Genomic DNA, 144179 nt, shown 5'->3' on the forward strand with positions numbered 1-144179 from the left:
ATTGAAACGGTATTCTAATCAGTGGTGGTGTATACGGAGGGGTAAAAAGATGGAATTTTGGTCCGTGGTTGGACACTGGGTGAGAAGTAGATAGCTGAGAAAACCACAGCGGAGGGGTTAAAAGATGGAATTTCAGTCTGTGAGAACACCGCAGTTAGCACAGGAGAAAACAGATAGCTGGGTGAGAAATAGATAACAGGTGGGGTGAGAGAAACCAGATGGTTTCCCACAGAGATAAGAAAGTTGAACAACACTAGGGGAGGACGTGGAGGGAGGAATCCTTGCAACATCTTGCTATTGACTTGAGCATGGTTGATACATGACTGCTGGATTATGGTAATATGCTGCGTGTACAAAGCCTACGAACCAATAGACGGGATGGCTATGGCGTGTGCAGCGCGCCTGATGAGCGGGCGCATGCGCCATAGGCTCCCTATGTTGAGAGTCAGCAACAGAGGCGTGTTTCGGCACTCGCTGGTCACATGTGTCGAAACCTGCTCCTCTGCAAATGTATAAATACTGGGATTTCCCAAAGAGCAGGGGGACCGGTGTACGGCGAGGCCACTGTTGCCTCCATGGGGACGCCCACGTAAAGCTGGCACCTACCGACTGCTGGGCTGAGCTCGCGGTTCAAGACAACACAAGAATGTATGGATGGGCCATCTTCCTCACAGTCCTCGGGTTGGTAAGACAATTGCTTTGCAAGACACCCTTAGTGTAATTCATGTCTGTAGTTAATAAAACACTTACTGCTTTTTCCTTATAGTCTGTGTATATGTGTTTACCCTTCTCAGGAATCCTCGAAACCACCCTAAAACAGGTGGCCACAATATAAATTGGATGATGGTAACAGGTGGCCTGAAAATAGATCCTTGAAATATAATGCTATTTTACAATTAATGTTATTCTGCAGAAGAAATTAAAAATGGGATGAAGTACCATATGTAGATTTGGTTTTTGATTTAATAATTGGAAGGTTAGGTAAAGGTGTAGTTTAATGGATTCAAAACAGAATATATTCTTTAACAGAGAAAGAAATGAAAGAGAAAGAAAATTTATGTTGTAGGAGCTGTAGGAGGGGAAAGTTTAAGTGTGAGGAAACGGAGGAAGATGTTCAATTACTAGTAACCCCCCAAAACAACCAGATTCTGAAACTTCGAGTGAGGATGAAAATGAGCTTACCAGCCCCGTGTCTGGAAGAACTAGAGGACAGAGACCAGTGATTCAGGCTCCTCTTAGGCTGTTGGACCTGAAGGGACACCAGTATATGTGCATGTACCTTTTACCACATCTGATCTGTTAAATTTGAAAGAGGCAGTTGGGTCTTATCGGAATAATCCAGAGGGAGTGTATAGTACTGTTAAAACTGTAATGATGACCCACAAACCGAATTGGGGAGATATACACGCCCTTTTAGAATATTTGTTTACTTAAGAAGAACGAGGATCAGTTTTAGAGAAAGCTAGGGAAGGAAACCCCATTTGCTTTCTATGAAAGACTGTGCAAAGTAGCTCAAAAGTGGACCGATTTGAACCCAGAAGATGCTAGTAATATGGAATTGGCATCGGACATTAGAAAGAAACTGCAGGAAGTAGATGGTGTGGACAGGATGACAATTTCACAATTAATGTGGATTGCATATAAGATATATAATAACAGAAAAAGAGAGGCGAGGGTGAGCAAAATTGCAAGCTTCTTTACTGGCCGCCCTGGTAGAAGGACAGACAAGGTTCAGAGGTAGAGGTAGGGGTTGTGGAGGTAGAAGTGGAGGCTGTTGTAAAACCTCTCTGAAAATGAATCAATGTGCCTATTGTAAACAGGAGGGTCACTGGAAGGGAGAATGTCCACTTTTTCTGAGTGATCAGGAAAAAGATATGGAGGGGGCTGCTAGGGAAATGGCAGAGATTGAATTAGACTGAAGGGGACCGGAGGAATCTATTAAAGTTTCCCCAGCCAATCCTCTGGTTCCAGTTAAGCTGGGGAATGAGATAATAGATTTTCTGTTTGATAGTGGGGCCACCCATTCTGTAGTGACTAGTTGTAAGGGACCATTAAGCAAGACTAAGATAAGCATTGTTGGTGCGACAGGGAAAAGAACTTTAAGACTATTTTTGCAGCCTATGGAGCTCTCACTTGGAGATACCAAATTAACACATAAATTCCTCTATATGACAGAATGCCCTTTGCCATTGCTTGGACGAGATTTACTTTGTAAGTTAAATGTACAACTAACGTTCTCTGAAGATTCTATCCAGCTAAATATTCCTCCAGAGAATGTGTGGAAAGCCCAGATATGTTTGTTAACTGAGAAGAATCACGCCAAAGAAGGGGACATCCCAGATGAATTATTGGATACTGTGATACCTTTAGTATGGGCTTCGGGAACGCCAGGACGAGCAAAGAACATGACTCCGGTAAAGATCGAGCTAAAACCAGGATCCCAGACAGTAAGAAAGAAACAATACCCTATTAAATTGGAAGCTCAGAAAGGACTGGAGCCTATAATCAATTACTTTTTAGAACACGGACAATTAAGGGAATGTCAATTGGAGTTTAATACCCCAATTCTGCCTGTAAAGAAACCTCATTTTCATTAATATAGGTTGGTGCAGGGTCTACGAGAGGTTAACACAGGCACTATAGACGTGCACCCTGTGGTTCCGAATCCATATACCCTCCTCTCCTCAATTCCTGATAGTAATACCTATTTTACTGTACTGGACTTGAAAGATGCTTTCTTTTGTATACCTTTGAATGAACAGAGCCAGACTATTTTTGCTTTTGAATGGGAAAACCCGACCACAGGACAGACAATGCAACTCTGCTGGACGGTCCTCCCTCAAGGATTCAAAAATAGCCCCACGCTGTTCAGTAATGCATTGGCGAAAGAACTAGAGCGATGGCCCAATGAGTATGATTACATAATGTTACTACAATATGTGGATGTTTTGTTAATTGAGTCTGATACCTACGAGGAATGTTTGGAAGCTACAATTAGCTTACTTGATTTTCTAGGTTTAGCTGGTTACCGAGTATCTAAGAAAAAAGCCCAGATCGGAAAAGAAAGAGTCCAGTGTATGGGATTTGAGGTTACAAAAGGAAAAAGAGAATTAAGTGCTGAAAGGAAGGAGGCTATTTGTAGGATTGCAGTACCTACATCAAAGAAACAATTAAGGGGATTTTTAGGAACGGTCAGGTGGTGTCGACTGTGGATTCCTAATTTTGGGCTAATTGCTAAACCATTGTATGCTGCTATAAAAGGACCTGAAGGAATCTTGGAATGGATAGCAGAATGCCGTAAAAGCTTTGATGAAATTAGGAGAAAACTGATGGAAGCCCCTGCTTTGGGACTACCAAATTTAAGAAAGCTCTTCCAATTATATGTACATGAGAGACAATAAGTGGCATTGGGAGTACAAACGCAAAAATTGGGAGACTGGAAGAGACCAATGGGATACTTTACTAAAAAACTGGATGAGTAAAGTAAAGGTTGGCCTGCTTGCTTGAGGGCAGTAGCAGCAACTGTAACCCTAATTGAGGAGTCTCAAAAGCTGACATTGGGCCAACTGATCACTGTGTTTGTACCTCATGCTCTATCATCCCTCCTTGAAAATAAGGGACACCACTGGTTTTCTCTGAATAGGTTAAATATCAAGCTGTGTTACTAGAACAAGATGATGTCGAACTCTCTTTGTCCTCCACCTTGAATCCTGCCACCTTACTCCCAATCTCTGAGTCTGATAAACTTCAACATGATTGTTTAACCACTATTGAACAAGTGTATTCCAGCAGACCAGACCTATGGGATGAACCCTGCCTGATGCAGAAGTGGAGCTCTTCACCGATGGCAGCAGCTACATGCGGGAAGGAAAAGGAAGAGCTGGATACACAGTGGTAACAAACACCCAGACACTAGAAACCAAAGCACTGCCTAGTAATATATCCGCTCAAAAGGCAGAATGAATAGCCTTGACTCGAGCACTGGAACTGAGTCATGGAAAGAGAGTCAATATATACACTGATTCCAAATATGCATTTGGAGTGGTGCATGCACATGGGGCGATTTGGAAAGAAAGAGGGCTATTAAATTCACAAGGGACTCCAATAAAATATGGAACAGAAATTATGAGACTATTACAAGCAGTTCTCCAACCAAAAGAGGTTGCAATAATGCATTGTAAAGTTCATCAAAAGGGAAATAGTGAAATTATAAAAGTAAATTAAAAGGCAGATTGACTACCTAAAGAGGCAGCCCTGAAAGAGTCAAACCTGGAAGGAGTTTTAATTCCAGAGTCACGCCTGGAATTGTTGCCACCAAAATACACTGAGAAGGAAGACCAACTGGCAGAACAATTAGACTGTTCCAAAAATGGTCAAGGATAGTGGGTAACACCACTAGAATACTTATTGGTCCCTGAGAAAATGATGGAAAATCTGCTTAAAAGACTACACCAAGGAATGCACACAGGAGCAGATGTGCTGATATTAACTGCTAAGAGAAACTATTTTGGACTGAAAATGCAGAGTATAGCAGACATTGAAGTGAAGAAATGTACTATCTGTTGTGCTAATAACCCAAAAATTGGGAAAAAGATTACAGGAGGAAGTGTGAAACAAGGCATAACTCCTGGGGAATACTGGCAAATAGACTTTTCAGAATTACCTAGGTGTAACTGATGTAAGTATCTATTGGTATTGGTAGATACCTTCTCTGGTATCTACCAGCCAGGGGCTTTCCCTTACTGTACCAATAAAGCTAGAGAAGTAATTAGGATTTTGCTAAAAGAAATTATACCTAGATTTGGTATTCCAGAGGGTATCTCTTCTGATAATGGGCCTCATTTTATTGCAGTAGTGCAAGGAGTTTCTAAGTTTTTACAAATCAAGTGGGAGTTACACACCCCTTGGAGGCCACAATCCAGTGGGAAAGTAGAAAGGATGAATCAGACTCTGAAAAGACAAGTTGCTAAACTTTGTCAGGAAGCACATCTTAAGTGGACAGAGGCCTTACCCTTAGCTCTTTTGCAAATTTGAATAACCCCTAGGGTCAAGGAAAAGTCCCTTTGAGATTGTATATGGGAAAGCATACCCTCACAGAATCACAGAATCATTAAGGTTGGAAAAGACCTTCAAGATCATCAAGTCCAACCTCAAGTCTCAAGGGAGACCAAATGCGTATAAAAGGACAGGCCAGTATTAAGGAATATATGATTTCTTTTTCGCAGATGTTATCTTCACTGCATAGGTACCTAAATCGAAGGGTTTCTCTTCCATTAGACACGCCAGTTCACCTATTCCAACCAGGAGACATTGTTTACATATGGACATGGAAAGATGAACCACTAAAGGAGAAGAGGAAAGGACCTTATACTGTATTGTTAAAGACTTATAATGCGGTCAAAGTAGAGGTAATTGACTCCTGGATATACTACACATGGCTGAAAAGGACACCAGAATTGGATCAAGAAAAGTGAACCTCCACACTGTCCAGAGAACTTAAGCTTCGACTGACCAGAGACTTTAAATAAGATTTGCTTACATAGGAGATGAATGTCTACAAGGACAATTGCTTTAATGCTGAGAAAATTAAAGTTCTGGGAGTGGTTTTGTTCTGTTTAATGTTCACTGTGTGTAAGGGAAACCTAGTCTTGCGACTCATCCAGTCATTTGAGAGAATCCATACTAGAGTTCTCCCTTACTGGCTGACTGGCAAGTTTACTCCAAACTGGAATTGTGATCATAACTGTCATAATTATAATTTGTATTGCTTTAAATGGTTAATTATACAAACTGTCATAGGAAACTATGTGATGTTAATGGAAAAAAAATAGTGAGACATATGAGACCTATAAAAGAAGATTTCATAGTCTCAAAGAGGGGAAAATGATGTCTGAGATAAATGAATGATTCTGGGGGATAGGTCAGTAGGAAACACCACAATCAGAAAAAGATTGATGAACCTGGATTTAGTGGTCAAGAAGATGAAGAAGTAGTTGTACTTAAGCAGTAAACCATGAAGACTGAGTTGTTCTTTTACTCTTGAAAAATGTAACTGTCATGAGATCAGCAGAATCCACAGAAACTAGGGTAAAGGTAAAGGTGGCAGGGGGAGATCGCGACCACTGACTCAATTGAGGGACTATGCAAATTGCCCCCCCTTCTAGAAGCATGCATGATAACTTAAATATGTGTAACCAATAATAAGCAAGGTGGTAATTACTAGCCAATGAATGTAAAATTGTGAGGGTTCTCTATTGTTTTTGCTGATTGTGTAATGGGATAAATATGTGGTGATTCCTTTGTGTGGTGTGCTAGCTTTGTGGAATACCACCTCGCACCCATATCTCTGCAAATATGCTATAAATAAAATACCTCTACTCTGTTTGTATATTGGCTTCTTGCACACCAGGTATACAACCCCACTTTCGGGACAACACTAGAAGCATGAGTTTATTACACATCTAAGCTTTTTAACAAATACAAATAAAGCAATCCAGTAGCAATTGCACAAACCTAAGAGTCAAGAAACATTTCCATTGTCAGCATCATCAGTGATGAGCAATGTGATCATAGCAGTCATACAAATCTTTTTTTTTTGTACAAAACAGTGCTTGTAAAGACTGTTCAGCTGGCTCTCTGGAAAACACTATAGGCATAATACTGTCAACCACTGTCGTGGTTTAACCCCAGCCAGCACCTAAGCACCACGCAGCTGCTCACTCACTCCCCCCTCCCCCAGTGGGACGGGGGAGAGAATTGGGAAAAACTCGTGGGTTGAGATAAAAACAGCTTAATAGGACAGAAAGAGAGAAGGAAACAACAATGATAACAACAATAATAATACCGACAAAGGAATGTACAAGAACAAGTGATGCCCAGTGCAGCAATTGCTCACCACCCAGTGATCGATAGCCAGTCCCCGAGCAGCGATTTCCACCCCCCGGCTAACTTCAGTTTATGTACTGGGCATGACGTTATGTGGTATGGAATATCTCTTTGGCCAGCCTGGGTCAGCTGTCCTGGCTGTGTCCCCTCCCAGCTTCCCGTGCACCCCCAGCCTCCTTGCTGGCAGGCCAGCATGAGAAGGTGGACTGTCCTTGACTACTTAGCAACAGCTCAAAACATCAGCACATTATCAATATTTTCTCATCCCAAATCCAAAACATTGCCTCACAATATATTAGAAAAACAGGACAATTGTGATATATGGTGAATGCAAAAAAAATCTTTTAAAATATATTAAATATATTGAAATCATTCACTTTTTAGATATTGATAATGGATAGATTTCAGAAGCAGGGTAACAATTTCAAACATAATGATTGGTATTAGAGTTTTTAAAAAATCTTCAAATGCCACAACTGTGATTCATTTGTTTCTTCCTGAAAGGTAAAGTAGTGAGTCTGGCCACCTGGGCACACTGCCAGCTCATATTCAGCCAGCTGTCAACCAGCACCCCCAGGTCGTTCTCTGCCGGGCAGCTCTCCAGCCACTCTTCCCCAAGCCTGTAGCGCTGCATGGGGTTGTTGTGGCCGAAGTGCAGGACCCGGCACTTGGCCTTATTAAACCTCATACAGTTGACCTCGGCCCATCGATCCATCCTGTCCAGATGCCTCTGCAGAGCCCTTCTACCCTCCAGCAGATCAACACTCCCTCCCAACTTGGTGTCATCTGCAAACTTACTGAGGGAGCACTCAATCCCCTCATCCAGATCATCTATAAAGATATTGAACAAGACCAGCCCCAGAACCGAGCCCTGGGGAACACTGCTTGTGACCGGCTGCCAGCCAGATGTAATGCCATTCATCACAACTCTCTGGGCTCGGCCATCCAGCCAGTTCCTCACCCAGCGAAGAGTACACCTGTCTAAGCCACAGGCCACCAGTTTCTCCAGGAGAATGCTGTGGGAGACGCTGTCAAAGGCTTTACTAAAGTCCAGGTAGACAACATCCACAGCCTCTCCCTCAACCACTAGGCGGGTCACCTGGTCATAGAAGGAGATCAGGTTGGTCAAGCAGGACCTGTCTTTCATGAACCCATGCTGGCTGGGCCTGATCCCTTGGTTGTCCTGCACATGCCCTGTGAGCACTCTCAAGATGAACCGCTCCATGATCTTCCCCAGTACGGAGGTCAGGCTGACAGGCCTGTAGTTCCCAGGATCCTCCTTCTGACCTTTCTTCTAGATGGGCGTCACACTGGCAAGCCTCCAGTCTTCTGGGACCTCCCCTGTTAACCAGGACCGCTGATAAATGATGGAGAGTGGCTTGGCAAGCTCCTTCGCCAGCTCTCTCAGTACTCTCGGATGGATCCCATCAGGCCCCATAGACTTGTGGGTGTCCAGGTGGCAGAGCAGGTTATTAACTGCTTCCTCCTGGATTATGGGGAGTTTATTCTGCTCTCCATCCCTGTCTTCCAGGTCAGGGAGATACATCCCCTGAGGATACCTGGACTGGCTATTAAAGACTGAGGCAAAGGCAGCATTAAGTACCTCAAGCTTGTCCTCTTCCTTGGAGACAATGTTTCCCGCCATATCCAGTACGGGATGGAGATTCTCCTTGCCTCTCTTTTTGTTGTTAATATATTTGTAGAACCATTTTTTATTATCCTTTACAACTGTGGCCACACTGAGTTCTAGCTGGGCTTTTGCCTTTCTAATTTTGTCCCTGCTTGACCTAACGACATCCTTGTACCCTTCGTGAGTTGCCTGCCCCTTCTTCCAGAGGTGATAAACTCTCCTCTTTTCCCTGAGTCCCAGCAAAATCTCCCTGTTCAGCCAGGCCGGTCACCTTCCCCGCCAGCTCTTCTTACGGCACATGGGGACTGTCTGCTCATGCGCCTTTAAGATTTCCTTCTTGAAGACTGTCCAGCCTTCCTGGACCCTTTTGCCCTTCAGGACTGTCTCCCAAGGGACTCCCTCAACCAGTGACCTGAACAGGCCAAAGTCTGCCCTCCGGAAGTCCATGGTAGCAGTTTTGCTGACCCCCCTCCTTACTTCACTCACAACTGAGAATTCTATCATGTCGTGGTCGCTAAGCCCAAGACGGCCTCTGACCACTACATGTCCCACCAGTCCTTCTCTATTTGTAAATAACAGGTCCAGCAAGGCACCTCCCCTGGTGGGCTCACTCATCAGCTGTGTCAGGAAGTTATCCTTCACACACTCCAGGAACCTCCCAGATTGTTTCCTCTCTGCCGTGTTATACTTCCAGCAGATGTCCGGTAGATTGAAGTCCCCTACAAGAACAAGGGCCAGCGAATGCGAGACTTCTGCCAGTCGCTTATAGAATGTCTCATCTGTCTCTTCATCCTGGTTGGGTGGTCTGTAACAGACTCCCAGCAGGATATCTGCCTCATTGGCCTTCCCCCTCATCCTTACCCATAAGCACTCTACTTGGTCTTCACAATCATTGATTTCTATGCAATCAAAACACTCCCGAACATACAGAGCCACCCCACCACCTCTCCTTCCTTGCCTATCCCTTCGGAAGAGCTTATAGACATCCATTGCAGCACTCCAGTCATGAGAAGCATCCCACCATGTTTCTGTGATGGGAACTACATCATAGCCGTCCCGCTGCACAATGGCTTCCAGCTCCTCCTTTTTGGTGCCCATGCTGTGTGCGTTGGTGGAGATGCACTTGAGCTGGGTTATCGATTTCAACTCTGGCATGCCACCCCTAGGCTCATCTCTAGTGAGCCTGGTTTTATCCCCTCCCCCTTTCAAATCTAGTTTAAAGCCCTCTCAATGAGGCCTGCCAGCTCGTAAGCAAGAATCCTTTTCCCCCTTGGAGACAGCTGCACTCCATCTGCTGCAAGGAGGCCCAGTGCTGTGTAAACCGCCCCATGGTCAAAAAACCCAAAATTCTGATGACAGCACCAGCCCCTGAGCCATATGTTGATCAGGTGTGCTTTCCTATTCCTTTTAGCGTTCTTCCCTGTCACTGAAGGGATTGATGAAAACACTACCTGTGCTCCTGCTCCATCGACCAGTTGCCCCAGTGCTCTCAAGTCCTTTTTGACTGCCTTTGGGCTTCTTAGTGCAACCTCATTGTTGCCAACCTGGAGGACCAACAGTGGGTAGTAATCAGTGGGCCAAACCAGACCAGGGAGTTTCCTGGTGACATCTCTCACCTGGGCCCCAGGGAGGCAGCAGACTTCCCTGTGGGTTGGGTCCGGTCGACATATTGGGCCCTCTGTACCCCTCAGAAGGGAGTCGCCTACAACAATTACCCTCCTTTTTTTCTTAACAGAGGATGTCTTGATGCGTGGGGCTGGCTGACTCACCCTAGGCACCCCCCTGGATGGATCTTCATCGGGGTACTCATGTTCCCATCCCTCAAGTTCCAGAGCCCCATACCTGTTGTGTAAGGGCAGCTGGGACGGTGAGGGAGGCCGGGAGGGGATTCGCCTGCATCTCCGAGCAGGGACCTGCTTCCATTTCCCCTCATCTCTTAGGTCCCCTTCTTCTGCCCAGCAGCAAGAGGGTAGGGGATCCCCTGCTGCTTGTGGAGCCTCCACCAGCTGCCCCTGCTTCAGGGATGGCAGGGTGTGGCTCCACCAATCTATCTCCCTCTCATATTGCCAGTCTTTGTTGAATTGTGGCTATAAATTTCACAGGACAGAGATGTTTTTTGTCTACTTTGAGGGATATCTACATAAATTATTTTTAGACATTTAAAAAAAGACCCAATTACTGTATTTGCAGTCCAAAACACTGTACTGACTTCTAAAGAGACTGAGTATAATATTTTTCTATACCTTGTTATTAGACTAACAGACAGTAAAAATATACTCATGTATAATCTTTGCTACAAAATTATTTGACTTGGTAAGCCCTGCACTGAGCACAGGCTGAGGAGAAGGGGTGCAGGGAGCTGAAACCACTGGAGGATCTCTGAAATCAGGAAGGCTAATGCTCAGCAATGGATCCATAAAAGACTTATTTATGGAATCGGGACAGAGTAGTGCCTCCTGTGGCACTCCTTTCCCTAACTTCCGAGCCTGGAGGAAATGACTTATAAAAAAGAAATGGCCACTGAAGCTGTGATTCTCAAATGCATTATTTCATTGTTATTTATGAGGATTAAACAGTTTTACGCCACAGGAAGCCTGGTACAAAAATCAAATACTTTACCTCCAGACACTGATCTGACCCTGTGTCGTGGTTTAGCCCCAGCCAGCAACTAAGCACCACGCAGCCGCTCGCTCACTCCCCCACGGTGGGACGGGGGAGAGAATCGGAAGAGTAAAAGTGAGGAAACTCATGGTTTGAGATAAAGACAGTTTAATAAGTAAAGCAAAAGCCGCGCACACAAGCGAAGCAAAACAAGGAATTTGTTCACCACTCCCCATGGGCAGGCAGGTGTTCAGCCATCTCCAGGGAAGCAGGGCTCCGTCACGCGTAATGGTTTCTTGGGAAGACAGACGCCATAACTCCGAACGTCCCTCCACCCCTTCCTTCTTCTTTGTCCCAGCTTTATATACCGAGCATGACGTTATATGGTAGGGAATATCTCTTTGGCCAGCCTGGGTCAGCTGTCCCAGCTGTGTCCCCTCCCAGCTTCCCGTGCACCCCCAGCCTGCTCGCTGCAGGCCAGCATGAGAAGCTGGACTGTCCTTGAGTACTTAGCAACAACCCAAAACATCAGCACCTTATCAACATTTTCTCATCCCAAATCCAAAACATAGCCTCACGCTAGCTTCTATGAAGAAAATTAACTCTACCCTGGCTGAAACCAGGACACCCTGCATTTCCAGGGAATAAATTTGTGCTCTGTTTAAAAGGTACCATATTTACTTAGAAAGACAGTAAGTTCACTTTCTTTAAAAAAAAAAATTTAAAGAAATGTGAAAAAAGTCTCTGTTGTTATTCTTAAATTTTCATTTTCAATCTAATTTTAAACTTATTTTTTGTTTTTCTGCCTAAGGGAATCATGCAGAATTACTTTCCTGTGTTTTCTTCAGTATCTGTTTCTTGGTTTCATCTTCTCTCTCTGTATCTCTTTCTACAGAAATGGCCTTTTTTTCCTTCTCTATTCCTTTGCCTCTTTTTCACTTTCTTTTTTTTCCTCCAAAAGCATCTCACATTTCTCAGCTAATCAGTGTTTCTTTCATAACTTATCTAGTCCACTACATTCTACTCACCCTTGGGAAATATTACCAGAAACCAATGACCAGAGAAAGAAACAGATTAGAAAAAGATTACAACAAAATGGAACAAGAGATACTCCCAAGTAAACAGTTCATCTCGGTTCATTTCTTAGAATTACAGTACAGGCTAGGTATAGCAAAACCTACATATTTATTTTTATTTCATTATGAGCTGTGGGGTTGCTGAAGAATTTGACTGTGTAACGGGCCAAGTACTGTCTGAACTTATTTCAAGGTCACCTCCCCATGGTCTTTAGAGGATACTGCAGGAGGGAACAGCAAGCCCCTGCTTGTTGTAATCCATTAAATATCAGGAGACAAAGCTAGAATGAGGCCATTTGCGACAAGAACTCTAATTCATACAAGAGGAAAGAATCATGTTTCTCTCTTTTCAGGAAAGTGTTGCAGCATATATACCTCTGTTTTCTCAGGAGAGCATTTTGTTTCCTGGTGATATATATTTTCAAACAGTCTTATTGCTCCCGGCGCCCCTCCGCGACAGCATTTGATGGCTTAGCTTGGAGCTCTTCCCCCCCCAGCCCAAGAACTGGGATGCCTACAAAAATAATTTGTTTCTTTTGCATCTGTCATGGTTTAGCCCCAGCCAGCAACTAAGCATTACACAACCACTCGCTCACCTCCCCCCCACACACAGTGGGACAAGGGAGAGAATCGGAAAAAACTTTTAGGTTGAGATAAAAAGAGTTTAATAGGACAGCAAAATAAGAGGAAACAACAATGATAACAATAAAAATAATACTGATAAAGGAATATACAAAAACAAGCTCACCACCCGGTGATCAATAGCCCATCCCTGAGCAGCAATTCCCACTCCCTGGCCAACTCCAGTTTTAAATACTGAGCATGATGTTATATGGTAGGGAATATCCTTTTGGCCAGTCTGGGTCAGCTGTCCTGGCTATGCCCCCTCCCAGCTTCTTGTGCACCTCCCCACTGGCAGAGCATGGGAAGCTGAAAAGTCCTTGACTTAGTATAAGCAAAACAACTACTTAGCAACAACTAAAAACATCAGTGTTATCAACATTATTCTCATACCAAATCCAAAACACAGCACTATACCAGCCATCAGGAAGAAAAACAACTCCATCCCAGCCAAAACCAGGACAGCATCCCAGACTGACTTGTTCCCTGTTATTCCTGCTTCTCCGATGTAACCCTGGGGTGCCATCAAATTCATCATGTTGCATGATGATTTCAGAAGTCAGCTGGAAGAATGAAGAAAACATGAGGTCTTATACACTTCCAAAAGAATCACCAGATACACTTCCAAATGTGGACATACTGAAAATATAACCAATCAGGAGTGAACATGCTGTAGGTCACTGGGACTTCAAAACTGTTCCAGATGTTGGCTGGAAGGCAAAACTCAGCTCTAACAGCTTTATACAGGGCAGATTTATCGCCAGGAATTAAGTTCTAACCTTTTTTAAAAGTCAGTGGGACTTTTGCCATTGACTTCAAGGTACGAGAACTTCAGCCAAGACAGGTAATGTACAAGCAAACACACTGCACTCTTTGGTATATTTGTTGTTATGGTTGTTGTTTTTAGTATTAGTAGTATTTCATTATTGGTACTACAGTAGCTCTTAGAGACCTGAAACAAGACAAGAACATATGACTAAAATGATACATGATCAACAATTAAAACACTAGCATTAATCATAGAATCACAGAACCTTTGGGTTGAAAGGGACCTTTTAAGGTCATCTAGTCCAACCCCCCTGCAATGAGCAGGGACATCTTCAACTAGACCAGGTTGCTCACAGCTCCATCCAACCTCACCTTGAATGTTTCCAGGGATGGGGCATCTACCGCCTCTCTGGGCAACCTGTGCCAGTGTTTTACCACCCTCATTGTGAAAAATTTCTTCCTTATATCTAGTCTGAATCTACCCTCTTTTAGTTTGAAAACATTACCCCTTGTCCTATCGCTACAGGCCCTGCTAAAAAGTCTGTCCCCATCTTTCTTATAAGCCCCCTTTAAGTACTGGAAGGCTGCAGTAAGGTCTCCCGGAGCCTTCTCTTGTCCAGGCTGAACAACCCCAACTCTCTCAGCCTTTCTTCATAGGAGAGATGTTCCAACCTGCGGGAGAAGGATGAACTTCACAACTCTATGAGAGTTATATTCCGAAAACCATTTATTGTCTTGTCTGACTCCAATATATATCATAATCTTTGTTTAGTCACTGTGCACACACTCATGATTGGTTACAGCTTGTTACACACATTATTGCAATTGGCTATATACAAAATATCACGCACTGTCCACGCGCCTCTCACACAGTCAGGATTCGCTGCTTGCAGGTGTTCCTGTTTTCCTCGCTTCTTCTTAGTTGTTTTCCACAGCTCCTTCTCCTCAAGGCCGAGCCGTGCAGATCAACACCACAGCTCCTTCTCCTTAAGGTCGAGCCATGCAGGGTGATCCCAACATCTCCCCCTTTTTGTTTATCTATAAACAAAACCTGATGGATCATTCGCAACCCGAGGACTGTGAGGAAGATGGACCATCTGTACATTCTTGTATCGTCCTGCACCACGAACTCAGCCTAGCAGTCAGTAGGTGCCATAGGTGCCAGCTTTAAGTGGGCGTCCCCATGGAGGCAACGGTGGCCTTGCCGTACACCGATCCCCTGCTCTTCGGGAAATCCCGGTATTTATACATTTGCCGAGGAACGAATTTCGACACACGTGGCCAGTGAGTGTCGGAACACGCCTCGGTTGCCACCTCTCAACACAGGGAGCCTATGGCGCATGTGCCCGCTGGCCAGGCGTGCTGCACGCGCCACAGCCACCCCGTCTATTGGTTCGTAGGTTTTGTTCACACGGCATCTTACCATAATCCAGCAGTCACATATCAACTATGCTTAAATTAACAGCAGAATGTTACAAGGCAAACAATTCTAGCTGTACTACTCCTAGCGATAGAAGCTACTTCTAGTGATGGAAAAAGTGCTTGTATAAAGCTATGAAAACCAATATTATATCTTACCAAAGGATTTGTAGTTATAGAGCGGTTTGCCCTAAAAGCTTTCCATGTTCCTCTCATGATACTGCTAATTTCAGTGTGATTTACCCATACATTTTCTTTTGGCTGAGGTGGCATCCAGATTGCGATGACACCTGATAGTGTCAAGATGTGTCCAACGATGATGATGGTGACTCTTTCGCCCATGGTTTTACCCATTTTGCAGGTACCCAACGAGTTCCAGAATCTGTAATGACACAAGCATAACCTCGTCCCCAGGTTAGCAGTTGAAGAGGTCCTTCCCACATATTTTTCCAAATTTTTAACTTTTACTTGCACATTTTGTGTTAACTCAAACAGACTTCCTGTCATTCCTTTTACATGTTTCTCCTTCTGCTAGACGGCAATAATTTAACACATATAAGGCTTTATTCAAACGTTCTTGGGGTGGTGTGGTAGCCTCTCCCCCTTTTTGTTTTTGCAATAAACACTTCAGGGAATGATTCATTCGTTCAACAATAGCTTGTCCAGTTGGGGAATGCGGTATTCCAGTAACATGCGTCACTCCCCATTGAGCAAAAAATCGTTGGGTTGACTGGGCTACATAACAAGGACCATGATCGGTTTTAATTTGTAGGGGTATACCATGGGCTGCGAATGCAGCTCGCAAATGCTTTTGTACATGCCTAGTAGTTTCTCCTGTTTGTGCAGTGGCCCAAACTACTGCAGAATAGCAATCAATTGAAACATGAACATATTTAAATCTTCCAAAGTCAGCGACATGTGTCACATCCATCTGCCATAGTTGTAGCGAATACAATCCTCGGGGACTAACTGTAATTGCGATTCCTGGGCCTATTTGTTGACAATCAGCACAAGTCTGTATAATAGCTCTAGCGTCACCTGCACTTAGATTAAACTGTCTCGCTAAAACTTTGGCAGATTGATGGAAAAAGGCATGAGAGGCTTGTGCTTGACCTAAATGGTCCGGGGCAGGTCCAGCCCATACTGCGGCAGTCAGCCGATCAGCTCTTGCATCTCCTTCCACCAATTCCCCTGGAAGGTTGGTATGGCTGCGTATATGCATAACGTAATAAGGATGTCATCTTTTCTGCAATAAAAACCAAAGCGTTCTAAATTGTTGATATAGCTGTTCCTGCTGTACCTGTCTGAGGATTGAACCTTCCAATCTTTGGAGTACTCCAGCTACATATAAAGAATCAGTAATTATATTCACAGGTTCTTCAGACCATAATTTAAAGGCTTCAATTACTGCCTGTAGTTCTACCTTTTGAACTGATCCTGGCACGACAAGTACCCGTTCTTTCCATTCTCCGTGCTCTCTCCATACTATTGCTGCCTTGCCTGTCTTCCCACCACCATCCGTAAATACTGTAGCACCTTGAACTGGATATTGACTACACTTTGATTTTTCTTCTACTTCATAGTTTTTAAAAAAGGAAAACATTTTGTGTGATGGATAATGAATCTGAATGTCACCTTCAAATCCTGCTAATGCAGTTTGGAAGGGAACAGAGTGCTGCAAAGCCCAAGTCAAATATTCTTGTTGTAATGGTATTAAAATCGTTTTCGGGTCCTTTGCCGATATATCAATAATTCTGTTGCGCCCTTTCATAATCAAATTTGCAAAACACTCTGCTTTCGTGGTGATGGTTTTTCTCTGCTGCTGAGGCAAAAAGACCCACTCTAAAATTCTCAATGGGTCTGCTTTTGATTCTAGCTTTGTTATCCACTGTATTATAAGCGCATAGGGATGTCGCTCATGATTGATTACTGCCAAAGGGATCCCTATCGAGGGGTCTATCCTAGAACTAAATGCTTGAGTTACCATTTCAGAAATGTTTGCTACTGCTTCCCGGGCTTCCTTGGTCAATTGCCGAGGAGAGTTTAACCTGCTATCCCCTCGCAAGAGCTGAACCAAGGGCTCCATATCTTGATTTGTGATCCCACAAATAGGTCGAATCCAATTAACGTCTCCTACCAATTTTTGTACATCATTTAATGTTTTAATCTGAATTCATAATTCAACCTTCTGGGGGGTTACCGATGTTTCGGTGATCATCCACCCCAAGTACTTCCAAGGCGCTTCAGCTTGTATCTTTTCCGGCGCCACTTGCAGACCACTTTGCCTCAAAAGCTCAACGAGCTCCCCGATCATTTCTTCCGGATTTAATTGATCACCGGCCAACAATATGTCATCCATATAATGATAGATGAGATATTGAGGCCACCTTTTTCTGATTGGCTGTAAAGCCCAATTTACATAAATTAGACACATCGTGGGTGAATTTTTCATGCCTTGTGGCAATACTGTCCAATGATATCTTTGCATGGGTTGCGCCTTGTTTGTACTTGGGACTGAGAATGCAAAATGTTTGGCATCATCTTCATGCAGAGGGATTGTAAAAAAGCAATCTTTGAGATCTATAATCAAAAGCTTCCAATACTTCGGTATCATACAGGGAGATGGTAGCCCTGGTTGCAAGGCTCCCATGTCCACTATAACCTTATTGACTTCTCGCAAGTCATGTAATAGTCTCCATTTTCCACTTTTCTTTGGAATCACAAAAACAGGTGTGTTCCAAGGACTAGTGGTTGGCACAATATGGTCTTTTTCGTCAATGACTCCAGGGAGAACAAAAAGTCCCTGCTTTGATGCTGAAGATCGTCCTAATAACAAAGCACTCAATCCATATCCTAATGGTCCATTCGCATTAGTTGGGACATCATAAACTGATGTGTCCCATAAGGTAACTTCTACTGTTGGTTCCACGTCCACTCCGGCGCTCCCTCTGGTTCGGGTGCTAAGGCTTGCCAAGCATCCTGGTGGAGCTTCCCCATTTGTGTTGTCGTGTGGGGTGCCTTCGCGCTCGGTCGCCCGTTTCCCAATTTCATACCATCCCGATGATACTTTGAACAACATTCTGAGGCTTGATGACCAAATTTTTGACATCGACCACATGGTGCTGCTGCTGGGCCTATTCCTTGCTGAAAGGGTCCTTGTTGGAAGGATTTATGACCTGTCTCAATCTGCCTAGGTCCTTTCCTTGTGGCCTTGCACGGAGCTCTAAAATGGTCTGTTTTTCCACAATTAAAACATTTTTTCTCCCCTTTTCCATTTATAAATGGCTTAATTGCTGCTGCAAAGGCACTTGCGAGTGTCTCTGCCTGATGTGTGGCAGAGCCTACTCTGTTGCAGGCTTCTACCATTTGTACTAATGTTGCTTCTTTTGGCAAAGCTAACAAAATTCTTTTACAATCTACATTGGCATTTTCTACCGCTAAATTCAACAACACTGCTAGTTTTGCCTCTTCATTGGTATACACCTTATTCAAAGCGTCTCTCAGACGATCAACAAAAGACATATATGGTTCATCTCTCCCTTGTCTAATTTGAGTATAAGATTGTTGCCTCTTTCCCTCCTCAGGGACTGTTCGCAACGCATTCAACGCTAGTCGCCCAACTAATTGCAAGGCATCTAAGGGCAGCCGAGCTTGCAATCTAACATCCACAAACGGTCCCTGGCCTGTGTCGTGGTTTAGCCCCAGCCAGCAACTACGCACCACGCAGCCGCTCGCTCACTCCCCCACGGTGGCACGGGGGAGAGAATCGGAAGAGTAAAAGTGAGGAAACTCATGGTTTGAGATAAAGACAGTTTAATAAGTAAAGCAAAAGCCGTGCACGCAAGCAAAGCAAACCAAGGAATTTGTTCACCACTCCCCATGGGCAGGCAGGTGTTCAGCCATCTCCAGGGAAGCAGGGCTCCGTCACGCGTAATGGTTTCTTGGGAAGACAGACGCCATAACTCCGAACGTCCCTCCACCCCTTCCTTCTTCTTTGTCCCAGCTTTATATACTGAGCATGACGCTATATGGTATGGAATATCTCTTTGGCCAGCCTGGGTCAGCTGTCCCAGCTGTGTCCCCTCCCAGCTTCCTGTGCACCCCCAGCCTGCTCGCTGCAGGCCAGCATGAGAAGCTGGACTGTCCTTGACTACTTAGCAACAACTCAAAACATCAGCACCTTATCAACATTTTCTCATCCCAAATCCAAAACATAGCCTCATGCTAGCTTCTATGAAGAAAATTAACTCTACCCTGGCTGAAACCAGGACACCTGTCATTTGTTCCATAGTAATGTTCTGAAGCGGATCGCCATCTTGACGCTCCAGGTTTTTCAGGGCTTCTTGCATACAGAGTTTATACCATCTGTCTGCCCACAATAACCTTTGGGTTGGTGTCAACAACATATCTATCATCTGCCGACAATCCCATGGTGTAAGAACCATTCCCGTGAATATGTTATCTAATAGAGCTTGCGTGAAAGGTGATTGCAAGCCATAATTTTGCACTGCCTTCCGCACTTCCTTAATCAAGTCCCAATGAAATGGGTCCCAGCGATTTGGCCCGTGAGGCTGTACACTAACAGGAAATGCCATCGGTAACTCTGTTTCCTCATCTTTCATTGCTCCTAAAAAAACGTCTTTCCACCGCTCTCTAGGGTCGCCTTTCATCCTAGGCTCTTGCCTCCCTATAGTCTCTACAACAGGCTCTTCTTCTTCGTCGCTGCTATCAGGCAACGGGGGCCGTAAAGGTGGCAGGGGCTCGGCTGAGAGCTTCAAAACTACGACTTTCGATCGGTTAAGTCTGGGTGGTTTCGGGGGTGGTGAAGCCCGCCCCATCAATCTTTCACACGGGCACACAGGGGAACATTGAGTACATTGTTCTGGGCAGCTTTGTCCCGTCTTGCCCTCACATACATCATCGTAGATCTGTTTCTCTGACTTATCTAATGCAGCCAGTTCACCCGGTGCATCTGGCACCTCAGGCGGTGCAGTCGGAGTCGCTGAAGGTCCTGGACCCTCTGACTCGGTTAGGAAGGGATTGGTTGAAGGCGGTTTAACAGCCTCCTCCATATCAGCTGCAGCTTTTCTCTCTGCCTTTAAGGCTTTTAATGTGGTTAATATCAACTTCCACGCCGTCACTAACTCTGCGACGGTTTTCTCAATATATTCCCATAACATTTTTCCTATCTCCTCCCATGTCTCTGCCTTAAAGGCCACAGACGGATCGGGGGGGTACTCTTTCTTTCGGCTCCAAATTAGAAGCCTTCTAAGTGTATATTCATCATATTTCAGCCCTCTCTTAGAGAGCATATGCAGCAGGAGTCTGACTATCGCCCCTTCTTCACGCGATGTGTTCTGCCCCATGCCGCCCCGGTTGCTCACCTCACCTCGCTGGGTGCTTCTCCGTTGCAACGTATTCCTTTTTCTTTTTCCTAGCGTCAGTCCCACTGACTGCAATTCTTCCAACCGGGCTTCTCCCGCGGCGTCCTCTGCGCTCGACCGGTGTTCAACGATGAGATCCCAGAGATCGTATCACGTCGGGGTCACCAGTTGCGGGAGAAGGATGAACTTCACAACTCTATGAGAGTTATATTCTGAAAACCGTTTATTGTCTTGTCTGACTCCAATATATATCATAATCTTTGTTTAGTCACTGCACACACACTCATGATTGGTTACAGCTTGTTACACACATTATTGCAATTGGCTATATACAAAATATCACGCACTGTCCATGCGCCTCTCACACAGTCAGGATTCGCTGCTTGCAGGTCTTCCTGTTTTCCTCGCTTCTTCTTAGTTGTTTTCCACAGCTCCTTCTCCTCAAGGCCGAGCCGTGCAGATATCCAGCTGTTTACCAGCTTCTCAGTGCCACAGCACCTTCTCCTTAAGGTCGAGCCGTGTAGATCAACGCCACAGCTCCTTCTCCTTAAGGTCGAGCTGTGCAGGGTGATCCCAACACCAACCCTCTTATATTTTTCGTGGCCCTCCTCTGGACCCTCTCCAACAGGTCCATGTCTTTCCTGTGCTGAAGGCTCCAGAGCTGGACGTAGTGCTCCAGGTGGGATCTCACCAGAGCAGAGTAGAGGGGCAGAATCACCTCCCTCGAACTGCTGGCCATGCTTCTTTGGATGCAGCCCATGATATGGTTGGTCTTCCAGGCTACGAGCACGCATTTCCAGCTCACGTCCAGCTTTTCATCCACCAGTACCCCCAAGTCCTTCTCAGCAGGGCTGCTCTCAATCCCTTCATCACCCAGCCTATATTGATACTGGGGGTTGCCACAACCCAGGTGCAGGACCTCATGAGGTTCACACGGGCCCATTCCTCAAGCTTGTCCAGGTCTCTCTGGATGGCACCCCATCCTTCCAGCGTGTCGAATGCACAGCTCAGCTTCGTGTCACCTGCAAACTTGCTGCTGAGTGTGCACTCCTCACTATGTCATTGATGAAGATATTAAAGAGTACTGGTCCCAATACGGACCTCTGAGGGACACGGCTCATCACCGATCTCCATCTGGACATTGAGCCATTGACCACTACCCTCTGGATGAGACCATCCAACCAATTCCTCATCCACTCAACATTCTACCCATCAGATCCATATCTCTCCAATTTATAGAGAAGGATATTGTGGGGGACCCAGTGAAAGGCCTTACAGAAGTCCAGATAGATGACATCCATAGCTCTTCCCTTGTCCACTGATGTGGTCACTCCATCACAGAAGGCCACTAGGTTGGTCAGGCAGGACTTGCCCTTGGTGAAGCCATGCTGGCTGTCTCAAATCACCTCCCTGTCCTCCATGTGCCTTAGCATAGCTCCTAGGAGGATCTGCTCCATGATCTTCCCAGGCACAGAGGTGAGGCTGACAGGTAGGTAGTTCCCAGGGTCCTACTTGCTAGTCTTTTTAAAAATGGGTGCAATGTTTCCCTTTTTCTGGTCTCCAGGAACTTCACCTGACTGCCATGACTTTTCAAATATCATGGAGAGTGGCTTGGCAACTACATCAGCCAATTCCCTCAGGACTCTGGGATGCATCTCGTCAGGTCCCATAGACTTGCGTATGTTCAGGTCCCTCAGGTGGTCTCGAACCTGATCTTCTCTTAAAACGGGAGGGACTTTCTTCCTCCAGTCCCCATCTTGCAGTCCATTCCCTTGAGAGGTGTGAGAAGACTGCCAGTGAAGACTGAGGCAAAGAAGTCGTTGAGTACCTCAGTCTTCTCCTCATCCGTTGTTACCAGTCTGCCAGTCTTGCTCGTCAAGGAGGGGTACGCTTTCTTTGACCTTCCTTTTCTGGCTGACATACCTGTAGAAGCCCTTCTTATTATTCTTTACATCCCCTGCCAAGTTCAGCTCCAGCCACGCCTTGGCCCTCCTGACCTCATCCCTACACAACCAGGCAGCGTCCCTGTACTCATCCCAGGATACCTGTTACTGCTTCCATTGCCCGCGCATTTCCTTCTTGCCCTTTAGTTTGCCCAGCAGGTTTTGACTCAGCCATGCTGCTCTCTTGCCTTCCTTTCCTGATTTCTTGCACCTGGGGATCAAGAGCTCTTCCACTCTCTGGAAAGTGTCCTTAAAGATCTGCCAGCCCTGTTCTGCTCCCTTGTCCCTGAGGGCAGTTTCCCAGGGGGTCCTATTGACTAACTCCCTGAAGAGCTGCAAGTTTGCTTTCTGAAAATTCAGGGTCCTGACTTTACTCTTCGCCTGCCCCATATCCCTCAGGACTGTGAATTCCACCAGTGTATGATCACTGCAGCCCAGGCTGCCTCCATTCTTGAGGTCACCAATTAGCTCACATGCGTTGGTGACCAACAGGTCGAGTATCGCATCCCCTCTGGTAGGGCTATTACCTGGCTTAGGAAGTTATCCTCCATGCACTCCAGGAGTCTCCTGGATTGCCTACAGCTCACCGTGCTACTTTTCCAGCAGATGTCAGGGTGGTTGAAGACCCCCAGCAGGATGAGAGCCTGTGAGCGTGATGCTTCCTGTAGCTGGAGTAGGAAGGCTTTGTCAATACACTCCCCTTGATCGGGCGGCCTGTAGTAGACACCAACCACAAGGTTCCCTTTGTTGCCTCGGTCCCTGATTCTTACCCATAAGCTCTCGACCTGCTCGTGGCTATTCTTCAGAGACAGCTCTTCACATTCTATCCATTTCTTGACGTAGAGGGCAACACCTCCACCCTTCCTTCCTCTCCTGTCCCTTCTGAACAGCCTGTAGCCATCGATAGCCACACTCCAGTCGTGGGATTCGTCCCACCAAGTTTCAATAATGGCAACCAGGTCGTAGCTTTCTAGCAGCACGGTGGCTTCCAAATCCTCCTGTTTGTTGCCCCTGCTGTGTGCATTGGTGTAGAGGCACTTCATCTGGACTGTCGGCCGTGTCACCCTCTTAGAGGAACACTCTTTAGTTCCTTTGAGGTTTTTCACTGGCGCAACAGCCTGAGGGGCCTCACTAGCGCCCCATCCCTCTAACCTTGGTGTGTCATCCCACAGCTTGTCGTGGGTAAGCCTGATATTATCCCCCTCTCCCTTCAAGGCTAGTTTAAAGCTCTGTCAATGATGTGCCCCGCTTGCTTGTGAGCAAAGACCCTCTTTTCCTTTGAGAAAGGTTAATCCCATCTGATGCCAGCAAGCCAGGTGCCATGTAGACCATCCCATTATCAAAAAAACCAAAATTGTGGTTGTGGCACCAGTCATGGAGCCATGCGTTAATAGACTGGGCCCGTCTGTTCCTCCCTATGTCACTGCCTGCAACTGGAAGGCGGGAGGAAAAAATAACCTGTGCTACAGATTCCCTAACCATCCGTCCCAAGGCCCTGAAGTCTATTTTGATCGCCCTTGGACTATGAATTGCAGCTTCATCACCACCCACATGGAAGAGCAGTAGTGGGCAATAGTCTGAGGGCCACACCAGGCTAGGAAGTTTCCTAGTGATGTCCTTAACCCCGGCCCCAGGGAGGCAGAAGACTTCCCTAAGAGAAGGGTCAGTCCAGCATATTGGACCTTCAGTTCCCCTCAGAAGGAAGTCACCTACAATTATAACCCATCTTTTCTTCCTCACGGGGGTGGTCGTGATGCAGGGGGTAGGCCTTTCTGACCTTGGCAGCACCTCCGGTGTATCTGGACCGTCATCCACTTCATCCATGGACTGTCCTTCCACATCCAGAGCCTCATGCCTGTTGTACAGAGGCACCTGGGGGGGCGAGGTGGGCAAGGAGGGGGTTTGTCTGCCGCCCTAAGCGTGGATTCACTCCTTCCCTTTAAGCTATTGCCTTCAGCCTGGCAGGGGGAGGATACAGGATCCCCATGGTCTTGGGTTTTTTCTGGTGGCTGTTCCTGCTTCTGTCTCAGGGAGGGCTCATCCTTTTCATCTCTGAAAGCCACATGCTCCCATGCCAATGCATATAAAGATCTCTTTTATAATCCCTGATGTACATTCTGTGTGGTGGGCTTAAAATTTCCCTTTAAAGAATCGTCAGTTTCACTTCTCTCTAATTTTCTATTCCTGTATGTTCAGTGTCATGCCGTGAGAAATGTTAAATAGGGGACTAGTACAGACATAGCTTTCAGAATGCTGATTATGTTATTATTAAATAGCTATATACCATATTGGTATTTATTTACATAGAAAAGTTCATGCAAACTTGTATTATTACCCCCTAAAATCAGCTACCTCTGTTTCAGTTAGTCCAGCTGATTTCTTTATGAAGAGCACTTAGGTATTTAAGAGAAATCTCATATAACACAATCTCATACAACTACTTTGATAAATCGTGTTGTCAGTGGAGTTGTTTAATAGCTTAAGTGCAGCACCAAGCACCTGCCCATGAGCCAAAGACCAGTTCCTCATTGCTGGCTTCTGAGCACAGCTGCCACAAAGCTGTGAATAGGAATTGTGCTCACTTCCTGCGTCCGTTGTGGAACAGAAATTTTCTTGCTTCTCCCTATCCACTCAGGTAAGATAAAGAGGTATGGATAACCTTTAGAGGATTTGGATACACAGGTTGTGGCTTCTTGGGGATACATCATCTGACAGGGGAGCACTACTGCCTTTCACAAGATGAATGCAATGAATGGCCCATGTAGGGATGGACCAAAGATAGAATTTATGGAATTCTACTGCTCTGAAAAAGCCTCTTGATTTGCCAGTGAAGCTGCAAGACACACGTATTCCCATACATGAGGAAGGGGAAATGGTGAGATGGGTATACATGTGCTTAAGCAAATAGTTTGCATGTAGGGTAAAGTTTATAGGTTGTCCTGGTTTCAGCCAGGATAGAGCTGGTTTTCTTCACAGAAGCTAGTGTGAGACTATGTTTTGGATTTGGGATGAGAAACTGTTGATAAGGTGCTGATGTTTTGGGTTGTTGCTGAGCAGTCAAGGACAGGCCAGCTTCTCGTGCTGGCCTGCAGCGAGCAGGCTGGGGGTGCACGGGGAGCTGGGAGGGGACACAGCCAGGACAGCTGACCCAGGCTGGCCAAAGGGATATTCCCTACCATATAACGTCATGCCCAGTACATAAACTGGAGTTAGCTGGAGGGGTAGGAATCGCTGCTCGGGGACGGGCTATCGATCACTGGGTGGTGAGCAATTGCTGTACTGGGCATCACTTGTTCTTGTACATTCCTTTGTCGGTATTATTATTGTTGTTATTGTTGTTTCCTTCTCTCTTGCTGTCCTATTAAACTGTTTTTATCTCAACCCATGAGGTTTTTTTCCCAATTCTCTCCCCCGTCCCACTGGGGGAGGGGGGAGTGAGCAAGCAGCTGCGTGGTGCTTAGTTGCCGGCTGGGGCTAAACCACGACAGTCCTTTTTGGCGCCCAACGTGGGGCACGAGGCTTGAGATAATAATGGTTGCAGGTCACCATATCAGTTTATTTGATTTGCATCATGTTCTCGTCTTTTCCATACATGTTAAAGATCAGTGTTGGTTTCTGCAGGTTGCTGTACTCTGCAATGATTAGTAATGTCTTGCCTGGGAGATTTGTTTTTAGAACACTGACCTTGAGCTTAATGTGGTATCTGAGCTCTGTACTAAAGCCGTTACTGTATTTTGGCTACTATCTTGTGGAGACAATTAGCAAATATACTTCTGCCTCCGAAAGGATTTTATGGAAGGAAATGCAGAATGGCACCTTTGCTACCCTCTATCTCAATGTTTCCTCCTTCATCACAATAACTTTTCAGTATTTTGAACACCCTTGGGTAGTTAAAATACTTCTATTGGTACTTCTGGGGAACAGTTTCGGTTTTGTCTAAGGCTAGCAAGCAATTTAAGAATATCATCCAGAGATCTGCCCCAAGGCTGGATAGTTATGAATGGCAGGGTGTGTGGAACAGCATGGGCAAATGCCTAGGGCGGTGGGCACATCCAGTGATTTGGAACTTTACTCCTGAACAAGTGCAGAATCCCGATAAACTAGCAGAATATTTGGAAGAAGTATGCTGTTGTCCTGGCAGTTCCAAGGAGACACAAATCATTGCAATGTGCTAGGGCCTGGCCGATGCCTACCGAGCTCTATTTAACACTATGCAAAGGGGGGAGAGGCTCTCTGGATCTGATGACAATGCGACGGGCACTGCGGCTGCTCCAACCACCATGATGGGCACTGTGGCTACTCCAACCCCTGCAACACGCACGGTAGCTACTCAGACTGTTGCAGCTGAACCAGAGAACCAGCCCATCCCAGTATCAGTTGCCCCTATAAAAAAGAAGAAATCTTGGAAGCGGAAGTCAGCTTGTTCAGTAAGGGACGAAGAAGCTTTTTCTAAGGAGGAGCCAGAGGAAGAGAGTGAGGAGGCAGAGTGCTCTGAAGCAGGGCCATCACAAGGACTGAAGAGGGAAGAGAGCGGGTCATCGCTTGAAGAGGAGGAAGAGGAAGAATTCATAAAAGAGATGGTAAATACCTGATCTCTATCCCTCAGTGGACTGCGAGATATGTGGAAGGATTTCAGCCGTCATCCAGGTGAGCACATTGTCACCTGGATGCTCCGATGCTGGGATAATGGGGCCAGTAGCCTGGAATTAGAGGGTAGGGAAGCCAAGCAGCTGGGATCCCTTTCTAGGGAAGGGGGCATTGACAAAGCTTTTGGAAAAGGTGCACGAGTCCTCAGACTCTAGAGACGACTCCTGTCGGGTGTGAAGGAAAGGTATCCCTTCAAGGAAGATGTTCTATGTCACCCAGGCAAGTGGACCACCATGGAGAAAGGTATCCAGTACCTGAGGGAGCTAGCTCTGCTGGAGGTGATTTATGGTGACTTGGACAATGGGCAATCATCCAAAGATCCAGATGAAGTCAATTGCATGCGACCTATGTGGCGGAAGTTTGTACAGAGTGCACCATCATCATATGCCAACTCATTAGCAGTAATGGCCTGGAAAGGCGGAGAGAGACCAACAGTGGATGAAGTGGCTGGCCAACTCCGGCAATACGAAGAAAGTCTCTCTTCCTCCCTATGGACCTGCATCTCTGCTGTAGAGAAACTGTCCTGGGAGTTCCGGCAATTCAAAGAGGATACGCCCTACCCTCCACCCGTACGGGCCAGTATCTCAGCTATTAGGAGTAAGCGCTCTTCTGCTCAAGAGAGAGGATACAGAGGATACACACCGCGAGCCACCCTGTGATTTCAATTGCGTGACTACGGAGAGGACATGAGGAGGTGAGGTGGAAAACCTACCTCGGCCCTAGAGGCACGAGTATGCGAGCTGCAAGGAAGAACAATTACAAAAGGAGGTTCAGGTTCCTCCAGAAAAATCGTCGCTCCACTTTCCAGTGGGCAGTTCCCCAGAAAGAATAGAAGGGCTGATCTCACCTCTGATCCTCTTGAAGGGGCTTCTGATTCGTATTTACACGAAGTGGGTGACGAGTACTATGACCAGGACTACAGGGGCCCTGCCTCCAGCCAGGCGGAGGAGAGGGACAATCGAGTTTATTGGACTGTGCGGATTAGATGGCCTGGCACATCAGACCCACAGGAATATAAGGCTTTAGTGGACACTGGTGCACAATGTACTCTAATGCCATCAAGCCATATAGGGGCAGAACCCATCTGTATTTCCAGAGTGACAGGGGGATCCCAACAGCTGACTGTGCTGGAGGCTGAAGTGAGCCTAACTGGGAATGAGTGGCAGAAGCACCCCATTGTGACTGGCCCAGAGGCTCCGTGCATCCTGGGCATAGACTATCTCAGGAGAGGGTATTTCAAGGACCCAAAAGGGTACCGGTGGGCTTTTGGTATAGCTGCCTTGGAGACGGAAGAAATTAAACAGCTGTCCACCTTGCCTGGTCTCTCGGAGGACCCTTCTGTGGTGGGGTTGCTCAGGGTCAAAGAACAACAGGTGCCGATCGCTACCACAACAGTGCACCGGCGGCAATATCGCACCAACAGAGACTCCCTGATCCCCATCCATGAGCTGATTCGTCGGCTGGAGAGCCAAGGAGTGATCAGCAAGACTCGCTCACCCTTTAACAGTCCCATATGGCCAGTGCAAAAGTCTAATGGAGAGTGGAGACTGACAGTAGACTATCGTGGCCTGAATTAAGTCACGCCACCACTGAGCGTTGCTGTGCCGGACATGCTAGAACTTCAATATGAACTGGAGTCAAAGGCAGCCAAGTGGTACGCCACCATTGATATTGCTAACGCATTTTTCTCAATCCCTTTGGCGGCTGAGTGCAGGCCACAGTTTGCTTTCACTTGGAGGGGTGTCCAATACACCTGGAATCGACTTCCCCAGGGGTGGAAACACAGCCCTACCATTTGCCATGGGCTGATACAAACTGCACTGGAACAGGGTGAAGCTCCAGAGCATCTGCAATACATTGATGACATCATCGTATGGGGCAACACAGCAGAAGAAGTTTTCGAGAAAGGGAAGAAAATAATTCAAATCCTTCTGAAAGTCGGTTTTGCCATAAGACAAAGTAAGGTCAAAGGACCTGCACAGGAGATCCAGTTTTTAGGAATAAAATGGCAAGATGGACGTCGTCAGATCCCAACGGATGTGATCAACAAAATAACAGCTATGTCTCCACCAACTAGCAAAAAGGAAACACAAGCATTTCTGGGTGTTGTGGGTTTCTGGAGAATGCATATTCCAAATTACAGTCTGATTGTAAGCCCTCTTTATCAAGTGACCCAGAAGAAGAACGATTTTAAATGGGGCCCTGAGCAACGACAAGCCTTCGAACAAATCAAACAGGAGATAGATCATGCCACAGCCCTCGGGCCAGTCCAGGCAGGACAAGATGTTAAAAATGTGCTCTACATGGCAGCCGGGGAGAATGGCCCTACCTGGAATCTCTGGCAGAAGGCACCAGGAGAGACTCGAGGTCGACCTCTAGGGTTTTGGAGTCGAGGATATAGGGGATCTGAGTCAAGATATACTCCAACTGAAAAGGAGATATTGGCAGCATATGAAGGAGTTGGAGCTGCCTCAGAAGTGGTTGGTACTGAAGCACAGCTCCTCCTGGCACCCCGACTGCCGGTGCTGGGCTGGATGTTCAAAGGGAGGGTCCCCTCTACACATCATGCGACTGATGCTACGTGGAGTAAGTGGGTCACGCTTATTACACAGCGGGCTCAAATAGGAAACCTTAATCGCCCGGGAATCTTGGAAGTGGTCATGGACTGGCCAGAAGGCAAAGGTTTTGGAATAGCACCAGAAGAGGAGGTGGCACGTGCTGAAGAGACTCCACCATATAATAAACTGACAGAGAACGAAAGGCAATATGCCCTGTTTACTGATGGGTCCTGTCGTATTGTAGGCAACCATCGAAGGTGGAAAGCTGCTGTATGGAGCCCTATACGATGAGTCGCAGAAGCTGCTGAAGGACAAGGTGAATCAAGTCAGTTTGCAGAGGTGAAAGCCATCCAGCTGGCTTTAGATATTGCTGAACGAGAAAAATGGCCAGTACTCTATCTCTATACTGACTCATGGATGGTGGCAAATGCTCTATGGGGGTGGCTACAGCAATGGAAGCAGAGCAACTGGCAACGCAGAGGCAAGCCCATCTGGGCTGCTGAATTGTGGCAAGATATTGCTGCCCGATTAGAGAATCTGGTCATAAAAGTATGTCACGTAGATGCTCACGTACCCAAGAGTCGGGCCACCGGAGAACATCAAAACAACCATCAGGTGGATCAGGCTGCTAAGATTGAAGTGGCTCAGGTGGATCTGGACTGGCAACATAAGGGTGAATTATTTATAGCTCGGTAGGCCCATGACACCTCAGGCCATCAGGGAAGAGATGCAACATATAGATGGGCTCGGGATCGAGGGGATGGACTTGACCATGGATGCTATTGCACAGGTTATCCATGAATGTGAAACGTGTGCTGCGATCAAACAAGCCAAGCGGTTAAAGCCCCTCTGGTATGAAGGACGATGGCTGAAATATAAATATGGGGAGGCCTGGCAGATTGACTATATCCCACTTCCACAAACTCGCCAAGGCAAGCGCTATGTGCTTACCATGGTGGAAGCAACCACTAGATGGCTGGAAATATATCCCGTGCCCCATGCCACCGCCCGGAACACTATCCTGGGCCTTGAAAAGCAAGCCTTATGGCGACATGGCACCCCCGAAAGAATTGAATCGGACAATGGGACTCATTTCCGAAACAACCTCATAGACACCTGGGCCAAAGAGCATGACATTAAGTGGGTATATCACATCCCCTATCATGCACCAGCTTCCGGAAAAATTGAACGATACAACGGACTGTTAAAGACTACCCTGAGAGCAATGGGTGATGGGACATTCAAACATTGGGATAAACATTTAGCAAAAGCCACCTGGTTAGTCAACACTAGGGGATCTACTAATAGAGCCGGCCCTGCCCAATCCAAACTTTTACGTACTGTAGAAGGGGATGAAGTCCCTGTGGTGCATGTGAGAAATATGCTGGGGAAGACAGTCTGGGTTACTCCTGCCTCAGGCAAAGGCAAACCCGTTCGTGGGATTGCCTTTGCCCAGGGACCTGGGTGCACTTGGTGGGTAATGCGGAAGGATGGGGAAGTCCAATATGTACCTCAAGGAGATTTGATTTTGGGTGAAAATAGTCAATGATTTGAATTGTATTATGTTAATTGTTACACAATACAGTATGACATTTCTACTATGGTTGCTATCTACCATATAAATGGTATTACAGTAAGAATCACCCAGACTGATGAAGAATGAGCTTCACTGAAACCAAGCAACATGCAGCAGTGATGGAACCAGAACTGGCTTCAGCAGCTTGCGCCCGACAATTTCCTTGAGATTGACGTTTTCGACTTGCGGATCATGGACATGGACCGTGCCAGATAACAATCCAACACCACATACCATCTCCCCTGCCCTGAGAGACTGCTATGATGGATGAAGCCCAGAGTCATGGACTGACTGAACTCCACAGACATTTTAAAATGATAGCCCATGGACTAAGAAAGTGATATCTGTGTGTATATATTAAAAGACAGGAAGAGTAATAATGAATAATTGGAATGTATTGAAAAGTACAGGACCCGGGCATGACGTAAATGGTATGGAATAAGGGGTGGATACTGTCCTGGTTTCAGCCAGGATAGAGCTGGTTTTCCTCACAGAAGCTAGTGTGAGACTGTGTTTTGGATTTGGGATGAGAAACTGTTGATAATGTGCTGATGTTTTGGGTCGTTGCTGAGCAGTCAAGGACAGGCCAGCTTCTCGTGCTGGCCTGCTAGCAAGGAGGCTGGGGATGCACAGGAAGCTGGGAGGGGATACGGCCAGGACAGCTGACCCAGGCTGGCCAAAGAGATATTCCCTACCATACGACGTCATGCCCAGTACATAAACTGGAGTTAGCCAGGGGGCGGGAATCGCTGCTCGGGGACGGGCTATCGATCGCCGGGTGCTGAGCAATTCCTGTATTGGGCATCACTTGTTCTTGTACATTCCTTTGTCAGTATTATTATTGTTGTTATCATTGTTGTTTCCTTCTCTCTTGCTGTCCTGTTAAACTGTTTCTATCTCAACCCACTATTTTTTTCCCAATTCTCTCCCCTGTCCCACTGGGGGAGGGGCAAGTGAGCAAGCGGCTGCGTGATGCTTAGTTGCCGGCTGGGGCTAAACCACGACATAGGTCCATACAAACTGGCGCATTGCTTAATAACTGTCAGGCTTCACTCCCACCTGATCTTCACTAGAAAACTCTATGCTTTGAGCTTCATATAGAACTAAGAGAATGGGTTGCTTCATACAGAGTTTTTTTGGTTTTGTTTTTAATAATAAAAACTCTGTATGAAAGAAAGCCTGGTGGTTAGCTTATTACTATCAGCAACCACATCTCCCATCATGAGGTCTGTAGGATTACTTGTTTGACCTAGAAACAGTTGCTGATGTCTAGGGAAAACTGGAACATCATTTGGCTCTGATTTTCCAATTTTCTCTCTCTGCTCAATTATGCTGATAGTTGCATATTAAATACTTTCAAATAACCTGTCTCTCCCTTACTAGGAATCATGTGAGTTCTGGATCTCTACTGCCCTACATCTTTATGTGTTCATAAAGGACTTGAGAGCACTGGGGCGACTGGTCGATGGAGCGGGAGCACAGGCAGTGTTTTCATCAATCCCTTCAGTGACAGGGAAGAACGCTGAAGAGAATAGGGAAGCACGCCTGATCAACACATGGCTCAGGGGCTGGTGCCGTCATCAGAATTTTGGGTTTTTTGACCATGGGGCGGTTTACACGACACTGGGCCTCCTCACAGCAGATGGAGTGCAGCTGTCTCCAAGGGGCAAAAGGATTCTTGCTTATGAGCTGGCAGGCCTCATCGAGAGGGCTTTAAACTAGATTTGAAAGGGGGAGGGGATAAAACCAGGCTCACTAGAGATGAGCCTAGGGGTGGTGAGTCGGAGTTGGGGGTGAAATCGATAGCCCAGCTCAAGTGCAACTACACCAATGCATGCAGCATGGGCACCAAACAGGAGGAGCTGGAAGCCATTGTGCAGCGGGACAGCTATGATGTAGTTGCCATCACAGAAACATGGTGGGATGCTTCTCATGACTGGAGTGCTGCAATGGATGGCTATAAGCTCTTCCGAAGGGATAGGCAAGGAAGGAGAGGTGGTGGGGTGGCTCTGTATGTTAGGGAGTGTTTTGATTGTATAGAAATCAATGATTGTGAAGTCCGAGTAGAGTGCTTATGGGTAAGGATGAGGGGGAAGGCCAATGAGGCAGATATCCTGTGCTGTTCAGGGAGGAGGAGGTAGAGAAATCAGGAGCAAAGTTGAGCCCAAGAAGAAGGGAGGGGTGGGGGGAAGGTGTTTTTTTATTTGATCTTTTTTCTCATTATCCTGCTCTGATTTTGATTGGCAATAAATTAAACTAATTTCCCCAAGTTGAATCTGTTTTGCCCGTAATCATAACTGCTCCCTGTCCTTATCTTGACCCACAAGCTTCTCGTTATATTTTCTCTCCCCTGTCCAGCTGAGGAGGGGGAGTGATAGAGCGGCTTTGGTGGGCACCTGGCATCTAGCCAAGGTCAACCCACCACACTTGTATTTTGCTTCTGCTCCGAGAACTTTACACTGTACATAGATAACTGACTTTTTAGACAGGCATTTTGTATAATGTGAAATACCTGTGAAAAGAAGAAAGATACTATAAGTGAATGGTGGTTATAAAGAATTTGGCTTTGCTCTGAAAAGCAGGAGCTGCACAAATTTTTAATAAAAAAGAGTTGGTGGAAATTGACGTATTTGATGGGTACAGAAATTGCGCTGCTTCTTTCTTCCCCTGCAAAAGTTGTGGTGTCTTTATCCTATTGCATCTTCAACTGAACTGTTCAAACCCCATTAACGATTTAGAAAGCAAGTACTATTTTCCCCAGTATTTTCCATAAACTGCTTGTTTCCATGCATGCAGGCATTTATCAATGTCAAGTTGTCTTTTTTTTTAAAATACTTGGAAAATAAACAGAGTGGTTCTATATCATCTTGAAGTGATTTGTATATCATTTTGTGGTGGGAGGTTCTTAACTTTGATCCTGCATTGCCCTATTCCATTAAACTAGAATGTAATATTATTAATATTTATTCTTCTGGGGTTAAATTTTTTTTTTTTGCTTCCTTTTGAATTTTAGTGAAAGATAATCCTCTGCATTCGTAAACTAAGCTAATTTATCCCTTAACAGCTCTTCAATTCAGATACTTACCAGGCTTTGGTTCATGGCCACTATCTATTGAAAGATAACTGGAGGATATTCCATTTGCCCTTGATCACCATTATTCCTTAAGTGGTCATAAAGCTTGGGAATTAAGGATTAGTAAAAGGTATAGTAAATACAAAGGGCTTGAGAAAAGCTGCGAAATTGGTTAGAACTATGGAAAAGGCTTCAAAATTAGTAAAGACTGAAATTTTACTAGTCTTTAGTTCAGGAAGAAGAGACACAACTAGTTTCCAGAATAACAAAAGGTACAGGGTTGTGCATATTACTGTACAGTTTAAAACAGCGCAAACAAGAAGGACTTAGAACCATTAAAGACAGCATATGTAAATCTGTTTCCATCACAGGATGTGCTAAAGTTATGCAACTCATTGTGGTGAGATATGATTGATTTCAAGAGCTTTGCATAATTAATTAACATGTATACATTTTTCTCATTAATGTATATTCCATTGCAATAGATGCGATAAAAATACAGAGATATGAGCTGTCATGTAACTTGACATGTTAACTTCCATGTGATGATATGTGGTCAGGTACTGCACTAGACATGCTTACTGCTTAATCTGTCCATCTTCCTTTGAAAGTAGTTGTTAAAAAAAGATATCACACCGACCTGATACAGCAATTTCTGTGTGTGTACCAATATAACAAGATTTTAAAGAATTAACACAGTATGCTTGTGTGAAAGATGTATAAAGGCTATTTTCTTTCTCCCTTTCTCTCTCATAGCATTGCTGCATATACAGTCTTGTGTTCATATACTTTCTTTGTCATTAATGTTCACAGGATTAATAAAATAGTATCAGCCTGGCTTTTTAACTTATGATGAACCAAAATTAATTGGTCAATTGTAATTACAGATCATCTCCTCAGACAATATTTTTTAATAGTCATTAGACATCAGGAGTTGTTTTTCCAAAGTTTTAACAGTTGCAAAACCTGTTGTATTTCTGGAGATGGAATCATAGAGCAAGTCTATTGGTTTGTAGACTTTTAATGAAAACATGTCAGTGCTGCCACCTTTTGGACATTCTTTAACAACTTATTATGGAAAACTAGGATCTGATTAACGAGGACACTGTTCATGAGGGATGTGGGGAAAATGTCAAAGAATTAATTTTGAAAAAATGTCCTGCTGTGGACTTTGATTCCATTCTTCTTAGAAATGCATTCATGCTCACAAGTACACACTGTTTTGTAAGTGTATAGTGGTCTCCCTGTGTTAAATGCTGTGTACTTTGAAGAATAGTTTGTGACTTGAAATCTTATAAAACATTGCAGTTACATTTTTCTGTATTATTTAAAGATTACTGTGCTTGCGGCTATATGATCTTTTAGTATTTAATCATGTCTTCCTCAGATGGAATTACTTTTGCTTATGGAAACACAGTTTCCATGAGGGCATTTTAGATGTATTTGTCCTCATTGCATTTAAAGTATTTATTTGGGGGCCTGATTATTCAAAAATATTTTTTCTTTCTGGGAGACTGAAAGGTGAACAGATCAGTCCAACCTGGAAAAAAACAAAACACCTTGCTGTATCTGAGTGAAAAGAAAAATATTCTTCCAGAGAAATGTTGGAAGCTCAGTTATATGACTTCCTAAAACTGGAATGGTATGGCTCTGACTGGATCACTGTTCATAAAGAAAAATTCCTGCCTTCCCCTCTTGGGATTAAACTAGATCTCAATTTTTGGGCCTTGCTATAGATGGTACATTAATATTTCTGACAATGCAGGTGTTTCCTTCCTTTTTCAGCAAACAGCATTCCAGGAGAAAAAAAATGGTAGAAAAATCAGTCAGATCAAACTTTGTAGGTGCCAGATATAGTTCAGTGAATAGCTATCCCTAACAAACTGCTAATATCCTAACTACTAATATCCTACCAAAAAACACTGTATGGGTGTTTCCTGTGACAAGAAAACAGTACCTTCTTACCCACCACTAAACCCTTACGCAGTAAGAAGGAATTTGGTTCTGGTTGACATGCTGGGTCATGATGGAGTCGCAGAAGGGCGAATAGTCACCTTCCTCATGTATTACCGACCACAAGGGTATGGTGACCTGCTATATATGGCAGTTATAGATTGCTATGGGTTTCATAGCATTGCAGTCTAGCACAAGTTTAGTTGTGGTGCCTTGCCTATCATCCTGAAATATCAGTATAATGTCTGACCTATTCATATCTATTGCTGCTACTAGCTGTCATTTTAGCATTTATATATTCATCATAATTTTTTGTCTGTCTTTGCAAACATACATTTTGAAATGGAAAAAATACCAAAACATTTTGTAGTACTCTGACAACAAAATTAGAAAAAAAGATATATTCTATATATAACTAGAAACAAGACAACATTTAATTTAAATAAAAAGCTTTATTAACAATGTAAAACATTTAATATCTTACAATCTGAGATAATTCTGGCATGCCCTATAAGAGTTAATAGTGATATGCAGACATTATGCTATAAATTCTTTTGGAAACAAAATGGGTTGGTGTTGTGTTTTACATTGTTTATTTTAATATACCTTCTTTTAATAAATTATTTATTTTTTCCAAAAGCTTGTGGAGATACTATCAGCTTAAAAGGCAATTTGTTACTTCTATGCATTGTACAGTTTGTAGATATTATGATTTCTCTGTATTTACAAGTTCTAAGTATTTTCATATATGGTTTGTGTATCATAAATTAAGATATTTTTCTATGAAGCTTTTAAATTGAGATATAGTGGAAGACTAAATATGAATGAGAGCACAAAAAGCAACTGGAAATTTTGTGCAAATTCTGTTACAATATTGTTTAAATGTTTTAGCACTATAATACTTTTGCTGTTAAATAGTTCTATATGCTTAAAGATTGTTAGAATATGATCAAGTATTTTAATATGATACTAATAAGAGTACTGTACTATGCACAAACTTTTACCTGTAGTTCAAACAATAAAAAAACTTTAAAATTATCTATTATCCATAATTCATGTGTCTTTTCTCTGAGTGGTTGGAAGTAATCAATAATGCAAAACATACTTTAAAAAGTTTTAAAAACATTCTTGGTTATGCTAGATCTATTCCACAGTTGGTTCTTGACCACCATAACTTTAGACTATTAAAACCCTTATTCTGAAAAGGAGGATAGAGCAGAAGAGAAAAAGCAATAGGCTAGTGTAGAAAATATACTTTATAATCAAAAGTAGTAAAGTTTATCTTTTCAATGGTCAAACGATAGTGGTTTAATCAAAGTTATGATTTTCTTGGTGTTTCTGTTCCTAATCTTCTAACTTGAGACAAGACAACACAGTCCAAAGAATCTTCTCTTCCGTCTTCTTACTAATGGGTAAGGAGTCAAGTTTAGGAGGCTGCTATCATCTGTGATGGAAAAACCCACATTTTAATACAGCATGTACACATGCACACACACAAAAGACTTCATATCATTTATGTGTCCTAACAGCACCTGCAAGACCAAATAGTAGATCCCATTCTAGGCATAGAGCAAATAATAAACTGATGTTTGCATATGAGAGTCTTAAAATGCTAATTATCAGGATCTCTATGAAAATGCAGTAGAAATTTTGGCAAGAAGAATACCAGTTCAATGATGAAACCTAAAGGAAATTACACCTTCAGTACCGGGACACCGAAGATGAAATATTCCTGCATGGATGAATAACATTAGGGTCCCAAATAAAACCTAAAGATAACTAGTTTGAGATCTTGAAGACATGCAAGTTCAGAAATGTTGAACCTAAGGTTAAATTCTGGCTTAATTTAAAGATGAAAAAAATTATTGAGTGGTCATTTGTGCACATCAGTGGGAATTGCCATTTAAAACTCCAACATTGGAACATCTTGGCACATTGTCCTGGTTTCAGCTGGGATAGAGTTAATTTTCTTCATAGAAGCTAGTATGAGGCTATGTTTTGGATATAGGATGAAACAGTGTTGATAACATGCTGATGTTTTCAGTTGTTGCTAAGTAGTCAAGGACTGTCCAGCTTCTTGTGCTGGCCTGCCAGCGAGAAGGCTGGGGGTGCACAGGAAGCTGGGAGGGGACACAGCCAGGACGGCTGACCCAAACTGACCAAAGGGATATTCCATACCATATGACGTCATGCTCAGTATATAAAGCTGGGGGAAAGAAGAAGGAAGGGGGGGTACGTTTGGAGTTATGGCATCTGTCTTCCCAAGAAACCATTACGCGTGATGGAGCCCTGGCTTCCTGGAGATGACTGAACACCTGCCTGCCGATGGGAAGTGGTGAATGAATTCCTTCCTTTGCTCTGCTTGTGTGCATGGCTTTTGCTTTACCTATTAAACTGTCTTTATCTCAACCCATGAGTTTCCTGACTTTTATGCTTCCGATTCTCTCCCCCATCCCACCGTGGGGGAGTGAGCGAGCGGCTGCATGGTGCTTAGTTGCTGGCTGGGGTTAAACCATGACACACATCAAGACTAAAAGCACTTGTCTGGGAAAGTACGAACAATATGGTCACCCTGTTTCTGGTTAGCTTTCTACCTTGTATATTAATACATTTTAAATTCATCCAAAATTTATATATTATTGCCTATAGTTATGTTAACTCATGCACTGTCAGTGAACTATCTCAAAAAATCTTTATAATTTACTTTGAATTTGAGCCATCTTCAGGCATCGTTTCAGGCTAAGAACTATGCCTCATTATGTTCCTATTCTTACTACATCAGGGATCTAATTTTGATTGTAGGCTCAAGACACTACTGTAATACAAATAATTAACTATTAGAACATAGGTAAGAGTTCTGAATTTCTTAGCACAGTAACTTTCCTGCTGTCACTTAAGAGAATTCCATACAAAAAACACAGGTCTGTGAGCAATCAGTAACATTATGCAAAGCTTTTGTGGGCTTACAGTGTTAACTCCTTTCTGTCTGTCACTGAAATCAACAGCAAAACACTCACTCATTTAACTGAAAGCAGGATCAGGTGTTGTAAAGATCAGTTCATTCAATGGTATTCAGTCATCTCATAATCATTCTCTTAAACCGTGCTTGTAATTCATATGAATGTAAAAATTACAGTCCAGCCCACTGGAACAGGCTTCCTAGAGAGGTGGTCGATGCCCCATGCTTTAACTTTTGGTCAGCCCTGAATTAGTCAGGCAGTTGGACTAGATGATTGTTGTAAGTCCCTTCCAACAGAACTATTCTATTCTATTCTATTCTATTCTATTCTATTCTATTCTATTCTATTCATTACCTATAATGTTGCTTGTATGTTCTATTTACTTATACTGTTATCTAAGTTTAATTTATTAAAGGTCTTGGAATATTTAAAAAAAAAATTAAGTGCTGTATGAATAATGAGCATGACTGTCCATTCTTGAGGCATCAATTCTCAGAGGTCATCTGTAAACTATGATCACAGTTGTAGCCTGTGGGAGCAGCAAAAACACCACTTATGATCCCTGATCCTGGGGCATGTCTCAGAGCTTTTAAACTCCAGCTGACATGTTTCCCATCCTGCTGCACAGGTGATCAGCGGTTTTCTGGCCAGTGTTGAAGGGTGGTATAGACACCAGACAGCAGAAAAGAATTCTGTATGCCTTCATGTTCTGAATTCAAGTTAGTATATGCTTTATACCCCACAAGTTTGTCTTGTCTTTCCTTATTTCCACCACGCTCCTTTCTTCTAGGCTAGGCACAGACTTTATGGCATTTTTCCAGTGTCTGTAATGGCACATCTGTATCATGTATCATAAGCAATGCCCTTTCTCCTTTCAAATAGTTTTCTATCAAGCCATCATGCCATAAACTCTTACTTGTATAATGAATTAATCCATTCTATATTCATCTTTTTCCATGTTATGATAAACGTTAGACTGCTTAGTTACTTGGGACAAGATTTAGGACACATTAGGCATACTTCATCAGCTGCCAGTGTGCAAAGACTACACAGCATTTAAGAAATACACATTTTCAAGAACAAACAAAAAAGGAAAACTATTCTCTTTTTAATGTTGTTCACATTAAGAAAGAGAGTCCCTGTAGATGTGGAGTATTTATGACTGCTGGGCCACAAAATGAAAGCCCATTGCTAAATACATGCATAGGGTGGAGACCCTGTCCCCTGTGCATTTGTATAGGGCGCCTCATAGCTGGCTACTGGGAAAAGCAAGCTGTTAGCAGTCTCAAGGCAAGTATCTCTTCTGCATAGGGTGTGTCACATCACAGAATCTGCAAGCCTTGTAGGGGTAAAGCAAACCACATCACTCAGCAGGATCCCTATCATTGTGCAATTCACACCGTCACCTTTGAAAAAGAAAGCCTCCTGATACAGGGAATTAGTTGTGCTGCTGCCTTCATGTCACCAGGAAAAGTCTATTATTTTACCTCATGTGAAACTCAAGAGGATAAAGTTCACATATTAAATTCTGGCTCCACTGAATCAGTAGGGAAGGGACTTCACCTAGATTTTTCTTTTTGTAATTCCTACCAAAAACCCCCTAGATTTTTCAGATCTAATGGAAGGTAAAACCTTTAATTATTTTAATTTTCCTTACATGAAGAAAATATAAAACCTACCTTGATTTTTCAGTGGTAAAGGCATAGTCTCCCTGAGTTTACTTAAAAGGTTTTTCATTTCTCTCATATCTCTGTGGAAACAAAAGTTGAAAGAGATACAATAGAACAGCAGTTGAAGACTGAATGGGGAATGGCTCACAGTATAGCTTTATATGCTGAAATAACGGAGCAATAAACCAAACTAAATAATAACAAAATCTATTGGGCAAGCATTTGGTTCAAATACATGTATCAGAAGATGCATACCAAAATAAAGGGCAGTAGATTTAATAAGGGAGCACTTTTAAGCCAGTCTGATTTTAGTTAGTAGCATCCAGTCCAAAATTATGATCTATTCTGGCCCTTGAGTATTAAATGAGTTGGTGGGCACAATGTGATCCTAGTGGCAAAATACACAATATGCCTTAAAATTAGCACAAGCCAGTACTAATGTTAACTTACTTAATACCCCTTATCAGCATTTTGTAGCTTGTGCCATGAATGCGTTTCATTGTTTATAAGGAAATTATAATACATGTAGCTGATCCATGTCATGTTAGCTCCCTGAACATTAAGTGAAAATTTTAGAAACAGCGCTGTCACTCTCACCCCCTCTTAAGAGGACTTTGGCACGAAATTTGCTAAAAGGCAGAAGATGGAAAATATGATAACAAAATATAATCTCACAAAGCAAGTTACATATGGATATGTTTTGAGAGAGGCCATAAGTTGCAAAAAGATTCCTGTTTTACGGATAGATGGCAGACCAGCAATTTTGTGTGCAGGTTTGTAATGTCTTAAGGCTTTCAGGATTTAAAAACATGTTCTTGCCTTATTCATCTACATATAAAATGGTTCTTAGAAATGAAGCAGCATGACTTTCTTATTGCTCAGTTTTATTCTCCAAGTTACTCTCTTGGTAGAATAGAACTTTATTTTATATAAATAAACATGGTAACCATTAAAATCTCAGCAGCAACTTAATATACAAAGCCATAAAACCAGGTATTTTTTGAAAAGAACGGTTGGTCATCAGGATTACTCCCTAATAAAGGGTCTCAGTTTTGTCTTTCAACTGCTTAGTTAAGAGGGTAAGAGAAATCCACTTTAACATACCTGTGGATGATGTTCCCCTCCCCTCCTAAGGCTTCCACGTTCATAATTATGGGCGGGCAGAAACAACTGACGTGAACTAGATTCTGTGCTTTCGATTTATGAATGCAGAAATGCAGGCCAGCAGGTTTCAGGTACAAATTAATAACCACTTAAGACGAGATAAAAGCTTCCTCTTTTAGAGAACCTGGCCTGCTAGCACTATAATTTCCTACCCTTTGTTTTTGACAATTACCCTCTGGTAATCAGTCAAATTAAGGATGTCACCTCTCTCTGCCCTTCTTTTAGCAGTTGCTCTCAGATATGTTAAATATTAACAGGCTATTTAATTTACTAACACCTTTTATAGTAGCAATACTGGCTGCCTAATTGGAAAAGACTAAATAAACCCTAGAAAGAAATTTGTTTTATTTAGAAAGGAAGTTCTATACATACCTTTCAGTGTTTTCAATATCTGTAGAAACCTGCCATAAATGCTGTTGAATATCTGTTGGTGATGATGACGTGTCTTCTAAAATAGATACTTGGGAACTCTCCTCCACTTTAGCATCTAGGATCTTGGGTGGGGCAAAAGGCTCTTTTCCTTTAAAATATTTAAACAAAACATGTATCCCTATTATTTATTAATTAAAATATATGCTGTATCCTGGGCTGCATCAAAAGAAGCGTGGCCAGCAGGTTGAGGGAGGTGATTCTGCCCCTCTGCTCTGGTGAGATCCCACCACCCACTGGAGTACTGCATCCAGCTCTGGAGCCCTCAGCATAGGAAAGACATGGACCTGTTTGAGCGGGTCTGGAGGAGGGCCACAAAAATGATCAGAGGGATCATGGAACACCTGTCCTATGAAGAAAGGCTGAGAGAGTTGGGGTTGTTCAGCCTGGAGAAGAGAAGGCTCCGGGGAGACCTTATCGCAGCCTTCCAGTACTTAAAGGGGGCTTATAAGAAAGATGGGGACATACTTTTTAGCAGGGCCTGTTGCGATAGGACATGGGGTAATGGTTTCAAACTAAAAGAGGGTAGATTTAGACTAGACATAAGGAAGAAATTTTTCACAATGAGGATGGTGAAACACTGGCACAGGTTGCCCAGAGAGATGGTAGATGCCCCATCCCTGGAAACATTCAAGGTCAGGTTGGACAGGGCTCTGAACAACCTGGTCTAGTTGTTGATGTCCCTGCTCATTGCAGGGATGACCTTTAAAGGTCCCTTCCAACCCAAAGATTCTATGATTCTATATCATTGATGTTTTGAGCTTTTTCTTGCACCAAGAACTATTCAGAAATAGAGCAGACCACACCAAATCTGCTAATCAGAGTGCTGCTATATGTTACTTCTACCAAACAAAACAAAGAGAAATCCCATGCAGGCATTTGTGGAACTTAGAATTTTAGTTAGCATTATGAAGACTTTCAGTTAAACTCCAGTGGCTCACATGTGACACAAAATAAGAGTCAGAGAAAAAAACCAGAACAAAATAGGGAACCAGAGCATACATTCTGAAAGCAATTTCAAAAACTTTGACATGAAAGAACATTGCAGTCCATGACTCATAGTATTACTGCAATACTATGGGAAAACAAAAGACAAAAATGTGCAGTTTTGTACTTGATTTTAAAAGCAATACACAGCTGCCACCATTCACAGCCCAATACGCATTGTATTCTGTATTTCCATGCTTACAATTACCTAATTCATGCTTACTATATGAAAATGAAATGCAGTGTTGGAACTGAGCGGGGACCTCATGACAGATCTGCCAGGGCTTTTGTCAAGGAGAGAATGGAGTAAAGGATGTGGACCATGATAGTGGAACATTCAAGAGAGTTAAGTACTGGTGGGATTTCTTTTGTATCCTAGTAAACCACCTGTAGATTGTCTGATGGTATTCCATTTCTGTAGTGGCAAGTACAGACCCAGCAGCAAGTATAGCCCTGGCACCAAGTACAGGATGGGACAAATTCTTTTTGTGAGCATTATTTAAATGAGAATTTTCAAATTGGAGTGCATCCCTGTATTGGGTTTGCATGGCAAGGTTTTGGTAGCTGAGGGGGATGCAGGGGTGGCTTCTGTGAGAAGCTGCTAGAAGCTTCCCCTATGTCTGACAGAGCCAATGCCAGCCAGCTCCAAGATGACCTGCTGCTGGCCAAGGCCCAGCCAATCAGCAACAGTGGGAGCGCCTCTGTGATAACATATTTAAGAGCGGAGAAAAAAACTGAGCAAGAGCAGCAGCAGAGAGAGGACTGAGAATATGCAAGAGAAACAACTCCGCAGACACCAAGGTCAGTGAAGAAGGAGGGGGAGGAGGTGCTCCAGGCGCCGGAGCAGAGATTCCCCTGTAGCCCGTGATGAAGACTGTGATGAGGCAGGCTGTCCCCCTGCAGCCCATGGAGGTCCACGGTGGAGCAGATATCCACCTGCAGCCCGGGGAGGACCCCACCCTGGAGCAGGTGAACGTGCTCTGAAGGAGGCTGTGACCCACTGGGAGGCCCACGCTGAGGCAAGCTCCTGGCAGGACCTGTGGATCCATGGAGAGAGGAGCCCATGCTGGAGCAGGTTTGCTGGCAGGACTTGTGACCCTGTGGAGGGACCCAGGCTGGAGCAGTCTGTTCCTGAAAGACTGCACCCCATGGAAGGGACCCAGGCTGGAGCAGTTGGTGAAGAACTGCAGCCTGTGGGAAGGACTCATGTTGGAGAAGTTCATGGTGGACTGTCTCCCGTGGGAGGGACACCACGCTGGAGAAGGGGAAGAGTGTGAGGAGTCCTCCCCCTGAGGAGGAAGGAGCAGCAGAAACAACATGTGACGAACTGACCACAACCCCATTCCCCGTCCCCCTGCGCCGCTTGGGGGGGGAGTGGTAGAGAAATCGATAGTGAAGTTGAGCCCGGGAGGAAGGGAGGGGTGTGGGGAAGGTGTTTTAAGATTTGGTTTTAGTTCTCATTATCCTACTCTGATTTGATTGGCAATAAATTAAATTAATTTCCCCAAGCCGAGTGTGTTTTGCCCATAAAGGTAATTGCTGACTGATCTCTCCCTGTTCTTATCTCGACCGACGAGCTTCTCATTATACTTTCTCTCCCCTGTCCAGCTGAGAAGGGGAGTGACAGAGTGGCTTTGGTGGGCACCTGGCATCTAGCCAAGGTCAACCCATCACAATCCCAGACACGTTATTGAGAAATTTAAGTTTTTCCCCTCTTAGTTCTCTCACAAAACGGAGTAAACAATTCTCAGAAACAAATAAAACATTCTAAAAATTGAGAAAACAACATCACTTTCAACTAGTGGTATGAGGAGCTGAGTAGGAAATGTTCTTTCATCTCACAATTTTTGCAATTTGAGAAATTTTCACATCAGGACAAACCTGAGTACTTCCTGTAAGGTTTGACAAAGAACAGTAAGAATAAGAACAGCTAATAGCGTAGTGGTAATTTAGCCCATTTTTCTGGGACACTACAGACTGAGGTTGCAGACTGTGCTGTATTTCTCTTCCACATCACTACTAAGTATCCCAGCTATCAGGCTTGTAACCTGTTGTGTTTTTTTAAAACTAGAAATTCCTGGATCTTAAGAAACTCTTTTTGGGCAGGTTCTCTCAACTGTTGTATTCTAGTAAATTATTCCTTTATGGAAAAAAATATTTCCTAGCTACTTGTCTGAATGTCAAATAGACATTACTTATACTACAGAGGATTGTCAATATTGTCTTGTTCAATATCTTTATAGATGATCTAGATGAGGGAATCGAGTGCTCCCTCAGTAAGTTTGCAAATGACACCAAGTTGGGTGGGAGTGTTGATCTGCTGGAGGGTAGGAGGGCTCTGCAGAGGCATCTGGACAGGCTGGATCAATGGGCAGAGGTCAACTGTATGAGGTTTAATAAGGTGAAGTGCAGGGTCCCACACAACCCCATGCAATGCTACAGGCTTGGGGAGGAGTGGCTGGAGAGCTGTCCGGCGGAAAGGGACCTAGGGGTGCTGGTTGACAGCCGGCTGAATATGAGCCAGCAGTGTGCCCAGGTGGCCAAGAAGGCCAACAGCGTCCTGGCCTGCATCAGAAATAGTGTGGCCAGCAGGAGTAGGGAAGTGATTGTGCCCCTGTACTCGGTGCTGGTGAGGCCGCACCTCAAGTACTGTGTTCAGTTTTGGGCCCCTCACTACAAGAAGGACATTGAGGTGCTGGAGTGTGTCCAGAGAAGGGCAACAAAGCTGGTGAGGGGTCTGGAGCACAAGTCTTATGGGGAGCGGCTGAGGGAACTGGGGTTGTTTAGTCTGGAGAAGAGGAGGCTGAGGGGAGACCTTATCGCTCTCTACAACTACCTGAAAGGAGCTTGTAGTGAGGAGGGTGTTGGTCTCTTCTCCCAAGTAACCAGCGATAGAATGAGAGGAAATGGCCTCAAGTTGTGCCAGGGGAGGTTTAGATTGGATAGTAGGAAAAATTTCTTCACCGAGAGGGTGGTCAGACATTGGAACCGGCTGCCCAGGGAGGTGGTGGAGTCGCCATCTCTGGAAGTGTTTAAAAAACGAGTGGATGTGGCGCTTCAAGACATGGTTTAGGGAACATGGTGGTGCTGGACTAATGGTTGGACTTGATGATCTTGAAGGTCCTTTCCAACCTAGTGATTCTGTGATTCTGTGATTCTGTGATATTTGCTTGATGTTTTCATTATCCTTTAAAGTCAGTAGGAAGCCCTTTTCCCTGCTTCCTACCCCCAACTAAGTCATCTAACTATGATTCCAAGAGATCGCATGACCTGACATAACAAGTTTATCATCTATAAAAGAATGATGTCCTGTGTCCTTTCTCTGCTGCTGACTTGGGCATCCACTGATAACTTCTGCTTAGCCAGATCCCTCTTTGAGCCACTTTAACCCATCAAATGGTACAATAACCCAACAAAAGGAAAAATAAAAGTTTTCTGATGTTGCAGTGATTTAAGTCAGGTCAGTAAAGAACCCAGCATGTTCCAGGGCAAGTGCCAGAGAAGGTGATTGATCATGTGGCCAGAAGCAGTGGAAGGGAGAAAAAAGTGAAGGCAAGATAAGGGGGGGGAGATAGAGAAGAAGCTTTCTGGTGGTAACAAGATTTTATGCTGACTCAATTGCTTGTGGAAAGCAGCCTAAGCCTACTTCCCAGATTATATGTTTTACTGTGTATCACCCTGTAAGTATAACTTCCAAATTCTTTCTAGATGTTAACTGCAGCTTATGCTGCTGTTTTAAGGTAGTCCATATTGTACAATTTTAATTGTTCATTTGTGTAAGCTTCATTATTCATCACTTTTCCCATTACAAGAAGCCCATAACACAATATGCTGTTACCAATATCTCACTACTTCTTTGTAAAAGAGGGTTGCCCCAGGGAAGCTATCTAATTTGCCACTGATATCACAAGGTGTTATTGCTGGAACTGGGTTTTAGTTAATTCTCCCATTATTTTGAAGTGTTATGTTGGAACTCCGACCTGACCTTTGGTGACATGCTGTCAAGAACAAACCTGTCTATAGATGCATCCTTCAGGGATGTGAAAAGTTATTAAATGGAAACAATAACAATACTAGATGAAATAACAGTAAAGGTTCTTTTTCCCAACTTGAGAACAGAAGCACTGAGACTGTAATGTTCTTTTTGTTATCACAAAGGCAAGCTGTTGCAGATTTAGCAGAATGAACAGCACAGATTTCTTTTCAACTGAAAAGAGATCTTTACTAGTAATTCTGTTTTATTGTGAACAATTCATGAAGCCTTCCTTGACTTTCAGAGCATTTGCTCAATCACTTGAAAACAGTTAAAGAGTCAGCTAATAATAAAGGCTTTGCTTGAATAATGTATATGACTCAGGCTTAACATTTCTACTATATGGCACAGACTGTAGAGAACCAAAAGCTCTTTAATCTTCTCATCCTTCTAGTGGGGGTAAGTATATCTTTTGTATTACACATTCCTAAAATAGGGATATGAACCCTAAATTTTATTTTCAATTTATTCAGTGGAAAGACTTTCATTAATTTCAGTTGGAGTTTGTTCATGCACACAGTGTTTTCAGAGGTGTCTACATTCAGTTGCTCTTCTTGCCAGTTGACTAGACAGAGGCTCTTTTTACTGTGAAATTTTTATACAAAACTTGATGTATTCTTTGTCTTCTAGCCTCTAATTCAGTATATCTTTTTATTTTACGAAGTGGAAAATGCCTTTTGTATGAAATTAAATTCACCTACCACTCTGGTTAGTGCTGGTATCCTTCTGCCTTCAGCTATGTTTATACAAGTGAGATGGAGTCCACACATCACAATTACAGTGATAGAACTATAATTTTTTCTTCAAGGCTTCCAAATAGACTTGTGGTAAGAATAAACAATATGTAGGTTACAAGCATTAAAGTATTTTGCATCTTATTCTAAGAAATTATTCATGTATAAACTATTCATTTAGAAAAAGACACAGGAAAAAATAAGACTTTGAGACCATTTCATACAAAAAAATGTAAGATTCTGGGAATCTAATATATCCTGGACTTGTTTTTTCCCATAGATATTCAAATTCTATTAAAATTAGTAGAGCTATGTGTAAATAACTGAAAGCAGGAATTACCTCTCCTTGGCTGTACACTTATTTTTCAAAAAGTTACAAACAATATAGTAGGTTCACCTGATTCTGGACCATAAGAATAATGTATTCTTATAAGTACATGAGCAGTGACTTGTTTTGTTCAAATTCAGCATAAAGTGCTATCAATCAGCTTCAATCCTTGTACTTCTTTGATGAGGTAGCTTTAATTATTTTTACAGCATGTTTTGAACTCTGCAAAACACCTCCAGTTCATTTTAACCTTCAAAATTTCTGTCCCGTCTTTTCTTTGATTACCGTAAGCCGTAGGGCTTACTCCCTTTAGAAAAATGAGTGCTTTGCTCAAATGCTGCATAGCCAGCTAATAGAATGATTGCAATCTGCAATTTAGGGTTTTAAAAAACATTTTCTAATATATGTAATTATATAACCAAACAAGTCAATTATATCTGTAGATGACCCTAAGAAATTAATGGTTTCTATGTAAACATGTATGGGCATTAAACTTCGGTAACATGTACTTCCACAGTGACATGCTATAATGATCCAATGATAATAGTAATATTTTACAGTTCCTTACAATGAAAGGAATATATTATTATTGTGGATATATGAATCAGCAAAGCTCTTTTATCTGTTATGTTTACACATTCAAATGCAATGAAGTTCTTTATAAGGTATCAATGAAAAACTTTGACCCCAAAATATTTGTGACTGAATACAGCAATGTATGCTGAAGTGTACTTAAGAACTTTGAGGTAATTCTGTTTTTTTTCAGATCTCGCCAACCTCAGTATTAATTTGGAAAAAGGGTAATCACATCCAGCAGCTTCCATGGACAGAAATTATGTCAACTACTTCCTCTAATACCTTGCTAGCTAAGCCAGGATTTGCTTATTTAATCAAAAGAATAGTCAATGTTGGGAACATGCAATTTCAATACAGTAAACTATACAGCATTTAAAGGAATTCGAGATGAATTTTGTAAACACTTCAGAGAGGTACCTAAGCTCGTTCAGAATATCTTCCTTTCCATGAAACTAATTCATATTTTTAAAAGTATTACCAGGTTTAAGACCTGCGTTTGACACCGCTCCCTAAGGCACAAAGCTATATAATTCAAATGCTGAAGGGGAGCAAATAAAGCAAAGTCAGTATTAGGAGAGAAGCTCCAGGTTCCAGGTAAATGAACTCATCTGTTGCTTGACAAAGTCTGAGAAAGATGATTCTATCCAGAGAAGTTCTGCCTGAGTGTGGGAATGATGCAGAAGAAAACTATGTGAAATGTGCTAGGGTTAAACAAATGCAGTGAGACGTTTCAGAAGATTTCCTGGAAGAACTGGAACATGAGCTGCCATCTGCCATATCTGCCATCTCCCCAATACATATTTTTAATGACAAAAGGAACAGCAAGATCCTTAAAGCCATTATGTTAGGGACTGCAGGAAGATACAGAAGAGTCTCTCGCAGTGCTGCCCTGAAAACTGGACTCTATACCTACCCAGAGTTTTCATGTGATCCTATCCAAGTTGCTTAAACCCAGCTCCTCAAAATAGTTATTTGACAAAGTATTTCTAATTCTCTGGTTACTCAACCCAAAGACAAGAGTCTCTGCACTCAGCTGCAACTGAAGCTACTGACAAATTACTCTATAAACACATAAAGCACTGCATAAAGTACACTGCAATCTCAGATTCTAAATTAGCACTAAAGCTTAATCTCTCTTTGTTCCTTTACAATGGGAAAAATTTCTCCTACCTCACTACTCAAGGCAGTTCTGAAGACACTGCCATCAGTGTATGAGTTACTGAGAAAGGTCTGAGGAATAGAAGGATTCTGCCTTTAGAACAGAATTGTGTGCAATAAATACAACATATGACACTGAACAATTAGGATAAAAGAAAGATGAATGCCCAAGTAAATATTAACATGTGTATTAGTTAGCCAGGACTCTTGGGACTGTGGAAAGGAGGAGTAATAAAGTATATGACCAGGTAACTTATTACATACAAAAAAGTTGAATTATGGCTACTTGGGCATGTTTCATTTTGTCCTTTGCAAACTTTCTGAATGCTGAACTTTGCAATCATTTGCAAAGAGGAGAGGAGCCCAGGCTGGAGCAGGTTTGCTGTCAGGACTTATGACCCCATGGGGGACCCACGCTGGAGCAGTCTGTTCCTGAAGGACTACACCCCATGGAAGGGACCCAGGCTGGAGCAGTTTGTGAAGAACTGCAGCCTGTGGGAAGGACTCACATTGGAAAAGTGCGTGGAGAACTGTCTCCCATGGGAGGGACCCCACGCTGGAGCAGGGGAAGAGTGTGAGGAGTCCTCCCCCTGAGGAAGAAGGAGCAGCAGAGACAATGTGTGATGAACTGACCACAACCCCCATTCCCCATCCCCCTGTGCCGTTCAGGGGGGTGGTGGGTAGAGAAAATCGATAGTGAAGTTGAGCCCGGGAGGAAGGGAGGGGTGTGGGGAAGGTGTTTTAAGATTTGGTTTTAGTTCTCATTATCCTGCTCTGATTTTGGTTGGCAATAAATTAAACTAATTTCCCCAAGCTGAGTCTGTTTTGCCCATAAAGGTAATTGCTGACTGATCTCTCCCTGTTCTTATCTTGACCCACGAGCTTCTCGTTATATTTTTCTCTCCCCTGTCCATCTGAGGAGGGGGAGTGATAGAGAGGCTTTGGTGGGCACCTGGCATCTAGCCAAGGTCAACCCACCACATATGTAAGAATGTTTGTTCAGTAGAACAGAAAGATAAGGAGAGATGAGAAGATCAGTGCTGCAAAAGACAGTGAAAATACCCAGAGCTCAACCCTTCAAACTGTAATGTGGTGTTTTATAAAAGAGCATCTGTTTCCCAGTAGGGAGCATTGGCCGAGGTCCTCTTGGGAAAAGAGCATCAGCATCAGCTCACTGCCTTAGCTTTATGAGTTCTATAGTTTATTTGATAATGTCTGGTCAAGATACCAGTACCCACATTATTATTTATTAACTGCAGGTTGGTGAGAACAGCCTGCATGTTATTCTACTCAAATCTCTGCTGGCTCCAAAGTAAGAACATAAATTGGTAAAATCTCATGGGATATTAAAAAACCCAACAAACCACATATCCAACAGGCAAGGAGACTAGAAAATGGAAAATATTACATCCAAATGAAAAATATTACCTTCAAAAATGAACTTCAAGACACAGCAAGAAATTACATGCAGGGAATAACATCAGACATGCATTTATGAATTAAGCAAAGTTAATACATATTGGAAATGTTCACTGTTTCTAAGGTAGTACTCTTTGTAGACAAGGAAAACAATTTTTTTTTTAAATATCACTCAGTGAAAAACTAAACAGGTGAAAAAGTAAAAAAGTTGTATACTAGCAAGAGCACAATATATTTTATAATAGTGAGATTACTGGCTCTTTCATTCCTAGAGATAAATTTATGAACTTTGCTTAGACTGCAGTACCATTCTCCATAAGTAGAGAAATTAAAGAAATGTATGGATCATTCTGCTCTTTGGAAAATAGTATGTTCTGGCAGATATAGAATCATAGAATAAATTAGGTTGCAAGGTCATGTGGTCTAACCCCCTATTGAAAGCAGGGCCAACTTGCATCAGATTACTCAGGGCTTTGTCCGTTCCAGTTATGAATATCTCCAAGGATGGAGATTTCACAGCCTCTTTGGGTGCCTGTTCCAGTATTTGACTACCTTCACTGTGAAAAAATACTTAACGTGTATCTGGAATGTCCCTTGTTGCATGATACCTTTACAATACTTCTACATGTTGTAAATATCCAAGTATTTAAGAACAACGTTCTATTGGCTAAGTTCCAAAATTCAATTTATTCAAATCCTTGTGATTATATAATTTATGCCTATTATGAATTTTTCTCAAAAAATGTCACAGAAACTTGGAGCCATGTTACTGTGGTTATCTCTATATGGATAGAGGACAAAAATTACTCTATTTAGCAATGGCAGAATAGCTACCATGACTTTCTATGGTGGGATGAGGAACCAATATATATCAAAAGTACTGCCAGATAGGAACTAAGTTGGCCCATACTATAATGCTGTAATTCATCTTGTTCAACTTTAGACATCTAACAGTTTGATGTTTAGTTTAAGTTAATAATGTAGATTCCATCCAGAGGCAAAAAGGAGAGACTGACACATTGGGGTTACTCAGGTCACCTCAAGCTACTTTCTTTCTGCAATTATAGATGGTGGTTTGACAACTGTAGCCAATGCCAGAAAATATAGTACAATCTGTCTTTAAAAATTGTGATTCATTTTAGCAGCTACTGGTGTCTTGGTATACGATGGCTCTATTAATTCTGTCTCTTCATATTTTATATATTTCTTTTCAGCTTGAGAAAATCACTGAGAAGCTCAATTGAGCAGTTATAAAACTCTAATACTTATTTTCATAATAAAAAGTATCATTGGCTGTAGCTGTATCCTATAGCTAGATGTGAAAAATACATTATGGGATCTTTCAACATGACAGAAAATACATAAGGTTAATTACAAGATGTTCATTACAGTTCATTACAGAACTTTGTCTTGTCTTTACCTGGTATATTCTGCTGAGATATTATCTGGGAAAAGCGTAGTTACAATTAGCACAGATACAGTCCCAATCAGTGTGTGCCATCACAGAGTAATGAGGTTACTGAGTAACCTGTTCAGTAAATTATCTGCATTTCTACATCTTCCTTTCAGTAGATGGCTAATCAAACATGAAATTATTAGAGATGCACTTTCACTAAAGAAAGGAGGTCTCCTTTGTGTGTAAACATACTCTGTGGGGTAGATTTCAGTTCTGAATATAGTATCTAGTTTTATAAAGGTGGTCAGTTTTTTAACCCTAAGATGCTCTTAATATTTATCTGTCTTTTGCTATAAGCTGGAATTGCTGGATAAATAACAACAGGGATAGTAAGGGATCAGTTTAGTACTAAAACCCTGCCATATTGCTCCACCAAACACTTGACCTCAAATATCTTGCCCAACAAATGCCTCAGTGTGGTTATTATGCTTAAAGTAATCAGTTTCTGCTGACTTAGATGTTTCTTTCCTAGACTGAAAATTTTCACACCAATACAGTTATCAGTGCGATCCGAATTGCTCTGCTTATTTTAAAGAACTCTTCAAGTTATACCAGTTACTCCTTTTGTTCATCAGTAGCTTATTACATGTGGGCCAACCATTAAAAAGGCAAAACATACATACCGTGTGTGAAGGACAGTTGAGAACCAGGATTTCTATGATACAACTATGGTAGATTCAGCCTGAAAGGCGGTGTAGCTAAACCAGCTGAAATACTGACATCACAGTGCTGGAAACACAGCACCAGAGTTAGTTCCATCAGAGATCACATTACACAATTCCTAGGAGCCCACCTGGGAAATGACACTTTACAGTAATTAAAAATATTTGAGAGACTTGCTCATTAGTATGAAATGTGAGGTGAACTTCCTTACTACCGTAAGTCATCTGTGTGTTCTCACACTTTCTTTGTCAGAGTAGGAGGAGCAAATGCTGTGTCTGTAGTATACTGTGAGATTTCGGAGCACTTGAATTTGTGTAAAGTAAATGGCAAGCACAGTGACTTGATTAGACAGTCCTTAAAATGGTTCACTCAGGATATGCAAGCAATTTTTGGAAGCATATATTAAAAATGATGGAACAAACCAAAATCTTATGCTGCAAAGGGAACAGGAAAAAAGAAAACTTTAGTTTGACTAACAGTTATTTAACAGTGATGTATCAAACAGAAGACAGGGACTTTTAAAGGGATTTTAAATCATTAGGCAGCATTGTGTTATAGGTCAAGCTCTTTGTTACCTTCTATTTTAATTACTGTCCTACTAACATCCTCTACTACTGAGCATGACTGGAATTACAGTCTGGCTAGACAGATTCTCCTATGAAGAAAAACATGGACACAGGGCATGTTGGCTGTAACTTCTATAAAGCTCATAACAAAGCAAACACATGTTAGTGTTGAAACCTGACCTGAAACAAAACACCATGATATGCATGAACTGAAATTTTTCAAAACCTTTAATTTTGCAGTAGCTACTCTAATAAAATGACTAAGATAGCTTGCTCACTGATCTGACTAATGACAGCTAAAATTTTTGGTTTGGGACCATTCTTTTAAAAAAATGTCAGCCTTCTAAACTACAAGGACATTAGTGATACATGCCTAATATGACACACTTTCTGTAAGAATGATGATAATGAAATCGAAATGCAACTTTTTTTCAGTAGCTGAAAAGCTTCAGTGGTATAGTTTATTTTACAGTTTGGTGCTTTGTCTTTCATGAATACCCACGCATGCTCCAAAAGACTGATCTTTTTTTTAAATCAGCATCTGTATATTTGTGCAATTCAATACCTTTCTGATGAAACTGCAGCGATCCTAGCAGACACATGGACTTAAGCATTTCTGTTGTGTACATTTCTAAGCAACACTGCAACTGGATGTATAATCTACAGATTTCAGGATGGATTTCACCATCTTCTGTGCTGCAATAAAAGAGAAAAATTTTAGTTAGGAATGGGACTGGGAGGACCTGAGGGTCATCAAATCCATTACCCTACTGTTTCAAGCAATCTAATCAGAAACACTAATCACTCTAATCAGAAATAAGTCAATTGTAGTCTTTTGGTTCTATAGTTTCTGCCTGAATTCCCTTTTCCCCCCTGTGTTTAAATTATTAGTCATGTGATACTGCACTGTGAAGAGAATGGAAGGTTCAAGAATTTTTTCAGAAAAGTAAGAACAATTCTGAAAATAAAAACTGAAATCAAGAGTAATCCTACACCTCCAATTAATTGCTTAAGACACTAAGAAAATAATGTACCCAGATCCAGGAACCAATTCTCATGCCTGGCTGTAAAATTAGGCATCAAATCTCACTTTTGTAGGCTGAGAATGCTGCACAGGAATAAACATACTATTTTATAAACTTAACTGTTTCTGTGAGTGATAAAGAAGTGATTTACCCAGTCCTACCTGATAATTAGGTTTTCAATGCTCCTTCCAAAGGTACTTTCAATAGGCAGAAAGTGGCAAGATTGAAGAGTTAGGATTTCAGCCATTTCATGTTCAGGCATGCTAGCTATTGGTTTGCTACATAATCATGTTAAATGGTAAGACAACCCCCAAAACTGGGTTTTATAACAACTAGAGAAACTTGCTTTTCTAAATAACCTGAACCTAATGGCATTTCTGAATACTACTGCTAAGAAACAAAAAAAAATTTTCAGCATGTTTTCAGATTTCTAGCCTATGAATAATATAAATGAAGCTTTCACAATAAAAGGTTGCTAGCATTCTCTACAGTGATTGAATTTCCTGTGGTTAAACTGATACTTCAAACAACCCTCCTGTATATGAAATAAAATTAGACTTGCACCAAAGCAACTTACCTGATAAATTATTTGCAGCAACACTAGATTGGGCTGCTATACTCAAATAATTTCTTAATACTAATCTAGGCCAAACACTGCAAGACCTACAGCAGACAATGTCTATTTAAACTAGTAACGTAGGTTCTTTCTGACCTAAGGTAAGAGGTCATTATTTATATCTAGATCCAGGGTCCAGTCAAAATATTAAGTCCAGCTCTTTTCTCAAGAACAAAACTTAAACACTATTTTAAGGAAAATCCTATCAGTTTGTGCTAATACAATTTTACTGAAGTTCAGTTCAAATGAATATTGCATACTAAAAGCTGTTAATTCTTGTATTTGAGATTCACTGTTATTTCTAATGAAGGAGACCATATGTTGCCTAGAAAGCATGTACCTTCTGCCACTGATTTCAGTGACACCAAGGAAGAATATAGCTCAGTCATATTGTTACCAAAAAAGTCGGCAAGAAAACCCTCTAATATACCACGACAAGTAGTTACAGAAGAGAAAATGCTGGTTTATTTCTCTATATAACAGTAGCTTAAGTCACACAGTTTATCAGGCTGCTATTAAAATTAAAAGTATAAATTTTTGTAAACACAACTTAAATAAATCTATAACATTATTATATTTTTTAATACTTTAACGATTGGTAAAATTCATGGTTTTCTTTCCATAAAATCCTGCTTTTTAAAAATCGGGTAATGTTGTTCAACTGAATATGTTTATGAAGCACTGACAAGAGGTGGAATTTACTTTCCTTATATTTTCCTAAGCTGATATTTAAAATAAAACCTATAAAGGGAGCTCTTATACCAACCACATACTACCTGGTATAAGTAAGAAAGGTGAATGCAGCACTTAGGATAATCATTTCAAAATAAAAGAATAAACATTATTAAAATGTCCATCCTTAACATGAAAAGGTAAAGAGTGAAAACTCCATTAAAAAAATGTTATTTTTTCCAAAATAGTTGACAGATGATTTTATTGTACTGCCAAAATGTTGTTTAGAACTGAAAAACACCTTCAGGTTTTCCTGAATTCCCACCGGTGTCCAGTGTTCATAGTTCCATTGAAATTAGTGAAACTTAAAACTGCTAAAACTGAACAAAGCTTCTGGTCTAATTCTGAAATTAAATTAAAAATTTTAGTCACGCATTTACAACAGAGCAGTATTTTACTATTACTATCAACAACATTTAAAAATACACATTGGTCTATTATCTATGGTTAGAAGAATGGCTAAGTTATGTAAAGGGTTTGATAAATCTTTTTGTAAAAGTATTTTTTGACAAATTCTATGCTTAACTCTAAGGAAAAGTATCATTTTTATGAAAAGCATCAATAGTTCTAAAATGTTATGAGCTAAAAGAACCATCTAAACATATAACGAACACTGTTTATTTTAGATATCAGCTAAAGGAAAATAAAACTTTGACAAATCAGAAGTGAAAATTAATTAATCAAATTCTGCCTTATACCCCATATATGTACATCCCATGAAAACTAATGGAAATTGGCTTGATAAGTGGTGGAAATCACTGTCCACAAATATTACCCTGTAGGTTGTCTTTTAATTTAGTATCAGAAACACTGCAGTTTAGAAATATATAGCATCTACAAAAATACCACTAAAAGGGATCTGGATACAAGATCTACCTCAGAGATTATGGTTCTTCTGCTAGAATGAAAAATGTGACAAATACTGCAGAGGAGATATGCTTAATTCCCTTAGACACTGAGGGCAAGAGGCCCCTCTGATTATGGCTCAGGTGCAACAGCTTAATAAACCTGCCTCTGTTTTTGTATCTTAAACACATCTTTTATTTCTTTATCACTTAACCATTCATCTTTAAAGGTAACAAAAGACTTGCTGATTTATTTTGACCGTAAGTAGAAAAGTAGGAGTGAGCGAGTGGGTGCGTGGTGCCCACTTGCTGGCTGGGGTTAAACCACAACAATATCATACGACGTCATGCCAACAGAAGTATTTCATACCATAAACATCACACTCACTATAAATTGGGGAGTCTGCTGGGAACATCTCCCCCTCCCCCAATGGCTGCATCCTTGAAGGGTCTCGCCCATCGCTCTGCTCCTGAGGCCTGCTCTCCCTATGCTGGAGCTGTGCTGCTCGCAGTGTTTGCTGACCAGTGTTTGCTGCTGGGAGCGTCCAGCTCGCAACCACTATCTGGGCTGAGTATAATTTTGTGTACTTTATATTGCTTTATTATTAATATTAGTTTTATTAAACCTTTTTCTGTTTCAACCCACGAGTTTCCTTTCTTTCCCCAATTTCCCTTTCTCAGCTGAGAGGGGTTTTTCAGGGGATAGAGCAATTGCTATCATTTAGCCTGGAGATGGGCTAAGCCAAGACAATTTTACTTGGCACCCCACATGCATAATTTACCCGGGAACAGGTTATTCGGCACTCAGAATAACGTAGCTCACCTGGGAGAAGAGCAGGCTTTTATCCTGAGAGTCTTGAAGGGTTGAAGTTTTAACAGATTTGACCAGATTTATTACGAGCATTCATCATGTGGGTGTGGGCAGAACTGTCTCTGGGTGGAATTCTCTGGTGTTTGTTTTTGGAGTTGCTTTTGGAGCTGTGGACAGCCTTACTGGTGCTTGTTATTGGTTGTGTGTGGTTTATGGCTTCTGGGTGTGGGGTTAAAGGTGTCACTTTGCTATGTTCTTTGGTGCTAGCCTATAGTGTCATAAATTCTTTTGTAAGTGCACAGATTTTAACCGAAAGTGCAGTGGAGCCTTCATCTGCATACTTTGGGAGCCATGTAGTGGACTTTGCTTCTAATTACACCTTTTGTTTCATTTTGTAAGCTCAGGCAATAGTTTTTGAGAATTTTGAATACCCTTGGGATGCATCCATCACCATGCACATCGTGTTGGGCCTTTTGCACATTGTTACATTTTTGGTCTGGTTTAGAGGAAGAGATTGGTATAGATATTGGTTCTATGCAGCTGCTCCAGCCCCCACGGTAGACACTGCAGCCACCCCAGCAGCTACACAAACCTCTGCAGCAAGTACTGCGACTGCTCAAGTCCAGACAACACCCCCTGCTATTACCCAGATCTCAGTGACAAGCATTGCAGCCAACCCTGACAATTAATCCGCACCAGTATCAGTTGCCCCTGTACAGAAGAAGAAATACACAAATAGAGCAGGTCCTGACGGTTCATCAGGGGCATCAGAGGAGGGACAACCAGAGGTAACCACTCGATCTCTATCCCTAAGTGAGCTGAGAGATATATGTAAAGACTATGGCCGTCATGAAGGCGAGCAACTTGTTACTTGGTTACTCCGATGCTGGGATAACGGAGCCAATGGTTTGGACTTGGAGGGTAGAGAAGCTAAGCAGTCAGGATCGATGGCTAGAGAAGTGGGTATTGACAGGGGTCTTGGAAAAGACGCACATTCCCTCACTCTCTGGAGGCAACTCCTGTTAAGCGTGAAGAACAAGTATCCCTTTAGGGATGATATAATATATCACCCAGGCAACTGGATGACCACTGAGAGAGGTATTAAGAATCTGAGGGAAATGGCTGTGCAGGAGCTGGTTTTTGCTGACCTGGAAAACCCACAGACACCACTAGATCCAGATGCACTCAGAGTTAACGGACCCATGTGGCGCAAGTGGTTACTGAGCGCGCCACCGTCGTATGCCAACACATTAGCATTATTTAGCTGTAAAGACAACGACGCACCAACAGTGGGTGACTTAGATAATCGAATGTGGCAATATGCAGACAGTCTCTCTTCCTCTGCTGGCGTCTCAGCTGTAGAAACACTGTCTGATAACTTGTCTTAGGGTGGTTTCGAGGATTCCCGAGAAGGGTAGACACATATACACAGACTACAAGGAAAAAGCAGTAAGCGTTTTATTACCTACAAGCATGCATTTTTATTAACTACAGACATGAATTACACTAAAGGTATCTTGCAAAGCAATTGTCTTACCGACCCGAGGACTGTGAGGAAGATAGCCCATCCGTACATTCTTGTGTCATCCTGCGCCGTGCGCTCAGCCCAGCAGTCACTAGGTGCCAGCTTTACGTGGGCGTCCCCATGGAGGCAACGGTGGCCTCGCCGTACACCGATCCCCCTGCTCTTCGGGAAATCCCGGTATTTATACATTTGCAGAGGAGCGGGTTTCGACACACGTGACCAGCGAGTGCCAAAACACGCCTCTGTTGCTGACTCTCAGCATAGGGAGACTATGGCATATGCGCCCACTGGTCAGGCGCGCTGCACACACCATAGCCATCCCGTCTATTGGCTCGTAGGCTTTGTACATGCGGCATATTGTCAGTCATGCTTAAGCCAATAGCAAGATGCTGCAAGGATTCCTCCCTTCACGTCCTCCCCTAGTGTTGTTCAACTTTCGTATCTCTGTGGGAACCCATCTGGTTTCTCTCACCCAGCCTGTTATCTGCTTCTCAACCCAGCTATCTGTTTTCTCACTGTGTTAACTGCGGTGTTCTCACAGATCGAAAGTCCATCTTTCAACCCCTTTGCTGCGGTTTTCTCACTGTCTACTTCTTACCCTGGGTCCAACTACGGACCAAAATCCCATCTTTTAACCCCTCCGTATACATGCCACCGTGTGGTCCGTGGTTGGAACACGACAATATTCTACCATCCGTACGACGTGTTGTTGCAGCAAGGTATCAATCATCTGGCATATTAATTGGATAATACAGGGGACAAAACACATGATACATAGAAACACAAGACATACAAGAGCAAAACCCAAAATGAGTTGTCGTAACCATGGCCACCCCCATGTCCACCCTGCAAAGGGGTTCCAACCTGTTTGTACAACAAGTTGGCGATTTAGTCTTTGTAGCTCCTGTATTTGTGCATGAATAGATGTGGAGTGGTTGCTCAGGTTCATACAACAGAGTCCGTCAAAGTCTTGGCAGCCATGTCCATGAGCAAGTAATAAAAAGTTGATTGCAGCTCTATTTTGTAATGTTGCGTGTCTAAAACTATCTACATCTATCAATAAGTCAGATAATGCTAAGCTAGTGGAGTTACTATATTTGGCTAGCCAACATCCCAGTTTGTTTAGTTGAGATAGGGCTGCAGCACTTGCTACCCCAGGTGCGAGCGCAGATGCTGCAATAATCCGTGGAGCGTCCCAAAACTCCACATTATCCTTGCAGTTGGGAGCAAATGCATGTATTTCCTGTGTCCCTCGAGTATGGTTTTTCTGCATCCAGAGTGTGAGGGTAATGTTCGGGGCTAACAAGGTGATAGCGAAACCCCTATTAGACACGTGGAAAAGGGATTATTTGGTGTTGCTGTACTGAGACACAAGGAATCTTGTCCAGTCACATTAGCCAAGGTCACCCAGACATTTTCCTTGGGTTGCGGTGGTACCCATGACTGCATCCACCTGTGAACACAAGAAGGGGGGGGAACACGGCCTATACCCTATTCCTGCCGCGTTAAATGCTGTGCTGGCACTTGCCGCCATGCAGATTCTCCCTGCACTACGATAGTTACAGCTTGTGAGTCATCAGTGGCTATTACTGGTTGCCCTAACGGGGGCTGATACCATACCTGTGTCCCAGTGAACCACCGCGAGGTTTTCTCACTGTCTACTTCTTACCCAGGGCCCAACTACAGACCAAAATCCCATCTTTTAACCCCTCTGTATACATAACTCCATGAAACTACTCGGTAAGGTGTTGTAAAAATTGTCCCAGACCGAGGATAGGTACCACTCCCCACTTGTACCTACAAATGTCTCAGCCATCAGGAGAAAGTGTTCCCCTGCGAGGCCTGCTCAGCAAGGATGGTACAGATCACGAGGCACCCTGTGGTCTTACCTATGTGACCATGGAGAGAACATGAGGAACTGGGATGGGAAACCTACCTTGGCTTTATAGGCACGCGTACGTGCGTTGCAACATAGAACAATCACAAAGGTGGTGTGACCGAAAAAGTCGGCAAGAAAACCCTCGAACACTTAGTTTGAAGTTTTAGAAGGCAGGCATTCTTTATTGCAGTGCTGGATGCACAGGGGTTCGCTCCACCTAACGTGCATGCCCTGAAACAAAAGTTCATCCTTTATATACCTTAAAGACATGAATATTCACATATCTTCCAAGAAACCTCCACCTCCCTGCCTATCTACTACATTTACATAATGCTGGCGTTGCAAAACTACACTACGCATGCACGGGGGTCTCGGGTGGTCGTCGGTGGTCGTTTGGGGAGTTAGCCCCCTACTCCTTTTTCCCTTTTATGGTCACGGGTCTCCTGAGGATAGTTTCTTCTCCTTGGATGTTTGCCCCTTCTGTTGTACAGCCAAGCGATTCTTTCTCATCATCCTTGTTTGAGCACTCCTGCTAGGATGTTTCTATTCTCAAGGTTAAGATATCTTCTCTGTACTCATTAACCTCTCAGTCCTTGCTCTTAACTCTTCTTTGTTTTGATTTCACGAGGCCTCTTGGTTCTACACGCACGCATTTCTTGTGATTAACTGTTTACACATAGCTGAAATGTTAGCACTGAGGCAAGTATAGCCTAAGAACTATGAGAGTAGGCTGTTAAACATGATCACACAGTTATTAGGCTAAAGAAATCTGTACCAAAGTTAAACTAATCATGTAATCATTAACCCTCCAGAAAGTTCATAAATGTATCAATTCTCCCCTTTTTTAGAGACTTCTAAAGGTTCTCCTTTAAAGTCTTAAACTAAGCCACCATATTTTATTTTCCAACTTAATTGGGAGAAACAATTGCAACATTGGATCATTATACAAGCCAAAAAACATATCGCTAAAATTATTATGATGACTACAAAAAGATTCTTTAGCCAAGTGAGATTTGGCAACCATGAAGTGAGTTTGTTCCATATTTCTTCAAATCCCCAAGAGGTATCATCTTTTGCCATTTCATGTAGCACTTTAGTCTGTGTCCAAATTTCTTCTAAATCAGTAGATATTCTGCCACTTTGGTCCACATACATGCAACAACTGGTGTTTATAATAGTACAAACACCTCCCTGTGAGGCCAGTAATAAATCCAGTGCCATTCGATTTTGGCATACTACCTGTGAGAGGCCACCATTCGATTTTGGCATACTACCTGTGAGAGGCCAGAGACTTCTTTTTGTAATGCTTGAATTGCATCTGCTGTCTTATTTTCTATTATTTCTATTACTGCTGAAATGTTTACCAAGGTCCTTTCCAATTCACTCACTCCAAGCCATGGGAGGAACCATCTTACAAAGCTGTGAAATCCGGTAGGTCTACCTGCAATTGCATTGTGAGTTCTTGGTGTTCGTCTAAGAAAAGTTCTAGTCCATCCCTTTTGTTGATGTAATTTATCAATTATGGTCATATTGGGAACCAGAGCTCCTAATGTACATGCTCCTCTCCATCCTAAGGGCAATATCTTTTGGGCTGTCCCGCCACATAGCCAATACCAACCTGTTCCTGTGGGAACAGGAAGACCTGTGTAATTTAGGGTCACAAAAGCTATTCTTGACAAATTCAGTGATTGAGTCTCGTTACAATTTTCAAAACTGCCCACAAATTCTCCATTTCCCGAATTGAATAAACACCACCAACTAGAATTAGGTAGAGGTAAAACGCTGATCTCTCACTCTTGGGTCCAGCATGCACTAGGGCTTCTTTCTAAGGTGGTATTTTCCCAAATTCTTGGATTGGTCCAATTAATTCGATTAGGAAGTGGTATCCCTATTAAAGGTATATCTTTCCTTGAATTTTCTGGGATCTGGGCACAGATCCAGCAATCACTTTTATGGAGTATTTGAGTAACATTCTGGGACAGCATTAGATGTACATTTTGATCCCAGTAAATCATTTCACAAACTGGACTCAGTTACAATAAACACAACATATTTATACATTTTGTTGTTTTATCTTCAGCTTCAAAGGATCCTGTTGTTTTATCACCCATGGAGGGGAGGCCTTTTTGATCCTGGAATAGTGAATCCAGGGTCCTTTTTCCCAAACCTTAGCAGCAGTGTATGTTGTTAGGAGAACCTGGAAAGGTCCTTTCCACCTTTCAGTTAATAGTTCTGAATTCCAGGATTTCACATATACCCAATCTCCAGACTGAAACGGGTGTGCTGGGGAATCAAGACCTAAAGATTTATGCAGAACAACTTGTTTGTTTATTTCTTGTAGAGTTTTTCCTAATGATATTAAGTACTTTCTCATACCAGTCTCCCCAGTTATATGCATATTTCCTGGTAAACTGGGTATTTGGTATGGTCGACCATACAGAATTTCATAAGGGCTTAACATATTTTCCTCTGGGCTGAATTCGCATTTTCAATAGGACTAAAGGTAAAGTTTGTACCCAAGTCATAGACGTTTCCTGACATAATTTTCCCAATTGTGTTTTCAGAGTAGAATTCATCCTTTCTATTTTTCCATTCGATTGTGGTCTATAAGGGGTATGGAGATCCCAGGAGATTCCCAGTAGTCTGCTCACCTGATTAACAACTGCTGCTATAAAGTGGGAACATCTTTCTGATGACATTCCCAAGGGGACTCCAAATCGTGGAATGATTTCTTTCAATAATATCTTTACTACTTCCTTGGCCTTGTTGGTACGACATGGAAAAACCTTGGGCCAACCCGTAAAGGTATCTACTAAAACAAGTAGATACTTTAACCCCCCTTTTCTTGGTAATTCAGTAAAATTAATTTGCCAGTATTCTCCAGGCAAATGTCCTTCTTTATTTATTCCAAATAGGATTTTGTTCTGGGCCTTGGGATTATTTTTGCAATACAATTCACATCTTTTGGCAATTGACTTCACAGTTTCTATCATATTTTGGCTGATTATTATCTTTTGTAAGTGTTTTAATAAATTTTCAGTTCCCCAATGTACTCTATTATATTCTTGTTGTACTAAGTTTCTCATAAGAAAATAAGGTATTACCAATACGAGTTCTGCTAAAAGAATTCTCTTTTCTGGGACTAGAGCTAGCATTTCAGTGCCTTTTTCTGCAACCTCTTTTGCCGTTAAGTCAGCCAGTTTATTCCCTTTCCCTTGAGTGGTTTTATCTGATTGATGTGCTTTACAATGCATTATAGCAACAGCCTTCTGTGCAGATGTTTTTGGAGGCAGAGCCTTCGCTTCTACTATGTCTTTGAGTGTGGTTACTGCATACCCCGATATGCGTATTTCACTTTGCACAAAGCTGCTGCCGTTGGTGTACAGTTCCCAATCTGGATTCTCTAAAGGGGTATCCCTCAGATCTAGTCTGCTGGAGTATATCTCTTCAATAGTTTGCAGGCAGTCATGTTCTGGTGTTTCTTCAACTTGTCTGGCAGAGAGGAACATTGCAGGGTTAACAATAGCAGTCACTTGAAGTGTAATATCGTCTTGTTCTATCACGACTACTTGGTACTTTAGCATTCTACTGGGAGATAACCAGTGTCCCCCTTTTTGTTCTAATACTGTGACGACCATGTGTGGAACATACATAAACAGTCATCTTCTGTCCCAAGGTCAGCTTCCGGGCTTCCTGGATCAGCAGTACAGTACTGTTGCCTCTACTGCTCTCAGGCATCCCGGCCATCCTTGGCTCACAGGATCCAATTGTTTTGAGAGCCACCGTTTGCCTTTCATAGGTAAACAGTTCAAAAGATTTTTGTAAGATCAGGTAGTCCGAGGGCTGGCATTCTCATCAGAATTCCAGTTCTTTTGCCAGCTGATTTCCAAAGATAGTGGGGCTATTCTTGAATCCTTGGGGCAACACTGTCCAGGTCTATTGTGTCTTTTGCCCAGTTTCAGGATTTTCCCACTCAAATGCAAACAACTCGCGACTATTTAAGTCAAGAGGTATGCAGAAAAAGGCATCCTTTAATTCTAAAACTGTGAACCACCTCTGCTTTTCAGTTAGAGAGGTCAGCAAAGTATAGGGGTTAGCTACCACAGGATGAATATCTTGGGCAATTTGATTAATCGCTCTTAGGTCCTGAACCAATCTATACATTTTCCCATCCGCCTTTTTGACAGGCAATATCAGAGTATTATATTTAGATTCACATTCTACTAATAGACCATATTTAAGAAATTTTTGGATGATGGGAATTAAGCCCACTTTGGCTTCTAATTTTAGGGGATATTGTTTTAACCTTACCGGTGTCATTCCTGGCTTAAGTTCAGCTCTTACCGGATTAGCGCACCTAGATTTCCCCGGTACTTCTCCTGCCCATACAATCGGGATCACTTGATTTTCCACGTCTTGGGGAATTGCCTTTTCAATCGTCGGTATATCCTGCAATAACAAGGCTGTGGCTTCAACAAATTTAGTTTCAGGGATCAATACTTCTACTTCTCCATCCGTAAATCTTATTTCTGCTATCATATTTTTCTAATAAATCCCTTCCCAGGAGGGGCTTGGGTGACCCAGGCATATATAAAAATTGGTGTATCACCCATTATTTTCCCAATTAAAATTTCATCGGTTTAAAGAATGGACGTATTTCTTGCTTTCCTGTTGCACCAATGTCCTGGTTTCAGCCAGGATAGAGATGGTATTCTTCACAGAAGCTAGTGTGAGACTGTGTTTTGGATTTGGGATGAGAAACTGTTGATAAGGTGCTGATGTTTTGGGTTGTTGCTGAGCAGTCAAGGACAGTCCAGCTTCTTGTGCTGGCCAGCCAGCAAGGAGGCTGGGGATGCACGGGAAGCTGGGAGGGGACACAGCTGGGACAGCTGACCCAGGCTGGCCAAAGAGATATTCCCTACCATATAACGTCATGCTCAGTACATAAAGCTGGGACAAAGAAGAAGGAAGGGGTAGAGGGACGTTCGGAGTTATGGCATCTGTCTTCCCAAGAAACCATTACGAGTGACGGAGCCCTACTTCCCTGGAGATGGCTGAACACCTGCCTGTCCATGGGGAGTGGTGAATGAATTCCTTGTTTTGCTTTGCTTGCGTGCGCGGCTTTTGCTTTACCTATTAAACTGTCTTTATCTCAAACCATGAGTTTCCTCACTTTTACTCTTCCGATTCTCTCCCCCGTCCCACCGTGGGGGAGTGAGTGAGCGGCTGTGTGGGGCTTAGTCGCCAGCTGGGGCTAAACCATGACAGTCCTTTTTGGCGCCCAACGTGGGGCCCGAGGCTTGAGATAATAACGATTGCAGGTCACAATATCAGTTTATTTGATTTGCAAGATGCTCTTGTCTTTGTCGTACATGTTAAGGATCGGTCTTGGTTTATGTGGGCTGCTGTACTCGCCTGCGAGTTTTGTTTTTAGAACACTGACCTTGAGCTTAATGTGGTATCATCTGAGCTCTGTACTAAAGCCGTTACTGTATTTTGGCTACAGTCTTGTGGAGACGATTAGCAATTATACTTCTGCTTCTGAAAGGCTTTCTATGGAGGAAATGCAGAATGGTACCTTTGCTACACTCTATCTCAATGTTTCCTCCTTCATCACAGTAATTTTTCCGTATTTTGAATACCCTTGGGTAGTTAAAATACCTCTATTGCTACTTCTGGGGAACATTGTTTCGGTTTTGTCTAGGGTTGGCAAGCAATTTAAGAATATCACCCGGAGATCTGCCCCAAGGCTGGATAGTTATGAATGGCAGGGTGTGTGGAACAGCATGGGCAAACGCCTAGGGCGGTAGGCACCTCCGGTGTTTTGGAACTTCACTCCCGAACAAGTGCAGAATCCTGATAAACTAGCAGAATGTCTGGAAGAAGTATGCTGTCAGCCTGGCAGTTCCAAGGAGACACAAATCATTGCAACGCGCTGGGGCCTGGCCCATGCCTACCGAGCTCTATTTAACACTGTGCAAAGGGGAGAGAGGCTCTCTGGGTCTGATGGCAATGTGGCAGGCACTGTGACTACTCCAACCACTGTGGCAGGCACTGTGACTACTCCAACCCCTGCAACAGGCACTGTACCTACTCAAACTGTTGCAGCTGAACCAGAGAACCAGCCCATCCCGGTATCAGTTGCCCCTGTACAAAAGAAGAAATCTTGGAAGCAGAAGTCAGCTCGTTTAGTAAGGGACGAGGAAGATATTTCTAAAAAGGAGCCAGAGGAAGAGAGTGAGGAGGCAGAGTGCTCTGAAGCAGGGCCATCACAAGGACTGAAGAGGGAAGAGAGCGGGTCATCGCTTGAAGAGGAGGAAGAGGAAGAACTCATAAAAGAGACAGTAACTACCCGATCTCTATCCCTGAGTGAATTGCGAGATATGCGAAAGGATTTCAGCCGTCGTCCAGGTGAGCACATTGTCACCTGGCTGCTCCGATGCTGGGATAATGGGGCCAGTAGCCTGGAATTAGAGGGTAGGGAAGCCAAGCAGCTGGGATCCCTTTCTAGGGAAGGGGGCATTGACAAAGCAATTGGAAAAGGTGCACGAGTCCTCAGCCTCTGGAGGCGACTCCTGTCGGGTGTGAAGGAAAGGTACCCCTTCAAGGAACATGTTCTATGTCACCCAGGCGAGTGGACCACCATGGAGAAAGGTATCCAGTACCTGAGGGAGCTAGCTGTGCTGGAAGTGATTTATGGTGACTTGGACAATGGACAATCATCCAAAGACCCAGATGAAGTCAATTGCATGCAACCCATGTGGCGGAAGTTTATACAGAGTGCACCATCATCATATGCCAACTCATTAGCAGTAATGGCCTGGAAAGGCAGAGAGAGACCAACAGTGGATGAAGTGGCTGGCCAACTCTGGCAATACGAAGAAAGTCTCTCTTCCTCCCTACGGGCCTGCGTCTCTGCTGTAGAGAAACTGTCCTGGGAGTTCCGGCAATTCAAAGAGGATATGACCTTCCCTCCACCCGTACGGGCCAGTATCTCAGCTATTAGGAGTAAGCGTTCTTCTACTCAAGAGAGAGGATACAGAGGATACACACCGCGAGCCACCCTGTGATTTCAATTGCGTGACTATGGAGAGGACATGAGGAGGTGGGATGGAAAACCTACCTCGACCCTAGAGGCACGAGTACACGAGCTGCAAGGAAAAACAATTACAAGCGGGGGTTCAGGTTCCTCCAGAAAAATCGTCGCTCCACTTTCCAGTGGGCAGTTCCCCAGAAAGAATGGAAGACCTGATCTCACCTCTGATCCTCTTGAAGGGACTTCTGATTCATATTTACAAGAAGTGGGTAACGAGTACTATGAGCAGGACTAGAGGGGCCCTGCCTCCAGCCAGGCGGAGGAGAGGGACAACCGAGTTTATTGGACTGTGTGGATTAGATGGCCTGGCACATCAGACCCACAGGAATATAAGGCTTTAGTGGACACTGGTGCACAATGTACCTTAATGCCATCAAGCCCTATAGGGGCAGAACCCATCTGTATTTCTGGAGTGACAGGGGGATCCCAACAGCTGACTGTACTGGAGGCCGAAGTGAGCCTAACTGGGAATGAGTGGCAGAAGCACCCCATTGTGACTGGCCCAGAGGCTCCGTGCATCCTGGGCATAGACTACCTCAGGAGAGGGTATTTCAAGGACCCAAAAGGGTACCGGTGGGCTTTTGGTATAGCTGCCTTGGAGACGGAAGAAATTAAACAGCTGTCCACCTTGCCTGGTCTCTCAGAGGACCCTTCTGTGGTGGGGTTGCTCAGGGTCAAAGAACAACAGGTGCCGATCGCTACCACAACAGTGCACCGGCGGCAATATCGCACCAACAGAGACTCCCTGATCCCCATCCATGAGCTGATTCGTCGGCTGGAGAGCCAAGGAGTGATCAGCAAGACTCGCTCACCCTTTATCAGCCCCATATGGCCAGTGCGAAAGTCTAATGGAGAGTGGAGAGTGGCAGTAGACTATCGTGGCCTGAATGAAGTCACGCCACCACTGAGCGCTGCTGTGCTGGACATGCTAGAACTTCAATATGAACTGGAGTCAAAGGCAGCCAAGTGGTACGCCACCATTGATATTGCTAATGCGTTTTTCTCAATCCCTTTGGCGGCAGAGTGCAGGCCACAGTTTGCTTTCACTTGGGGGGGTGTCCAATACACCTGGAATCGACTTCCCCAGGGGTGGAAACACAGCCCTACCATTTGCCATGGGCTGATACAAACTGCACTGGAACAGGGTGAAGCTCCAGAGCATCTGCAATACATTGATGACATCGTCGTATGGGGCAACACAGCAGAAGAAGGTTTCGAGAAAGGGAAGAAAATAATTCAAATACTTCTGAAAGCTGGTTTTGCTATAAAAACAAAGTAAGGTCAAAGGACCTGCACAAGAGATCCAGTCTTTAGGAATAAAATGGCAAGATGGACGTCAACAGATCCCAACAGATGTGATCAACAAAATAACAGCTATGTCTCCACCAACTAGCAAAAAAGAAACACAAGCATTTCTGGGCGTTGTGGATTTCTGGAGAATGCATATTCCAAATTACAGTCTGATTGTAAGCCCTCTTTATCAAGTGACCCGGAAGAAGAACGATTTTAAATGGGGCCCTGAGCAACGACAAGCCTTCGAACAAATCAAACAGGAGATAGTACATGCCGTAGCCCTCGGGCCAGTCCAGGCAGGACAAGATGTTAAAAATGTGCTCTACACGGCAGCCGGGGAGAATGGCCCTACCTGGAGTCTCTGGAATAAGGCACCAGGAGAGACTCGAGGTCGACCTCTAGGGTTTTCGAGTCGAGGATATAGGGGATCCGAGTCCCGCTATACTCCAACTGAAAAGGAGATATTGGCAGCATATGAAGGAGTTTGAGCTGCCTCAGAAGTGGTTGGTACTGAAGCAAAGCTCCTCCTGGCACCCCGACTGCCGGTGCTGGGCTGGATGTTCAAACGGAGGGTCCCCTCTACACATCATGCGACTGATGCTACGTGGAGTAAGTGGGTCGCGCTTATTACACAGCGGGCTCGAATAGGAAACCTTAATCGCCTGGGAATCTTGGAAGTGATCATGGAGTGGCCAGAAGGCAAAGATTTTGGAATATCACCAGAAGAGGAAGTGGCGCGTGCTGAAGAGGCTCCATCATATAATAAACTGCCAGAGAACGAAAGGCAATATGCCCTGTTTACTGATGGGTCCTGTCGTATTGTAGGCAAACATCGAAGGTGGAAAGCTGCTGTATGGAGCCCTATACGACGAGTCGCAGAAGCTGCTGAAGGACAAGGTGAATCAAGTCAGTTTGCAGAGGTGAAAGCCATCCAGCTGGCTTTAGATATTGCTGAACGAGAAAAATGGCCAGTACTCTATCTCTATACCGACTCATGGATGGTGGAAAATGCTCTATGGGGGTGGCTACAGCAATGGAAGCAGAGCAACTGGCAATGCAGAGGCAAGCCCATCTGGGCTGCTGAATTGTGGCAAGATATTGCTGCCTGACTAGAGAAACTAGTCATAAAAGTATGCCATGTAGATGCTCACGTACCCAAGAGTCGGGCCACCGAAGAACATCAAAACAGCCATCAGGTGGATCAGGCTGCTAAGATTGAAGTGGCTCAGGTGGATCTGGACTGGCAACATAAGGGTGAATTATTTATAGCTTGGTGGGCCCATGACACCTCAGGCCATCAGGGAAGAGATGCAACATACAGATGGGCTCGGGATCGAGGGGTGGACCTGACCATGGACGCTATTGCACAGGTTATCCATGAATGTGAAACGTGTGCTGCGATCAAACAAGCCAAGCGGTTAAAGCCTCTCTGGTATGAAGGACGATGGCTGAAATATAAATATGGGGAGGCCTGGCAGATTGACTATATCCCACTTCCACAAACTCGCCAAGGCAAGTGCTATGTGCTTACCATGGTGGAAGCAACCACTAGATGGCTGGAAATATATCCCGTGCCCCATGCTACCGCCTGGAACACTATCCTGGGCCTTGAAAAGCAAGTCTTATGGCGACATGGCACCCCCGAAAGAATTGAGTCGAACAATGGGACTCATTTCCGAAACAACCTCATAGACACCTGGGCCAAAGAGCACGGCATTGAGTGGGTGTATCACATCCCCTATCATGCACCAGCTTCCGGAAAAATTGAACGATACAACGGACTGTTAAAGACTACCCTGAGAGCAATGGGTGATGGGACATTCAAACATTGGGATAAACATTTAGCAAAAGCCACCTGATTAGTCAACACTAGGGGATCTACTAATAGAGCCGGCCTGCCCAATCAAAACTTTTACGTACTGTAGAAGGGGATAAAGTCCCTGTGGTGCATGTGAGAAATATGCTGGGGAAGACAGTCTGGGTTACTCCTGCCTCAGGCAAAGGCAAACCCGTTCGCAGGATTGCCTTTGCCCAGGGACCTGGGTGCACTTGGTGGGTAATGCGGAAGGATGGGGAAGTCTGATGTGTACCTCAAGGAGACTTGATTTTGGGTGAAAATAGTCAATGATTTGAATTGTATGATGTTAATTGTTACACAATACAATATGACATTACTACTATGGTTGCTATCTACCATATCAACGGTATTATAGTAAGAATCACCCAGACTGATGAAGAATGAGCTTCACTGAAACCAAGCAACGTGCAGCAGTGATGGAACCAGAACTGGCTTCAGCAGCTTGCGCCCAACAATTCCCTCGAGACCGACATCTTCGACCTGCAGATCATGGACATGGACCATGCCAGATAACATTCCAACACCACATACCATCTCCCCTGCCCTGAGAGACTGCTATGATGGATGAAGCCCAGAGTCATGGACTGAATGAACTCCACAGACATTTTAAAGTGATAGCCCATGGACTAAGAAAGTGATATCTGTGTGTATATATTAAAAGACAGGAAGAGTAATAATGAATAATTGGAATGTATTGAAAAGTACAGGACCCGGGCATGACGTAAATGGTATGGAATAAGGGGTGGATACTGTCCTGGTTTCAGCCAGGATAGAGCTGGTTTTCTTCACAGAAGCTAGTGTGAGACTGTGTTTTGGATTTGGGATGAGAAACTGTTGATAAGGTGCTGATGTTTTGGGTTGTTGCTGAGCAGTCAAGGACAGTCCAGCTTCTTGTGCTGGCCTGCCAGCAAGGAGGCTGGGGATGCACAGGAAGCTGGGAGGGGACGCAGCTGGGACAGCTGACCCAGGCTGGCCAAAGAGATATTCCCTACCATATAACGTCATGCTCAGTACATAAAGCTGGGACAAAGAAGAAGGAAGGGGTGGAGGGACGTTCGGAGTTATGGCGTCTGTCTTCCCAAGAAACCATTACGAGTGACGGAGCCCTGCTTCCCTGGAGATGGCTGAACACCTGCCTGTCCATGGGGAGTGGTGAATGAATTCCTTGTTTTGCTTTGCTTGCGTGCGCGGCTTTTGCTTTACCTATTAAACTGTCTTTATCTCAAACCATGAGTTTCCTCACTTTTACTCTTCCGATTCTCTCCCACGTCCCACCGTGGGGGAGTGAGTGAGCAGCTGTGTGGGGCTTAGTCGCCAGCTGGGGCTAAACCACGACAACCAACAACCTTTATTTGTCTGTTACTAATTTCTCCTTTTAATGTGTTTAAAACAGAGTAAGTGGCTCCAGTGTCTACTAAAAACTCGACTTCTCCCTCTCCCAGCTTATTTTTAACCAGAGGTTCCACTGGGAGAGATTCCTCCGGTCCTCTTCATTCCATCCCCACCAAGAGCAGTGTGTCTGGAGTCATTCCAAATTTCCGGTTAGGGCAATCACTTTTCTAGTGCCCTTTGTTTTTACAGTATGCACACCGATTTTCTCCTAGCTGAGGCAAGGACCTTCCACGGCTGCAACCCCGTCCTTGATATCCTCCTCTGAAATTTCCTCTCCCTCTAGGAGTTCCTTCTAACACAGCAATCAGTTTGGCATTAACAGCCTCTTTCTGGCGATCTCTATTCCTGTATACCGCCCATGCTATGTCTAATAATTTTCCAAGTCTTGGGCATCCATCCCTTGCAGTTTCTGCAATTTTCTTCTGATATCATTTGAGGACTGGCCAATAAACAACAAAGCTAATTGATTTCTCCCTTCTTCTGAATCTGGATCCAGTGTGGGTATACTTTTTGGCTGCCTCCTTTAATTTATTCATAAACTCAGTAGGAGACTCTTTCCAATCCTGTTTGATCTCATATAATTTTGACCAATTCAGCGCTTTAGGAATCGCATTCCGTATACCATACTGTCCTGGTTTCAGCCAGGATAGAGCTGGTTTTCTTCACAGAAGCTAGTGTGAGACTGTGTTTTGGATTTGAGATGAGAAACTGTTGATAAGGTGCTGATGTTTTGGGTTGTTGCTGAGCAGTCAAGGACAGTCCAGCTTCTCATGCTGGCCTGCCAGCGAGCAGGCTGGGGGTGCACGGGAAGCTGGGAGGGGACACAGCCGGGACAGCTGACCCAGATTGGCCAAAGAGATATTCCCTACCATATAACGTCATGCCCAGTACATAAACTGGAGTTGGCCGGGGGGCGGAAATCGCTGCTCGGGGACGGGCTGTCGATCACTGGGTGGTGAGCAATTGCTGTATTTGGCATCACTTTTTCTTGTACATTCCTTTGTTGGTATTATCATTATTGTTCCCTTCTTTCTTTCTGTCCTATTAAACCGTGTTTATCTCAACCCACGAGGTTTTTCCTAATTCTCTCCCCCGTCCCACTGTGGGAGGGAGAGTGAGCGAGCGGCTGCGTGGTGCTTAGTTGCCGGCTGGGGCTAAACCACGACAGTCCTTTTTGGCGCCCAACGTGGGGCACGAGGCTTGAGATAATAACGGTTGCAGGTCACCATATCAGTTTATTTGATTTGCATGATGCTCTCGTCTTTGCTGTACATGTTAAGGATCGGTGTTGGTTTCTGCGGGCTGCTGTACTCTGCAATGATTAGTAATGTCTCGCCTGTGAATTTTGTTTTTAGAACACTGACCTTGAGCTTAATGTGGTATCATCTGAGCTCTGTACTAAAGCCGTTACTGTATTTTGGCTACTGTCTTGTGGAGACGATTAGCAATTATACTTCTGCCTCTGAAAGGTTTTTTATGGAGGAAATGCAGAATGGTACCTTTGCTACCCTCTATCATAACATTTGCTCCTTCATCACAATAATTTTTCAGTATTTTGAAGACCCTTGGGTAGTTAAAATACCTCTATTGCTACTTCTGGGGAACATTGTTTCGGTTTTGTCTAGGGTTGGCAAGCAATTTAAGAATATCACCCGGAGATCTGCCCCAAGGCTGGATAGTCATGAATGGCAGGGCGTGTGGAACAGCATGGGCAAATGTCTGGGGCGGTGGGCACCTCCAGTGTTTTGGAGCTTCACTCCCGAACAAGTGCAGAATCCTGATAAACTAGCAGAATATTTGGAAGAAGTATGCTGTCAGCCTGGCAGCTCCAAGGAGACACAAATCATTGCAATGCGCTGGGGCCTGGCCCATGCCTACCGAGCTCTATTTAACACTATGCAAAGGGGAGAGAGGCTCTCTGGGTCTGATGGCAATGTGACAGGCACTGTGACTACTCCAACCCCTGTGGCAGGCACTGTGACTACACCAACCCCCACGGCGGGCACTGCCACTACTCCAACCCCCACGGCGGGCACTGTAGCTACTCAGACTGTTGCAGCTGAACCAGAGAACCAGCCCATCCCGGTATCAGTTGCCCCTGTGCAAAAGAAGAAATCTTGGAAGCGGAAGTCAGCTCGTTTAGTAAGGGAGGAGGAAGATTCTGCTAAGAAGGAGCCAGAGGAAGAGAGTGAGGAGGCAGAGTGTTCTGAAGCAGGGCCATCACAAGGACAGAAGAGGGAAGAGAGCGAGTCATCGCTTGAAGAAGAGGAAGAGGAAGAACTCATAAAAGAGACGGTAACTACCCGATCTCTATCCCTGAGTGAATTGCGAGATATGCGAAAGGATTTCAGCCGTCGTCCAGGTGAGCACATTGTCACCTGGCTGCTCCGATGCTGGGATAATGGGGCCAGTAGCCTGGAATTAGAGGGTAGGGAAGCCAAGCAGCTGGGATCCCTTTCTAGGGAAGGGGGCATTGACAAAGCAATTGGAAAAGGTGCACGAGTCCTCAGCCTCTGGAGGCGACTCCTGTCGGGTGTGAAGGAAAGGTATCCCTTCAAGGAAGATGTTCTATGTCACCCAGGCAAGTGGACCACCATGGAGAAAGGTATCCAGTACCTGAGGGAGCTAGCTGTGCTGGAAGTGATTTATGGTGACTTGGACAATGGACAATCATCCAAAGATCCAGATGAAGTCAATTGCACATGACCCATGTGGCGGAAGTTTGTACGGAGTGCACCATCATCATATGCCAACTCATTAGCAGTAATGGCCTGGAAGGACGGAGGGAGACCAACAGTGGATGAAGTGGCTGGCCAACTCCGGCAATACGAAGAAAGTCTCTCTTCCTCCCTACGGGCCTGCGTCTCTGCTGTAGAGAAACTGTCCTGGGAGTTCCGGCAATTCAAAGAGGATATGACCTTCCCTCCACCCGTATGGGCCAGTATCTCAGCTATTAGGAGTAAGCGTTCTTCTACTCAAGAGAGAGGATATAGAGGATACACACCACGAGCCACCCTGTGGTTTCAATTGCGTGACTACGGAGAGGACATGAGGAGGTGGGATGGAAAACCTACCTCGACCCTAGAGGCACGAGTACACGAGCTGCAAGGAAAAACAATTACAAAAGGGGGTTCAGGTTCCTCCAGAAAAATCGTCGCTCCACTTTCCAGTGGGCAGCTTCCCAGAAAGAATAGAAGAGCTGATCTCACCTCTGATCCTCTTGAAGGGACTTCTGATTCATATTTACAAGAAGTGGGTAACGAGTACTATGAGCAGGACTAGAGGGGCCCTGCCTCCAGCCAGACGCAGGAGAGGGACAACTGAGTTTATTGGACTGTGTGGATTAGATGGCCTGGCACATCAGACCCACAGGAATATAAGGCTTTAGTGGACACCAGTGCACAATGTACCCTGATGCCATCAAGCCATATAGGGGCAGAACCCATCTGTATTTCCGGAGTGACAGGGGGATCCCAACAGCTGACTGTGCTGGAGGCTGAAGTGAGCCTAACTGGGAATGAGTGGCAGAAGCACCCCATTGTGACTGGCCCAGAGGCTCCATGCATCCTGGGCATAGACTACCTCAGGAGAGGGTATTTCAAGGACCCAAAAGGGTACCGGTGGGCTTTTGGTATAGCTGCCTTGGAGACGGAAGAAATTAAACAGCTGTCCACCTTGCCTGGTCTCTCAGAGGACCCTTCTGTGGTGGGGTTGCTCAGGGTCAAAGAACAACAGGTGCCGATCGCTACCACAACAGTGCACCAACAGCAATATCGCACCAACAGAGACTCCCTGATCCCCATCCATGAGGGGGTGAATTATTTATATACTGTTCTGGTTTCAGCCAGGATAGAGCTGGTTTTCTTCACAGAAGCTAGTGTGAGACTGTGTTTTGGATTTGGGATGAGGAACTGTTGATAATGTGCTGATGTTTTGGGTTGTTGCTGAGCAGTCAAGGACAGTCCAGCTTCTTGTGCTGGCCTGCCAGCAAAATCCATTTCTGATATTGGGTTAAAAGCTGTTGGGATCCACTTCTGTTGGGATCCCTGTGGGGATCTTCTGAGGGAAAGTGATATTCCACTGTCCCAGGGAGAGTCCCTGATGCTAACTGAACCTCCACTTGTGTTCGGGCAGCCCTGTGGATCATTCCTCTTTCAGTACTATCGAACAACACAGCCATTATTGCTTCAATATCTTTCCAGTCAGGATCCTGAGTTCTGATCATCATTTCAAATGCACTCTCTGTGCGATCCGGATCATTTCGGTAATTTCCTGCAGCTATTTTAAAAGAGCACTTTAACTGTAATTGGCCCATCACTTCCCACTGCTTCACACAGGGGAGCTTATATAACTTCTCCTGTATTCTTAGCTCTTGTTCGCCCTGCAATCGGGCTAAAACCCTCAGCACCTATACTCCCTAGTCATCATTCCTCTCACTTTTCTCTACTTCACCTCTTTCTAATCTTATTCCTCCACCAATATTTTCTTCCTCCTGTTCCGAAACTTTCAAACACCTTTGTAAACCTCATCCCACTTACTTTCCCTTTTGTTTTTTGTTTTTTTTTTTTAAACATTATAATTCAAAGTTCCATTCTGAGGCCACTTCTCCCCATCATCCAACTTACACAAAGGCCACCATTGATTATAATATTTTCTTCTTGTAGTTCCGCCCGGAGATCCTGCAATCTGTTTCCAGTGTTTCAACATACACCCCAACGGGGATTTCTTAAGAATACCACCCTGTGATGATGCAACTCCCATTTCACCATAAAACAATTGCCAAAAAAACCCAAACCAATAATCAATAGCCAGAATTCAGTAACCAAACATCAGACCACAATTGTTAAAATGACAAATCAATAATCGATATCCAAAATTCAATAGCCAAATGTCAGATCACAATTAACCAGACCCATTTCCAGATGGGGACTCGAACCCCTTATACAGATGGGACCAGGATCCTTTATTTTCCAGGTGGGGACTTGAACCCCTTATACAGACAGAGGGGGATTCAATCCCCTTATACAGACAGATAGGTACCTTTACAACCCAACCCTGCAGAGCTTTCGCTGCGTCTTATGGGCAGGAGACCAGAAATTACAGAAAGAATGCCTTTGAAACTTACCAACCAGGGGCCTTGGCTTAGAATTCTTCAGTCTGGGGATCGGAGGTTCTCCTCGAGAATTCCTCGGTGCCGGCTGGAGGTCCCACGATCCCAGGAACCATTGAAATTCAAAAGCACAGTCCCATCTAGGTCGCCAAAATGTTACCGAAAAAGTCGGCAAGAAAACCCTCTAACACTTAGTTTGAAGTTTTAGAAGGCAGGCATTCTTTATTGCAGCGCTGGATGCATGGGGGTTCACTCCACCTAACGTGCATGCCCTGAAACAAAAGTTCATCCTTTATATACCTTAAAGACATGAATATTCACACATTTTCCGAGAAACCTCCACCTCCCTGCCTATCTACTACATTTACATAATGCTGGCATTGCAAAACTATGCTACACATGCACGGGGGTCTCGGGTGGTCGTCGGTGGTCATTTGGGGAGTTAGCCCCCTACTCCTTTTTCCCTTTTATGGTCACGGGTCTCCTGAGGATAGTTTCTTCTCCTTGGATGTTTGCCCCTTCTGTTGTCCAGCCAAGCGATTCTTTCTTATCATCCTTGTTTGAGCACTCCTGCTAGGATGTTTCTATTCTCAAGGTTAAGATATCTTCTCTGTACTCATTAACCTCTCAGTCCTTGCTCTTAACTCTTCTTTGTTTTGATTTCATGAGGCCTCTTGGTTAGCACTGAGGCAAGTATAGCCTAAGAACTATGAGAGTAGGATGTTAAACATGATCACACAGTTATTAGGCTAAAGAAATCTGTACAAGAGTTAAACTAATCATGTAATCAATAACCCACCAGAAAGTACATAAATGTATCAGTGGGTTTTTCCAGGAAAATTGCTGCTCCAGTTTCCAGCGGGCAGCTCACCAGACGGCGCATATGGGCTTCAGATCCCTATTTACAGGACGTGAATAAGGGGGATGGGGGTCGAATCCACATGACGCACTCAAACCCATATACCGATGTCAGGCACCGTTCTCAAAATGAGAGGGCCCTGCCTCCAGCCAGGTGCAGGAGAGGGACAACCGGGTTTATTGGACCGTGTGGATTCGATGGCCTGGCACGTCAAACCCACAGTTCTCAATTCTGAGTAAAGTAAGGAGGGGGGTCAGCAAAACTGCTACCATGGACTTCCAGAGGGCAGACTTTGGCCTGTTCAGGTCACTGGTTGAGAGAGCCCCTTGGGAGACTGTGCTGAAGGGCAAAAGGGTCCAGGAAGGCTGGACAGTCTTCAAGAAGGAAATCTTAAAGGCGCAGGAGCAGGCAGTCCCCATGTGCCGTAAGAAGGGCTGGCGGGGAAGATGACCGGCCTGACTGAACAGGGAGATTTTGCTGAGACTCAGGGAAAAGAGGAGAGTTTATCACCTCTGGAAGAAGGGGAAGGCAACTCAAGAAGAGTACAAGGATCTCGTTAGGTCAAGCAGGGACAAAATTAGAAAGGCAAAAGCCCAGCTAGAGCTCAATCTGGCCATGGTCGTAAAGGATAACAAAAAATGCTTCTACAAATATATTAACAACAAAAAGAGAGGCAAGGAGAATTTCCATCCCTTACTGGATATGGTGGGGAACATTATCACCAAGGACGAGGACAAGGCTGAGGTACTTAATGCCTTCTTCGCCTCAGTCTTTAATAGCCAGACCAGGTATCCTCAGGGCATTCAGCCCCCTGAGCTGGAAGATGGGGATGGAGAGCACAATAAACTCCTCATAATCCAGCAGGAAACAGTCAAGGACCTGTTAAGCCACCTGGACACCCACAAGTCTATGGGGCTTGATGGGATCCACCCGAGAGTACTGAGAGAGCTGGCGGAGGAGCTTGCCAAGCCACTCTCCATCATTTATCAGCAGTCCTGGTTAACAGGGGAGGTCCCAGAAGACTGGAGGCTTGCCAATGTGACACCCATCTACAAGAAAGACCAGAAGGATGATCCCGGGAACTACAGGCCTGTCAGCCTCACCTCCATGCTGGGGAAGATCATGGAGAGGTTCATTTTGAGGGTGCTCACAGGGCATCTGCAGGACAACCAAGGGATCGGGCCCAGCCAGCATGGGTTCATGAAAGGCAGGTCCTGCTTGACCAACCTGATCTCCTTCTATGACCAGGTGACCCGCCTAGTGGATGAGGGAAAGACTGTGGACGTTGTCTACCTGGACTTTAGTAAAGCCTTTGACAGCGTCTCCCACAGCATTCTCCTGGAGAAACTGGCGGCTCGTGGCTTAGACAGGTGTACTCTTTGCTGTGTAAGAACTGGCTGGATGGCCGAGCCCAGAGAGTTGTGGTGAACGATGTTAAATCCGGCTGGCGGCCGGTCACAAGCGGTGTTCCCCAGGGCTCGGTTCTGGGGCCGGTCTTGTTCAATATCTTTATAGATGATCTGGATGAGGGGATCGAGTGCACTCTCAGTAAGTTTGCAGATGACACCAAGCTGGGTGGGAGTGTTGATCTGCTGGAATGTAGGAGGGCTCTGCAGAGGCATCTGGACAGGCTGGATCGATGGGCAGAGGTCAGCTGTATGAGGTTTAATAAGGCCAAGTGCCGGGTCCTGCACTTTGGCCACAACAACCCCATGCAACGCTACAGGCTTGGGGAGGAGTGGCTGGAGACCTGCCCAGTGGAAAAGGACCTGGGGGTGCTAGTTGACAGCCAGCTGAATATGAGCCAGCAGTGTGCCCAGGTGGCCAAGAAGGCCAACAGCATCCTGGCCTGTATCAGAAATAGTGTGGCCAGCAGGAGTAGGGAAGTGATCGTGCCCCTGTACTCGGCACTGGTGAGGCTGCACCTTGAATCCTGTGTTCAGTTTTGGGCCCCACACTACAAGAAGGATGTTGAGGTGCTCGAGCATGTCCAAAGAAGGGCAATGAAGCTGGTGAGGGGTCTGGAGCGCAAGTCTTATGAGGAGCGGCTGAGGGAAGCAGGATTGTTCAGTCTGGAGGAGAGGAGGCTGAGGGGAGACCTTATCGCTCTCTACAACTATCTGAAAGGGGGTTGTGGCGACATGGGTGTTGGTCTCTTCTCCCATGTAACTAGCAATAGGAAGAGAGGAAATGGCCTCAAGTTGTGACAGGGGAGATTTAGACTAGATATTAGGAAAGATTTCTTTACTGAGAGAGTGGTCAGGCATTGGAACAGGCTGCCCAGGGAGGTGGTCGAGTCACCATCACTGGAAGTGTTCAAAAAACATGTGGATGTGGTGCTTCAGGACATGGCTTAGCGGGCATGGTGGTGTTGGGTTAACAGTTGGACTTGATGATCTTGAAGGTCCTTTCCAACCTTAGTGATTCTGTGATTCTGTGATTCTGTGAGTATAAGGCTCTAGTGAACACTGGTGCACAATGTACCCTAATCCCATCAAACTACAAAGGGAAAGAATCCATTCGTATTTCTGGAGTGACAGGGGGATCCCAACAGCTAACTGTATTGGAAGCTGAAGTGAGTCTCACTGGGAATGAGTGGCAAAAGCACCCCATTGCACCTGGCCCAGATGCTCCATGCTTTCTTGGCATGAACTACCTCAGGAGAGGGTATTTCAAGGACCCGAGGGGGTACTGGTGGGAGTTTGGTGTAGTGGCTGTGGAGACAGGAAATAGTTCATTAAGCAGGAAATAGTTCATGCAGTAGCCCTTGGGCCAGTCCAGACAGGACAAGATGTAAAAAATGTCCTCTAGACCGCAGCTGGAGAGAATGGCCCTACCTGGAGTCTCTGGCAGAAAGCACCAGGGGAGTCCCGAGGTTGACCCCTAGGCTTTTGGAGTCAGAGATATAGGGGATCTGAGGCCTACTGTACTCCAACTGAAAAGGAGATACTGGCAGTATATGAAGGAGTTCGAGATGCTTTAAAAGTAATTGGTACTGAAGCACAGCTCCTCCTGGCACCCCGACTGCCAGTATTGAAATGGATGTTTAAAGGGAAGACCCCCTCCACACATCATGCAACTGATGACACATGGAGGAAGTGGGTCACATTGATCGCATTGATCTCGAATAGGGAACCCCAATCGCCCAGGAATTTTGGAGGTGATTATGGACGGGCCGGAAGGCAAAGATTTTGGAGTGTCACCAGAGGAGGAGGTGATGCATGCTGAAGAGGCCTCACCATATAATAGATTATCAGAGAATGAGAAGCAACATGCTTTGTTCACTGATGGATCCTGTCGTACTGTAGGAAAGCAGCAAAGATGGAAAGCTGCTGTGTGGAGTCCCACATAACAAGTTGCAGAAGCTACTGAAGGACAAGGTGAATCGAGTCAGTTTGCAGAGGTGAAAGCCATCCAGCTGGCTTTAGACCTTGCTGAATGGGAAAAATGGCCAGTACTTTATCTTTATACTGACTCATGGGTGGTGGCAAATGCCCTGTGGAGGTGGTTATAGCAATGGAAGCAAAACAATTGGCATCACAGGGACAAACCCATTTGGGCTGCCTCATTGTGGCAAGATAACACTGCCCGATTCGCGAAGCTGGTTGTAAAGGTACATCACGTAGATGCCCATGTACCTAAAAGTTGGGCTACTGAGGAACATCGAAACAACCAGAAGGTGGATCAGGCTGCTAAGGTTAAGGTGTCTCAAGTAGATCTGGACCAGCAACATAAGGGTGAATTATTTTTAGCTCGGTGGGCCCATGACACTTCAGGCCATCAAGGAAGAGATGCAATGTATAGATGGACTCATGACCGAGGGGTGGATTTGACCATGGACACTATTGCACAGGTTATCCATGAATGTGAAACATGCTGCAATTAAACAAGCTGAACAGTTGAAAACTGTGTGGTATGGAGGACGATGGTTGAAATATAAATATGGGGAGGCCTGGCAAATTAACTATATCTCACGTCCACGAACCCGCCAAGGCAAGCGCCATGTGCTCACAATGGTGGAGGCAACCACCGGATGGCTAGAAACTTATTCTGTGCCCCATGCCACCACCCGAAACACTATTCTGGGCCTTGAAAAGCAAGTCTTGTGGCGACACGGCACCCCAGAAAGAATTGAGTCTGACAACGGGACTCATTTCCGAAACAGCCTCATAGATACCTGGGCCAAAGAGCATGGCATTGAGTGGGTATATCACATCCCCTATCAAGCACCAGCCGCTGGGAAAGTCGCATGATGCAATGGAGTATTAAAGGCTACACTGAAAGCAATGGATGCTGGGACATTTAAAAATTGGGATGAACATTTAGCAAAAGCCACTTGGTTGGTTAACACCAGGGGATCTGTCAATCGAGCTGGCTCTGCTCAATCAGAACTTTTACGTATGGTAGAAGGGGATAAAGTCCCTGTGGTGTACGTAAGAAATATGTTGGGGAAAACAAACTGGGTTATTCCCACCTTGGGCAAATGCAAACCCCTTCGTGGGACTGCTTTTGCTCAAGGACCTGCGTGCACCTGGTGGGTGATGCAGGAGGATGGGGAAGTCCAATGTGTACCTCAAGGAGATTTGATTTTCACAGAATCACAGAATCACAGAATCACTAGGTTGGAAATGACCTTCAAGATCATCAAGTCCAACCATTAATCCAGCGCCACCATGTCCCCTAAACCATGTCCTGAAGTGCCACATCCACACGTTTTTTGAACACTTCCAGAGATGGTGACTCCACCACCTCCCCGGGCAGCCTGTTCCAATGCCTGACCACCCTCTCACTGAAGAAATTTTTCCTAATATCCAATCAATTTTAGGTGAGAATAGCCAGTAATTTGAACTGTATGGTGCCAGTTGTTGTATGATACTGCTTACCATCCTTTCTTTAGTTATCTCTTACAGTAATTTCCCCAAGATCAATATCTTTACCATAGATTGTGAACATGGACTGCACCAGATACAACAGCTGTAAGCCCCAGATGCATAACACATCATCCTGCTGCGCCCAACTTCACCCGTTCGTCACACCGTATTGAGGTTTGGTCCTGATCTGCCGACTGAGTGAATGCCACACCATCTTTCCCACCCTGAGACACTATTCTGACAGATGAACCCACAATTTCGGACTAAATGAACTCTTTAGAGAGATGGCCCATAGACTAATGGAATGATATCTCTGTGTGTGTATATATAGAGAGAGAGATGGGAAAAGTAGAAGTAACTCGAGTGTGACGTAAATGGTATAGAATAAGGGGTGGAATACTGTCCTGGTTTTGCTGGGATAGAATCATAAAATCAGTTTTCTGTTCAGGAAAGCTGCATTTCTGAGAAGACTGCAGCACCCATTACTGTGAGAACAAAATCTTTGTTTTAGTTCATGGCCAGCCATGGTGTGCGGGTTTCCATAGCGATCAAGGCCTCTAGCAGTCTTGAGATAGCCAGGTGCTAAAGCTAGGAGGAACGGAGACCAAGGTAGCTGACCCAGGCTGGCCAACAGAAGTATTCCATACCATAAACATCACGCTCACTATAAATTGGGGAGTCTGCTGGAAATGTCTCTCTCTCTCCCCCTCCCCCCCTCTCCCCCTCTCCCTCCCTCTCTCCCTCAATGGCTACCACCCCTGGAGGGTCTCACCCGTCGCTCTGCTCCTGAGGCCTGCTCTCCCTGCGCTGGAGCTGTGTTGCTCGCAGTGTTCGCTGACCAGTGTTCGCTGCTGGGATCGCCCAGCTCGCAACCGCTATCTGGGCTGAGTATAACTCTGTGTACTTTATATTGCTTTAGTATTAATATTAGTTTTATTGTTTTATTAAATCTGTTTGTATTTCAACCCACGAGTTTCCTTTCTTTCCCTGATTCCCCGTTCTCAGCTGAGAGGGGGTTTTCAGGGGATAGAGCAATTGCTAGCATTTAGCCCGGAGGTGGGCTAAACCAAGACAATAACATACTGACATTTTTAGTTGTCGCTATGCAGTCAAGGACTGTTCAGCTTCTCATGCTGGCCTGCCAGTGAGAAGGCGGGGGGTGCACGGGAAGCTGGGAGGGGACACAGCCAGGACATCTGACCCAAACTGGCCAAAGGGATATTCCATACCATACGACATCATGCTCAGTACATAAACTGGGGGAGTTGGCCGGGGAGGCGCCGCAGCTCAGGAACTAACTGGGCATCGGTCAGCAGGTGGTGAGTGATTGTGCTGTGCATCGCTTGTTTTGTATATTATTTTATCATTATTATTATCATTATTATTCTTTTTTTCCCTGTCCTATTAAACTGTCTTTATCTCAACCCATGAGTTCTACCTTTTTTTTCCCTATTGTCTCCCCCATCCCGTTGCGGGGTGTGAGGGGGGAACTTGAGCTAATGGCTGTGTGGTTGTTTCAGCTACCTGCCAGATTAAACCACAACAACTTCTTCCATCTCTGAAAGGAAGAAGTGTTTGTGTTTCACAGCAACACTGAAAAACCGTTGAGTGATGCCAATTTGAATACTGCTTCTATTTAGATCAGAAGCTTTAGGACTAAGAGAGTGGGCAAAACTATGGGTTTTTTTCTAATTCAGTTAAACTGAGTTGTTACATTTGGGTGGTATTCTCTTTGTAATGAATTCACACATCAACAGTATATTCTGGCTTCCAATAGTTAGGATCCCTGCAATGTTAGTACAGGGTTAAGCTGTCTCTCCTGGTCGGTGAATCAAATACATCGGTAAAATTCAATGCGCTGCTGCACTGTCGTGACCAGGAAAGACTAGTACTAGACTCTTGCTTGGGACTTGTCAAAGATCTAGAATCTGTTGCAGTTACATTTCCCCATTCTTAAGCTCAGGGAGTAAGTCAATAGGACCCCCTGGGAAACTGCCCTCAGGGACAAGGGAGCAGAACAGGGCTGGCAGATCTTTAAGGACACTTTCCATAGAGCACAAGAACTCTTGATCCCCAGGTGTAAGAAATCAGGAAAGGAAGGCAAGAGAGCAGCATGGCTGAGTCAAAACCTGTTGGGCAAACTAAAGGGCAAGAAGGAAATGCACAGCAGGGACAGGTATCCTGGGATGAGTACAGGGATGCTGCCCGGTTATGTAGGGATGAGGTCAGGAGGGCCAAGGCGTGGCTGGAGCTGAACTTGGCAAGGGATGCAAAGAATAATAAGAAGGGCTTCTACAGGTATGTCAGCCAGAAAAGGAAGGCCAAAGAAAGCGTACCCCCCTTGACGAGCAAGACTGGCAGACTGGTAACAACGGATGAGGAGAAGACTGAGGTACTCAACGACTTCTTTGCCTCAGTCTTCACTGGCAGTCTCTCTTCCCACACCTCTCAAGGGGATGGACTGCAAGATGGGGACTGGAGGAACAAAGTCCCTCCCACTGTAAGAGAAGATGAGGTTCAATACCACCTGTGGAACCTGAACATGCACAAGTCTATGGGACCTGATGAGATGCATCCCAGACTCCTGAGAGAATTGGCTGATGTAGTTGCCAAGCTAGTCTCCATGATATTTGAAAAGTCCTGGCAGTCAGGAGAAGTCCCTGGAGACTGGACAAAGGGTGACATTGCACCCATTTTTAAAAAGTGTAGCAAGGAGGACCCTGGGAACTACTGACTAATCAAGCCTGTTTTGCCCGCGACAGTAGTTGGTAAGCAATGTCTGTCTTTATCCTGACCAACAAGACCTGTGTGATCTGGACACCTGTTATCTGTTTGCAACATAAATTTCTGGTTTTCCATATTTCAAAATGAGAAAAACAGAGCAGATGTGAAGAGAGTGTAAAATGAGAAGCGATAAGGAACAATGTAATTGCATTTCCTCAAAAAAGATGACAAAAGGACTATTGAAACTAAGGGGAAAAGTTCTGTTAGCTTCACTGGGGTTTGGATAAGATCCATATTGCATTACTGAAAATACCCATACATTCTCATAATCCTTTTTTTTTTCTTGTAGTTAAGCAATGTGACTGCTACAATTCTAAACTGGAAGGAAAACAGTCCACCAAGCAGATGATTACTAGGTTGCTCAGAATAAGGTAACATTTGGGATTCTGGATGTATCAAATGCTTCTAGAAGTGCTTTGAACACATCATTCTTATGCCCTGGAGTTTTTTTTTATCTTTTTTAAAAAAAAAATCCAAATACTTCCACATAAAAGTCTTCCAAGTGAAAAAGAAATTGTGGTATAATGTCAGTAGAAGTATCTCACACAGCTCCACCAGATATTTCACAGATCAAATCTGTATGAGGAGTTAAGTTAAAAATCACATCTGAGATAATGTGAGAAAACTTTAATGTGTCCAAAAAACAAAGAAAAAAAGAAATAGATTAGCTTCCTGAATCATTTAAATTCATATATGGAGAAAGAAATTTTTAAAACCATCTGTTGATAAAATGTGTTCAGGAAGCAAAAAGAACTTTGCATTTTTTTTTTTTTTTTTTTTTAAAACCTGCTCTAGTCTCCACTTGACTTTGTGAACTGGTGTTTTTTTTTCCTCTTTGAAATGACTATTTCTCCTTCGGAAACAAGGGTGCCTCCACAAAGTCTTCCTTGAGCGTCCAGTATCCTGTATTATCAGCTGTACAGACATACTACTCATTTCCACATCTTGAACGATGTAAAATGAATAGCAAGGCTGTACACACATTACTTTGGGTAGGTCTGCAGCTAAATTAAATGCCCAGATTTTGGAATGCCCATGACTTTGGGGCCCTGGTGCTCTTCAACCTGCAAGAAAGGACTGCTCCCTCAGCACATAGGCTCACATTGCTCAGCCTATGTACAGAGATCTGTACTGGAGCAGTCTGTTCCTGAAGGACTGCACCCTGTGGAAGGGACCAAGGCTGGAGCAGTTTGTGAAGAACTGCAGCCCGTGGAAAGAACTCACGTTGGAGAAGTTTGTGGAGGACTGTCTCCCGTGGGAGGGACCCCATGCTGGAGCAGGGGCAGAGTGTGAGGAGTCCTCCCCCTGAGGAGGAAGGAGAAGCAGAGACAACATGTGATGAACTGACCGCAACCCCCATTCCCCATCCCCCCGTGCTGCTCGGGGGGAGGAGGTAGAGAAAATCAGGAGTGAAGTTGAGCCTGGGAAGAAGGGAGGGGTAGGGGGAAGGTGTTTTAAGATTTGGTTTTATTCCCCATTATCCTACTCTGATTTGACTGGTAATAAATTAAACTGATTTCCCAAGTCGAGTCTGTTTTGCCAGTGATGGTAACTGGTGAGTGATCTCTCCCTGTCCTTATCTCAACCCATAAGCCTTTAGTTATATTTTCTCTCCCCTGTCCAGTTGCAGATGGGGAGTGATAGAGAAGCTTTGGTGAGCACCTGGCATCCAGCCAGGGTCAACCCACCACAAACAGTATTTAAGAAAATGATCAGGAAAGAAGCACTGAAAACTCTTGACTAAATTCTCAGCTTTGGCCACAGCTGTGTTTCAGTAGAAATCTAGAGAAGAAAATTACCGAAATATGATGGTGAGACAGATCTCAAAGCAGTGGGCCTAAATGGGACAAAGGCGCTCTTCTTGACTGTCTTGGTTATAGGGACAGTTCTTTACCAGTGCAACCACAACTTTCAATCACATCTGTGAAGCTAAGCATGAAGCTTCAGTATATTTCAACAAATGTGTTTTTTGCAAAATTTTGCCAAGACAGACATTTTGTCAGAAATACTGAAATGAAAAAAAAATATTTTCGGTTGGTCTAACATTAATTTTGAACCCATGTAAGCTTCTGTGGTGCCCCTAATTTTTGTGGGCATGGGGTCATTATCATGACATGAAAGACTCATAATAAGCTGCATTTGTAAGTTTTTAAATACCTTTTAAAATTTAGTTCTAAATCCCTTTACAAAGCACTATTTACAGATATAAGTTAGTATCACTCAGGTTTTTGCTCAGGAAGAGCTTATTGACTGATTCCACTTGTGACATGCCAAGATATATACAGGAGTTGCTATGTGCTGTTACATGTTAGGGCCTAAAATTCCAGCAAATTGTTCATTTAAAATAAAATTTTGAAGAGATAATTTAGGAAAACAATATGACAAAAATGTAATTTTCACATGCTTTATTTAGGAAACACTATAGCAATAATAAAATAGGATATTTGAATATTATGTCTTCCCTTGAAAGGCTGAAATATGATGTAAAAGCATTAAATAATATACACAGTATTTTTCAGAGGTAATAAGTACCTTAATAAGTGATTCACCTAAAGGATCAGGGAGAGGTTGAATGAAAGATTTTCAAAACTTTTCCCAAAAACATAAAAAAAAATATTCAAGACATTCATTATTCTTGTTAATCATGTTTATTACAGTCATGCCCAGATCTAAAGGAAAATGGATTCCAGTGGGCTTGTTATTATATAAAGTACATTCAGGTGTCTGCTTTGAAGAGTTTCCAAATAGTTAATGTGACAGCAGCAAATGTTATATTAATTTCATTACTGTTTGGAGATGGGCTATGGGTAAAAAAAAGGCAAGAAACAGAAACACTGAAGAAAAGCATGACAACAAGGGAGAAGAGGGTATGAGAAAATTTGGAGTGAAGCAAAGGTAACAGCAACTGTAAAAAAAAGAGCCAACACTTAAGTTTTGTAGGCTTTTCAAAATCCCCACATTTCCTGTTTCTATAGATGTACCTAACAGCTGGATCCTCTGGCTGATTACTCCCTAAGAAAATTGCTTTCATAGAAGATGTCTGAAAAGCTTTTTATGTCCAACTGTGATAGCAGGTATTCAGAAGGAAGGAAAAAATGGGGCAAAAGAAAGCATGAAGTTAGAGAATGCTTGCAGAAACACTGAATTGTCAGAACAATGTCAGCTCTGATGCTGCAGCATTTCTAAAGGGGCCCTGCCAAACTAATTCAGTCCACAAATCTCTCTGCCTGCATATGTTGTTTTCCTTAACTTCAGTTTTGTGATGTAAAAGGTTTATATAGCTCAAAACAGGAGTGTAAAACAGAGTGGTTATTTCAACCATTGCTACAGATACATAGGCTCACCTACGGCCAGAATACTCCACTATTCCCAAGTTAGATTTAGAGAAACAAACCCCCTGGAATTTAACCATAGTGGAATGCTGCTCATGCATAGCAGAGCGTTCCAGTAGAGGACTTAAAATACGGCAGCACCTTACTTTTTGGTATCCTTTTCCAGGCTGGAGTTTGGGACCCAGAATGGAATGCTGAATGCAGAAGGCATGTCAAAATGGAAGCCAAACCACTGTAAACCTGCAGCCTACTCCAGCCCTAGACCAAGGTACTGTGTAGATGAATTTACAGTCCACCAGGCTAAAGATGAAGAATGCTGAAAAATACTCAGCATTCATGTGAGTTCTGGATCTCTGCTCCCCTACATCTTTATGTGTTCATAAAGGACTTGAGAGCACTGGGGCGACTGGTCGATGGAGCGGGAGCACAGGCAGTGTTTTCATCAATCCCTTCAGTGACAGGGAAGAACGCTGAAAAGAATAGGGAAGCACGCCTGATCAACACATGGCTCAGGGGCTGGTGCCGTCATCAGAATTTTGGGTTTTTTTGACCATGGGACGGTTTACACGACACCGGGCCTCCTCACAGCAGATGGAGTGCAGCTGTCTCCAAGGGGCAAAAGGATTCTTGCTTATGAGCTGGCAGGCCTCATCGAGAGGGCTTTAAACTAGATTCAAAGGGGGAAGGAGATAAAACCAGGCTCACTAGAGATGAGCCTAGGGGTGGGGAGTCAGAGTTGGGGGTGAAATCGATAGCCCAGCTCAAGTGCATCTACACCAATGCACGCAGCATGGGCACCAAACAGGAGGAGCTGGAAGCCATTGTGCAGCGGGACAGCTATGATGTAGTTGCCATCACAGAAACATGGTGGGATGCTTCTCATGACTGGAGTGCTGCAATGGATGGCTATAAGCTCTTCCGAAGGGATGGGCAGGGAAGGAGAGGCGGTGGGGTGGCTCTGTATGTTAGGGGGTGTTTTGATTGCATAGAAATCAATGATTGTGAAGACCAAGTAGAGTGCTTATGGGTAAGGACGAGGGGGAAGGCCAAGGAGGCAGATATCCTGCTGGGAGTCTGTTACAGACCACCCAACCAGGACGGAGAGACAGATGAGACATTCTATAAGCGGCTGGCAGAAGTCTCGCATTCGCTGGCCCTTGTTCTTGTAGGGGACTTCAATCTACTGGACATCTGCTGGAAGTATAACACGGCACAGAGGAAACAGTCTAGGAGGTTCCTGGAGTGTGTGGAGGATAACTTCTGGAGGAAATGGCCTCAAGTTGCGCCAGGGGAGGTTTAGATTGGATATTAGGAAAAATTTCTTCACCGAGAGGGTGGTCAAGCATTGGAACAGGCTGCCCAGGGAGGTGGTGGAGTCACCATCTCTGGAAGTATTCAAAAAACGTGTGGATGTAGCGCTTCAGGACATGGTTTAGGGGACATGGTGGCGTTGGGTTAATGGTTGGACTTGATCTTGAAGGTCCTTTCCAACCTTAGTGATTCTGTGATTCGGTGTTTTATCTGCTTAAAACACAGAAAAAATCATGGGAGCAAGGACTAGAATACAAGTTCTCCTTACCTCCAAGGAAGTTCCTTAACAGTCTTCAATGTTTACCCACACTGGCACTGCTTGAAACACAAATAGGCTGCAGACATTTTGCTCCCTTGTGCATAATACTCTGCCCGCTGGGTCAGATGATGGCAATATGCCCCCTCCTTCCCTGCAATTACCTCACAGTTTCAGGTCACATCACAGAGGAAAAGCTACAGTGCTCTATTTCTGCCAAGGAGAATATGCCTAATTGTGGTGATCCTTGAGCATGGGGCAGAGTCCCTGGCTGCTGGACTGGGACACAGCTTCTCTTCTGTTAGAGAACCCTTCATGTAAGAGGCAGGCTTACCTGCCTGGCTTACCCAGTATGTGCAGTCCTTGAGCGTCTCAGCAGTAGCAGTGCTGCACTGGGAGGTGCTGTGAATGTGCTGGTTGAGTGTGAGATGGAACCAAAGGGCAAATAAGTGACTGACAAAGATAATGTCTATCTTGCTTTTATCTCCCACTTCCCCCCGATCTGTAGTCTGGAAGTCAGGGCATTTTTATGGGAGGTAGGTGCAAGTGGTCTAGAAACTAAGTTGACTCACCTACAGCTTTTGTTTAAAAGAAAGGGGCAGGTGCCACTGCGTTTTGTGAGGAGTCCAAAATTCACAGAATCACAGAATCACTAAGGTTGGAAAGGACCTTCAAGACCAAGTCCAACCGTTAACCCAACACCACCATGACCGCTAAATCATGTCCTAAAGCGCCACATCCACACGTTTTTTGAACACTTCCAGAGATGGTGACTCCACCACCTCCCTGGGCAGCCTGTTCCAATCCTTGACCACCCTTTCGGTGAAGAAATTCTTCCCAATATCCAATCTAAACCTCCCATGGCGCAACTTGAGGCCATTTCCTCTCGTCCTATCACTAGTTACTTGGGAGAAGAGACCAACACCCATGTCGCCACAACCCCCTTTCAGGTAGTTGTAGAGAGCGATAAGGTCTCTCCTCAGCCTCCTCTTCTCCAGACTGAACAACCCCAGTTCCCTCAGCCGCTCCTCATAAGACTTGTCCTCCAGACCCCTCACCGCCTTCGTTGCCCTTCTCTGGACACGCTCAAGCACCTCAACATCCTTCTTGTAGTGAGGGGCCCAAAACTGAACACAGTACTTGAGGTGCGGCCTCACCAGCACCAAGTACAGGGGCACAATCACTTCCCTATTCCTGCTGGCCACACTATTTCTGATGCAGGCCAGGACGCTGTTGGCCTTCTTGGCCACCTGGGCACACTGCCGGCTCATATTCAGCCGGCTGTCAACCAGCACCCCCAGGTCCCTGTCCACCAGGCAGCTCTCCAGCCACTCCTCCCCAAGCCTGTAGCGTTGCATGGGGTTGTTGTGGCCAAAGTGCAGGACCCGGCACTTGGCCTTATTAAACCTCATACAGCTGACCTCTGCCCATCGATCCAGCCTGTCCAGATCCCTCTGCAGAGCCCTCCTACCCTCCAGCAGATCAACACTCCCACCCAGCTTGGTGTCATCTGCAAACTTACTGAGGGAGCACTCGATCCCCTCATCCAGATCATCAATAAAGATATTGAACAAGACCGGTCCCAGAACCGAGCCCTGGGGAACACCGCTTGTGACCGGCCGCCAGCCGGATTTAACATCGTTCACCACAACTCTCTGGGCTCGGCCATCCAGCTAGTTTTTTGCCCAGCGAAGAGTACACCTGTCTAAGCTACGAGCTGCCAACTTCTCCAGGAGAATGCTGTGGGAGACGCTGTCAAAGGCTTTACTAAAGTCCAGGTAGACAACATCCACAGCCTCTCCCTCAACCACTAGGTGGGGCACCTGGTCGTAGAAAGAGATCAGGGTAGTCAAGCAGGACCTGCCTTTCATGAACCCATGCTGGCTGGGCCTGATCCCTTGGTTTGTCCTTCATATGCCCTGTTGAGTGCCCTCAAGATGAATCTCTCCATAATCTTCCCCAGTACCGAGGTCAGGCTGACAGGCCTGTAGTTCCCAGGATCTTCCTTCCAGCCCTTCTTCTAGATGGGCATCACATTGGCAAGCCTCCAGTCTTCTGGGACCTCCCCTGTTAACCAGGACCGCTGATAAATGATGGAGAGTGGCTTGGCAAGCTCCTCCGCCAGCTCTCTCAGTACTCTTGGGTGGATCCCATCAGGCCCCATAGACTTGTGGGTGTCCAGGTGGCAGAGCAGGTTATTAACTGCTTCCTCCTGGATTATGGGGAGTTTATTCTGCTCTCCATCCCTGTCTTCCAGGTCAGGGAGATGCATCCCCTGAGGATACCTGGATTGGCTATTAAAGACTGAGGCAAAGGTGGTATTAAGTACCCCAGGCTTTTCCTCATCCTTGGTGACAGTGTTCCCCCCAGCATTCAATAAGGGATGGAGATTCTCCTTGGCTCTCTTTTTGTTGTTAATACAGATGTAAAAACATTTTTTGTTATCCTTTACAACTGTGGCCAGATTGAGTTCTAGCTGGGCTTTTACCTTTCTAATTTTGTCTCTGCATGACCTATCAAGATCCCTGTACTCTTCTTGAGTTGCCTGCCCTTTCTTCCAGAGGTGATAAACTCTCCTCTTTTCCCTGAGTCTCAGCAAAATCTCCCTGTTCAGTCAGGCCGGTCATCTTCCCCGCCAGCCCTTCTTACGGCACATGGGGACTGCCTGCTCCTGCGCCTTTAAGATTTCCTTCTTGAAGACTGTCCAGCCTTCCTGGACCCTTTTGCCCTTCAGGACTGTCTCCCAAGGAACTCTCTCAACCAGTGACCTGAACAGGCCAAAGTCTGCCCTCCGGAAGTCCATGGTAGCAGTTTTGCTGACCCCTCTCCTTACTTTGCTCACAGTAGAGAATTCTATCATTTCATGGTCCCTAAACCCAAGATGTCCTCCGACCATCACATCTCCCACCAGATCTTCTCTGTTTGTAAACAGCAAGTCAAGCGGGGCACCTCCCCTTGTAGGCTCACTTAACTTCCTAACACAGCTGGTATCTTAGACATACTCCAGGAATCTCCTAGACTGTTTCTTCCCTGCTGTGTTATACTTCCAGCAGATGTCTGGTAAATTGAAGTCCCCCACAAGAACAAGGGCTAGCGATTGTGAGACTTCTGCCAGCTGCTTGTAGAATGCTTCATCTGCCTCTTCATCCTGGTTGGGTGGTCTATAACAGACTCCCAGCAAGATATCTGCCTTGTTGGCCTTCCCCCTCATCCTTACCCATAAGCACTCTACTTGGCCTTCACAATCATTGATTTCTATACAATCAAAACACTCCCTAACATACAGAGCCACCCCACCACCTCTCCTTCCCTGCCTATCCCTTCTGAAGAGCTTATAGCCATCCATTGCAGCACTCCAGTCCTGTGAGTCATCCCACCAGGTTTCTGTGATGGCGACTGTCATAGCTGTCCCACTGCACAATGGCTTTCAGCTCCTCCTGTTTGGTGCCCATGCTGCGTGCATTGGTGGAGATGCACTTGAGCTTGGCTATCGATTTCATCCCCAACATCAGCATGCCACCCCTAGGTTCATCTCTAGTGAGCCTGGTTTTATTCCCTTCCCCCTTCAAATCTAGTTTAAAGCCCTCTACTCTGAGCCCCACCAACTCGTAAGCGAGGATCCTTTTCCCCCTTTGGAGATAGTTGCACTCCATCAGCTGCCAGCAGGCCCGGTGCCGTGTAAACCTCCCCATGGTCAAAAAACCCAAAATTCTGCTGACAGCACCAGCCTCCGAGCCACATGTTAACCGGGTGTGTTTTCCTGTTCCTTTCAACGTTCCTTCCTGCTAGTGAAGGGATTGAGGAAAGCACTGTCTGTGCTCCTGACCCTTCAACCAGTCGCCCCAGCGCTCTGAAGTTCCTTTTAATCGCTTTTAGACTTCTTTGTGCAACCTCGTCGCTGACAACCTGCATAACCAACAGGGGGTAGTAATCAGTGGGCCATACCAGACCAGGGAGTTTCCTAATAACATCTCTCACCCGGGCCCTAGGGAGGCAGCAGACTTCCCTGCAGGTTTGATCTAGTCGGCTTATTGGGCCCTCTGTACCCCTCAGAAGGGAATCGCCTACGACAATTACTCTCCTTTTTTTCTTAACAGAGGATGTCTTGATGCGTGGGGCTGGCTGACTCACCCTAGGCACCCCCCTGGATGGATCTTCATCAGGGTACTCATGTTCCCGTCCCTCAAGTTCCAGAGCCCCATACCTGTTGCGTAAGGGCAGCTGGGACAGTGAGGGAGGCCGGGAGGGGATTCGCCTGCCTCTCCGAGCAGGGACCTGCTTCCATTTCCCCTCATCTCTTAGGTCCCCTTCTTCTGCCTGGCAGCAAGAGGGTAGGGGATCCTCTGCTGCTTGTGGAGGCTCCACCAGCTGCCCCTGCCTCAGGGATGGCCGGGTGTGGCTCCACCAATCTATCTCCCTCTCACACTCCCTAATGCTCCTCAGCCTCTCCACTTCCTCTTTCAGCTCTGCCACCAGGCTGAGCAGATCATTTACCTGGTCACACCATACACAGGTGTTGTCTCCGCTGGCCTCCAGCACAAGTGACAGGCTCAGGCACTCTTTGCAGCTGGACACCTGGACAGCTGCATGCTTGAGTGGGAGCTCTGCCTGGGTCGCCACATTCCTTCTGGCCACAGCTTTCAGCCGAGTGGAGACCATAGCTGGGCCTCTTCTGGGAGTGCCGTGACCACTCGTCAAGATGGCGTCTAGTGCCAGGGGGGTACGACTGCACCCTGCCCGCACACCTTCTCTGCACAAACTGCTGCTCTATGCCCTGTTTGCCCACCCTGTTAACTGCCACGCAAACTGACGCGCCACGCCCTGTTCGCCGCGCTCCGGGTCACTTGCGCTCTCTCAGGCTGCTCTTGTACATGAGGGGATTTGGCCGCCGCTGCTCTTGTCCCAGCCCACGCAGAGTCAGAGCTGCTGCCCATCAGGAGCCTGCTCTGCCTGTTTGGGGCGGGGGGGGCTGGGGCACCCTCTCTCTCCCTTGCGCTTTTGCCTTTGTAGTTTTGCTGCTTCAGGAAGGGTCCCCCGGTGCGATCCTCTGCTCTGGAGCCATTCGCCTCGGTGGCTTTGCCGAAATGGTGGGCACACTGAGAAAGAACTTTCAGGGTTTTTGGAATTGCTGTTTTGGACATAGAGAAGTAAATGCTAAATTCGATTTTAGGTAGGTTTGCCCTTTACTAAATCTGGCCCCCAGTTATGAAAGGCAGATCTATGAAGGGAGATATTAATACCTTGTATCTTTAAGTCCCAACTGCCTATTAGAGCACAGTTCCAAAGACAAAGGTACAAAGCAAAAGTGAGTCTGTGGAAGTTAGCTATTTTGAGAACTCTAGTTTTAGCAATGAAAATTTATAGTCTAGTAACATAATTAGCTAAATGTTATTATTCTCTCTGGCTAGGAAAGCAATAGTCTTTCTTTAACAAGCTTTGGAAGATGGAATTGGTTCTGTTACCCAGGAGTTCGCACGGTGCAGTGCAGTGCATTTTGAACTAATGCAGTGAACTAAATGAGCCTTTGTCCCATCTGCTGACTACCAGTGATTTCTGAGCAATACACTACCGTCCTGACTATTTAATACTGGGGATGATTTAATACATACTTGTCCCTAAATATTTTTCTTCCTGATACATTTTCTTCCTACTAAATTAGGTTCCCATTCCAAATCCTATACGTATGCACTACATTGCTCTTCCTGCTGAGTTAAAGACTGAACCTCTGAGACTATTTATTACTCTTCTATTTGTTTTCTACACTGAAGCCTTGCTGCACCTTCATCTCCCATCTTTTCTCACAGATGCACAAAAAATTTAAGCTGGCTCACATGGCTTTCCTCAGCTGTAGGAGGGTGAGGATGTGAAGCACATCTTGTAAAATGCTTGTCAAACTAAACAAGTAATTTCCAGAGGGTTTCTAACACCTACCAGTTGTTATGGATATCACATTATCATAGTTATTTAAAACAGTTTTAAATTAGCTAAATGTCAATCTCTCAGCAACTGCACAACATTCAGGATATCTCTGTGTATATGACAGACTCCCAACTGTGAAATGATTACTTAAAAAACCTCCATACTTCTAAATGAACATATGTCAATTGTTTTCTTTAAGGAAAATAAAAATAAAAATCCAAGTTAGGTTCTGCTATTCAGATGTATTATTTTGGTTTGTATTAGTCTCTCTTTTGAGTCTAAAAGTGCACAAGATCAATTTCACGGTTGGTTGTTTGTTTCCACATTTTCAATGCTACAGTGCTGAGGTAGTGTACACTGGTTAAAAAGAACTGTATCTTGTGGTTGTTTTTTTTTTTTAATCCTCACAGACTTTAGTAACTTAAAAGCATGTATTTTGTTTGAGGAACGAATCTGATGCTGTAATATCAACTCTCCTGGTTTCATCTGGGATAGAGTTGATTTTCTTCATGGGAGCTAGTGTGAGGCTATGTTTTAGATATAGGATGAAAGAATGTTGATAACTTGAGAAGGTGTGGGGGGGACCTTCGGGGTTATGGCATCCATCTTCCCAAGAAACCATTACACGTTGTCCTGGTTTCAGCCAGGATAGAGCTGGTTTTCTTCACAGAAGCTAGTGTGAGACTGTGTTTTGGATTTGGGATGAGAAACTGTTGATAATGTGCTGGTGTTTTGGGTTGTTGCTGAGCAGTCAAGGACAGTCCAGCTTCTCATGCTGGCCTGCCAGCGAGCAGGCTGGGGGTGCACGGGGAGCTGGGAGGGGACACAGCCAGGACAGCTGACCCAGGCTGGCCAAAGAGATATTCCCTACCATCCGACGTCATGCCCAGTACATAAACTGGAGTTGGCCGGAGGGCGGAAATCGCTGCTTGGGGACGGGCTGTCGATCACTGGGTGGTGAGCAATTGCTGTATTGGGCATCACTTCTTCTTGTACATTCCTTTGTTGGTATTATCATTGTTGTTTCCTTCTCTCTTTCTGTCTTATTAAACCGTGTTTATCTCAACCCACGAGTTTTTTCCCAATTCTCTCCCCCGTCCCACTGCGGGAGGGGGAGTGAGCGAGCGGCTGCGTGGTGCTTAGTTGCCGGCTGGGGCTAAACCACGACAGTCCTTTTTGGCGCCCAACATGGGGCACGAGGCTAGAGATAATAACGGTTGCAGGTCACCATATCAGTTTATTTGATTTGCATGATGCTCTCGTCTTTGCTGTACATGTTAAGGATCGGTGTTGGTTTCTGCGGGCTGCTGTACTCTGCAATGATTAGTAATGTCTCGCCTGTGAGTTTTGTTTTTAGAACACTGACCTTGAGCTTAATGTGGTATCATCTGAGCTCTGTACTAAAGCCGTTACTGTATTTTGGCTACTGTCTTGTGGAGACGATTAGCAATTATACTTCTGCCTCTGAAAGGTTTTTTATGGAGGAAATGCAGAATGGTACCTTTGCTACCCTCTGTCATAATGTTTCCTCCTTCATCACAATAATTTTTCAGTATTTTGAACACCCTTGGGTAGTTAAAATACCTCTATTGCTACTTCTGGGGAACATTGTTTCAGTTTTGTCTAAGGTTGGCAAGCAATTTAAGAATATCACCTGGAGATCTACCCCAAGGCTGGATAGTTATGAATGGCAGGGCGTGTGGAACAGCATGGGCAAATGTCTGGGGCGGTGGGCACCTCCAGTGTTTTGGAACTTCACTCCCGAACAAGTGCAGAATCCTGATAAACTAGCAGAATATCTGGAAGAAGTATGCTGTCAGCCTGGCAGTTCCAAGGAGACACAAATCATTGCAATGCGCTGGGGCCTGGCCCATGCCCACCGAGCTCTATTTAACACTATGCAAAGGGGAGAGAGGCTCTCTGGGTCTGATGGCAATGTGGCAGGCACTGTGACTACTCCAACCCCTGTGGCAGGCACTGTAGCTACTCAGACTGTTGCAGCTGAACCAGAGAACCAGCCCATCCCGGTATCAGTTGCCCCTGTGCAAAAGAAGAAATCTTGGAAGCGGAAGTCAGCTCGTTTAGTAAGGGATGAAGAAGATTCTGCTAAGAAGGAGCCAGAGGAAGAGAGTGAGGAGGCAGAGTGCTCCGAAGCAGGGCCATCACAAGGACAGAAGAGGGAAGAGAGAGAGTCATCGCTTGAAGAGGAGGAAGAGGAAGAACTCATAAAAGAGACAGTAACTCCCCGATCTCTATCCCTGAGTGAATTGCGAGATATGCGAAAGGATTTCAGCCATCGTCCAGGTGAGCACATTGTCACCTGGCTGCTCCGATGCTGGGATAATGGGGCCAGTAGCCTGGAATTAGAGGGTAGGGAAGCCAAGCAGCTGGGATCCCTTTCTAGGGAAGGGGGCATTGACAAAGCAATTGGAAAAGGTGCACGAGTCCTCAGCCTCTGGAGGCGACTCCTGTCGGGTGTGAAGGAAAGGTACCCCTTCAAGGAACATGTTCTATGTCACCCAGGCGAGTGGACCACCATGGAGAAAGGTATCCAGTACCTGAGGGAGCTAGCTGTGCTGGAAGTGATTTATGGTGACTTGGACAATGGACAATCATCCAAAGACCCAGATGAAGGAAAGACAATTACAAAAGGGGGTTCAGGTTCCTCCAGAAAAATCGTCGCTCTGCTTTCCAGTGGGCAGCTTCCCAGAAAGAATAGAAGAGCTGATCTCACCTCTGATCCTCTTGAAGGGACTTCTGATTCATATTTACAAGAAGTGGGTAACGAGTACTATGAGCAGGACTAGAGGGGCCCTGCCTCCAGCCAGGCGGAGGAGAGGGACAACTGAGTTTATTGGACTGTGTGGATTAGATGGCCTGGCACATCAGACCCACAGGAATATAAGGCTTTAGTGGACACCAGTGCACAATGTACCCTGATGCCATCAAGCCATATAGGGGCAGAACCCATCTGTATTTCCGGAGTGACAGGGGGATCCCAACAGCTGACTGTGCTGGAGGCTGAAGTGAGCCTAACTGGGAATGAGTGGCAGAAGCACCCCATTGTGACTGGCCCAGAGGCTCCGTGCATCCTGGGCATACACTAACTCAGGAGAGGGTATTTCAAGGACCCAAAAGGGTACCGGTGGGCTTTTGGTATAGCTGCCTTGGAGACGGAAGAAATTAAACAGCTGTCCACCTTGCCTGGTCTCTCAGAGGACCCTTCTGTGGTGGGGTTGCTCAGGGTCAAAGAACAACAGGTGCCGATCGCTACCACAACAGTGCACCAACAGCAATATCGCACCAACAGAGACTCCCTGATCCCCATCCATGAGCTGATTCGTCGGCTGGAGAGCCAAGGAGTGATCAGCAAGACTCGCTCACCCTTTAACAGCCCCATATAGCCAGGGCGAAAGTCTAATGGAGAGTGGAGACTGACAGTAGACTATCGTGGCCTGAATGAAGTCACGCCGCCACTGAGCGCTGCCGTGCCGGACATGCTAGAACTTCAATATGAACTGGAGTCAAAGGCAGCCAAGTGGTACGCCACCATTGATATTGCTAATGCGTTTTTCTCAATCCCTTTGGCGGCAGAGTGCAGGCCACAGTTTGCTTTCACTTGGGGGGGTGTCCAATACACCTGGAATCGACTTCCCCAGGGGTGGAAACACAGCCCTACCATTTGCCATGGGCTGATCCAGACTGCACTGGAACAGGGTGAAGCTCCAGAGCATCTGCAATACATTGATGACATCATCGTATGGGGCAACACAGCAGAAGAAGTTTTCGAGAAAGGGAAGAAAATAATTCAAATACTTCTGAAAGCTGGTTTTGCTATAAAAACAAAGTAAGGTCAAAGGACCTGCACAAGAGATCCAGTTTTTAGGAATAAAATGGCAAGATGGACGTCGACAGATCACAACGGATGTGATCAAGAAAATAACAGCTATGTCTCCACCAACTAGCAAAAAAGAAACACAAGCATTTCTGGGCGTTGTGGATTTCTGGAGAATGCATATTCCAAATTACAGTCTGATTGTAAGCCCTCTTTATCAAGTGACACGGAAGAAGAACGATTTAAAATGGGGCCCTGAGCAACGACAAGCCTTCGAACAAATCAGACAGGAGATAGTTCATGCCACAGCCCTCGGGCCAGTCCAGGCAGGACAAGATGTTAAAAATGTGCTCTACACGGCAGCCGGGGAGAATGGCCCTATCTGGAGTCTCTGGAATAAGGCACCAGGAGAGACTCGAGGTCGACCTCTAGGGTTTTGGAGTCGAGGATATAGGGGATCTGAGTCCCGCTATACTCCAACTGAAAAGGAGATATTGGCAGCATATGAAGGAGTTGGAGCTGCCTCAGAAGTGGTTGGTACTGAAGCACAGCTTCTCCTGGCACCCCGACTGCCGGTGCTGGGCTGGATGTTCAAAGGGAGGGTCCCCTCGACACATCATGCGACTGATGCTACGTGGAGTAAGTGGGTTGCACTTATTACACAGCGGGCTCGAATAGGAAACCTTAATCGCCCGGGAATCTTGGAAGTGATCATGGACTGGCCAGAAGAGGAGGTGGCGCATGCTGAAGAGGCTCCACCATATAATGAACTGCCAGAGAACGAAAGGCAATATGCCCTGTTTACTGATGGGTCCTGTCGTATTGTAGGCAAACATCGAAGGTGGAAAGCTGCTGTATGGAGCCCTATACGACGAGTCGCAGAAGCTGCTGAAGGACAAGGTGAATCAAGTCAGTTTGTGAAAGCCATCCAGCTGGCTTTCGATATTGCTGAACGAGAAAAATGGCCAATACTCTATATACTGACTCATGGATGGTGGCAAATGCTCTATGGGGGTGGCTACAGCAATGGAAGCAGAGCAACTGGCAACGCAGAGGCAAGCCCATCTGGGCTGCTGAATTGTGGCAAGATATTGCTGCCTGACTAGAGAAACTAGTCATAAAAGTACGCCATGTAGATGCTCACGTACCCAAGAGTCGGGCCACCGAAGAACATCAAAACAACCATCAGGTGGATCAGGCTGCTAAGATTGAAGTGGCTCAGGTGGATCTGGACTGGCAACATAAGGGTGAATTATTTATAGCTCAGTGGGCCCATGACACCTCAGGCCATCAGGGAAGAGATGCAACATATAGATGGGCTCGGGATCGAGGGGTGGACCTGACCATGGACGCTATTGCACAGGTTATCCGTGAATGTGAAACGTGTGCTGCGATCAAACAAGCCAAGCGGTTAAAGCCCCTCTGGTATGAAGGACGATGGTTGAAATATAAATATGGGGAGGCCTGGCAGATTGACTATATCCCACTTCCACAAACTCGCCAAGGCAAGCGCTATGTACTTAACCATGGTGGAAACAACCACCGGATGGCTGGAAACATACCCTGTGCCCCATGCCACCGCCTGGAACACTATCCTGGGCCTTGAAAAGCAAGTCTTATGGCAACATGGCACCCCCGAAAGAATTGAGTCGAACAATGGGACTCATTTCCGAAACAACCTCATAGACACCTGGGCCAAAGAGCACGGCATTGAGTGGGTGTATCATATCCCCTATCATGCACCAGCTTCCGGAAAAATTGAACGATACAACGGACTGTTAAAGACTCCCTGAGAGCAATGGGTGATGGGACATTCAAACATTGGGATAAACATTTAGCAAAAGCCACCTGGTTAGTCAACACTAGGGGATCTACTAATAGAGCCGGCCCTGCCCAATCCAAACTTTTACGTACTGTAGAAGGGGATAAAGTCCCTGTGGTGCATGTGAGAAATATGCTGGGGAAGACAGTCTGGGTTACTCCTGCCTCAGGCAAAGGCAAACCCGTTCGTGGGATTGCCTTTGCCCAGGGACCTGGGTGCACTTGGTGGGTAATGCGGAAGGATGGGGAAGTCCGATGTGTACCTCAAGGAGACTTGATTTTGGGTGAAAACAGTCAATGATTTGAATTGTATTATGTTAATTGTTCAGTATGACATTACTACTATGGCTGCTATCTACCATATCAATGGTATTATAGTAAGAATCACCCAGACTGATGAAGAATGAGCTTCACTGAAACCAAGCAACGTGCAGCAGTGATGGAACCAGAACTGGCTTCAGCAGCTTGTGCCCAACAATTCCCTCGAGACCGACATCTTCGACCTGCAGATCATGGACATGGACCGTGCCAGATGACAATCCAGCACCACATACCATCTCCCCTGCCCTGAGAGACTGCTATGATGGATTAAGCCCAGAGTCATGGACTGAATGAACTCCACAGGCATTTTGAAGTGATGGCCCATGGACTAAGAAAGTGATATCTGTGTGTATATATTAAAAGACAGGAAGAGTAATAATGAATAATTGGAATGTATTGAAAAGTACAGGACCCGGGCATGACGTAAATGGTATGGAATAAGGGGTGGATACTGTCCTGGTTTCAGCCAGGATAGAGCTGGTTTTCTTCACAGAAGCTAGTGTGAGACTGTGTTTTGGATTTGGGATGAGAAACTGTTGATAATGTGCTGGTGTTTTGGGTTGTTGCTGAGCAGTCAAGGACAGTCCAGCTTCTCATGCTGGCCTGCCAGCGAGCAGGCTGGGGGTGCACGGGGAGCTGGGAGGGGACACAGCCAGGACAGCTGACCCAGGCTGGCCAAAGAGATATTCCCTACCATCCGACGTCATGCCCAGTACATAAACTGGAGTTGGCCGGAGGGCGGAAATCGCTGCTTGGGGACGGGCTGTCGATCACTGGGTGGTGAGCAATTGCTGTATTGGGCATCACTTCTTCTTGTACATTCCTTTGTTGGTATTATCATTGTTGTTTCCTTCTCTCTTTCTGTCTTATTAAACCGTGTTTATCTCAACCCACGAGTTTTTTCCCAATTCTCTCCCCCGTCCCACTGCGGGAGGGGGAGTGAGCGAGCGGCTACGTGGTGCTTAGTTGCCGGCTGGGGCTAAACCACGACAGTCCTTTTTGGCGCCCAACATGGGGCACGAGGCTAGAGATAATAACGGTTGCAGGTCACCATATCAGTTTATTTGATTTGCATGATGCTCTCGTCTTTGCTGTACATGTTAAGGATCGGTGTTGGTTTCTGCGGGCTGCTGTACTCTGCAATGATTAGTAATGTCTCGCCTGTGAGTTTTGTTTTTAGAGCACTGACCTTGAGCTTAATGTGGTATCATCTGAGCTCTGTACTAAAGCCGTTACTGTATTTTGGCTACTGTCTTGTGGAGACGATTAGCAATTATACTTCTGCCTCTGAAAGGTTTTTTATGGAGGAAATGCAGAATGGTACCTTTGCTACCCTCTGTCATAATGTTTCCTCCTTCATCACAATAATTTTTCAGTATTTTGAACACCCTTGGGTAGTTAAAATACCTCTATTGCTACTTCTGGGGAACATTGTTTCAGTTTTGTCTAAGGTTGGCAAGCAATTTAAGAATATCACCTGGAGATCTACCCCAAGGCTGGATAGTTATGAATGGCAGGGCGTGTGGAACAGCATGGGCAAATGTCTGGGGCGGTGGGCACCTCCAGTGTTTTGGAACTTCTCTCCCGAACAAGTGCAGAATCCTGATAAACTAGCAGAATATCTGGAAGAAGTATGCTGTCAGCCTGGCAGTTCCAAGGAGACACAAATCATTGCAATGCGCTGGGGCCTGGCCCATGCCCACCGAGCTCTATTTAACACTATGCAAAGGGGAGAGAGGCTCTCTGGGTCTGATGGCAATGTGGCAGGCACTGTGACTACTCCAACCCCTGTGGCAGGCACTGTAGCTACTCAGACTGTTGCAGCTGAACCAGAGAACCAGCCCATCCCGGTATCAGTTGCCCCTGTGCAAAAGAAGAAATCTTGGAAGCGGAAGTCAGCTCGTTTAGTAAGGGATGAAGAAGATTCTGCTAAGAAGGAGCCAGAGGAAGAGAGTGAGGAGGCAGAGTGCTCCGAAGCAGGGCCATCACAAGGACAGAAGAGGGAAGAGAGAGAGTCATCGCTTGAAGAGGAGGAAGAGGAAGAACTCATAAAAGAGACAGTAACTCCCCGATCTCTATCCCTGAGTGAATTGCGAGATATGCGAAAGGATTTCAGCCATCGTCCAGGTGAGCACATTGTCACCTGGCTGCTCCGATGCTGGGATAATGGGGCCAGTAGCCTGGAATTAGAGGGTAGGGAAGCCAAGCAGCTGGGATCCCTTTCTAGGGAAGGGGGCATTGACAAAGCAATTGGAAAAGGTGCACGAGTCCTCAGCCTCTGGAGGCGACTCCTGTCGGGTGTGAAGGAAAGGTACCCCTTCAAGGAACATGTTCTATGTCACCCAGGCGAGTGGACCACCATGGAGAAAGGTATCCAGTACCTGAGGGAGCTAGCTGTGCTGGAAGTGATTTATGGTGACTTGGACAATGGACAATCATCCAAAGACCCAGATGAAGGAAAGACAATTACAAAAGGGGGTTCAGGTTCCTCCAGAAAAATCGTCGCTCTGCTTTCCAGTGGGCAGCTTCCCAGAAAGAATAGAAGAGCTGATCTCACCTCTGATCCTCTTGAAGGGACTTCTGATTCATATTTACAAGAAGTGGGTAACGAGTACTATGAGCAGGACTAGAGGGGCCCTGCCTCCAGCCAGGCGGAGGAGAGGGACAACTGAGTTTATTGGACTGTGTGGATTAGATGGCCTGGCACATCAGACCCACAGGAATATAAGGCTTTAGTGGACACCAGTGCACAATGTACCCTGATGCCATCAAGCCATATAGGGGCAGAACCCATCTGTATTTCCGGAGTGACAGGGGGATCCCAACAGCTGACTGTGCTGGAGGCTGAAGTGAGCCTAACTGGGAATGAGTGGCAGAAGCACCCCATTGTGACTGGCCCAGAGGCTCCGTGCATCCTGGGCATACACTAACTCAGGAGAGGGTATTTCAAGGACCCAAAAGGGTACCGGTGGGCTTTTGGTATAGCTGCCTTGGAGACGGAAGAAATTAAACAGCTGTCCACCTTGCCTGGTCTCTCAGAGGACCCTTCTGTGGTGGGGTTGCTCAGGGTCAAAGAACAACAGGTGCCGATCGCTACCACAACAGTGCACCAACAGCAATATCGCACCAACAGAGACTCCCTGATCCCCATCCATGAGCTGATTCGTCGGCTGGAGAGCCAAGGAGTGATCAGCAAGACTCGCTCACCCTTTAACAGCCCCATATAGCCAGGGCGAAAGTCTAATGGAGAGTGGAGACTGACAGTAGACTATCGTGGCCTGAATGAAGTCACGCCGCCACTGAGCGCTGCCGTGCCGGACATGCTAGAACTTCAATATGAACTGGAGTCAAAGGCAGCCAAGTGGTACGCCACCATTGATATTGCTAATGCGTTTTTCTCAATCCCTTTGGCGGCAGAGTGCAGGCCACAGTTTGCTTTCACTTGGGGGGGTGTCCAATACACCTGGAATCGACTTCCCCAGGGGTGGAAACACAGCCCTACCATTTGCCATGGGCTGATCCAGACTGCACTGGAACAGGGTGAAGCTCCAGAGCATCTGCAATACATTGATGACATCATCGTATGGGGCAACACAGCAGAAGAAGTTTTCGAGAAAGGGAAGAAAATAATTCAAATACTTCTGAAAGCTGGTTTTGCTATAAAAACAAAGTAAGGTCAAAGGACCTGCACAAGAGATCCAGTTTTTAGGAATAAAATGGCAAGATGGACGTCGACAGATCACAACGGATGTGATCAAGAAAATAACAGCTATGTCTCCACCAACTAGCAAAAAAGAAACACAAGCATTTCTGGGCGTTGTGGATTTCTGGAGAATGCATATTCCAAATTACAGTCTGATTGTAAGCCCTCTTTATCAAGTGACACGGAAGAAGAACGATTTAAAATGGGGCCCTGAGCAACGACAAGCCTTCGAACAAATCAGACAGGAGATAGTTCATGCCACAGCCCTCGGGCCAGTCCAGGCAGGACAAGATGTTAAAAATGTGCTCTACACGGCAGCCGGGGAGAATGGCCCTATCTGGAGTCTCTGGAATAAGGCACCAGGAGAGACTCGAGGTCGACCTCTAGGGTTTTGGAGTCGAGGATATAGGGGATCTGAGTCCCGCTATACTCCAACTGAAAAGGAGATATTGGCAGCATATGAAGGAGTTGGAGCTGCCTCAGAAGTGGTTGGTACTGAAGCACAGCTTCTCCTGGCACCCCGACTGCCGGTGCTGGGCTGGATGTTCAAAGGGAGGGTCCCCTCGACACATCATGCGACTGATGCTACGTGGAGTAAGTGGGTTGCACTTATTACACAGCGGGCTCGAATAGGAAACCTTAATCGCCCGGGAATCTTGGAAGTGATCATGGACTGGCCAGAAGAGGAGGTGGCGCATGCTGAAGAGGCTCCACCATATAATGAACTGCCAGAGAACGAAAGGCAATATGCCCTGTTTACTGATGGGTCCTGTCGTATTGTAGGCAAACATCGAAGGTGGAAAGCTGCTGTATGGAGCCCTATACGACGAGTCGCAGAAGCTGCTGAAGGACAAGGTGAATCAAGTCAGTTTGTGAAAGCCATCCAGCTGGCTTTCGATATTGCTGAACGAGAAAAATGGCCAATACTCTATATACTGACTCATGGATGGTGGCAAATGCTCTATGGGGGTGGCTACAGCAATGGAAGCAGAGCAACTGGCAACGCAGAGGCAAGCCCATCTGGGCTGCTGAATTGTGGCAAGATATTGCTGCCTGACTAGAGAAACTAGTCATAAAAGTACGCCATGTAGATGCTCACGTACCCAAGAGTCGGGCCACCGAAGAACATCAAAACAACCATCAGGTGGATCAGGCTGCTAAGATTGAAGTGGCTCAGGTGGATCTGGACTGGCAACATAAGGGTGAATTATTTATAGCTCAGTGGGCCCATGACACCTCAGGCCATCAGGGAAGAGATGCAACATATAGATGGGCTCGGGATCGAGGGGTGGACCTGACCATGGACGCTATTGCACAGGTTATCCGTGAATGTGAAACGTGTGCTGCGATCAAACAAGCCAAGCGGTTAAAGCCCCTCTGGTATGAAGGACGATGGTTGAAATATAAATATGGGGAGGCCTGGCAGATTGACTATATCCCACTTCCACAAACTCGCCAAGGCAAGCGCTATGTACTTAACCATGGTGGAAACAACCACCGGATGGCTGGAAACATACCCTGTGCCCCATGCCACCGCCTGGAACACTATCCTGGGCCTTGAAAAGCAAGTCTTATGGCAACATGGCACCCCCGAAAGAATTGAGTCGAACAATGGGACTCATTTCCGAAACAACCTCATAGACACCTGGGCCAAAGAGCACGGCATTGAGTGGGTGTATCATATCCCCTATCATGCACCAGCTTCCGGAAAAATTGAACGATACAACGGACTGTTAAAGACTCCCTGAGAGCAATGGGTGATGGGACATTCAAACATTGGGATAAACATTTAGCAAAAGCCACCTGGTTAGTCAACACTAGGGGATCTACTAATAGAGCCGGCCCTGCCCAATCCAAACTTTTACGTACTGTAGAAGGGGATAAAGTCCCTGTGGTGCATGTGAGAAATATGCTGGGGAAGACAGTCTGGGTTACTCCTGCCTCAGGCAAAGGCAAACCCGTTCGTGGGATTGCCTTTGCCCAGGGACCTGGGTGCACTTGGTGGGTAATGCGGAAGGATGGGGAAGTCCGATGTGTACCTCAAGGAGACTTGATTTTGGGTGAAAACAGTCAATGATTTGAATTGTATTATGTTAATTGTTCAGTATGACATTACTACTATGGCTGCTATCTACCATATCAATGGTATTATAGTAAGAATCACCCAGACTGATGAAGAATGAGCTTCACTGAAACCAAGCAACGTGCAGCAGTGATGGAACCAGAACTGGCTTCAGCAGCTTGTGCCCAACAATTCCCTCGAGACCGACATCTTCGACCTGCAGATCATGGACATGGACCGTGCCAGATGACAATCCAGCACCACATACCATCTCCCCTGCCCTGAGAGACTGCTATGATGGATTAAGCCCAGAGTCATGGACTGAATGAACTCCACAGGCATTTTAAAGTGATGGCCCATGGACTAAGAAAGTGATATCTGTGTGTATATATTAAAAGACAGGAAGAGTAATAATGAATAATTGGAATGTATTGAAAAGTACAGGACCCGGGCATGACGTAAATGGTATGGAATAAGGGGTGGATACTGTCCTGGTTTCAGCCAGGATAGAGCTGGTTTTCTTCACAGAAGCTAGTGTGAGACTGTGTTTTGGATTTGGGATGAGAAACTGTTGATAATGTGCTGATGTTTTGGGTTGTTGCTGAGCAGTCAAGGACAGTCCAGCTTCTCATGCTGGCCTGCCAGCGAGCAGGCTGGGGGTGCACGGGAAGCTGGGAGGGGACACAGCCAGGACAGCTGACCCAGGCTGGCCAAAGAGATATTCCCTACCATACGACGTCATGCCCAGTACATAAACTGGAGTTGGCCAGGGGGCGGAAATCGCTGCTTGGGGACGGGCTGTCGATCACTGGGTGGTGAGCAATTGCTGTATTGGGCCTCACTTCTTCTTGTACATTCCTTTGTTGGTATTATCATTGTTGTTTCCTTCTTTCTTTCTGTCCTATTAAACCATGTTTATCTCAACCCACGAGTTTTTTCCCAATTTTCTCCCCCGTCCCACTGCGGGAGGGGGAGTAAGCGAGCGGCTGCGTGGTACCTAGTTGCCGGCTGGGGCTAAACCACGACACATGTGATGGAGCCCTGCTTTCCTGGAGATGGCTGAACACCTGCTGGCTGATGAGAAATGGTGAATGAATCCCTTTGTTTTGCTCTGCTTGCGTGCACAGCTTTTGCTTTACCTATTAAAACTGTCTTTACCTCAACCCATGAGTTTTCCCACTGTTACTCTTCTGATTCTCTCCCCCGTCCCACTGTGGGGGAATGAGCGAGCGGCTGCGTGGTGCTTAGTTGCTGGCTGGGGTTAAACCACGACAGTCCTTTTTGGCACCCAACATGGGACTTGAAGGGTTTGACATAAAAACAGACCTCATCGGAATGTGCCAGATGATAGAGTTTATAGCTGTTATTGCTCTTTAGCTATTAATTGGCAGGCTCTTGTGCTTGCCATGGGTTTGCTTTCCTTACTGTATATTAGAGTCTAGTGCTCGTTAGTGGCTGCTTTTTGCTTTCGCTGCTTGCTGTACTGCTTATCATCTGACTCTGCTGTGCCTGGGAACATTTTGATAACAGCAATGGCGATGCACCTGGGCTGGCAGATGGCCAGGGCATCGCTGCTGCTTCTGTACTGGACTGGCTGGAACTCACGTGTGAACTCGAGTCAAAGGGACTGTGACCTATGGATGAGTCCACATAGGAGCAGGACACCCTGAAGTGGCTGTGGCTGTGGATAAGGCCATGCCAGAGCAGGCATATCTCAAAGCATCTGTGGCCATGGTTATGTCTGTGCCGCAGCAGGTATACCTCTGATGGGATTGTGGCACAAGGATAAGCCCATGCTGGAGAAGGTACATCTCGAAGCATCTGTGGCCGTGGATAAACCCATGTTGCAGCAGGTACACCTCGAAGCATCAGTGGCTGTGCATGAGGTCATGCTGGAGCACCTCAAAGCGTGTGGCCATGGAGAAGCCCTTGACAGTGCAGGTACATTCCTGGAGCGACTGGAACTATGGGTAAGGCCACACTGGAGTGATTTTACTTCTAAAGGGACCATGGTTGAGGGTAAGGCCATGCTGGAGCAGGTATATCTCTGAAGTCATTGTGGCCCATGGAGGAGGCCATTTTGGAACAGGTGCACCTCAAAGTGACTGTAGATAAGTCTATGCCACAGCAGGTATACCCCTGGAGAGACTGTGGCTCATGGAAGGGACTGCAGTCTGTGGATAAGTCCAAGCCGGAGCAGGAGCAAGGGGAGGAGTTCATTTCAATGTTAAACTGCATGGTCCAGTCCAAAGGGCCCAGGGGTGGAGACTGTAATGGAAATACCTTTAAACTGTTGTAACCCATGATTTGAGTTGCATGTTATAGGAACTACTATAGCAGGAACCACCTGAACCAATGGAGGACAAGCCTTACAAGAAGCAGTACAAATGCAGCAGTGACCCGACCCAGCTTTGGTGCCCAGTAATTCCACACAACACACCATGTCTCCTGTCCTGAATGACCACCATAAGAGATGGAGCCTCATTTCGTGGACAATTCACAGACATTTTACAGGGGTGGTCCATAGACTAAGGGAATGAAAATCTGTGTGTTATATCAAAAGATAGGAAAGGGGGTGGTGGTTAATAAGGTTGTATTGGATAGTGTGGTACCTGAGCATAACGTAAATGGTATGGAATAAGGAGTGGATACATTGTCCTGGTTTCAAGCTGGGACAGAGATAATTTTCTTCATAGAAGCTATGTTTTAGATATAAGATGAAACAATGTTGATAACTTCATGCTTTCAGTTGTTGCTAAGCAGTCAAGGACTGTCTGGCTTTTTGTGCTGGCCTGCCAGTGAGAAGGCTGGGGGTGCACGGGAAGCTGGGAAGGGACACAGCCAGGACAGCTGACCCCAACTGACCAAAGGGATATTCCATACCATATAACATCATGCTCAGCATATGAAGCTGGGACAACGAAGACAGAAGGTGTGGAGGGGACGTTCGGGGTTATGGCATCCATCTTCCCAAGAAACCATTATGTGTGATGGAGCCCTGCTTTCCTGGAGATGGCTGAACACCTGCCTGCCAGTGGGAAGTGGTGAATTAATCCCTTGTTTTGCTCTGCTTGCCTGCGCGGCTTTTGCTTTACCTATTAAACTGTCTTTAGCTCAAACGATGAGTTTCCTCACTTTTACTCTTCCGATTCTCTCCCCCATCCCACCATTGGGGGAGTGAGCGAGCAGCTGCGTGGTGCTTAGTTGCTGGCTGGGGTTAAACCACAACAACAACTTAAGAGTCTTTACACAAAATCACATCTGAAAATGTTAACATGTCTACTGAAGTGACCAACCAGTGTTTTCTTCTGTTTTTTAGTGTGGCCTTCTCTTATGTACTAAACCTATGACAGATTTCTCATATACATTAAAATAATAAAATTACTTCAGTGGGGTTTAGGCAGAGCTGCAAAAAAAAAAAAGCAAGCTTTTTTCCCAGTGGCACACATTGGTTTATGTTGGATAAGGCAGGTGCAGAAAGCTCTGACAAAGCATGGTCTGAGATACAAAACTCAGGAGGTACATGTGTTACTACAAATGCCCCAGTCACCATAATCTGAAGAACCCACAAATAATTAAACTTTGTGTAAGCAGCATGAATTCACATTTTATAAGATACAGCTATTTATCCTCGTTTATCTTGTACTGAGGCATAGTCTCAAGCATGTGATGTTACATTCTGTCACCATGGAAAGGAATGTATATAATGTAATAAACTAAGTACATCAAAGAATAAATCCAAACATTATATACTGGCAAAGCTTCAATCCTCATTTCAACACAAATAAGGATTTAAAAACATGTAGAATGTAAACACAAGTTTTCACAGTAGTATTTGTATTCCCCCCCTTATGTAATTTTCACCTAATTATTTTTTCCTCTAATGTTGCTAAGTCTCTAGTCGACCTGAATTAGTTGTCTCTAACTGTTCAGTTAGGTATACCCAATAAAGGATTGGGCAGAAAGCTATTGCTATTTCAACCTTAAAAAGATCAAGGGAGAAGCCTTGCCTTTCAAGTTGTCTAGTGATACAGAGTAAAATCCTGTTCATCTTACATAAAAGCATCCAGTGAAATCAGTAAGATGCCATCTTGGTAAGGGGACCAGGATTTGACCCAAAATTGCACTATCATAAAGATATTAGCATCATGTAGATTTTGTGGTCATACATCTCTATGCCTAAAACAGAAACAGAAGTTAATGCTTTTGCTGAAAAAGTTTCCTCAATGTAGTATTTAGCAAAGATGTGCATATGAGTAAAGCTTTAGTTAATCATAAGTAGACTCATACCCAGAAATTGCTGCAAGTTTTTGATGAGCCTGATAGGCCATCTCACATCCTCGGGCTCGAGTTTTGTGCATTTCCGCATGCAGAGATGGACAGGTGACTGAGACATCCCCAATGGAAATGACCAGCTCCCGGTATAGAGCCACTTGGGTATTGAACTCCTGGACAAGCTGAAAAAAACAAAGAGGATTTACTTACATGAGACATTTAACTACACTGATTAAAACAATCAAGTTTTTAAAAAACATGCCCAATCTAGGGCTTGTTCCTGCTGCTCCCAATTTCACACCATACAGGATCAAGTGCCTAAGATTTAGTAGATTACTAGGGCCTCCATGCCAGCTGCCTCTTGTGTGAGCTATAAATGTTCATTTGCAGGAAAGTAGTGTTTCTGCTTTTAATCTCTGAAACTGTTTATTAGTCTTAAATATTAAGCAGACAAAACCCCAGCTGTTTTACTCGTAGCATGAGGTTATTTTTTGCTATCATAGAAGACAAAAATATCTCCAGAAATGATTGCCTTTGCTCCTCCTGCTTCCTGATTAACAGCACATTTAGGGATTGTAATGTAGCATTTGCTACAGTGTAAACACTGTAGATTTTGCTAAATTCTTTTTTAATTTCTGTTCTGTCACTGGCCTCTAACCCAACTTTCAGACTTAAAACTGATCAGAAGCTATTAGCTGAGATGTACCAGATAGGCACTTTCCAATTAGGATTCTAGAAAACACTTTTTCCAATGTGGGGGGAAAAAACCCCAAAGTAGTAAACAAACACTTCAACCTTTTCACAGAAATCTAATATCCAGCAGATACACATGGATGCTATAGGAGAAATGGGTAACTTTTACAGTGATGGAAAGATCATTACTGTTTAGTTCCACTGATTACCTATGTGGGATTATATTTTAAGGAAACAAAGCATTTGCTGTCTTCTGAAAGAAAGCTCATCAGACCATTTGCTCCACATGGTAGTGAGGGTGGAAGGCAGGGAGCAATAGAAGAGAATATTTAATCTATCTTTGTTTTGCTAATTTGACCTCAATTTCCAAACTACATAAAAACAGACAAGAAAGACTGCTCATAATTCTGCATCCATCATTACCACCAGGAGTTCAACATATCCCAGCATACAAGCATGCTAAAAACTGGGATCCGGCACCTGGATTCTATCAGATCTACCAAATTTTAAAGTCAAGCCCTCAAATTCTCATACTCAGAAAATGAATGAGTCACTTCTGTGATAATTCTGGCTCTTCATGCATCCCATTGTAATTACTCTGTATAACTGAGAATAGTATTGGGACTCATTTTTTGGCCATGCTTTCTTAAATTTAATTGTAAGAGTAGCAAATCAGTTTCTCTGCTTCTGGAGCAGCAAAACAATCCTAATGCATTCTGATATATCTGCAAAAACACACCCCCAAAACAAAACAAAAAAGCACACACCAAAGTCCCAGGCACAATACTTGTACTCTGCTAAACCTTGCTCCAACTCTCATTCTGTAGAGGATGCATGAAAGCAATGGAAAAAAAAAGAAAAACACACCCACATTGTGTTATAGCATAATTATTCTGCATTAAGAGAAAAGCATCTCATCCTGCAACTGGTAATTGGTTGTGCCAGACACATTTTGCCAGTTCTCACCTGATATCCCCTGTCTAAATAGAGGACACATTTAGCCATCTCAGTATTGCCAAGGAAAACAAAAACATACTGATGTTGCAGCATCAAGACAAAGAAAAAAAACATTGGTTTTATCTCCTGAATCTTACTGCATCTTGACAATCCATCTGTAAATCACATTTTATTTCTAATCAGTAAATTCTACCAGATAAACAGTAAAGAAACAAAGCTAGCACTTCTGCTTAACTAAACAAATTATGCTGTCAGGAATGAGAAAAAAGGCAGGACCCAGTAGGATCCACTTGTTGGGTATATTTATAGAGCTACTGTGGCAGCTTTTGTTCCTTGGCATACTGGGAGTTGCTCTCGATTTTGAGGTATCAAAGTAGGTATCTGCCAGCACAGTTTGCAATATTAGAGGAAAAAAATTGCCAGAATCCAGCAGAAGTAGCAAATGATTTCCAATGCTACTGGACAGAGCTGTAGCAAGATCCAAATTTTTCAAGTAAAGCAGCAGCAACTTAATTTGTTTTCTATTTCTGTCATTGGTGAGAAGGAGCACTTTTGTGCCCCAATGTCCAGCTGACTGTAGCCCAAGGAGCCAGATATGGGGTGTATGGTGGTGGTTTGGAGGAAAGTGTCAGGATCCAAACATTTTGAGCATGAATAGAGAAAAATGTCATACCATAACGTGACAGTCCAAAAATAACATGGATGCAGATGCTTGATCTGAGATTTTACAATTGCAATCAGCTACTCCAGGGAGACTCAAAACATGTGTCAGGGACAGAATTTCAGGGCCTCAAATTCTGAATCCTGTTTTAGAAGGATTTTAGGGCAAGAATGTGGTTGCTGCACACAATACAGCAAGCAGAGAGTGCACTGATGCAGTGGAGGCAACTATTTACCTATTTAGACTGCAGTGAGTGCAAGTCTGGGGACAGATTTGGCCGGATCTAGCAGAATGCAACTCCAGCTGCTTGGCAGCACCTCGAAGGCAGCATGTGCAGGAGCGAGGGCTCCTGCAGGGCCAGGTGCCCGGCTCCAGTCCCTACCCTACCTGTCCTGCAGCACTCAGCCGGCTCCCCACAGGTCTCGTTTTTCTCTCCCCTGTTCGAACCGCTACGAGTTAGGCTACAGGGCATCACGCCCGACGGGGACTGCAGTTTTAAAAACAGTGCAACTGCACGTGATGGGAATAGGCAAGCTGGCGAGAGGAGCAGCACCGCCGCCAGCAACAAGACGACTCAAAAAATATAAAAATTAAGGCACGCCCTTTAGCGGTACCCACCATCTTGCAGTCATCCAGAGCTCTCTGGGTCTGGTAGGCGCTCTCGGAGCCGCTGCTCAGGCGTTCACCGTCGCGACTGTGCGGCGAGGTCTTGCTGCCCTGGAAGATGGAGGCGGCGGAGCGGGGGCGCTTCCTGCGCCAGCTCGGTGCAGAGCTCATGCAACACGCATCCGCCGCGCGGAGCCGCCCTGAAGAGGGGTGCAGGCCCACGCCGCTCGTCTCCTCAGCCCGCCCGGGGCCGCGCTGGTCACGGCAGCGATCGCGGCTGCTGTGGGTGATAGCCTGGCACCTGCGGGAGAACCCGGGGAGGGCCCTGCAGCATTGCCTTCGCTTACCGCGGGGAGAGGATGAGGGGCTGGCACCTTCCCTCCTTCAGCAGCATGTCAGTCCCTGCGGAACGGCCCCGCCGGTGGCACGCTCTGCCGTCCTCCTTCCCAGGGCCGACGTGGGGGGGAGAGCGGCCATGCCCGGCAGAGAAGGGCTCCCATCCAGCGGCCGACGAAACTTGCCCGATGCTCCCAGCGGGAGCCCCCGCCCCGCTGCTACGCGCTCCCCCGCGGCGCGTCTCGCTGGGAGCTGCTTGGAGGAGCCAGTGGGGCGGCTGGGCCCGGCGGGCTGACGCCGTCAACAGCGCGTCGCCCCCACAGGGAGGGAGCGCGAGCGGCAGCCACTCCCCAGGCCTCACCGCCCTCCCGAGCCCGCCAGCGGCGACGGCGCCTTACCTGGCCGGCCGGCCGGCCGCCCGCCACGTTGAAGGTACGCAAGGAATGAAGCTGGGGCCTCTGTGAGCAGTTAACAAGGCGCAACCTTCAGGGAAGGAACAAGATAATCACAAAAGAAACACAACTACTGAACCTTGAGTGAACTATCCCAATTAACATCTAATTAACATCTAATTGGCATAATAGAACCCTGCCCCTGAGCGGGGAAAGGCCCATCCTCGGGAAAGCCCCTTCCTCACTGAGCATGCACAGTAAAACAGAAGGATGCTGTGACTTTAAGTGGAGACGAGGCTTGCGGGAACCAATGGGAACAAGGGTGACGGAGCAAACTTTTTAAAATACTGATAACTGTTGCTCGAAGTGTATAAATATTTTCGGTGTGTTAACCGAGGTGTGCTAGCTTTGTGGACCTACCACCTAGCACCCAACTCTGCGCAGATTTGGAATAAAAGTGAATATCTCGGCTCTGCGTGTTTTTCGGCGCTCTGTACACCGGGTGGAAGAACCCATATTTGGGACAACAGCCATAGGAGGCGGGTCAGCGCCGGGGCGAAGAGTCCTCCCGGTGCGTGCCCCAGGGAGAAGCTGGGCAGCGCCTTCCCTTCGGGTGGCTGCAGCCTCATCGGGAACCGCTTCGAGGCCGCCGGGGCAGTTTTCCTACGGACGTCATTACATCACCCGTCCAGCTTTTGCCGAAGTTGATACTAATCCTCAAGAAGCTTACTTAGAAAATATTTCTCTACTTAATGAAGACTTGTTTCTCTGCTCAGATTTGTTTTCTTTCACTAAAAAACATCTTATTTTGGACTCTAAGAAAACTGTTTGGAGAGTGTGATGCAACTACACTGTAGATTGTGTTTGTTTATTGTAGAAAAGATTAGGTAATAATCGACTGGAGAAACTGTTCCCTCTGTGCTCCATCACAGCAGTGCAGTTGCAGTTTAACAGGCTCACACTCTCCCCCAGGCCTTGGGCTCCAGCCCCTCTGATGCAGACGGCTGTGTGACTGTGCCCATGTCTCTGCAATCACCTTCCCCAAGGGCCCCTCGGGGACCCCACTGCCCTGGGGCAAGCTATGGGCTGGGCCAGCTTCAGCTCCAGGGCTGGTCTTATTCCTGTCTGTAGCCAGGTAGCTATGGCCATTTAGGAGTTTACCACACTTCTGGTCGTTTTATTTCTTCAGGACATTAAATACAAGATTTTTATGTTTCAGTAATGTTCTTGAAATCAAGGGAATGCCAAACACATCACACATAAACCCAGTCTTGCCAAGGACCCTGAATATGCTAGCAATGGCACTCTGGCAGATTGAGGACCTCTTTTCAGACTTCACTGAGCATTACTGTAACTGGTATTGACGTGCGGAAAACAGACTCCACAATCTGTAAGATTGTAAAGTAGGTATGTTTATCCAGCGATGGGAAGCACAGGGGGGTAGTCCCACCAAAAACCATGCGCACCCCAATGCGGCACTCACTTCAAATATATACAGCAAAGTGTTGCATATACATAAAGTTTCGCAATATGCCTATACATATGCATGACCTGTCCCCGCTTTGTATTGAAATGAGTTCCAAGACGTTATTTCCATGAACCCTTCCCATCTGTGCTTGCGCATTGTCTCCTAGTGGTGGTCGTCGGGGGTCGTGGGGATGAAGGTTGGTGGTTCCTCTTCGTCACCGCTGGTAACCTTTTGTCCCTGCGCAGACTCGGTTGTTCCTTGGTTCTTACTCAAACCGCAGGGTCGGTTTTAGCTAGTTTCTTGAGGCAAGTCCCTAATTCTTATCAGGGACTGTCCTTATGAGGAGCCACAAATCTTCTTGCTCCTGTTAGCTTATCAGGAACTACAGATCTCCTGCTTTGGCTACTTTATGCAATAGCTAACAAGATTTCAAACCTTATCTACTAATTATCTGCTAAGATTCCCTTAACCCCTTCTCTCAGTCCCCCCTTTTCTAAAAGTTAGTAAATTCTTTTACTATATTTATTTCTAATTCTATTTCTAATATAGTGTTTCTTTATCTAACATCTTTTCAAAGTACTTGTTAGACTCCAATTTGCATCGTAATTGGTTTTTCTTCCATTCACTATAAGAATCTCCTGTGTTCTGAAAACACCATAGACCACATCGAACTGTAATACAAAGAGTTATAAACAAAAAGATAATCACAATTATTATAACAAATAATTGTCTTAACCAAGTCAAGTTTGGGAGCCAAGAGGTCAACTTATTCCAAAGATCAGAAAAACCCAGTGAAGTGTCATCCAGCGTTACTAGGTGTAATATTTTTGACTGTTTCCAAATTTGGTTGATGTCTGCAGCAATTCTTTTACTCTGATCAATATAAGAACAACAACTACTATTAATCACCGCACATGTTCCTCCCTGATTAGCAAATAAAATATCCAAGGCCATCCTATTCTGTGCCGCAAACCGTCGCAAACTCTCTATTTCTTTTTGCCGAGACAACAGGGCATCTCCTGTTGCATTTAAGGCCAATTCCATTGTTGCTGATATGTTTAGGATAGCTTTTTCAAGTTCACTTACTCCTAACCAAGGGAGGAACCATTGAGCGAAACTGTGAAAGCTAGTAGGTCTATCTATCAACGGGTTATTCTGTTTTACTCGTACCCGGGGGCTCCTCAGGATTCCTAAAGGTACCTTGGTTTGATTAACGATTCTATATTGTGTCGTGAGATGCCCAAGAGTACAGGTTCCTTGATTTTAATTGCCATATAGGAGGTAAGGAGTACTTGAAAGGGTCCTTCTCACTGTGGTTCTAGAGTCCTTTCTACAAGAGATTTTATATATACGTAATCTCCAGGTTGTATATTATGTACGGGTCCATCTAAACCTCTCCCCCTAGTCCCAATTACATGTTTTCTAATATTATTGAGTTGTTTTCCTAGGGCAACCATGTAAGAGGTCATGATTTCGTTTCCAGCCTGTATGGATATCCCTCTCTGTATTCCATAGGGTTGTCCATACAAGATTTCAAATGGGCTCAGTCCCTCCTTCGCCCTTGGCCTAGTTTGCATACGCAAGAGAGCTAAAGGAAGAGACTGAGGCCAGGCTAGATTTGCTTCCTGCCCCAGTTTTACAATCTGTTGCTTGATTAGGTGGTTCATTTTCTCTACTTGGCCACTCGATTGGGGACGGTATGGGGTATGAAGTTGCCAGTCTATGCCCAAATGGTGGCTAACTTGTACTATTTTTGAAACAAAATGTGGTCCCCTATCAGAGGACATTATCATTGGGACCCCAAAATGTGGTATTATCTCTTGTATTAATACTTTAACTACTTCTCGAGCCTTAGCTGTTCTAGTTGGAAATGCTTCTGGCCAACCTGAAAAGGTATCAGTTAATACCAATAAATATCGATACCCCCTTTTTCTTGGAAGTTCTGTAAAATCAATCTGCCATTGTTGCCCAGGCCCATTGCCTTTCCCAATCTGGGCCATTTCTGGCTTGGGGGTATTCTTAGGATTAGTTTGGAGGCAAAGAACACATTGTTGAGTTACCTGTCTCACCGTAGTATATAAATTTCTGGCCACAATTTCTCTAATTAAATGTTTATATAGAGCCTCCATCCCCCAATGCCTTTTCCTATGTTCTTCCCTTACCAAATGCCATATTAAGCAGGAGGGAATAACCAGTTTTTCTTGTGGGGTATAAGCCCACCCTTCTTCGTTATATGACCCTTCCAGATCTGTGATAAGTTTTTTATCTTCCTTGGTATATTTTGGCTTACCTTCTAGGGAGATTCGCCCGTGAGGGACTAAAGCCCCTTCTGTTTTTATCTCTGTTTTAGCTACCTGTTTTGCCTCTCTGTCCGCCAGCTCATTTCCTCTCTCCAATTCCGAGCTCACTTTCTGGTGTGCCTTAATATGCATAATCGCCACTTTCTCAGGAAGTTGGACTGCTTTCAACAGTCTCAAAATCTCTTCTGCATGCTTAATAGTTTTCCCTTGAGAGCTCAATAACTCTCTTTCTTTCCAGATTGCTCCATGCACATGTACAACTCCAAAAGCATATCTTGAGTCTGTATAAATATTCACAACTTTGTCTTGGGCCAATTCCAAGGCGCGGGTCAGAGCAATTATTTCTGCCTTCTGTGCAGAGGTATTTATGGGCAAAGGTTTTGACTCTATTATTTCTTGACTAGTGGTAATGGCATATCCCGCATGTCTTTTACCACTTAGGACATAGCTGCTTCCATCTGTGAACCAGTTTTCTCCGCTTTCCATAGGGCTGTCTTTTAGATCTGGTCGGCTTGCGTACGTTGCTTCAATAGTCTCCAAGCAGTCATGATGCACTGGTTCTCCCGTGTTTCCACTGAGGAAAGAGGCTGGGTTGACAATGTTAGTAACTACGATCTCCACATCACCCTGTTCTACCAGTATAGCCTGATATCTCAGGAATCTTTGTGGAGAAAGCCAATGCCCACCCTTTGCTTCCAGCACTGCGGATACTGTGTGAGACACTAAAAAGGTCATTTTCTGGCCCAGAGTAGATTTTTGGGCTTCTTGTATATTCAATATTACAGCTGCAACTGCTCTCAAGCATCCAGGCCAACCCTTCGCAGTTGCGTCTAACTGTTTGGAAAAGTAGGCAACCGCTCGTCAATAGGGGCCCAGATCTTGTGCTAATATTCCCAGAGCAATTCCCTGTTTCTTGTGGGAAAAAAGGAAAAACGGCTTACTCGCGTCTGGGAGCCCTAGGGCTGGAGCTGACATCAAAGCTTTCTTTAGTAGCTCAAAGGCTCGTGTGGTCTCCTTGTTCCATTTAAGGTGTTTCTGTTCAGTGGTTGTTAATGCATACAATGGTTTAACAAGCAGTCCATAGTTATATATCCACAGTTGGCACCACCCAGTCATTCCCAGGAAAGTTCGTAACTCTTTTACTGTCTGAGGTCTTGGAGTTTGGCATATTGTTTCTTTGTGGGCCTGTCCCAAGGTTCTCTGTCCAGCACTAATTTCGTAGCCCAAATAAATCACTTTCTGCTGCATTATTTGGGCCTTCTTCTTAGACACCCGGTACCCTTGAAGTCCAAAAAAATTTAATAGACTCACCGTCCAGGTCATACAATCGTCCTCTGTTTCGGTGGCGATCAGGATATCATCCACATATTGTAACAGTTTCCCTTTTTCAGACGGGGCTTCTCAAGATTCTAAGTCTTTTGCGAGCTGATTACCAAAGATGGTAGGACTGTTCTTGAATCCTTGTGGCAAAATCGTCCAAGTGAGCTGAGTCTTGCGACCAGTTTTGGGGTTTTCCCATTCGAATGCAAATAATTTTTGGCTGGCTTCATGGAGAGGGAGGCAAAAGAAGGCATCCTTCAAATCTAAGACAGTGAACCAAGTTAGTTCAGGTGTTAATACAGTCAACAGGGTATATGGATTTGCCACTATGGGGTAAAGGTCCTCAGTTATTTTATTTACGGCCCGTAGAACCTGGACCACACGGTACAACCCATCAGGCTTACGAACAGGTAATATAGGGGTGTTGAAATCAGACTCACATTCTTTCAGTAATCCTATTTGTAAAAATTTTTCAATCACTGGCCAAATTCCTTCCTTATCTTCCTTCTTTAGGGGATATTGCTTAACTCTTGCCGGTTGCCGGCCTTCTTTGAGTCTAACTTCAACAGGTAGTGCATTCTTCGCTCTTCCAGGTACATCAGTGGCCCATACCCCAGGATATACCTGGTTTAAGATTTCCTCCCTAATCTTTCCTTCTGCGAGGAGACTGGTTAAGAATAGACTCAGTATCTGGATATATTGCTGATCTTTTACTTCCAGAGTAATTTCTCCTTTTTCAAATGTAATTTTTGCACCCAATTGTTCCAACAAATCTCTTCCCAAAAGTGGCTTTGGGGAGTTGGGCATATACAGGAATTTGTGGATACTCCATTGTTTTCCCAATTTATACTTCAAAGGCTTACAAAAATATGCCTTTTCACTTTGGCCAGTCGCTCCTTTTCCCATGATATAGTCGTTTCCCAGGGGCATCAAGGCTTGATTTAAAACCGAGTATGTTGCCCCTGTGTCAACCAAAACTTCTACTTCTTGTTGTTCCTTCCCTAGCCTCATTATAACCAGTGGATCCGCTAGGGTAGGTTCCCCAGGTCCCCGTCAATCCTCTTTCGCGTGGGCTACCACTTTTCCTGTCTGGTGGCTTCACCTCTTTTCCTTGTTTCCTGGACATTCTCCTTTCCAACGACCAAATTTCTTACACAATGCACATTGATCCTTACCTAATCGAGACGGTTCTCGTCTAGGCCTCCTTTCCTCCTCTTCCCTGACAACTGCTGTCATTCTTCTTTGCCCTTGTCTATATTCTTCCTCTCTATTACTAAATACTCTCCACGCTTCATCTAGCAACACTTCCAGATTTCTACCTTCTGTAGGGCGCAGCTTCTGGAGTTTGCGCCTTATGTCCCCCGTGGACTGACCCAAGAACAGGGAGACTATTTGTTGTATTCCTACCTCTGACCCAGGATCCAGCGGTGTGCTACGGCGCATTACATCCCTCCATCGATCCAGGAACTCGGATGGGGACTCGGAAGGACCTTGTTTAACTGCATATAGAGCTGACCAATTTATGGTTTTGGGAATAGCCCTTTCCATTCCCTTCGAAATCCATTCTTGATATTCCTGTAACCTCTCCATATGGGCAGATTTATTAGCATCCCATTTTGGGTCTTGGAGGGGAAAACATTCTTTGACATCCCCCCCGTGATCTTGTAATGGTCTTCAGCTAAATGCCCTGCTGTTTTCAAAATTAATTGCTTTTCTGTTTCTGTCATATACTCTAAGAGCAACTGTATATCTTTCCAGTCTGGGTTATGTTGTTTTACTATGAACTGAAAATGCTTAGTAACACTCACTGGGTCGCTTCTATAGTCCCTTGCAACTTTTCTCCATTCTCCTAGATCAGTGGTGGAAAAGGGCACCTTAATCATCATTGTTCCTCCATCAGGTCCCACTGCCTCTCAGAGAGGGGCTTGTAAAGCTGTAGGGACAGTCCTAGAGGCAGTTTTCTTCCTTATGTGGGAAGATATGGGACCGTCCAGGGGAGTGGAGTTTTCGTCCGAGTCCGCATCCTGTTCCTGTGGTCGAGGGGGAGGCTTAAACAAATCAGTTAGATCTTGTTCTGGTGCCTGGTGAATTTTGTCTACTTTAGTACACCTTTGTCCAATACTACATGCCGAACAACACAGCCTCAGTTTACCCTTAAGTTCCTTATTATTTTTTCGCTTAAGTGCGAGTACCATAGGGTCCTGTGGTGGCACAATTCCACAGTCCCTTTGCCACTCCAGATGGTTTCGGAGGGTGAAAAACATGTCTGCATATGAAACTTCATCCCACTTCCCTTCTCTCCTTAAAAACAACATCAATTGTAAGAGAGTGTTATAATCTATAGATCCATTAAATGGCCACTTAGCTTCACCCTCCAATTTATACAACGGCCACCATTGGTTACAATACTTAATAAGAGTCTTTTTATTTTCCGTCCCTCCGGTCCCAACTATGTCTCTCCAATGAGCAAGCACACAGCCTAGGGGGCTTTTCTTCAAAACTCCCTTCTGAGTGTTATCCATTTTGTTAACCTCTTCTATTACTTTAGTTTTTGATATACCTTTTAATAAGTTTCCATGCAAACCGTTTCTTACACTTCTTTATAATTTCTTCCCAGTTCTTTTCCCACACTTCCCAAATTTCCGGGATTAGATTTTCCTTTCCACGCACAAACTTCACTATTTCAGACTCGTTGGTCTCTCCCTATCACAAAACTGTGAAGTTCGGGGAAAACACTTGGGGCATTCTGCTCTTCGCCTACTAGATATACAATACCGTTTCTCCCCACAAGATTTACACTTCAACAAAACCCAAGCCTGATGCCAAATTTCATATAACCTCAAAACAAATCCACACACAAAACAGGGAATTACTCCTATTTGTCCACCAACGCTGGGGCTTATAAAAAACGTCTGAAGGTTGTTCCCAATCTAAGGCCACTTTCCGCCCTGCAGGAGTCACATACGCTCCTCTTAGATAAAATTGTTCATTTCCCCTTTTTATCCAATGTCCTCCTTCGTTTAAATATCCCCAAGGTTCGAGCCCAAACCACCGAAGGAGTGATTCCCTTTGCCCTGCTCCTTCATTAATATATAGAGATATTCACAATCTTTCTATACATTACACTCATAAAGACAAAGACTTTTAACATAAAATTCCCGGGCACTCAATTTATACATTTATCACTCCAGGTAACACCCATCCAGCAGCTGCAAATATAAAAATAATAACCCAACCGCAATTGCGAGGAGGTCCGCTTACCCTTCTCCTGCTTCTTATATACCAGTCATTAGCAGATCCATCCTGGATCCCGACACTGGGATGCAGCAGTGACCTTGGATTTGCTCGATCTACCCCCAAGATCGCTAGCGGCCGCCCCTTCGGTCAGCAAATCCCCTTGTTCCCATACAGGGTACCCTCCTCCTACGGGGTACCTTCCTCCCATATGGGGACTCTGCTGCACGCCAGACGCCTCTGCGCGATTTACCAGCTGCCCCGGCCACGCGTACGACTTACAGGCTCCCCTCATAAAACATACCGTTTTCTTCCGCGGCTTCAGGAGGTTGTTGTCTGCTCCCACGGTGAGCAGCTGGCAGCGGAGTCCCCTCCGAGGAAAGTGCTCGAGGCGCGCCCAGGGGCATCCGCTCCACAGCCGATCCCGAGGTTAAGCAGAGAGTCTCCTGCCTGGCTCGCCAAAACTGACGTGCGGAAAACAGACTCCACAATCTGTAAGATTGTAAAGTAGGTATGTTTATCCAGCGATGGGAAGCACGGGGGGGTAGTCCCACCAAAAACCATGCGCACCCCAACGCGGCACTCACTTCAAATATATACAGCAAAGTGTTGCATATACATAAAGTTTCGCAATATGCCTATACATATGCATGACCTGTCCCCGTTTTGTATTGAAATGAGTTCCAAGACGTTATTTCCATGAACCCTTCCCATCTGTGCTTGCGCATTGTCTCCTAGTGGTGGTCGTCGGGGGTCATGGGGATGAAGGTTGGTGGTTCCTCTTCGTCACCGCTGGTAACCTTTTGTCCCTGCGCAGACTCGGTTGTTCCTTGGTTCTTACTCAAACCGCAGGGTCGGTTTTAGCTAGTTTCTTGAGGCAAGTCCCTAATTCTTATCAGGGACTGTCCTTATGAGGAGCCACAAATCTTCTTGCTCCTGTTAGTTTATCAAGAACTGTCTTTGTAAGGAACTACAGATCTCCTGCTTTAGTTACTTTACGCAATAGCTAACAAGATTTCAAACCTTATCTACTAATTATCTGCTAAGATTCCCTTAACCCCTTCTCTCAGTATCTACCTGAGTCTGGACATTGCCTGTCTTGTCTACTTTGAAACACTTTTTAGAAATTTCGTGCTATTTTCCCAGAAATAGAAGCTACTGGATGCGTGTTAGTGTTGATGGGTTTGCATTGCTTGCAAGCACTGTCATCACTTTAGGAAAAACAAAACAGACCTTGTAATTATAATGCTACCTTGTAAACATACTACTAGGTCTTCATCATCCAGAGCAGCAAGAACTTGCAGTTGGAAATGCTATTTTAAGGACACCACATTTTCTTTTCATATTAAACTTAATTCTATTACTCATAGGAAAGAAATGATTGAATTTGGTGCTGCATGGACACAAGCTTTGAGCCAGGACATCAAATTACTTCCATACACACACAAACCATTACCTAATGACAAGGGAAATATTTGAATACTGGCAAAAAGCAAAATGAACACATCTCCTCACATCTATATAGAACAAAACATATATATTTGTAAAGGTAAATTAAAAAGTAGTACTATGCCCCATTAATTGAAGTTGCGGTCCAGATACACCGGAGGTGCTGCCAAGGTCAGAAAGGCCTACCCCCTGCATCACGACCACCCCCGTGAGGAAGAAAAGATGGGTTATAATTGTAGGTGACTTCCTTCTGAGGGGAACTGAAGGTCCAATATGCTGGACTGACCCTTCTCTTAGGGAAGTCTTCTGCCTCCCTGGGGCCGGGGTTAAGGACATCACTAGGAAACTTCCTAGCCTGGTGTGGCCCTCAGACTATTGCCCACTACTGCTCTTCCATGTGGGTGGTGATGAAGCTGCAATTCATAGTCCAAGGGCGATCAAAATAGACTTCAGGGCCTTGGGACGGATGGTTAGGGAATCTGTAGCACAGGTTATTTTTTCCTCCCGCCTTCCAGTTGCAGGCAGTGACATAGGGAGGAACAGACGGGCCCAGTCTATTAACGCATGGCTCCATGACTGGTGCCACAACCACAATTTTGGTTTTTTTGATAATGGGATGGTCTACATGGCACCTGGCTTGCTGGCATCAGATGGGATTAACCTTTCTCAAAGGAAAAGAGGGTCTTTGCTCACAAGCAAGCGGGGCACATCATTGACAGAGCTTTAAACTAGCCTTGAAGGGAGAGGGGGATAATATCAGGCTTACCCACGACAAGCTGTGGGATGACACACCAAGGTTAGAGGGATGGGGCGCTAGTGAGGCCCCTCAGGCTGTTGCGCCAGTGAAAAACCTCAAAGGAACTAAAGAGTGTTCCTCTAAGAGGGTGACACGGCCGACAGTCCAGATGAAGTGCCTCTACACCAATGCACACAGCAGGGGCAACAAACAGGAGGATTTGGAAGCCACCGTGCTGCTAGAAAGCTGCGACCTGGTTGCCATTATTGAAACTTGGTGGGACGAATCCCACGACTGGAGTGTGGCTATCGATGGCTACAGGCTGTTCAGAAGGGACAGGAGAGGAAGGAAGGGTGGAGGTGTTGCCCTCTACGTCAAGAAATGGATAGAATGTGAAGAGCTGTCTCTGAAGAATAGCCACGAGCAGGTCGAGAGCTTATGGGTAAGAATCAGGGACCGAGGCAACAAAGGGAACCTTGTGGTTGGTGTCTACTACAGGCCGCCCGATCAAGGGGAGTGTATTGACAAAGCCTTCCTACTCCAGCTACAGGAAGCATCACGCTCACAGGCTCTCATCCTGCTGGGGGTCTTCAACCACCCTGACATCTGCTGGAAAAGTAGCACGGTGAGCTGTAGGCAATCCAGGAGACTCCTGGAGTGCATGGAGGATAACTTCCTAAGCCAGGTAATAGCCCTACCAGAGGGGATGCGATACTCGACCTGTTGGTCACCAACGCATGTGAGCTAATTGGTGACCTCAAGAATGGAGGCAGCCTGGGCTGCAGTGATCATACACTGGTGGAATTCACAGTCCTGAGGGATATGGGGCAGGCGAAGAGTAAAGTCAGGACCCTGAATTTTCAGAAAGCAAACTTGCAGCTCTTCAGGGAGTTAGTCAATAGGACCCCCTGGGAAACTGCCCTCAGGGACAAGGGAGCAGAACAGGGCTGGCAGATCTTTAAGGACACTTTCCAGAGAGTGGAAGAGCTCTTGATCCCCAGGTGCAAGAAATCAGGAAAGGAAGGCAAGAGAGCAGCATGGCTGAGTCAAAACCTGCTGGGCAAACTAAAGGGCAAGAAGGAAATGCGCGGGCAATGGAAGCAGTAACAGGTATCCTGGGATGAGTACAGGGACGCTGCCTGGTTGTGTAGGGATGAGGTCAGGAGGGCCAAGGCGTGGCTGGAGCTGAACTTGGCAGGGGATGTAAAGAATAATAAGAAGGGCTTCTACAGGTATGTCAGCCAGAAAAGGAAGGTCAAAGAAAGCGTACCCCTCCTTGACGAGCAAGACTGGCAGACTGGTAACAACGGATGAGGAGAAGACTGAGGTACTCAACGACTTCTTTGCCTCAGTCTTCACGGGCAAGCTCTCTTCCCACACCTCTCAAGTGGATAGCCTGCAAGACAGGGACTGGAGGAGCAAAGTCCCTCCCACTGTAAGAGAAGATCAGGTTCAATACCACTTGTGGAACCTGAACATACAGAAGTCTACGGGACCTGACGAGATGCATCCCAGAGTCCTGAGGGAATTGGCTGATGTAGTTGCCAAGCCACTCTCCATGATATTTGAAAAGTCCTGGCAGTCAGGGGAAGTCCCTGGAGACTGGAAAAAAGGTAACATTGTGCCCATTTTTTACAAGGGTAGCAAGGAGGACCCCGGGAACTACCTACCTGTCAGCCTCACCTCTGTGCCTGGGAAGATCATGGAACAGATCCTCCCTAAAGCTATGCTAAGGCACATGGAGGACAGGGAGGGGATTCGAGACAGCCAGCATGGCTTCACCAAGGGCAAGTCCTGCCTGACCAACCTAGTGGCCTTCTGTGATGGAGTGACCACATCAGTGGACAAGGGAAGAGCTATGGATGTCGTCTATCTGGGCTTCTGTAAGGCCTTTGACATGGTCACCCACAACAACCTTCTCTAAATTGGAGAAATCTGGTTTTGATGTGTGGATGTGGAATTGGTTGGATGGTCACATCCAGAGGGTAGTGGTCAATGGCTCAATGTCCTGATGGAGATCGATGATGAGTGGTGTCCCTCAGGGGTCTGTATTGGGACCAGTACTCTTTTATATCTTCATCAACGACATAGTGGGATTGAGTGTACCCTCAGCAGCAAGTTTGCAGATGACGTCAAGCTGAGTGGTGTGGTTGACACTCCTGAGGGATAGGATGCCATCCAGAGGGACCTGGACAAGCTCGAGGAATGGGCCTGTGTGAACCTCATGAGGTTCAACAAGGCCAAGTGCAGGGTCTTGCACCTGGGTCGAGGCAACCCCCAGTATCAGTACAGGCTGGGGGATGAAGGGATTGAGAGCAGCCCTGCCAAGAAGGTCTTGGTGGTACTGGTGGATGAAAAGCTGGTCATGAGCCGGCAATGTGCGCTTGTAGCCCAAAAGGTCAACTGTATCCTGGGCTGCATCCAAAGAAGCATGGCCAGCAGGTCAAGGGAGGTGATTCTGCCCCTCTACTCCGCTCTGGTGAGACCCCACCTGGAGTACTGCGTCCAGCTCTGGAGCCCTCAGCACAGGAAAGATGTGGACCTGTTGGAGCAGGTCCAGTGGAGGGCCACAGAAGAGATCAGAGGAATGGAACACCTCTCCTATGAGGAAAGGCTGAGAGAGTTGGGGTGGTTCAGCCTGGACAAGAGAAGGCTCTGGGGGGACCTTATTGCAGCCTTCCAGTACCTATTACAAATGCATTTTTTGTGGAAGAGAAATATCCAAATAACAAGGACAGTAGCACACATTATGATGTGTGGGTAGCCTTCACAACATTGATGAGGCTGTAACAGACTTAGTGTGATTAGGGAAATGCCACAGGAATAGGTGATTGAAGATAGGAGCCTTGTCAGACTTGTGTGCTACGAGGCAAAAAAGCTGAAGACAGCATGTATGTTGATGAGCTCACCACAGGCTGGAGAAGGAGTTTGGGTACAGTGTAGGTGGTGAAAGGGATGACACCCATGTTCCATGCTGGTAAGTGAAAATGCTAGCCATTTGGTGTATGGATATAGATAACTATATATGTGAGATGTTGGCTGGGATAGAGCATAGTAGTTCTAGCTCTTCTTTTAAACTGGTGTATATTGGTAGTATCATTCCAGTGATAATACTGAGAAGCTGAAAAGAAAATAACTCATCAATATCATCTTGTCAGTGATGTGCAGTGCCTTTTGCAGCAGAAACATATGATGCCACAGGTTTTTTTCATAAACATCATCAGCAATACTTTGTAGATGTCACAGTCACACTGAGCAAGACAGTGGAAGAGGAGGGAACCCAGTGGAAATGGCAGAATCCAGTTACAGTACTTGTTTTCTGGAACTCCAGATAACTCTGCATAATGTATATGGAAGTTTGATTTTTGAGATTGTTTAAATATATTTAATATCCTTTTCTCCACCCCCCCACCCCCCTTCCCTATTATGAACAATTTTCTACTCTGGACTTGTGCAGCCTGCACTACATTTAGTCTAAGTGAGGGAATATATTTTGCCTTTGCTGCAATGCATCACCAGATCCATGGTAACTACAGTTTAGGCTGTTGTCCCTGAAACTGTACAAAGAAGGGCAATGAAACGGATATGGATAATGGTAACAAAAAAAAAAAGGAAATGGGAATTATTATTCCCTATTTCTCACAATATGAAAGTTGAGACACAAAGATAAATGAGGAAATAAACTACCAAAGAAAAAGTATTTTTCCCTCTTGGAATTAAAGTTGTGAACACTTATGCCACAGAACATGATGAAAGTGAGAAGTACGAATACTTTCAAAAAGAGATTAGACAAGGGATTAGGGTCTTTGGTATGAGCAGGATGGCCACATGAGGGAGGGTGAGCCAGGAGCTAAGAGCTAGTCCAGCATAGGCAGCATGCTCACTGACAGGGGCACAGTCTTACAGGATCTGGATACAGCAGGCAGAGTTGGTTGCTGGTAACAGGGCCCATCAACAGTCCTGGACAAGGCGATAACCGAGACTAAGGTCCCCATGCAGAGAGTCCAGTTGGGAGCAGCAAGAGATGGGGCTGGAGACAAGGCTATAACGTGAGTCCAACAGGTCCATCCAGAAGATGGGGTTAGACACAGGTACACCTTTGACGTGGTCCAGGCAGTCACTGGATTCCCAGGACTGTGCTGAAATTGTGCTCATGGGCAGAGAAGTTACAAGCAAGACTCCTCAGGGCCATTAAGGCTATTACTGCACTCAGGGACCTGACAGTGTGGCCCCCACTGGTTGTTGCTTAGTGGTTAAACTGAAGCTTTCAGTATCCAAACTGCTCATTTAATTGCCTGTACTTGCTTGGAGCAGTTTACAAAGACACTAAGCACCCGTCTTAGGTTCCATCTAGCTCCTGAACACACACACGAATTACTTCCTGAATGAAGTAATTTTTCATGTTGATGAATATTAGTCTTTTTTTTCTACATAATAAAAAACTGAAGGTGTGTTTTAATCTGTAAAATTTTATTATTCACACTATTGCTGTCTTCCTAAAAGGATTATAAGATGCAGCTGAAATGGAGACATTCAGGTCACAATACAGACTGTTTCTGTAACAGAGATTTTCAGTCTGATTTCAGTCTGAAATTTCAGTGTACTTTTTGGATTAGCATAGGAAATGCTTTCTTACTGCAGTCTTTCTGCCTGAAGATCTTATGTGTTGTTAGATTTATTTTATTTATTTGCTTCAGTAGATGATTCCTGCATGATAATGATTGCAGGTTGTTATTTTTTTTTTCTTCCTAGGGATGTAATTTGTGTCCTACCGAGTGATAAGTACTGCTTTGTACATAGTAGTTCTCTGAGTTGCCATATGCCATTATTGGAAGGTCAGGTTCTTATCTCTTCATTTACCTCTTCACTCAAGTATATAATGTATTAGACCATGTATCTTTTCATGATGTGTAATAATTGTGATGATTAGACAATCTTTTTTTTTCCTCCTTAACTTTAAAGTAAGTGCATTGTTATTGCCAAAATGTCTTTTAAATTCATGGACTCCTCTTTCTAGAACTAGTCACATGAAAAGAACACCTTCTCTGTTCTTGTGCTATTAGAAGTGTTTATGCTTACTGCTTAGGCTAAAACTGACAAGAAGTTCTTACCATTACTTTTTTTACCATCCACTCTCTCAAACACTGAAATTTATAACTTTCTTTCTTTCTTTCTTTCTTTTTAACAGAGCATGAAGGGAAAAAGTAAAAGTAGTCATGATCTCCTGAAGGATGATCCATGTCTAACCTCAGTTCCTGCTGTCAAAAGGTTGATACATGATTTCCAATTCCCTGAACAGATGTAGGGATTTTTTAGACCTGATTAGCATCATGTATGCTCATTATTTGTCAGTCTTTAAGAAAGTAAAAATGGCATTGCTGGATCGGGCCAAATGTTCCTCTGACTATGCTGTCACCAACAGTGGCCATCAATGGATGTCCAACAAAAAATAAAAGCAGGACAGACATTGTTTCCCTGGGTGGTCTACCAGCCTCCATCTACTTTCAGCTCAGGGCATTGTCAGAGTTTGATGTGGTTCATCTGTTTAGTAATCCTTAATAGAGCTCTCTTCAAAGTACTTATTCAGTCTCTTCTTGTAATGTTTTGGGGTTTTTTTATGTTCATGCCCTCCTGCCTGTTGCAGTAAGTATCTCTCCTTTTTCTTCTGAACCTGTCTGCTACTATCATTTGATAACTTCTAACTCTTATGCTGGAAGAGAGAGTGAGCAGTCAGTCCCTTTATACCTCTCTTTACCACAATCCCTTCTTAGGCCACCTCTTTTCTATCTTGAACTTTTAAAGCCTACTCAACTTTTCCTCACGCAGAAGTTGTTCTGTACCTGTGGTTATTCTTGCTGTTCTTCTCTGACCCCCTTTCTGTTCTAAATATTTTTATCCCCCCCCAATCTAAACAATGTATTAAAAGTGAGGGTGAATCTTAAATCTATATGCTTGAATAAAGTTGGTCTTCGGTTTGTTCTCCATTTCTTCTTTTAATACTTCTTAACTTCTGATTTGCTTTTTTAACCACTGTTGAGTATTGAGCTGAGACAATTCCATAACAACATATGAACTCCAAGAATTTGCTTATGATGAATGATGGTCAGCTCAGAGTTACCTTGTTCTGTATGTGGGATTCCTTTTCCCCATATGTGTAGCTTTACTTTTATCTACTTCAAATTTCATCTATCATTTTATTGTCTCATCATTCAGGTCCTTCAGCAGTTCTCCAGTCTGCTCTTGTCTTTACTATTCTGAGTAACTTAGGTCACTGAGGTTTTTTTATAATACTGGCTGCTTGCCTACTATGTTACTGAGTTCAGTGAACAGCTCAAGTCCTAGCACAGACCACTGTGGATACACACTAATGATCTTCCTCCATTGCAAGAAGTGATTGTTTGCTCCTAACTTTTGTTTCCTGTCTTTTAACCATTCATTTCTTCATGCGTGGACCTTCCCCATTGTCGTGGTTTAGCCCCAACCAGTAACTAAGCACCACGCAGCTGCTTGCTCACCTCCCCCCTCCCCAAGTGGGATGGGGGAGACAATTGGGAAAAAAACTCGTGGGTTGAGATAAAAACAGTTTAATAGGACAGCAAAAGAAGAGGAAACAACAATGATAACAATAATAATATTACTGATGAAGGAATATACAAAATCAAACAATTGCTCACCACCCGGTGATCGATAGCCTGTCACCGAGCAGCGATTCCTGCTCCCCAGCCAACTCCAGTTTATGTACTGGGCATGACATTATATGGTAGGGAATATCTCTTTGGCCAATCTGGGTCAGCTGTCCTGGCTATGCCCCCCTCCCAGCTCCCCTCCCACACGCAAGCAAAGCAAAACAAGGAATTCATTCACTACTTCCCATCGGCAGGCAGGTGTTCAGCCACCTCCAGGGAAGCAGGGCTCCATCACGCGTAATGGTTTCTTGGGAAGACAAACGCCGTAACTCCAAATGTCCCTCCATCCCCTCCTTCTTCTTCCCCCCAGCTTTATATACTGAGCATGATGTCATATGGTATGGAATATCTCTTTGGCCAGCCTGGGTCAGCTGTCCTGGCTGTATCCCCTCCCAGATCCCCATGCACCCCCTGCTTTCTTGCTGGCAGGCCAGCACGAAAAGCCAGACAGTCCTTGACTGCTTAGCAAAACCCAAAGCATCAGCATGTTATCAACATTTTCTCATCCCAAATCCAAAACATAGCCTCACGCTAGCTTCTATGAAGAAAATTAACTCTATCCCAGCTGAAACCAGGACACTGATGTGGCCACATTCAAGTTCTGTGCAGCTTGTCCATTCCATTTAGGTACAGTTCATACTTCTGGTTGACGCTTCTTAGGTCTCCACCCTGTTGTACTCCTCGTCCCTCCTTTTGTTGGGGCACACCTGCAAGTAAATGGAAAAGTGCTGCTTGACCATATATACAAAAGCCCCATCTCCACTTAGTCACAGCATCCTTTTTTATTGTGCATGCTCACAGTGAGGAGGGGGCTTTTGTGAGGAGGGGCCTTTCTCCGCCCAGGGGCAGGTTTCCATTATGCATATTATATGTCAATTGATGTTAATTAGGACCGTTCACTCAAGGTTCAGTAGTTGTGTTTCTTTTGTGATTATCTTGTTCTTTCCTTCAAGGTTGCACCTTGTTAACTGCTCACAGAGACTAAACAATACCCCCAGCTTCATTCCTTGCATACCTTCGACATAATCATATACAGATTAACTCTTGATTGCCTTATAACATCTGGGTCACCCTAGATATCCCCATCCCAAGTATCAGGATCGGCACACATAACTAAATTCCTGACTTGGGTAGGAGAGGGAGTCAGAGCATTTGACAATAACAGATCTAATTTTTCCTGTAACCTCTAATTCCTCTCTCAACAATTAAATAATCTTTCAAAAACATGTTTTCAACTTCCAGTTGTCCTTCACGAGCCCTTAAGGCCTCTTTTGCCTTTCGTTCTGCCTCTAAAGCAGCTTTGGTAGCCTCTGCTTCAGTTTGCAATTCACAGAGTTTTTTACTACAGTCAATTAATGCGGCTTCCTCGGGGTCGGTTATACCCATTTTCTTAGCCACCTCGGATTTCGTGCCTCCTCCTGTGCACAAGTTAAACATACTCCAAAAACAGTACACAGGATACCTTTACCTTTTTTGGTTTTTTTCTTGTGTTCCTTCTTACATTGCTCTACCCATTCCACCACTTTCTCCTTACTTTTCCACTACCTCTTAGCCTTCTCCCTATCTGCAGGAGCGGGTTTACAACTATGTTTCTGCAATAGTTCTTCCATTGTATCCTGTCGACTATGCCAATTAATGTGACGGAGAGAGAGAGACTTCACTGTAAGGTTTAAATTAACAATTTAATTGAACATCACTCACAGGTCCAATACACCACTATTGCAGTTTTTTTATGGATACAACAGAGGAATGCACTATTGCAATTAAAACAATTCATAGAATATACTATTACAATCTACAAGTGATTTCCAGAATGTACTAACACAAACCACAAGCGCGCTAGATATTAATACCTTAAAAGAGTGCACTAATCATGATCCTAAAGCATGCTAAATACCATACGTATGTTTCTTAATCACTTCCCATCTCTCTCAGGTAAGGCCTCTTAATCCCTGGGAAGTTACTGATACTGAAACAGTCAGCATAAAAACCCTCTAACACTTGCTTTGAAGTTTTAGAAGGCAGGCATTCTTTATTGCAGCGCTGGGCAGCACTGGGGATCGCTCTGCCATGAGTGCTCCAACGGGTTAACAAAGCACATCAGTTCATATACAGAAAAATCATACATATTCATCAGATTTCCTGGAAAGGGCAGTCTTATGATGATGAGTTCCCGGAATTCATTTACATAGTCCAAGCATGGGCAGTAAAATTAGGGTTAGGGTCTTTTCACCCTCCAGTGGTCATCCATAATATTCCTCACACTGTCCACTAATTGAATTTTGGGCTTCCTTTGTCCATATACAGTCATTGAATCAGCTCATCAGTCTTTCAGCTTCAGAATGGTACAAGGAGGTCAGTTTAAACTAGTTCTTTGGTGCTTATCTCAGCACAAACATGAGTTCCTGTTCTCAGTGATTTACATGGGAAGCCTAAGGAGCTTGCTCAAGGTGGGTTTGATCTTCTCAGGCAAGAAGTTACATGTTTAAGGTTTTAGCCAGGGATTGTCAGGTATTTAACACTTTCATTCCCCCATTTTCACAGTATCACAGAATCACTAAGGTTGGAAAGGACCTTCAAGATCATCAAGTCCAACTGTTAACCCAACGCCACCATGCCCTCTAAACCATGTCCCGAAGCGCCACATCCACATGTTTTTTGAACACTTCCAGAGATGGTGACTCCACCACCTCCCTAGGCAGCCTGTTCCAATGCTTGACCACTCTCTCCGTGAAGAAATTTTTCCTAATATGCAATCTAAACCTCCCCTGGCGCAACTTGAGGCCATTTCCTCTCATCCTATCACTGTATATTTGGGAGAAGAGACCAACACCCACCTCACCACAACCCCCTTTCAGGTAGTTGTAGAGAGCGATAAGGTCTCCCCTCAGACTCCTCTTCTCCAGACTAAACAACCCCAGTTCCCTCAGCCGCTCCTCATAAGACTTGTGCTCCAGACCCCTCACCAGCTTCGTTGCCCTTCTTTGGACACGCTCCAGCACCTCAGCATCCTTCTTGTAGTGAGGGGCCCAAAAGTGAACACAGGATTCAAGCTGCGGCCTCACCAGTGCCGAGTACAGGGGCACAATCCCTTCCCTATTCCTGCTGGCCACACTATTTCTGATACAGGCCAGGATGCTGTTGGCCTTCTTGGCCACCTGAGCACATTGCCGGCTCATGTTCAGCCGGCTGTCAACCAGCACCCCCAGGTCCCTTTCCGCTGGGCAGCTCTCCAGCCACTCCTCCCCAAGCCTGTAGCATTGCATGGGGTTGTTGTGACCCAAGTGCAGGACCTGGCACTTGGCCTTATTAAACCTCATACAGTTGACCTCAGCCCATCGATCCAGCCTGTCCAGATCCCTCTGCAGAGCCCTCCTACCCTCCAGCAGATCAACATTCCCACCCAACTTGGTGTTGTCTGCAAATTTACTGAGGGTGCACTCAATCCCCTCATCCAGATCAACATACATAAAACAGGTAGTATTTATGATGGTACAAACACCTCCCTGTGAAGCCAATAATAAATCTAATGCCAATCGGTTTTGATGTATCACCTGATAGACTGGAAACCTCTTTCTGTAGGGCTTGAATTACATCTATTGTCCTGTTCTCTATTATTTCTATTACTGCTGAAATGTTCACTAAAGTCTTTTCCAGTTCAGTCACACCAAGCCATGGGAGGAACCATCTTACAAAACCATGAAATTTTGTGGGTCTGTCTGCAATTGCATTGCGAGTCCTGGTTGTTCTCCTTAGAAAAGTTCTGATCCATCCTTTTTGTTAATGTAATTTATCTACTATGGTCATATTAGGAACCAAGGCCCCTAAAGTACATGCTCCCTGCCAATCCGGGGGTAGAATTTTCCTAGCTGTATCGTTACATAGCCAAAACCATCCTGTTCCTTCAGGAACCAGCAGTCCGGAAAAATTAGGTACATAGGGTGTTGTTGGTCTCCAGTATGATGACGTCCTTAGTTAAGAAAAAGAGGAGGGTGATTGTTGTAGGTGATTCCCTCCTAAGGGGTACAGAGGGCCCAATATGTCGACCAGACCCAACTCACAGGGAAGTCTGCTGCCTCCCCGGGGCCTGGGTGAGAGACATCACCAGAAAACTCCCTGGTCTGGTTCGGCCCACTGATTACTACCCGCTGTTGGTCATGCAGGTTGGCAACGATGAGGTTGCGCTAAGAAGCCCGAAGGCAGTCAAAAAGGACTTGAGAGCACTGGGGCGACTGGTCAATGGAGCGGGAGCACAGGTAGTGTTTTCGTCAATCCCTTCAGTGACGGGGAAGAACGCTGAAAGGAACAGGAAAGCACACCTGATCAACACATGGCTCAGGGGCTGGTGCCGTCATCAGAATTTTGGGTTTTTTGACCACGGGGCGGTTTACACGGCACCAGGTCTCCTTGCAAATGATGGAGTGCAACTGACGCCGAGGGGAAAAAGGATTCTTGCTCATGAGCTGGCAGGCCTCACTGAGAGGGCTTTAAACTAGAATTGGAGGGGGGAGGGGCTAAAACCGGGGTCACTAGAGTTGAACCTAGGGGTAGGTTCAATGTGCCAGAGTTGAAATCTATAGCCCGGCTCAGGTGCATCTACACCAATGCACGCAGCATGGGCACCAAACAGGAGGAGCTGGAAGCCATTGTGCAGCACGACAGCTATGACGTAGTTGCCATCGCAGAAACATGGTGGGATGCTTCTCATGACTGGAGTGCTGCAATGGATGGCTATAAGCTCTTCCGAAGGGATAGAATGGGAAGGAGAGGCGGTGGGGTGGCTCTGTATGTTAGGGAGTGTTTTGATTGCATAGAAATCGAAGATTGTGAAGACCAAGTAGAGTGCTTGTGGGTAAGGATGAGGGGGAAGGCCAATGAGGCAGACATCCTGCTGGGAGTCTGTTACAGGCCACCCAACCAGGATGAAGAGACGGATGAGACATTCTATAAGCGACTGGCGGAGGTCTCGCATTCGCTGGCCCTTGTTCTTGTGGGGGACTTCAACCTACCGGACATCTGCTGGAAGTATAACACGGCAGAGAGGAAACAGTCTAGGAGGTTCCTGGAGTGTGTGGAGGATAACTTCCTGATGCAGCTGGTGAGTGAGCCCACCAGGGGAGGTGCCTTGCTGGACCTGCTGTTTACAAACAGAGAAGGACTGGTGAGAGATGTGGTGGTCGGAGGCCGTCTTGGGCTTAGCGACCATGACATGATAGAATTCTCAGTTGTGAGTGAAGTAAGGAGAGGGGTCAGCAAAACTGCTATCATGGACTTCCGGAGGGCAGACTTTGGCCTGTTCAGGTCACTGGTTGAGAGAGTCCCTTGGGAGACAGTCCTGAAGGACAAAGGGGTCCAGGAAGGCTGGACAGTCTTCAAGAAGGAAATCTTAAAGGCACAGGAGCAGGCGGTCCCCATGTGCCCTAAGAAGAGCTGGCGGGGAAGGCGACCAGCCTGGCTGAACAGGAAGATTTTGCTGGGACTCAGGGAAAAGAGGAGAGTTTATCACCTCTGGAAGAAGGGGAAGGCAACTCATGAAGAGTACAAGGATCTCGTTAGGTCAAGTAGGGACAAAATTAGAAAGGCAAAAGCCCAGCTAGAGCTCAGTCTGGCCACAGTCGTAAAGGATAATAAAAAATGTTTTTACAAATATATTAACAACAAAAAGAGAGGCAAGGAGAATCTCCATCCCCTACTGGATATGGCGGGGAACATTGTCTCCAAGGACGAGGACAAGGCTGAGGTACTTAATGCCTTCTTCGCCTCAGTCTTTAATAGCCACTCCAGGTATCCACAGGATATTCAGCCCCCTGAGCTGGAAGACGGGGATGGAGAGCACAATGTACTCCTCATAATCCAGGAGGAAGCAGTCAAGGACATGCTAAGCCACCTGGACACCCACAAGTCTATGGGGCCTGATGGGATCCACCCAAGCGTACTGAGAGAGCTGGCGGAGGAGCTTGCCAAGCCACTCTCCATCGTTTATCAGCAGTCCTGGTTAACAGGGGAGGTCCCAGAAGACTGGAGGCTTGCCAATGTGACGCCCGTCTACAAGAAAGGCCGGAAGGAGGATCCTGGGAACTACAGGCCTGTCAGCCTGACCTCCGTTCCAGGGAAGATTATGGAGCGGTTGGTTTTGAGAGTGCTCACAGGGCATCTGCAGAACAGCCAAAGGATCAGGCCCAGCCAGCATGGGTTCATGAAAGGCAGGTCCTGCTTGACCAACCTGATCTCCTTCTATGACCAGGTGACCCGCCTAGTGGATGAGGGAAAGGCAGTGGACGTTGTCTACCTGGACTTTAGTAAAGCCTTTGACAGCGTCTCCCACAGCATTCTCCTGGAGAAACTGGCGGCTCATGGCTTAGATGGGTTTACTCTTCGCTGGGTGAGGAACTGGCTGGATGGCCGAGCCCAGAGAGTTGTGGTGAATGGCGTTAAATCCGGCTGGCGGCCGGTCACGAGTGGTGTTCCCCAGGGCTCGGTTCTGGGACCAGTCTTGTTCAATATCTTTATAGATGATCTGGATGAGGGAATTGAGTGCTCCCTCAGTAAGTTTGCAGATGACACCAAGCTGAGTGGGAGTGTTGATCTGCTGGAGGGTAGGAGGGCTCTGCAGAGGGATCTGGACAAGCTGGATCGATGGGCAGAGGCCAACTGTATGAGGTTTAATAAGGCCAAGTGCAGGGTCCTGCACTTTGGCCACAACAACCCCATGCAATGCTACAGGCTTGGGGAGGAGTGGCTGGAGAGCAGCCCGGCGGAAAGGGACCTGGGGGTGCTGGTTGACAGCCGGCTGAATATGAGTCGGCAGTGTGCCCAGGTGGCCAAGAAGGCCAACAGCGTCCTGGCCTGTATCAGGAATAGTGTGGCCAGCAGGAGTAGGGAGGTGATTGTGCCCCTGTACTCGGCACTGGTGAGGCCGCACCTTGAATACTGTGTTCAGTTTTGGGCCCCTCACTACAGGAAGGATGTTGAGGTGCTGGAGCGTGTCCAGAGAAGGGCAACGAAGCTGGTGAGGGGTCTGGAGCACAAGTCTTATGAGGAGCAGCTGAGGGAACTGGGGTTGTTTAGTCTGGAGAAGAGGAGGCTGAGGGGAGACCTTATCGCTCTCTACAACTACCTGAAAGGGGGTTGTGGCGATGAGGGTCTTGGTGTCTTCTCCCAAGTAACTAGTGATAGGACAAGAGGAAATGGCCTCAAGTTGCGCCAGGGGAGGTTTAGATTGGATATTAGGAAAAATTTCTTCACTGAGAGGGTGGTCAGGCATTGGAACAGGCTGCCCAGGGAGATGGTGGAGTCGCCATCCCTGGAAGTGTTCAAAAAACGTGTGGATGTGGCGCTTCAGGACATGGTTTAGGGGACATGGTGGTTCTGGATTAATGGTTGGACTTGATGATCTTAAAGGTCCTTTCCAACCTAGTGATTCTGTGATTCTGTGATTCTGTGATTCTATTACAACTAGGAAAACAGCCTATAAACCTAGTGGTTCATTTATATGTATAATCATCACATCCATCGTCTCCTGACTTTAAATCATGTGAGGAGATGGAATCGTTTCCTGGACCATATATACAAACAGAAGAATAGGAATCAAGATTTATAATAGAGACAGATAATTCAACCTGTTCCCATTTTTTTTGAAAGATTTGGCCACCAGGTAATCTTTGACAAGCAGCAAACAGAAAAAGGCATCCTTTAAATCCAAAATGGTAAACCAGTTTTGGTTTTCCTTTAGCTTTGTTAATAGTGTATATGGATTTGCCACAACAGGATGTAAATCCTCAACTATATTATTTATGGCTCTTAAATCTTGCACTAAATGGTAATTCTTCCCATCTGACTTTTTCACTGGCAAGAGTATTATACTCGGATTCACACTCTACCAATAACCCGAATTGCAAAAAGTCATTAATTATCCCTTTTATGCCTTCTCTGTCTTCCCTCTTTAGGGGATACTGTTTGATTCAAACTGGTCTTGCCTCGGGCTTTAGTTTAACTTCTACCAGAAAGGCATTTTTAGCCCTTCTGGGGACTCCAGATGCACATACCCCTGGAAAAACCTGATCCAAAATTTCTTGGGGTATCTGGTTCTTTTCTTCTATTTGAATCAAAGCTAGGCTCAAAATTTCTATCAATTGATCTTCTTTAATTTTAAAATTGATTTTTCTTTTCTCAAAAATAATCTTGGCTTCTAATTGTTCTAGCAAATCCCTTCCTAAAAGCGGCTTAGGAGACCCAGGCATATACAGAAATCTGTGTGTTCCAATATGCTTTCCTAATTTATACTTAAGTGGTTGTAGGAAAAAAGCCTTTTCCTTCTGACCTGTGGCACTTACTACATTTACAAATTCCTCATCTACGGGTATTAGTTGCTGATTCAGAACAGAATATGAGGCTCTCATATCTACTAAAAATTCTACCTCCTTTTTCTGTTCCCCTAGCTTCAGTCTAACCAGTGGATCTGCTAGGGTAGATTCCCCAGGTCCCCGTCACTCCACTTCTGCTACCATAGTGGACAGCCTATTTCCCGGCAATTTGGGACACTCTCCTTTCCAATGTCCCTGTTCCTTGCAATAAACACACTGATCCTTTCTCAAAGATTGCTGGAAATTTCCCACTTGACCTCTACTAGATCCTCCTCGACCTTCCTCTGGTGGATCTTTGATTGCCCTGAGTCTGATGGTTCAAAGTTGCCATGGTAGCCGTTGCAATTGTTTTGCCTAATTTCTGCCTTTCAGTATTTTCTCTATTCCTGTATACTTTCCAAGCTTCCTCTATTAGTTTCTCCAAATCTCTTACATCTGGCTCTTTTAATCTTTGAAGCTTTCTCCTTATATCCTCTGATGATTGTCCTAAAAACAATGAAACTAATTGTCGTCCCACATCTGAGGTAGGATCTAAGGTTGTACTTTTACGCATGGCTTCCCTTAGCCTTTCCAGAAAGTCTGAGGGGGTTTCCTCCTGACTTTGCTTTACCTCATACAATTTTGACCAATTTACTGACTTTGGAATTCCATTTTCGAGTCCAAATTTTATCCACTTTTGATATGACTTCAATTGTCTATATTCCATACGATCATTAGGATCCCAGTTTGGATCAGTGAGAGGAACATGATTATCTACTCCACCAGTATACGTTCCTGCAGTGATAAGGGCTTCTATATGTGTTCGAGCAGTTTTAACTACTAGCTGTTTCTCTGTTTCCGTCACTGCATCTAACATTAAATCTATATCTTTCCAGTCAGGATCCTGATTTTTAACTATCAATTCAAATCTTTTCACCACCCCTATTGGGTCATCCCTATAATTTCTCACTACCTCCTTCCACATGTCCAAATCACTCATTGAAAAAGGGACCTTAATTCGAGTTTGTCCTTCTGGACCCATAGCTTGTCTGAGCGGGGGGGCTTGTATCCTCGGTCGGACTCTGCTTTGGGTTACAGGACCTGAAACAGCACTCCCAGAGGCAGAAGCAGATTCTTCATCAGAAGTATCTGCATTCCTTAAGGCGGGGGGGAGGGAGGGACTGGCACCAA

General features: G+C 45.1%; 1 protein-coding gene across 2 annotated transcripts; it reads right to left on the reverse strand.

Annotated features, from left to right (window-relative positions):
• Positions 1 to 37486: 37486 nt before the first annotated feature.
• LOC309415248 (regulator of G-protein signaling 7-binding protein-like) lies at positions 37487 to 116896 on the reverse strand (the record flags this gene model as incomplete). 2 transcript variants are annotated; one of them, XM_082012713.1, is made up of 6 exons in its annotated part: positions 37487 to 37578; positions 40774 to 40844; positions 42301 to 42448; positions 54843 to 54973; positions 113824 to 113990; positions 116738 to 116896. In XM_082012713.1, 6 exons carry the CDS (start codon positions 116894 to 116896, stop codon positions 37487 to 37489), a joined length of 768 nt encoding a protein of 255 aa, XP_081868839.1. The 2 variants fall into 2 exon arrangements, with proteins under 2 accessions (XP_081868839.1, XP_081868840.1); XM_082012714.1 differs by lacking the exons at positions 37487 to 37578; positions 113824 to 113990; positions 116738 to 116896 and having other exon boundaries at positions 40812 to 40844; positions 42303 to 42448; positions 54843 to 54906.
• Positions 116897 to 144179: the final 27283 nt, after the last annotated feature.

Source organism: Phaethon aethereus (genome assembly GCF_964289735.1).
Source record: "Phaethon aethereus genome assembly, chromosome: W".
NCBI lineage: Eukaryota > Metazoa > Chordata > Aves > Phaethontiformes > Phaethontidae > Phaethon > Phaethon aethereus.